The 144,179-nt window shown below is 48.7% G+C and overlaps 1 protein-coding gene across 1 annotated transcript; it reads right to left on the reverse strand.

Moving 5' to 3' along the window:
- Positions 1-6,462: 6,462 nt before the first annotated feature.
- Positions 6,463-104,709, reverse strand: LOC147678587 (zinc finger and BTB domain-containing protein 4-like). Its single transcript, XM_086946041.1, has 3 exons — positions 104,436-104,709; positions 102,205-102,273; positions 6,463-11,386 (listed from the first exon to the last, which is right to left on the reverse strand). The coding sequence occupies exon 3, from the start codon at positions 11,371-11,373 to the stop codon at positions 6,610-6,612; it is 4,764 nt and encodes a 1,587-aa protein (XP_086802167.1). The 5' UTR covers positions 11,374-11,386; positions 102,205-102,273; positions 104,436-104,709; the 3' UTR covers positions 6,463-6,609.
- Positions 104,710-144,179: the final 39,470 nt, after the last annotated feature.

A 144,179-nucleotide genomic window follows, 5' to 3' on the forward strand; every position in this document is an offset into this window, starting at 1 on the left:
GCTAAATCAACAACTACGGGAAAAGATCGCTCAAGAAATCACACCACCACTGAAAGAGAGAAAAGTATTCCTTGGCCAGAATTCTTCACTTTTGTCAAAGCACTGGCCAACTATCTCATCAAAAACACTACTCTATCTGAAAAAAGAGTACTCTTCATTGCACGCAGCGGCAGCCTTCACTCTTGGCCAAAAGTTCCCAAGTAGAGTCACCAGCATGCCCAAGCTGCAGACTAGAATCCATAACCTACTTCCTTCTCCTTTGCAGAATTTATCACCAAGTCCAGAAAAGAACAATATGACCCTAATCAGGAATACAGGGCTGAGACAAGTCGTACCCATGTTGATTCTCCTTTTAAGACCAGGATAATGAAGAAACCATCCTATGAATGGGCCCCCTCCTAGGAGAAGCCTTGCGACTCAGTGGGACTGAAACCGAAAGCAGAGATGAAGTGCAAGTAAAGGACAATTGCTGAAAGGAGTGTAGACATCTGCACTGTTAAAGATCTATGAAGAAGGGAAAAACAAAAATAAAAATAAAATCTAGCTCATTCCCATTTTTCCAAAGTACCTCCCATTTCCTTCAATGAAGTCGTTCATTCTTCAACCTCCATGCTCATCTGCCCGCCCTTTCCTCCCTTTCATCTAGTTCTTCTATCTGGTGTCGCGAAAGGCCAAGGGCTGACAGTGTAAATTAAACAAACTATCCTTTTATATTTGGTGACTGTCAAAGGAGTATCTGATATAGGGGCACTTGATTTTTCGGCTACACCATATTCTCTTATGAGGGTTAGCTTTAAAAAAAAAAAAAGTCAAAAACTGGTATATTGAGTGTGGTGTATCAATTTTCCCTGATCTTCTGAAGCTATTAGAAATGTCTGAAAGCCCGTAGCTCAAACTATATCCTCTGTACCCTCTTATGGACACTATAATATCCTCTGAAAGATTCCATAGTACTGCGTGATCTCTTTCTCTTGCGATGGGTCTGAAGGATGTTCGCCCCGTTAGCTTCGGGCTCGTTGAGCTCATAGAGTGTCTATGGCCTTCCAGGTACCAGCTAACGTAGAGGACATCCTCAGGTCAGCAGGTTGCTACCATGGTTCTACTGTCTGCAATCTTATTACAAGCCTCTGTCATATGCCTCTAGGAGGGCCGGCAATGTGCCTCAAGCAAGGATAATAGGAGCATCTGACCTTGCCATAAAATGTGGATTTTTCTAACTGGTGGTACCAGCAAAGTCCAGCTCTCCTTAAAGGTACAGAGGTAAACAGTATCCCACCTGTGTACTGTTCTTGACTTGTGTTTCTCTCCTCTTGCCTTCATACATATCTTCGCTTTCGCCTTCGGCAACGTCTGAAGATGTCTTGAACCTGCAGGATGGTGCCTTAATGTTCTTGGCCTTGTTTCTACTAATCACTTTGTTTCCGCTATTCGACAGGGCCATCAACACAAGAACCATTGCTGTTAGTAATGGAGTATACGTATAAGTGGGATTTCCAGGTTGCACATTGGAGTTTGCACTTATTGTTCTTTGACCCAAGGATCTCTGGGAAGTGTAGTATTTGTATTCCCTAAATTTTACAGCTATACTTATTGAGGGGAAAAGGAAGCATAATACTGTACTTATAATAACAAGCAGGGCTTTCTTAAACTACAACTGAGGATAATCTACATTTTCAGAACTGCTAAGACTAAAATCACATGGCAAGTTTAGTCAAAGAAGAACAAGAGGATCTCTCACAGCCTTCCACACCCTGGCCAGAGCACTCAAAAGGTATCTGGAGTCATTTCTCACTGCATTGAGGTGGGGAAAACCATGGGCATGGACTGCCTAAGAGTGTTAGGTCAATCACAGTGACAGATCCAGAGGTCAGGGAGGTGTAGAGCAATAGCTCACTGCCTGGCCCATCGCAGTCTCTTGGCTCTCACCTGGTCCTTCATCGTTCACACTCCTGGTGTCTAATGTGTTAAACTCCAGCCCTTTCAACTTTCACACTTTCTACTCTAGCCCTCCTTGCTTCTCTGTTTTCACATTCTTGGTCCCTCAGCCCTCACACTTTTGGTCCCTCAGCCCTCACACTCTTGGTCCATCAGCCCTCACACTCTTGGTCTGTCAGCCCTCACACTCTTGGTCCATCAGCCCTCACACTCTTGGTCCCTCAGTCCTCACACTCTTGGTCCCTCAGCCCTCACACTCTTGGTCCATCAGCCCTCACACTCTTGATCACTCAGCCCTCATACTCTTGATCACTCAGCCCTCACACTCTTGATCACTCAGCCCTCACACTCTTGATCACTCAGCCCTCACACTATTGATCGCTCAGCCCTCACACTCTTGATCACTCAGCCCTCACACTCTTGATCACTCAGCCCTCATACTCTTGATCACTCAGCCCTCATACTCTTGATCACTCAGCCCTCACACTCTTGATTATTCAGTCTTGACGTTCATCATCCTTCAGCCTTAACACTCCCAGTCCCTCGCCATCACACTACTCCATTCTAAACTCACACCCCTGCTTGCTCATCAATTAAACTCCTGCTCTCCCAACTCTCACACTTCTAATCTCTCAGCTCTAGCAACCTGGTTCCTCTGTTTCTACACTTCTGACCTCTCAGCTGTCGCACTCATGTTTTCTATGCTTGCAATCTTGCTGGCTTGGCTCCCACACTCATGTTTTCAATACCCGCAATCTTGCTGGCTCAGCTCTCACACTCATGTTTTATTTGCTCACAATCTTGCTGTCTCTGCTCTCACCCTCATGTTGTGCTCGCAATCTTGTTGTTTTGCCTCTCACTCTCATGTTTTCTATGCTCGCAATTTTGCTGGCTCTGCTCCCACACTCATATTATCTATGCTCGCTATCTTGCTATCTCAGCTCTCACACTCATGTTTTCTATGCTCGCGGTCTTGCTGTCCCGGCTCTCACCCTCATGTTGTCTATGCTCGCAATCTTGCTGTTTTGGCTCTCACACTCATGTTTTCTATGCTCGCAATTGTACTGGCTCGGCTCCCACACTTATATTATCTATGCTTGCAATCTTGCTGTCTCAGCTCTCACACTCATGTGTTCTATGCTCACAATCTTTCTGGCTCTCACACTCATGTTTTCTATGCTTGCAATCTTACTGGCTCGGCTCCCACACTCATGTTTTTTATACTCGCAATTTTACGGGCTTGTCTCCCACACTCATGTTAACGATGCTCGCAATCTTGCTGTCTCATCTCTCACACTCATGTGTTCTAAGCTCACAATCGTGCTGGCTCTCACATTCATGTTTTCTATGCTCGCAATCTTACTGGCTCGGCTCCCACACTCATGTTTTCTATACTCGCAATTTTACTGGCTCGGGTCCCACACTCATGTTAACGATGCTCCCAATTTTGCTGTCTGAGCACTCACACTCATGTGTTCTATGCTCGCAATCGTGCTGGCTCTCACATTCATGTTTTCTATGCTCGCAATCTTACTGGCTCATCTCCCACACACATGTTATCTATGCTCACAATCTTGCTGGCTCTCACACTCATGTTTTCTATGCTCACAATCTTGCAAGCTCAGCTCCCACACTCATGTTATCTATGCTCCCAATCTTGCTGGCTCGGCTGTCACACTCATGTTTCCTATGCTCACAATTGTGCTGGATCGGTGCCTACATTCCTGGCCTATATACTTTCACACTTCAGATCTCTTAGACATAACAATTATTTCTTCCCAACTCACACTCATGGTCTCACAGCCCTCACACCCTCATGGTCTCACAGCCCTCACACACTCTTGGTTCCCCATTCTGTACCCTCACCCCGCCCACTTTCAGTCCCTCAGCTGCCACCCTTATGGCGTTAAGCATATACACCTGCCCCTCACCCCTAGCACTCCTGGTCTTTCTACACTCATGTTTATCCTACATCCCTTCACACATACTTCCCTACAGTGCTCTCGGGCTGCTGATATTTTACATTCCTGTCTCTGAGCTCTCACACTCATGATCACTCAGATTTTACCACACCTGTGGACCCTCCTCACTTTCACATTGCTTCGCCCTGGGTTTGCACTCTCCGACACTCACATTACTTGGCCATTACACTCCTGATCTCAGCCCTGATGATATACGTGCCTCATACCTATCACTTTCCTTGTCCCTCGACTCTCATTCGTGTCATTCAACAGCCATCACATTCATTTTCCCTGAGCTCTCACAGTTCTCACACTCTTCCTCTCACAGCACATCCATTTGTACCTCCTCAGAACTCACACTCCTGTTTCCTAGACCCTCACATTCTTAGTATTTAAGATACTACACAACCGGTGCATTAACTCTCACTCTCTGTGTCCCTTGATTGTCGCCATATTGCAGGATCTGCAGCCAACACACCTTTAAAATGTCACACCTCACATTTCCAGACTCTCTCATCGCTCATAGTTCTCACCTGGCAGCCATCTCTCCCCTGGCTTTCGTGCTCTCCCTTGAGAGTGCATTGCTTTATTATTCCCAATCAAACATGGCTACTTAGGTGCCATGTTCCTATATTTATTACCTTACTAGTGAATCAAGTACACCTAAGCAGGACCCTCACACTCACCTGGAGTTTCTTTCAAAGTACAATGTGGACTGGGCGGTGAATCTAAGGACTTGTGTCCTTTCCCAAGGGTCTCCCAGCTCTTCTACAGGCGCTGGCCTTTCGGGTACTCAAGTGGTGCTGCTTCTTTCCCAAGGAGAGCCACTGGAAGCCTCTCCCAACTCTGGTCGCCTCTAGGCTGCACAATCAGAACTGGCTCCAGGGATCAGAGAGCAGGGGGAACTCTATAGCCGCCATTTTGTGTTAACAAGAAGCTCTGCATAATGTAGCACTAGAATGGTTACATAATGCAGGAAACGACATAAAACCTGAAACTACTGTAGTCTATGTATGTGGGCGCGACTGTCCAGATCGCATAAGAGCGCATGGTCGAAGAATCTTGGCTATATGAGCCTACCAGCGCCTTCCTTGTAGTGCCATTGCCTCTGGTCAACAGCTTAGGCCTTGTATCACCTGGAGTCCCAGGGGTAGAATGTTGTCCTGGTGATTCGCAAAACATTAGACTGTCGTGGGGAGCAAGTAAGGGCACATCAAGTCCTGGTAAATCCTGACACAACGAAATCTTTGGACAATGATCGAGCAGGGCACATGGGCATCCACCAGATGATTGCTGGAACACTGGAAGTTATTATGGTGCAAAAATGCAGACTTTCTGTGGAATGTTTGGGGCGTCTCGGAGCACTCCCCTACCAATTCCTAGTAGATAGTAAGGAGTGTGGGCAAGAGCTCAGGCCGGGACCAACCTGGGTTTGCCGCACGTGGCAGGTGATCTGGGGCAAGCATACACGTGCTCGGTATGATTTGTGGAGCACAATAAGGTGCTGTGCAAGAGCACAAGCCTCCTGGACTTTGCAACAATTGCAACATATTAGGTGTATGTGCTTAGTCGGGCATAGTAAAGTGCACATTCAAGACCAAGGGTCTTGAGAACTGTGGGATTCTGGAAAATTTGGGGATTTGTGGGGGATACGTGTGGGTGGACCCTTAGGGCATCCCGGAACTCTAAAGCACAGTAATGGATGTGTGCAAGAGGGTGAGCCTCAAGACAATTGAGCTGAAGGAGCAATGGGAGATCTTGGGGCAGTAATATGTGCATTCCCACTGTGCACTTATACCTGGTCATTGTGATTGTTAACGCGCTGTAAGGTGTGCAAGCAAAGGCATGGGCTTAGTAGAACCTTGGACTTTGGAATATTTGGGGTATTAAGGGGCAGGTGTGCGCGCTCTCCTGGAGATTACTGCAACGCACTGAGAAGCAAGCAGAGGGATAGGAAGAGAGTAGCACTGCATAAAGTTTAGAGAAGTGTGTGGAAGGCATATGCATGCTCCTTGCGCTTCCTGGTATGCTGGAGTATTACACAGCGCAGACGTGTATAAAAGTGCATTCCTGGGACTCTGGGTACTAAGAGTGCGTGCCTGGTGGGGCTTTGGAGTATCACGGGATGGGTTCTACATAACTCACTAGGTCAAAGGGCGCATTTTTGTGAACCCTGTATCCCTTCAACGGAAAGCGGTTGGGCTCCTGGAGCACATGGAATGCTAGTGCATTTGTGGCCCATCAGTACTTTTAAAGACCTGATGGTGTAGATGGTGGGGGGTATTGGGCAGGTCCATTCTGGTCTATTCTTCCCTTGCAGAATTTTTAGTGTGCCATCAAAGGCAAATCCCCAGAACTAATGAATTAAGGTGCACAATCCTGGAAGAGAAGCTTTTGTGGACTTTTGTGTCATAGCCGGGAAAGTGGTCATCTTGGGGCCTAGCAAAGACAGCGGGGTATGGCTAGCAGTGCTAAAGAGTTTTGGTGAATCAATGTGGACCCAAGCCATAGGCAGGGAAGGGAGTGTGGCCGCCCCTTCCATGAACCATGTAGGCCAAATTCTGGAAGTTTCCAGCAGAGAAGGCGTGTTAAAATGGCATGGTAAAGGGTCGGAAGGGGCGGGCCCACGTTTAACAGCATTAACTTTACAGAGATGTGTTTCTCTTCTAATTGTTGCTTTTAAAGGCTGAGTTGGGGCAAAGAGTCCATGCGCTCAGAGCATCCGCCCCTTCTTCGGCCTTTCCTGATTGGCTGCCGTGGCTTTCCCATGATTTGGCCTTACATTTATCAGCGTGGGGAGCTCTTGAACTTCGCTTCGGCAAGGGTTGACAGAGTAGCCGAACATGCTTGGCAGGAAAGGTAAGGGTTGGCCCTTGTCATCCGGGATCACCATGTTTAAGGCAACTGGAAGAGTGGCCAGATTGGTGAAGCCGTAGGGGTAAGCCAGAAGCTGATGCCCGTACATGAGCGGGTAGGGCTCTGGGTAGAAGGCCATCTTGCTTGCGGCTTCTCCAGCAGCTTTGCTCATGGCACTGAATGGCAGGGAAGCAGGGTAAGACAAGAGGGTCTTCTCCTCCATCTCTGCCCTGCTTCTCCAACTCCCTGGTGTAAGCAGGGGCAGTGGGTACTCCTGAACAGGGAAGCCGGGCTCCAGACAGATATTGTGGCGCACTGACTCCTGGAATTCCTCCACCATTCTGGAAGGCAAGGGCTTGTGAGTAAGGTTTTGGCCACTCCGCACACCGGTGTGGGAAATCAGCGGGTCTTGAAGAGAGAGGTCCATAGCTGATTGAAGATGCAATTTATGGGAAGGAGTGCCCCTGGGAGACTCTGGTTCATCCTGGTGGGCTGGCACACCATTAGTGGTAGGCAACCCTTTTCTCTGCCGCCTAAAGGAGTCTTCTGAACAGGGACGTGGAACGTCAACTTGTGGGGATACAACCATTTCAATGTCCATGGCAGGAAGGCGCGTTTCCTCCTGAGAAAGCACCTCGGCAGCTTGGATCATTACACCCAGAGGCCTGACTAGCTCTAGATGATGGCTGGATGGAGGCCTTTGTGGGTCGCAGACTTGCAGCACTGGTTCACGAGACCCTCTTGGCAGCCATTCCTCCTGGCAGTCTTCTTTCGGGTTTTCGATAGTGCGGCAAGCGGTCGTTGGTTCTTGTGCTTCCGTCTCCTCGCACATGGGGTGGTTCAGTTTCAGAGCGGTTGACATGGAAGCGCTAGGGTCTTCTAGGACCATGGGTGTTAGCCGGTGTGGCACTGGCACCACTGGATCTCTGGGAGAATAGGCGGTACCACTAATTGGAGAAAGGCAAGGTGGGCTAAGTTCAGCCTCAGCGTCCCCAGCTAGAGTGGGCTCCCCACTTGAAGAAGAGACCTGCATCTCCTGCGGGTCTTCTTCCTTGATGGTGAGAGGTGCAGGGCTACTGGGGGGGTATTCAGATTCCTTGACAGGGGGGTCCTCTGCCGTAACTGTAGGCGGTGGGGTCGTGAGGCTTTGCTGATCGCTGGACTTGGTAAATGCAATGACAGAGGCGAGAGCGGGCGACCCAAGACAACCATCCAGTCCATCCTCACCTCCCTGATTTCCCTCTTCACCCTCAGCTTCTGACATGCTCAGCCTCTCAGCTTCGTGGCGCTTCATGTGACGACTGAGGGCTGCTGCCGTTTTACAGACCTTGGTGCAGCAGGAGCAGTTGTGCTTCACTGATGGTTTCCTCCCCACTCGGGCAGCAGACACTTTGAAAGAGGGGACCAGCTCGGAGCGACTGGGATGGTCTGGCTTTGGAGATGAGAGGTCTTCTCCTGCCTCAGAGCTGTGCGTCTCCAGGTGCTCCATAGCTAGCTGGTGCGAGGGGAACTCTTTCATGCACACGTCACAAGGAAACATGGCTGCAGGTCTGTGGGTCTGCTCATGCTTTCGGAACTTCCTGAGTGCTGAAAATCGCTTTCCACATTTGGTACATTCATATCGCCAATCCGACACTCGACTGCTCTTATGGCGTTTCGGGCTGATGGGCTGGGGTGAGGGTGTCAGATCTGTACTCTCCTCCCCGGGGGTGTCGTTCCCAGATTCCGTCAAGCCATGCAGGTCTTCTGCCTCGCATGGGTCACTGGCCACCTTCTTCACCCTCTTCATCCGCTTTAACGATCGCTTGTGATGGAGCTTCTTTCGCCAGCTGGACTTCTTCAGGTTCTGCACATTGCAGGCCTTGCGCTTTGGCTTGTAAGAGTAGTAGGGTCGCCAGAGCTGGTCCTCCCCATCTCGGTCGCTATCATTGGAGGGTTCTAGTTCTCTCGCTTGGGAGAGGTTGGCTTTCCTCCCTCCTTTTCTGCCATGCTTTTCTCCCCGGCTATGCTCGCTCCCAAAGTTAAACTTCTTGAGTTTTCTGCTGGGGCTCTTGTCCCTCATGAGGTCAGTCTCTGAGATCCTCCTTTTCACAATGGCCTCTTCTCCAATCCGGACAGTTATCTGGCACAGGGTGGTGTTTCTACTCTCAGATGCATTCCCCACATAGGCTGGTTTGGCTGTGTATGTCATGGTTTTTCCTTTGGTGTGGACAGGAGTATGGTCACTGTCTGTCTCCTCCTCACTCTCTGTCTCATCAGAGCTTTGGTCAGATGACATAGGGGACAACTTGGCCTGCTTGCAGTCCTTAACACCTGGTTTCTTCGTAGGATGCATTGGCATTGACAGAGACGCTGGTGACACGGTTGGATTTTTTGAAGTGGACTTGCTATTGTACGCAATAACTGATGGTCCTTGTACACTGGGGGCCATTGCCGAGGACGCCGTGGCACTGCGTACTATCACAGATGAGGACGAGTGCCCAAAGGCAATGACGCTTGAAATGGCCCCGTCACTGCAACCTCCTTGAGAAGTCATCTGGGCGAGCTCGTCTTGTGGAAGCAGATCTTCAAGGGGTGACTCGATGGTACTCGGTAGAGGCTTTCTAGTTTGAGTCTCACCAATAAGACTCTGCGGGCCCAAAGGCTCTTTGCTTCTGTTGGAGACCTGCTGCCGGTCCTGCGAGGAAAGAGGCAACTCTGATTGCAACAGGTGCTCGTCGGTGTCTGGCATCTCCAGTGAAGCTGCCATGCCCCCCACTGCAGCAGAGGAGCTTTCAGTGACGGTCAAGTTTCCTATATCCATCGGAAGAGGCTGGCTGGGCACCAACAGATTCCCAGGAGTGGACTGGCTGTATGTCTTATAGGGTCGCTTCTCTGACCTCATGGGTAACAATCTGTAGAGCTTTAGGGCATTCAGTTTGGGTTTGTAGCCTCCATTTGCTGTCTTCTCACTAGATATGAGCCCAGGACTGATTCCATGGAAGGCTTTTTGATGCGTCTTCAGGTTATAATATGTCACAAAGGTTTCCCAGCAGAAAATGCACTGGTAGCGCCGTTCGCCCGTGTGCCACACTTCATGCTTGGTCCTATATTCGGCAAGAGCAAAGACCTTTTCGCAGTAGTGGCAGGGGTACCTCCGGCGCCAGGAGTGTACATTGGAGTGCCGCTTTAGGCTGGAGAGCGTCATGTAAGAACGCTCACAGATGCTGCAAAAATAGATGATGTGGCCGTCCACCACCTTCACAAAGTGGTCTTGCTCGGATCCAAGCTCCAACCTTTGGAAGCTCCGGTGACGGAAGAGGAGGCCGGCGTGGCCCTTCTTGACTGGCAAGTGCTTCGCCGGCTGCAGGCCCTGAAGCTCAGTTGAGGAGGACGCGGCCATGCCATCAGGCCCTCCTAAACCTGTGCTATCATTGTCATCCACAGGAAAACCACTGGTCTGTTTGCACAGCACTTCATGGGTCTGCAGGCGCTTGATGTGCATGAAACCCTTATTGCAGTAGGTACAGGAAAAGGTCTTTCTCGGCCTGTGCAACTTAACGTGGAGGCCGAGAGCGGTAGAGGAGCTAAATGACCTGCTACAGATGGTACAAGTGAATAAAGTCTGGGGAAAGACAGAAGGAGTGCTTGCTTTCCTTGGATTGTCTAGCGTATTTTCTGGTTCGCTAGTGTCCTCAGCAGAGTCCTCAGCCTCCCAATCAGAGTTGTCCTTAAGCAATGGGTCATGCTCATTGTCACTAAAACTGGCAGAATTAGCTTGCACGGTACCCAACGTGTATAGTATCCTTGCTGCTGACTTTTCAGCTTCTGCTTCCAGGTCCACAGCTGATCCGGTGATGCTATTGTCATTGGACTGGGTTGGCAAAAGTGGTGGAATTTCCACATGATTGCCATTGGCCAGTGTGCTTTGCTCCTGAACAGGCAGGCTGACTAGAGGAAAGGTCGATGGATCAGCTTGAGCGGTGTCTTGTTGGAGGCAAGGACTCTGGAAGAAATTAGGGTTTGGGGTGCTTTCTGAGGAAATGGGTTGAGATGAGAGGTCTACGGAAGGAGTGGCAACCAATGAGGATTGGGTAGAGATGGAAGGGCTTGGAGCACAAGATGTGTCAGGCATCTGGACCTCCTGCTGATGTATTGTGGCAGGGCCACACAGGCTGCCTTCTTTGGTCCCTTGGGGATTTGTGGCACCATCTCTGCCGTAAGTAGTGGAAGATTCTCCAGGGGAGTGTGCTTGAGCCTTCTGCACTTGTGCCACGTCACCAAGACTTTCTACGCACGATATTCCCAGCTGCTTCCCCACAGCTGTGATCTCCTTGGCCACATCTGCACTCTGCACGGACACTCTGGAGTTGTAGATGAGGCTGACGATGTTGGCGAACACTTCAGCCGGCACATCGGGAAGCTCTAGGACAGAGTCCGGGAAGCAAGAAGCCCTTCTGGAGAGAGCTGCCTTGAAGTAAGTGCTGGAAGCAGCTAGGACATTCTTATGGACCTTGAACTTGGTGTCCTCCACCACGACTGTGATGTCACAAAACAGGCCCTGGAGTCGCTGCTCGTTGAGCTTCTCGAGCACAGAGCTGGGATGGTTGGAGTCGTGCACCTCCATGATGGAAGCCATCATTGGTGTTTAAGACCTGCAACAGAGAAAAAAGGGACAGGTTGAATGTCACCATCCAGCAACATACATGTGCCAAATCTAACTATACTCTGAGTTTCAACACAGCCATCTGGTCATCCCTACATTCTCCAATTGTACACCCATAAATGCATGTCTCAACTATCTATGAGTCAACAATATCTTCAGTGCAATAACCCTTCTAGAGAGACTAGCAGCAAGCTTCCTAGAAATGGTTTAACTCAGTCACGCGCTGTTGAGGAAACATCTCAATATCCCAAGAGGCGAGTCCGCCTCTGGCATGATAGATATTTCCATCTGGACATGTATTCAAATGAACCATCCAGGGATGTTATGAACTCAAGTGCCAGATTATTTAAAACAAAAGAAAATGCTGAAACTTTTTTCTTTTAAATCCTGTGGACGCAAAAAGCCAGAATGTGGAGTTTCTCAAATTGTGGGCATAAAACATTATCTAAAATCAGACCTCAGGTGCTGCGCCAACCTTTGCAATACAACTGCAATGCAGTTTCATGGTTAGAATTAGAAATCTGGAGAGGGGAGATGTTTGGGATGAGGATGGGACGTGTATCAGGAAGCACTGTGGGCAAGAGGGGGATCCCAGGTTGGAAGGTGACGGGATTAGGAAAATAGTGGAGGCTGGACTATTACCAGATTTAGGAAGAAGAGAAGCTAGAATTGGACAAGTACGTCATCTGAAAGAAGGGGCTGGGTTAGAACACCAGCTGGAAGGAGGGACCGGACTAGTGTTGCAGCTAAAAGGAGGAGCCAGGCTAGTACAGCAGCTGAAAAAAGGGGCCAGACTAGTAAAGAGAGGAGGGGCCAGACCAGTGGCATAGCAAAGGGGTGTGGGTCAGTCCGCCTCGTGCGGCATGAGTTTTGGGGGCGGCAGCAGCCTCTTCCCCCCTTACCTGCAGCCATTGCGTGGTGGTAAGCACGAATACACCACCTGTAAGAAAGGCCCGGACTAGCACAGAAGATGTAAGAGGAGTCCAAACTAATATAGACTCTGAAAGAAGGGGCGGCTCTAGTACAGAAACTGAAATTAGAGTCTGGGCTAGGAGAGGAGCTGATAGAAGGGATTGGACTAGTATAGAAACTGTAAGAAGGGGCTAGACTAGTACACCAGTTGTAAGAGGGGTCCAGACTAGTGTAGACACTGAAAGAAGGGCTGGGCTAGTGTAGAAGCTGTAAGAGGGGTCCGGACTAGCACAGAAGCTGTAAGAGGGGTCCGGACTAGCACAGAAGCTGTAAGAGGGGTCCAGACTAGCACAGAAGCTGTAAGAGGGTTACGGACTAGCACAGAAGCTGTAAGAGGGGTCCGGATTAGCACAGAAGCTGTAAGAGGGGTCCGGACTAGCACAGAAGCTGTAAGAGGGGTCCGGAGTAGCACAGAAGCTGTAAGAGGGTTCTGGACTAGCACAGAAGCTGTAAGAGGGGTCCAGACTAGCAGAGAAGCTGTAAGAGGGGTCCAGACTAGCACAGAAGCTGTAAGAGGGGTCCGGACTAGCACAGAAGCTGTAACAGGGGTCCGGAGTAGCACAGAAGCTGTAAGAGGGTTCTGGACTAGCACAGAAGCTGTAAGAGGGGTCCAGACTAGCAGAGAAGCTGTAAGAAGGGTCCGGACTAGCACAGAAGCTGTAAAGGGGTCCGGACTAGCACAGAAGCTGTAAGAGGGGTCCAGACTAGCACAGAAGCTGTAAGAGGGGTCCGGACTAGCACAGAAGCTGTAAGAGGGGTCCAGACTAGCACAGAAGCTGTAAGAGGGGTCCGGACTAGCACAGAAGCTGTAAGAGGGGTCCGGACTAGCACAGAAGCTGTAAGAGGGGTCCAGACTAGCACAGAAGCTGTAAGAGGGTTCCGGACTAGCACAGAAGCTGTAAGAGGGTTCCGGATTAGCACAGAAGCTGTAAGAGGGGTCCGGACTAGCACAGAAGCTGTAAGAGGGGTCCGGAGTAGCACAGAAGCTGTAAGAGGGTTCTGGACTAGCACAGAAGCTGTAAGAGGGGTCCAGACTAGCAGAGAAGCTGTAAGAGGGGTTCGGACTAGCACAGAAGCTGTAAGAGGGGTCCGGACTAGCACAGAAGCTGTAACAGGGGTCCGGAGTAGCACAGAAGCTGTAAGAGGGTTCTGGACTAGCACAGAAGCTGTAAGAGGGGTCCAGACTAGCAGAGAAGCTGTAAGAAGGGTCCGGACTAGCACAGAAGCTGTAAAGGGGTCCGGACTAGCACAGAAGCTGTAAGAGGGGTCCAGACTAGCACAGAAGCTGTAAGAGGGGTCCGGACTAGCACAGAAGCTGTAAGAGGGGTCCGGACTAGCACAGAAGCTGTAAGAGGGGTCCGGACTAGCACAGAAGCTGTAAGAGGGGTCCGGACTAGCACAGAAGCTGTAAGAGGGGTCCGGACTAGCACAGAAGCTGTAAGAGGGGTCCGGACTAGCACAGAAGCTGTAAGAGGGTTCCGGACTAGCACAGAAGCTGTAAGAGGGGTCCAGACTAGCAGAGAAGCTGTAAGAAGGGTCCGGACTAGCACAGAAGCTGTAAAGGGGTCCGGACTAGCACAGAAGCTGTAAGAGGGTTCTGGACTAGCACAGAAGCTGTAAGAGGGGTCCAGACTAGCAGAGAAGCTGTAAGAAGGGTCCGGACTAGCACAGAAGCTGTAAAGGGGTCCGGACTAGCACAGAAGCTGTAAGAGGGGTCCAGACTAGCACAGAAGCTGTAAGAGGGGTCCGGACTAGCACAGAAGCTGTAAGAGGGGTCCAGACTAGCACAGAAGCTGTAAGAGGGGTCCGGACTAGCACAGAAGCTGTAAGAGGGGTCCGGACTAGCACAGAAGCTGTAAGAGGGGTCCGGACTAGCACAGAAGCTGTAAGAGGGGTCCGGACTAGCACAGAAGCTGTAAAAGGGGTCCGGACTAGTGCACCACCTGTAAGAAAGATCTGGAGCAACACTGACACTGAAAGAAGGGGCTGGACCAGTGCAGCAGCTGAAGGAAGGGGCCGGACTAGTATAGGAGCTGAAAGAAGGAACTGGACTAGTAAAGCTGCTGTAAGAAGGTCCCAGACTAGTAAGCTAGCTGTAAGGGGGGTCTGGACTAGTATTTAAGCTGTAAGAGGGGTTTAGACAAGTACACCAGCTGTAAGAAGGGGCTGGACCAATAAAACAACTGCGTGAATCAGCATGAATAACACAGAAGCTGCAAGGATGAACTGAACTAGTTTTGAAGCCGCCAGGATGGGTGGCACTGGGACTGCAGTTACACGAACAGACAAAATGAGGAATTTGGCGAAGTAAAGGGTAGGAAGGAGGGCTGTTGAAAGAGTGGGCGCATCACATTTTCGGATAAAAAAATAAACGGGTGGGACTAGAATCACACTTGTGGGGGTGGGATTAAAATGGAGCAGGGAGAAATGATGAGCTAAAATGGCATTTGAAAGAAGGGGTGTGAATTGGATCCCAACTGGAATACAGCAGTTTGACAACTGAGATTATTATATCTAAGGACAACATTGAATCCAGTACTTTTTTACACAAATATGTATTTTAGCGCCTGCCACATAGCCTGCCTTCTGATGCATAGTTCGAAGAATTTAGCAACAAATATAGTTTGGCGTTGAAACAGTTCAAATGTTACATGAAATGCTGCATATGAGGTTCACAACAATACCTGAAACTTTACGACATTTATGAGAGTACATTACGCCAACTGGGCGCTGAATTTAGTAAATTGAATAGGTGGCAATTTTGATCAAATGTGTTGCACTTGTCATTTAAATAGGGTAAAGGTAAGATTTCCTTCTTATGAACATGTGTAATTACACTATGTACACAGATTCATGTCTGCATCACCAGTACTGTTCTCAAAGAAGCAGCTCGTTCAAAATGAAAGTTTGGAGTTCAAACCATCTCTCAAAATGTTGCATCTTTTGTTTATTGCTTATATTCTTATATATGTTGTTTTGCTTATTGCTTATATTATAAATTCTATTGCTTTTATTCTAAAGTTCTTCCTAGTGAGGTATGCACCAGTCACCGACTGGATGGCGCTTAACACGGACAAGACGGAGGTACTGATCTTTGGGAACCACATCTTCCCCCGGGAACAAGACACCTGGTAACCATCCGAACTCTGACCCACACTGGCAGAGCCTGCCCAAAACCTCAGTATCATCCTGGACAGCAAACTCACAATGAAACACCAAATCAACAGCAGTCACCTCTGCCTGGATGGAATTTGCGTAGTCGCGCTACGCAAAGCTCCGCGAAACTGTTAAAAATCTCTGCAAGCACGTAAATTCTCTGCTAACACGCGGAATTGCTTGTTTCGCCCATTCGCGATGCTTTTTTACCTATTTGTGAACGCTGTTTGCGTGCTCAGGGTAAATATATCGCGAACATGCATTTTGAACGCGTGAACAAACAAAAAATTCCGCGAAGCCGGGGATCGTATAATGTTTAGCAATTCTGCGTTCTATGTTGAATGTGGAATTACCCAAATTCTGAGAGTGGAACGGAATTTAACGCCCAGGCCTAGTTCTTATAGAGCAGTAACCCAGTGGATAAGCTCAACTCCAAGGTCCCTCCATCAGCATTGGTAATTCTGTAAACCACTGCTGCAGTAATATAGCGCTTTAAAGTTGTGGTTGGGCACTTTACGTCCATGTTCAGGGATGATTATGATAATTCCCTTTCAGAGCGCTTCCGCAGAATGTGTCCTGCTCTAAGCACTGTAGATGAAAGTTGTTTATACAGTTTCTTCTTAGCCGCCCTTTAAATTGTGGGAAGGATGAAACGTGCAGTGAACCCTATACTCCTTTTAGAAGATGCAGCCGCAGCAAGACCATTCGTTATGTTAAATACTTTTACCAGCAGTTGACAGATTTTTTTGTGAATTCGACTATTTAATGGCACATTTACTGTCTAACTTGTGTCAAACATTTCCAATTCCACATTAGAAATAATGCGAGGCAGGCAGTCTTTTAGTTAATGGGTAATGAAGAAATCTCTCTGCTTTGAAAAAGTCAAATCAAGATTAACAAACCTCTCCTCCCTCTCAGTATAATAAATACATCATCGAGCGCGCTATGGCAGTGAAAATAAATGTGGCCCAATAATGCAAGTTGTTTAGGAGAACTGTACTAATAAAGACATGTCCACATATTTATTACTGCAGGACGATGGTAAAACTGCAGTGTATTACCACTGCGCATCAGAAGTGACTTAAGAAAAACACGGTTTACTGCCTGATAGATTGTATGTAACAACTACCCTACACAGGGAAAAAACTCTGATCTGCTGATCACCAGATGGCTGCTTCAATGTGATTTTACTTTACTACAAGGACCCTCCCCATAGTTCATAGTTAATGCTAATAAACTACATTAATTATATATATATATATATATTTTTTTTTTTTTATTATTATTTTTTTTACGAAAAAAACACGGGTTTCAGGGACGTTATAGTTAGTTGGGCATTTCACTCATACAAAACCATAGAAATTCCGCTGTTATAGTTAGTTGAGCTAACTATAACTCGCGCCCCCGCAATGCACTGCTGATGACGTCACATATTACATCATTCATGACATGGTGAGTGACATCGCTGATGACATCTCAAATGACATCACTGATGACCTCATCCTGTGACTATGTGTTTCTATAAAATGTAAATATGATTTATATATATATATATGCAAAGGTGTATTGAAGAATGAATGGGTGCATAAGAGTCAGGATGCATGATTAAGAAGGTGTGTGACTGACTGTGTAAGTGAGTGATTAATTGTGCCTTACTTAATGCTGTGTTAGCGACTGATACAGACATTCACACAGTTTAGGTTGTCAGATGTGTGTAAGCGGTTGCATGGTTTGGTTAGCAGCTAAATGAGTATCTATATGGGCTATTGATTGCTTGTCTTAGTATCTGTATGGGTGCCTAAGTGTCTGTGTGGGTGGGTGGGGGGTGTGACTCTGTGCATAAACGTGTGAGGGGATAATTCACTGCGTATATGTGTTCAAGTCTGTATCTGTGAAGGGCTGTATGTGCTGGGTGAGTTTGTGTATGGGTGTCTTGGTGAGTGAATGGATGCCTCAGTGGTACATGTGTGAGTAACTGCATATGTGAAAGGCAGTATATGTGAGTGTTGGACTGTATAAATGACTATATGTGAGAGTGAGTGATTGTGAGAGTGCCTGTATGGATCAGTGTGTGCTTGTATTAGTTTTTGTATTAGAGTTAAAGTATGTGTTAGTATATGTTTAAATAAGTGAGGTGGTATGCGTATAACTGTACAGGTGAGTAAATAAAAGTGCGATTCATTATTTCAATTACTGACTAGGTGTGTGAATAACTATATGAATGAGAGGCGGTGTCTGAGTGTCTGTATCGATATGTGACTGGATATGATAATGCTGTATTGATGGCTGACTGTTTGTATGAGTGACTGTATGGGTGAATGAATTGATGTGTGGGTAGGCCTAGGAATTAGTCAGTGGATATGTACTAACTGGTATTGGTGTGTCCATGGTTTCGAAAAATATAGTCTGTATTTTAGAGTGGGTGTATCAAGTGTTATATTAAGGTCTGATGAGGTGCATCAGATTGTCACGTGGATGATGTCATCAGTGCTGTCATCAGTGATGTCATATGAGATGTCATCAGTGATGTGATCAGTGATGTCACTGACCATGTCATGAAGGATGTATTATGTGACGTCATCAGCAGTGCATTGCGGGGGCATGATTTATAGTTAGCTCAACTAATTATAACAGCAGAATTTCCATCGTTTTGTATTAGAGAAATGTCCAATTAACTATAAAGTCCCTGAAACCTATGTTTTTTCTGTGAATTTCTAAGGTTTTTTAAATGCTATTTTCTAACTATAACATCTTTAAAACTTATGTTTTTTTAAGTGAATTTCAACGTTTTTTTAAATGTTAATTTCTAACTATTACGTTCCTGAAACCTATGTTTTTTTCAGTGAATTTCAAAGGTTTTTTAAATGCTATTTTCTAATTATACTGTTCATTAAACATATCTTTTTTTCTGTGTTTTTAATTATCATCCCATTCTCAACCTGGTGAAAACTGCAAATCTCACCACTCTTCCATCGATACCTTTTGCCAACAACATCGCCACGAACAAGAGCCACAACTAACGCTAATGATATGCAAAGTAGTCGTTCCCGTGCAAAAAAACACAAAAACACAATTTCCCCATATTTTCAACAACCAGCCAACTCTGCAATGCGATCCAAAAAGCAGACGTCAAGCCGACTTACCAGTAACAAATTACCATCAACCTTTAACTGGTGTAAGGAGGTCGACTATCTACTGCGTGAATTAGACCCTACTCACAGCCACATCTAAAGACCAACACGTGATAGAGCTACTGATCATCAAGCTCCGACAAACAACAAGGCCACAACACCCAGGGCCACCACCATCAGAACCTCCCCCCAGACCACCCCTGCTACTACCACTGAGGCAGCGCCAAACAGGACAGCAGACCTTCCCAAAATACCATGGCCCCTCAGCCGCACAACAGCTGAATGTTGGGAGATGTGGAAACCAACTATATATGAAGAAGGCAAGTCACTCATCAATAATAATGCACACAATGACAAGTGTACCGCTGATGTGCTGCAAAGACCTCACTATGCAAAGCACAAACCTCTCCATGTGGAGATATACTATTGATACTTGTAGTGTAGTTCACAGTGGACGCAACCATGTTACCTCAGGCAGTGGGGAAGATCTTGGTCATGTAGCTGGGTTGTTCCCCCCCCCGGTAGCGGAGGCAGAGTGGGCTGGTCCAATGTACGCCACTCCAGCGTAGGAGTATGAATAAATAGGCCAGGTCCTTGGCGTGGTTCACTTGTGGGAAGACCAACGAGTCTACAGAGAGGCTGCCCTCAGCCTGGCACATGGCTGCCACCACGACCGCGGGCCTCCTCCACACAGGTCCCCTGCAAACCCAGCGCCATAGCACCGCAGACTTGTGTCTGTACCGACTACTGCCTTCGATCTACACTGCGGACAGCAGGATTCACAATTTGAATTCAGCCTTGATTTTTTAATTGCACAGAGAATTGTACTCTATGTCCTCGGATTTTGTCAAGAAGTGACAAAAAGCATTCCTCGATGTCTATGCTAACTACTGCCTTCGATCTACACTGCGGACAGCAGGGCTCACAATTCAGATACAGTGGCGATTGCAGATGACGCAGTCCAGTTCGCAAGACACGTTGCTACCAGTGCGGCCCGCCGGGACCACGCATCATTGCAGGATGCGCACACGCTGTGTGCTTCAGGTGCTGCTAACTCACTACACCATAAGTATCTCCATGTGGCCTTATCAAGGAAATACACTGCTCCCAGTGCGGCCCGCCGGAACCATGTATCATCGCAGGGTGCGCCCACGCCGAGTACTCCAGGTGCCACTAACTGTGCAGCTCAACTCAAAGCCACATGGCTGTGACCCATCCTGACAGCTGCCTGCGCCCTACACTGGGGTTACACAGTTCACAATTCAGGATTAGTAGTAACGCAAATTGTGTGAGAGACTATAATCGGTTAAGAAGAGCAAATGCTCCCATATCTGTGCAGCTCAAGTCAACGTCAACTGCCTGTGAGCCTCTGCTGACCGCTTCCTCCGGTCTACACTGTGGAAGACCGACGACACGTGGTGCTAACTAACTGTGTCCTGAGTCCTGAATAGTAGTGACCCCAACTCCGTGAGACAACTACAGCAGCAGACTCCCTTTACTCAGTGAGGCATATTGCCATATGGAAGGGTGGCGACACGTGTTTCCACTAACTCTGTTCAACACAAGCCGATCCCACATGTGTAACTGTGTCCTGAGTCCTAAATGGCAGTGACCTCAAGTCCGTGGCAGCGACCACAGCACCACACTCCCTTTGATCAGTGAGGCAAATTTCGATATGCAACGGTGGCGCAACGTGGTGCCACTAACTCTCTTTAACACAAGCCGATCCCACATGTGTAACTGTGTCCTGAGTCCTGAATCGCACTGACCCCAAGTCCGTGGCAGCGACCACAGCACCACACTCCCTTCGATCAGTGAGGCAAATTTCGATATGCAAGGCCGGCAACACGTAGTCCCACTAACCCTCTTTAACACAAGCCAATCCTACATGTGTAACTGTGTTCTGAGTCCTGAATTGCAGCGACCCCAACTTCGTGGCAGCGACCACAGCACCTCACTCCCTTCGATTAGTGAGGAGTATTTATAGATTGAAGTCTGCCGACAAGTGTTGCCACTAAACCTGCTCTATGCAGGTCGGTAGGGCCACCAAAGTATGCACATGGCTGTGGGCTCATTCTCACCACTACCTCTGGCCTGCACTACGGTCAGCAGGCCTCACAATAAAGATAAAGTCCCGATTCCTCATGACGCAGTCCAGTAGGCAAGACACATTGCTCCCAGTGCGACCCGTCTACATCAATCATCATCACAGGCTCATACAGTCTCAATGCTTCTGGTACCACTAACCCTATTTAACACAAACCACTCCCAAATGTGTAACTGTGTCCGGAGTCCGGAATGGCAGTGACTCCAACTTCGTGGCAGCGACCACAGCACCAGATTCCCTTCAGTCTTATTTATTGTTCTTTTCTTTAAATACATTTTTTTCTATGTAAATCAATATATGACTAAGATTCTTCTTTCTCCAACCGCACAGAGACACTTCCGGGCCGAAGAAGGTTGTTGGGGTTATGTTGGTAATGTGGGAAGAAGGTGTGTTACCTGCTAATGTGGGGAGAGGGAGCGTCAAAGGGGTATCATTCACAGAAATTACTCCAATATGTTTTCACAAATGCTTCGGACAGATGCCAGCTGACAGACTAGTGACGTAGCTAGAGATTGTGGCGCCCGGGGCTATCCCTCAGATTGCTGCCCTTCACAGGTAGCGGGGGCAGGCGGGATGGGAGGGGGGGGGTCGGTGTTGGTGGGGTAAAAATGACAGCGAACAGCGGGTGGAATTGGCAGGGTTTAAGTTACGATGCCACTCTCTGCTCCACTGCAGGTGAAATCAAAGGTCGGAGCGGAGGAGCTGCGTGCACAACACTAACCTCACTATCCCGAATATACGATGTAAGGGCTTTAGAATATAGACAAGTGTGCCAGTGCAAAGAGGGCATGAAATAGCTGAGATTGGGTCATAAATTCAAAGCTGTTCTGAACAGGAGCTCCAAAATACGTTCGACCCCGGGCCCTCAAAATCCTTAAGATGTCCCTGTTCTTATTTGCTTTGCTCAGACCAGGAGGGGTAACCTTATGCTTTCATTTGGAAGTGCTTCTAGTCAACCACTGCCAGGGAAGAAGTATGCTGGGTACATGTTATGGGGTTGTTGTGACCTCTGAAAGTTTTCTGGTTTTCTTGCCCTCCTGTAGGGGTGTTATGTGATCTACATTATCTTTTGTAGGAGGAGGCGTGGGCATCTGGACTGTGTGCTCATACTCTGTATGCTCACAACAAGAGTGGGGATGTCATCTAGACATTAGGTATGTTCAAGGGAGGCGACCCGGCGCCCAGCCCACTGAGACGCGTAATCTCAGTAGGATGATCCAGCTGCTCAAAAGAGGGGATGTACCACGCATACCTTTACAACGCGGTATTTACAACGAATACCGTTAAAACGCATAGCGCTTAGAGGTGCTGGATAGTGGTAAGTATAATTTTCTATTCCAACTCCAGTCCCCGTGGACAATAGGGAAGGTGTTGGATAGAAAATTAAACTTATTCCCTATCCTAGAGCGCCCCCCAGCGCAATGCGTTGTAATGGTATGCTTGGTAATGCCTGCGTTGTAATGGTAGTACGTTGTAAAAACTTCGTTGTAAACGTTGCATACCCTCACAACTTGTTCTTGGATATGGAATTCTTTACAAAAGCACTTTTTTGCTATACTATGCCATTCTGGTATGGGAGCTTAAAATTCAAACCTGGTGCAAGCGGAGGGAGCCCCCACTGAGAGGACTATACATCTGCTAGCATTGTCTTTATGCAGGCAGGGTCATTTCAGGCAAGAGAGGCATGTGTTTCCAGCTGTTCAGGTCATGTTCCAGTTTGAGGGATCAATGCTCTGTAAATGAGTGGCCTGCAAAGGCCACATAATGCCATTGTGTACACAAAGTACTATTAGGATGGTTTTTCTCAGCATTTTAATGTGCAGCATCAGAAGAGCACACCTCTTTGGCCACAGGCCAATGGGCTTTTAGAATGTTTTATGAGTACTCTCAAGAAAGATATGATCATACAGCCTTAAGCACACGCCAACAATTCAAATGATATTAGAACATTGGAATGTTGGGAGCTCTATTGCAGACAATGGAGTGCTCCCTGCTTCTACGGGCCGGTAAAGGCCCGCAGAGCAACATTCCAATGTTCTACAAAGGCTTCTCGAAGCTCTAGGCGAATTATATCCCCTCGAGCTTGGAGAACCCTTTGTTTAATTTGATAGAACTTTCCACCCTCTAGTGGTAGAATGTTCTAATAGCCTTATAGCCTTTCGTAGCAGGGCTATACCGGCTATTAAAGTCCCGCTGTCTAGTTAAAGTCCCTCCCCTTCGGCTCGGGCCTTTAACAATTCAGCGGGCCTTTAATAGCCGGTATAGCCCGCTACGGCGGGCTATAAGGCTATAGTACAGTATGTAATCCTCAACAACAGTATTATTTCTGTGGTTTTATTGTTTTCGGCCCACTGGCCTCTTCTATTAAGCCTTAGCCAACACGTGTTTTATCGTCAAAGGGCGTAACCCTACGACTTTGTCAGGGCTAAAAACAGAAAATAATTCCAATGTAATGCTACATGTCATTCCAAATCAGTCCTACACCCATTTTCTGGTGACATATGTGTATTGTTAACAAATTCCAATACAATTTGTGACATGTCAGTGGAAACTCATGCGCATTATCTCACAAAAACCGTTTGATTGACTTGTTTCAGACGTTGCTTCAGTATCCCACAGTAGTCCAACACATCACATCATTTTCCAAACATAATGTTTCCAATAATATACATGCAAAGTTACCGTTAGCAAACAACATACTGCACAGTTGAATTGTCCATCATACTTGTGGGGCAAGATAATATATTTGTCAAATTACCCCATCATTTAAACCTTGTGAAGCGTGACCTTAAATCTAAGCAGCAGCGAAATGCGCTCCCTGTCATCCAACGTGTAATATCCCACTCTCACAGGGTCCCAACCAAAATCCATCGCAGAACACGGATTGATATGAAAATTATTGATGTACATTGTGAATACATTTTTATATTTTATTTGTACATTTTTTTGTGATTATGTGCTGTGAGGTAATAATGATATATGTTGAGACATATACTCTGAGATGTTATGTTTTGTAATACTCAAAGATGGTGCCCTATTGTTACCACCTAGTCTATTTTCTATGTCACCATTGGTTTAACTGGGGAAGTAACAGCTGTGCTAGTCATGTGATTAACCTAGTAATAGATAGATAGATAGATAGATAGATAGATAGATAGATAGATAGATAGATAGATATGCTTTCAATTATTTTTGTGTTTTTGGCCAAGAAGAGACTTAAACACATATTTTGTCCTTTGTGGAAGAAAGAGATCATTACAATAATGTAACTTGTTGCTAAACCTTATACCCCACCGCCCACCCCCTGTAGAGGAGATGGACTTCACCAGATCCTTGATCTGGGAATCTATTCTTGAGAAGTGACGTGGGTCTTGGCGAGCTCTGTGCTATCATATTCGATAGCTTTCTCTGGAGAAGATTTACCCATGATGATATAACCGTACCTACACCCATCTCCACAGACAGATGCTGGGGTGTTTTTTTTATTTTTATATCCGCCTGTAGGTGAATGGTGCACTGATTTATTAGTGCAACATTTCACCTAGTAAAGCCAAAAGATGGTTTTCTCATTGATAATCTCCGATTAGAACATTCTAGGATTGAGTTTTTCAACCGCGACATGGGCTTGAACAACGTCAAGTAAAGCTTTTCATCTGAAAACATAATGTGAGCTCCTGGTACGCTGTTGTTAGGGGAATAATAAAAAAAAAAAAACAAGCATTGAAAATGATAGATCGGGTTTCAATGTGCTAACAATGTGCTTTAGTCGATTAAAGCAACACAAAGGAGGGAGCCAGCTGGAGCGGACAGAGAGGACTATGGTTGTAACATAGTCCTTTGTAGAGGTCCTTGCAGGCACTCAAGTGGAGGTGGAAGGATACAACCAATCAGCCAGTAGCATTAGGTGTGAGACAGATACTCCACTGGGCTGGGCAAAGGTATTGACAAAGTCCCTAGCCAATGGCAGAAAGAGGATGGTTGAAGCAAGCCAATGGTGAAAGGGCCAGACCTAAATACCACTCTATGTCTACTGTTAGCGATGTATCTCTGACAGCTGGATTGTCAAAAAACAGACCGAAAAAGAAGAAGAAAAAAACAATACATGGTGGGAGACAATCACATAGAAAGTTTTTTTTTTTTGCTTTACCCGAGCTGACAACACAGAAAACTGGTTTGTGCTGGAAGGGATTGGTCTATCACGATTTGTGTATCCAGTCCCAAGAGCCAGATGGAAAAGAAACATTTTCTGGAAGCAGGATGTTGGGACTGTTGCGTGACAAAAAGGTGCCTAGAAAAAACCTTGGCGATCTAAGGCGCATCACAGAGACACAGCCGGAAGAGGCGGCCCTGCAAATAGGAAAACATTAGCCTCTCATGCACACCTAGAGGTAATCCCAGCATTAAATGGCTCCACTGTGCTCCCAATACATAAACTGTAGAGAAAAGGAGGAGTATTGGTGTGACCATACTGACAATACTGGAGAAGACCTATTAAACCCCTCAACTATGAGTATAGGGAAACCACTGTACCCACACCATCTTCAGTCAGTAATGCCATGAATAAGTAGGTTAGGCCTTAATCACCAGGAAGTTTGTGTCCCCGGATGATGAAAGGAGGAGTATTATGGGTGAGTTCTCGACTTTGCAGGCTCACACTGCCTGATGGAAGATTTGCACTGGCCCCTGGGTTGTATCTGGTTCAGGGGTGGGCAGGTGAAAAATGTTGCAAGCAGGAGTTCTGGAGGGGGCACAGGAGGAAGCCCGGCTGCAGCAGGAGGCTGGACTTGCACCCGCCCAGAGCACCAGCATACTCCTACCGCAGAGGTACCGTGCTGTACCTTCAGGGTACTGGAGGGTAGTGTGGTAACTCAACACATTCCTGTTCTTATACCTCTGTTCTGTGTAACGAGGTACACCCTGGGTAAAACTGCCCTAAACTTTAAAGGTTTCAACAGACCTGAAACGGCAGCTGAAGCAAAAGTGACCTCACACAACCTTTGACCCTCCTCTTCCCGCCCCCAAGATATCAGAGCGTTGACCCCTGGCCTCAGACAAAGACCAGCAGCTTCCTATTGACTGATGAAGAGCAGGGACAAACATTGGCAACTACAGGAAGTAAACTATTGATGGCCCCTGAGACCAGGGGTGGCAGGGCACTGACCTTGGAAGCAAATACTCCAAGGTCAGCAGCTGCTCCCTCCGCCTGCCACATCTCTGTGATGCGACCCCCATCGGGACCGGGGCAGCCACTTGTATTTGTATGTGGCTTGTCTAGAAAAGGCTGGGTCCCAATGCCAAGTGGTAGCGAGGAACAGGCGGGAAAGGAGCGCAGTGCTTGGCACATGTCACACAAAGTGTCTGCAGCGCAGCTGGGAAGGGAACATGAGTTCAGTTGCGCCTGACGTGAACGCACCCACGCAGCAGGGCACGTGCGGTGTGGATAGCTGGGCAGTGACCTGCCGAAGTCCGCCCAGGCTGACGCAGGCCCCAGGACCCTCTTATCAGCATGAGCCGGCACCATACTCCCATTGCAGTCACTCACAGCCCGGTACCGCACGCCCAGTGCACCCCCACTCATTGAGCCAATATCGACAACACTCCCCATCCCACATACGGCAATATTATTTAGATATAAACCACAAGACACCTTGTTTGTGGAGAAAATTGCTGCAGGTTTATTTGCATGGGCAGCGGCAAAGAAGCTGACAGGTGGGTGGGGAGAGCCCCCTATACCTCATCCCCGCCCACCCACTCCCAGAAGTGATGCAGCTCGCGGACCCCTCAAGGGAGGGGGGGTCCTACACCTAGACTGTCTCGTGTGCCCTCATGTGGCACTAAGGCGGCCGCCCTCTTATCAGGGTCCCCTACGTGGACCACGGGCAGCCAACACACCCACAGGATGCAACGACTGAGCTGGCTTGCCAAGGCCTTCCAGAGGCACACTGTCTACACCCACTGAGCAATGATTAACTGGACTTGAGAAGTGTGGGCCTTCTTTATGTTACAGCGTCTGTACACAAAAACAATCAAAAAAGTGAGAGAATATTAGTTAACAAAAACAGTAATATATCAGTAGATCCTGGGATATAAAAGTGGAAATAGATGTTAATATCCAAAATTATATTGGAAACACTGGTTGAAAGGCATGGTTGTCACCAACGCGTTTCGGTTTTTAACCTTCCTCGGGGTGAATCTACCAGTGGCATACTAATTATTCTGTATACTGAAAACTATCGACAATGAATCGTATTGGCACTGTCTTTATTTTCTATATTCTCAGTTTTGCTCACACTCCAGGATATGATATCTTCATGATTTATTCTCTGATATTCAAAAATGTGGAGCAACGTTATCACTTCTGATAAAAATGCATTCAAGCATAAAAGAAAGGAAAACCTCCTAACTTTATCTGTAATTACGCCAATTGATGACTGGCGAACTGTCTTCATCAAATGCCTCTGGGCAGGGTAAGTTAAAATTGCAGCTAATGTTCAAAATGAAAGCAGGATAATGCTGGTTCCGTAAGAGAGAAAGACGCTGCCCCTGTCCCACCTGTGGATGGGTTCTTCATAACAAAGAAGACTAGAGGTAGGTCAACTTCCAAATCAATGTCAAGAATAGATGATAGCGTGTCCCTTCCAAACAATATCTGGTATTGGGCATTGGGAAAAAATATGCAGGTCATTGGCATGGATTAGGGCACATCTGGGACAGCTTGGTGGCGGATCTGGGGCAAATTTTGAGATTTTTGCTGGCGTGTAATATAGCCTGTTTATTGCAAAGAAATGTTTTTTTTCAGGGTGGCCGGTTTTACATATTTATACAAGACCCTCAAGGAAGTTTCAAATAATTCCTCGATATTTGGAGCAAGCAGCATGTGAGGGCATTGTGATTGCTATGAGTGCAGGGTGAGCGTGAAAGTGAAGGGCGAGAATGAGGAGTGAGTTGCCTGAATGCAGGGGACATTCCCAGACACTTGAAGTAACTCAGTGTGTTATTGACGATGGCATAGGGCAGGGCTGTCAGTGGGATGAAAAAACTGGGGGGGCCTCTCAAAGGGGAATGGCCTATGTAATTAAGGGCATGGCTTACAAACACATAAGGTAAAAATCTGTGCTCAGCATAGTGTGCCGCCAGACTTGTTTTTTGCTGTTTCTGTTATTGCATCCAGATATATGATGCAAAAAGTAACATCATACCTACAAGTCAAGACTAATGGCTTTTTGCCAATGGTTGTTAGTTGTAAATGATAACTAAGCAGCAACTATTGCCTGTATATAATATTGAAAAAGCTTCCACTTAAAGCCCTGGCCACGACGATGTTGCTGCTCTTGCGTTTCAAAAACAGAAGGGAAATCCAGAGAGAAAATGACTCTCTTTAAAGGATTTCCCTTCCCCTGCAATGCTCACCTGGCATGTTGTAACTTCTCCACTAGTGAGAAGTGAGCAGTGTACATCGATGTCACTGCAGTCTGGAAAAAAACGGATCGCCAAAACAGAGCCCGATAGAGACCTGTTACGAGGCTCCCTTTAAAAAACTGCTGGTGCTCAGACCCTGTGAGACCCGGCCCACTTAAAGCCCTGGCATAGGGTTTCAGATATGCTAAACTATTGCTATTATGCCATTAACCAGGGATCAGGGTAGAGGAAATAAATGTGCTGATCTTCCAACAAACTTCCCGTCTGATGATTAGGGTTGCCAGCTCCTTATGTTGATGTCCCAGGTGGTACAAAAATAAGCAGTCACCCAAAGCTGTAATGACAGCACTTGTGTGTGCATAGTTTGAACAGCAAATGTAAATAGAAAGAACTTTTAATTGTTTTCTAGGGCTGGCTGCCTGAATGATCCATGACTGATAATACAAGGGAACAAAGACAGAAAAGTCACATTACAAATGAATGCATACTTCCTTTTTTATAACCATATTTAGTGCCAAGACAAGCAATTTGCAGGCTGATTAAACAGCACATGGCTGGCTGGCACTTTGCTCACCTGCCTGCGTAATTTTAAAAGATACTTTGTCTCCTTTCCGGGAAGAGCTAACCCTTTCAGGACGGGGTTAAATTCGTCAACATGAAGGAACAGGACTGTCTGTTCCGTTGCTTTCAGTTTTAGCAGACGAAACTTCCTGCCCCTCACTGCAGCTGAAGCATTTCAGCTGTACCGATTGACCCCCTCCTGGGACGGTTAACATGATAATGACAAAAAGCATGGGCAGGTCGTGACCCATCCTTTTCCCCTCCCTCCCCCCTCCAACCATACTGGAGTTCTCCAGTAAATAAATCCCCAGAAGACTTGCATGACAGTGAAGAGGAACAAAGGTAAGATTAGAGTGGAGGGCGCGCCCCCCCTGAGATGGTGTCGCGGGCGGCGCGCCCCACAGATTGAAGAACTCTGCTCTAGGGGATGTTCTTCTCGCCCGCAATCTCCACACCATGACCCAGGTGTGGTCTTCACTGGATGTCTTCCTCTGCTTCGTCTGCTTTGTGCACGAACTGCGTCTACTCGCTCCGTCTTTATGCTGACAGGTTTCTCAGGTTGCTGGGTGATCATGATGTCCAGCTCTGTTGCTCTCGCATCCAATAGGTCACCTGCCTGTTGCGCCTGTTGTGTTGTTGTGCCTGTTGTGGGCCTGGTTGCACGGCGCTGTCTTTCATGATTGCTGTTTTCTTTTCCCACTGTTGGTGTTCCCCTTCTGTCTATTTTCTTTTGTGTTTCCTCTTTGTCTTTTATTTCGCCTTTTCTGCCCTCTGTGCTGAGCTTGCTGTAGCCGTGGGTGTGGTGTGTGTTCTATCCTGCAATCAGGGCCGGACTGGGAACCAAAACCGGCCCTGGCAAAGAGCTCGACCGGCCCCCCTGGGTGAGACCGAGCTGTTTGCCAGGTCCGGTTTCCAACGATTTTGTTTCAGGGGCCAATTTTGCAGCTATGTAACAAAAACGGCCCCAAGGGGCCAAAAATTGGCCCCCACTCTGGAGGCCCACAGGGGAAACACCTGGTGCCCACTACTGCCAGTCCGGCCCCCTCAGTGTGGTCTGCTCCGACACACGCTGCTGTGTGGGATGCTGGAAGTGTCTTGCCGGCGTTGCCGGAAGGGGTCTGTGTACTCACGCTTGACCGCGTATCAATGTGGACAGGGCTACTATACTTACAGGAGCCTTCCGTAGCAGCACCACAGTGCTCCGATCCTTCTGTGCAGCCAAGATTGAGGGTGTGGCCGCAGGCACCATCGGCAGGGGCAGCGGTGGCTGTCGAGCACCACGACTCGGGTGAGTACAGGTGTGCCAACTGTGTAGGGTAGCAAGTAGCACAGACAGTCCTGTGCCGACAGTAGATCTGCGGTTGTAACTTTGCGGTGAGTGCAGGCACAGCGGCTGCCATTGCATTCTCAGCTGACTCCAGCGGGCTTCTTGCGCTTCAACTACTGCGCCGAGATCAGGGCCACGCCTGACCCCTTTGGGGTGAGAAGCGGTGTGGGGCGATGAGCACCCTCGTCGCCAGTGTTACAGCATCCGCTGTGGTCAGGCCTATAGCAAGGCACATAAATGACTAGACGTACACCAGATATAAGGTACGAGCGGAAGACCTCAAGCGATCTTCGTCCCTTTATTGATCTCCTCTGGCCATGACTCACCAGAGGGTGATACAATGTTTGCAGGCCCTTCCGGGCTGGGTCCCTAGTTACGTTATCGCGGGACTAGGGTCATTACACTTTGCTGTCCTCGAATAGCAGTCAGCCTGGCACCTTTAAAAGCTTCAAAGTGGTCTGACAACAGACCCCGCAGTGCGAGGAGGAGGGGGGGGCAGAGCTCCAGGTCCCAGCACTGTGCACGGGCGGAGGGCCTCTGCGCTGAGAGCTATTGACTGGGTCTGGAGCGTGGAGGGGGTGCTCCAAGCACTTTCCAGGCATCCTCCCCCTCAAGTTTAAAATTCACGGAAACCTCAGAGTACTCAAGCCCCATCCATGCCTGACGGTCGAAGTGGGCAGGATCTGAGGGGCACAACGTGCCCATACCTTTTTTAATTTAAGAAAAACAGCTCCCCCACATTTTTTTCCGGGTGCTGAAATGCTTCAACTGAAGTGTAAGGAAGGGAGTCTCCTGTGCTGTGAAACCGAGGGAGGGGAGACAGCTGAACCAGCCTGCTTGCCAGGGTGCCTGCTGGCTGAAAGAAATGTAAATGTGAATAACTGGTCAATCTGCGAATGTATAGAGTGCTCAGAACTCCATATTGGCTTCAATTGATGGAATCACAAGACGCTTCCTGATGACACATATGTATTGTTTTTGAGTGGTATTGCAAGCGCGTTACCCGCCCATATGTTAAATTTGTGCTTTTAAAGGACAGTTATAAAAAAATTCAACTATGTACAGTCTGGTATTACTAAAATATGTATTTTGGAAGCACTTTTATCTTAAACATTTTAGCGCATTTTGTAGCAGCCTAATTTCACTGTAATGAAAGTTCAAAATAACGACTTACATATTCACAGTGCTTTCTGTCACAGACTGGGGCCTCGTAGCACTAAACATACGCAAGTCACTATTCTCCACTGCACCAACTAGGATTCACTTCTGCTGCTCTGTGGTTAAAGTCACAGACCCTCTGCAGAGCATTGACTAATAGAAATGTCATAATGTACGTTCTTGTAATTCCTTCTGATGAACTTAACTTGCAATTACTTTTTTCATTGAAGCTGTGCCTTATTCTAAATGTAGTTAGGTGAAGGTGAAAGACTGAAAATAGTTAAAAAATATTTTGTTTCTTTAGCCACACCTTTGACCCCGCCCCAAGCTCACTCAGCCCGCCCACTTTGCACACAGCATCAAATTCCCATACTTTTTTTAATACACTTCGACCACTGCCCATGCCATATGCTATCAAACACTCGACCTTGAAATCACAGAAATCATGAATTGTAATTGTATTTTAATTGCATTTATGGAGCGATTACTACCCCTGACGAGTCGTCGAAGCGCTTTTTTGGAGAGTAGCACGATACTTCTTGACCCATAGAGGATTAGTGTTGAATTAGTATAGTGAAACATGCAAGTACATTTTAAGTGGTGGATAGGTTAGTCAGTTATTTGGATTTGGAATGGTAGCAGAAGGAAAGAGGAGGAAAAAGGTTTGTACTTATATAGCGCTTGTTGCCCCTGATGGGGTGTAGAAGCACGCTATTCAGGAAGCCCATAAAGCATTAGTGGTGAATTAATATGGTGAAATATGAAGTAATTTCAGTGGTGGATATTAGTCAGTTACTTGGAGTGAGAAGATGCATCCTTGGAAAAGCCCAGCCGAAATTGTAACCGCACTCATGAATTTGCGAATGCACAAAATCTGAATTATGCAAAACTGCACGTTATGCAATTTTGTGCCTTTCTTGCCCTTGCATAAAAATGACCATGTGCGATAACAGCAACCATATTTCGTGGCATAGATGTGGAAAAATTTGATTCCACACTTCCCTAAAGTCGATAGAACACTGCAAGAAGACTTGGAACAGGTTGTATGCTCGGAGCAGGGTGATTGGCCCTTCCGAAACTGACAAGCTCCAAGCTGCCCAGTGCGAGCATTTTCAGAACCTCGAGTAAAACAGCAGCTTGCCGTTTGGGCGCTCCCTCTTCGGTAGCAAAAAAACCATTTTCTTAGGTAATTTTTGGGAATTCGGCGTCTTCTTGTGGCCCTCTGGGGTGGTGCTGCAAGGCAGCTGCCTTCATTGGCTGTACCCTATCACCTGCGCGTCCTCCAAGTGCTCTGAAGAACAACCCTGGCGTAGAGTCACGATCAATCTAATGAGTCTTTTTGTATTAGCACGTCTTTGGGTTATAGGTTTTCTGTAGTATTTACCACCTCATCTACATACCACGAATGCCTTGTACAGGGGACAAGGCTGTGCTGTACATACCGACATCAATAAACTAACAAATATATCCTACTGAGAGCAGTCGGTCCAATGTAGCTAGAAGTAGAAATGTCCCAGTTTTCATTCTGGGAGCCCTGGCATAGCACAGTAACAGATTCACATGCTCCAGTGCCTCCAAGCGGATAAACGTGGTAACTGCAGTCTGGTCACCACTACAAGTTGCTATAAATGGAGGCCGTTAATGAGACAATACTTTTAAAATATTTTTTGTGTTCTGCTTTTGTACCCCCAAACGCCCAGAAATCCTGGGTCTAATTAACACAATCCCAGAACTCATTCTGCTCACTGCACTGGTGGGTGTAGATATGCACTGGGAGAACCGGGCAATGCTTCTACCAGAATTAATGCCAGGCAGAGACAGAACCACTGGAATTGTGTGGCAGTGGAGGACCCAATTATGCAGCATCTGGACTAAACTAAATATCCAAGAAAGGCACGTTATGCAGCAAAGAAGGGCAAAGTATGCTGCATATTATGCAACATAAAGAAAATTACTCAACACATTCTGTGGTGCTTTTGTCTAGCTATTTTGACATTTTAACACAGTGAAGCTAAAAGGATTCCAGCCCTTCTCCTCTAAAAATGAATGGCCTTTCTAAATCCAAGTGAATTGCAGTCCCAGGAAGTCAAATCCATCCTGGTGAATGCTCCTCCTGCTAAAATAAACATTGGCAAAGTAATACACCCTGCACGTGCACAGGCACACCGATAACACAGCACTTAAATGGGCAGATTCTTTTACCTCTGGGGTCTTGGAAACAGAAGTGAGGACCAAGAAGTGGAGCCCACCTGCTGAGTTTTGATAGAACGCGGGTGCAACCGAGGGTGCACGCGAAGGGGAAGGTCTCATGTGAAATGGCACATCGCCCTGAAGCCGAGATACACAGGACACATTGCCAGCAAGTGCCTGGTGAACCATACAAACTGCTTTAAACAATATTTGTTTATTGGGATTTATCAGAAGCACACTGGGGTAAATCAGCAACAGATGTGGCAGCTGCAATTTTGCACAACCTGAAGGCGGGAGAGAAGATATTTAGGGAAACCAAGCTAAACTGCATCCCAATACTACAAACAGGATGAGGTAACTGTCTAGATCACCATCCTGGACCCTTCAACTCAGAAGCAGGGAAGAATTTTCCTAAAGCTTCTCAAAGAGGGTAACATGTACCAGCAATCTTGTTAACACGGGGGAGAAGGTAAGCTCAGGGTTGCAAATAGCACAGACATTTTTGGTCATAGTAGAAGGGGCTGGGAGTGGGCCAAGAGCCATTGATTGCCAAATAAAGGTCCGGTTCTTAGAAGGATTCCTGAGAACCAACAACTCTGTGTTATCGATAAGGTTATTAGCCATCAAACATGCAATGAGTCAAGACATTCCCAAAATTAAAAGCAAATGTCAGAATTAATACGAGTTTGCTATATCAGGAGTTGAATATAAACAGCCCAGTTAAAACAAATAAAACCCAAAAAATAAATCCAAACAACAAAGGGGGTTAAATAAAAGTTAATCAATTCCACAAAGTGCAGAATAATTCTTATTCAACTTCCAGTGTTTTACTTTAAAAATGGAAAAGCACTTTAATTCACACACAACTAAATACCAAGCATATAATTACAGATGTACAAAATAAAATTGAGATCTCTCTCCAGCACCACCTGAACTAGAGCTCTGTCAGAATATCATGTTGTGTTAACTAAAGACCCGTCCCCTTTGGTGTCCATCAAGGGTGCGTTGTCCACTGTAGTTGTCACAGAGCTCTCAATGTAATGCCCTTTCCACTTACATTTCTCAGACAGTTCACAAAGTAAACACCCCTTCCTAGGCCATTTCTCAGAGAGTTCTCAATGTAAAACCTGACTCCTTTAGTACTTCGTGTTGTGGGCTAGAAACTCAGAACTGACAACACACAAAAATACCACACAATACACCCAACCAATGTTTATAACCTTAAAAAGGAAAAGTGCTTTAATGCACACAAAAAATAAATACTACACTGAAAAATCACAATTACTTACAAGATTTCAGATGGTATTACAAATTAGAAAATCTCCTTTAGGAGATTTAAAGATTAAATAGGATGCAAATTAAAAGCCCTAATGAAACATCACAGACCAGGAAGCAACTAACCCTGTAAATGTAATCTGCCCAATTTATCTGCAAGGAACCACATGGCAATGAGGTTTCTGCCTACAGAGACTGACACATTTTAGGAAAACTGTACATTGACATGAACCTTACATTTCCCTCTTGATATACCAAGCATTTTCAATTGCTGGATAAAGAAAAGGGACTATGCATTAGACACCTTTTTTTATTGCATTTGTCAGAGAGTACACAATGTAAACCCCCTTCCTATTGCAGTTGTTAGATGGTTACAAATTAAAGCCCCTTTTTATCACGTTTGTCCTTGAGGTCAAAGTGTAAAACTCCCCCTTGTTGTGTTTGCCAGAGAGTTCACTGTGGAAACCCCCTTTCAGTTGCAATTGTCAAAGTTCACCATGTAACCCTGTTTCAATTACATTTACCAGAGATCACTATGTTTTGCTCCTTCCTATGGGGTTTGCCATAGAGTTCATAATATAAAAGTCATCCCTGTTGTGTTTGTCAGAAATTTCACAGAATAAAATCCTCACTATTATATTCTTCAGGGTTGACAACCCCTCATTATTATGTTGTTCAGAGTGTGCAATGTAAATCTCCTTCCTAAGGTCTTTGGCAAGAAGTTCACAATGTAAAATCCCTTTTGTATTAATAAAAAGTTCACAATGTCAAACCCTTCCTATTGTATTTGAAAAAACTATGTTGAGGATGTCCCATGGCAGTAATTCGTTTCTAGCCCCTGGCCAGTGTCAGAGGGGGTTCTTTCTCCTTTGGTGTTCTGGAGCCCATGTACCTCGATCCCTTAAACTGGGAACCAAAAACCCATTTTAGCACTTGATGATAAGGTAATATAGAACAAGCAGGGCAGGGCACAGAGGCACGAAAACCGGATCACAAGCAGGGCACAGAGGCACACAAGGGGTGGTGTGTGTATGAGGGGGTGACTCTTACCTATGTGAGACATGGACACTGTGGCGTTGCCCGCCTTGGGCTCGTTGTAAATGACTGCGTTCCTGCGGGCGGCGTTGAAGACCTTTTCCTTAAAAGTGCAGTCCCACCGGGCCACCAGCGTGATCCACGAGCCGGCGACGCCCTCCTCTCCTTCGCCGGGGGAAGTCGCCAGGTGGCGGCGGCCCCCGGCACATGGTACTCCGTGTCTGCAGCACAGCCCTTCAGGGCGTCGGGGGGCACTTCGGGAGCCAGCACTGCCCTCGGGACCCCAACCAGGCCCTGCACACTCTCCTTGGGCGAGCTGTCCCCGTAGTGGCCGCTCTCCGTGCTCTCCAACACTGTCTGGTTGCTGAGCGGGTCCGTATAGGCCGTGTTCACCAGCGCCGTGTACCACTCCAGGGAGCGGCCCAGGCAGGGCGCCCGAGCAGCACCAGCAGCACCCCCGCCATGGCCCTAGGGGAAGAGCCGGGGTCCTGGGTAAAGAGAAGCAGAGAGGCGGGTACAAGGCAGGCGGCGGTGGGAGGAAGGCACGGAACCCGGACGTGTGAGAGGAGAACCGGTCACACGGGAGGAAGGGAGCAGGAGACACAGCCGAGCACCGTGGGAGCCGGGCACCGGCAGTCCAGTTACATGTCTTTAGACTTAACTAGAAGTGAAATTCTTGATCTGCTTGTGCACTTTTTTGCCCAAACTGAGTGGTCTAATTTAAAGGGCTGCAGTTTTTGAGCTTTCTTTAACTTTTTGTTCTCTAGAGCGTTTTCTGGAAAGAATGAGGTGACCACGATAAAACTTAGTGTACTCTAGTAATCTGACACTGATGCATATCGGCAAAACTTACTGTTACGCTCAGGAAGGCTTCTTCTGTTACAGACTACATAACAGAACAAACACACAGCGGGCAGGGCAAGGAGACGTGAAGAGGGAGAAGCCTGGAGCAGGCCTGCACGGCCTGAGAGGGAGGGAGGGGGAGCATGACGACCATGTTTCTCCGAGGCGAAGCAGGAGTGCCTCGGAGAAACGCACGGTCATTTTGGGATTCGGGGCATGCTTTTCGTTCTCTCCTCTTCCCATTGGCGGTAGGTAAAATTCCAGCCAATGGGACGAGGAGAGAAAGAAAAGAGAAAGAAAGTTAAAAACACACCCCTGAATCCCAAAAAGACGGGGCTTGAACGGAGTGAGGCCCCTCTCCTCCAATGGCTGGCTTCCATTTAGGAAGCCAGCCAATGGAGAAGAGGGGCGGGTTCAAGCCCCCACACTGTAAACATAAGATCTCTCCCTGCAACTGCGCAAGTGCAGTCTACGCAGGTCTCGACCTAAAAACAGTCCAAAGATGAATAAATGAGGTGATGCGGGCTAGACAATCAAAATCAGACAACATACAAAAATAACAAACTATGTATGTCTAACCAATGCTATTTTTTTACAAAGAAAACGTGTTATAATGAACACTTAAATAATTACTATGTACAACATTTCTTTTTATTTCAGGTGGAATTGCAAATTGAAACTCCTTCTAAAGAGGCCTCATGGAACTGCAGGGTGCAACTAAAATAAAAAAATATATATTACAGGGGGCAACTAACCCAGTACACCTAGTCGTTTCCTGTTACCTGTGTGGTACGAGCTGAGATTTTGTGCACCAACAGCCTGGAACCCTAAAAGCCAGCAATGCCACTATATGGACAGATTACAACACAGAGCTTTTTACGATCAGCAGGGAGGCTTAGAGGCTGTGTCACGCTATTTACAATGTAAAATGAGAAACCCACTGCCTTTGTCACCACATATACAAAAATAAACAATGTAAGCTTACTAATCTTAAACATAACCATGTGGTTTTGTCTAAAAAAACGACCCAATATTTTAGCCAGGCTCAATGTATACGACATAAGCATAAAGTTGCCTCTTATAAAAACCAAGCATTTTCTGTGATTGCAATTATTGGACAGTTGACAAAATAAACCCCCTTCCTGTTCTATTTGAGAAATCTGGTTCCTAGGGCAATCAGAAGTTACTAATTCCAACTATGCCAATAGAGGTCTATCACCTCTGGCCCTTCGCATCCGTACCCCCAGACCCTCACTCTGGGGACCAAGTCCCCTTTTAGCACTTGACTCTAAGGGTAACCAGGCAGAGCAGTCCAGGGCTAACTTAAGGAAGAGCTGTCAGCTGGAAACTCAGAGCACAGCAAAGCACAACATTAACACTCAATTAATCAATGTCCAGCCAGTGCTCTTTCTTTAAAGCAGAAAATGATGCACACACACCTAAATATGGTAATCAAAATGAAAACGTTTAAAAAGATTTCAGGAGGAATTCCAAACTGGAACCCTCCCATAATGCAGCAAACACAAGGAGATGATGGATGGAGCTCTGAAACTTTTCAGACACTCACCCGCAGTCATAGATCTGGGTTGAATCCATCATTGTTCTTTCACTTCACCACCCCAGTTCAGTGATAGGGGGCAAGTGTCTGAAAAGTTTCAGCGCTCCGTCCATCATCTCATTGTGTTTGCTTTGTACACCCTAAGTTGGTAGGGTATGCCCAGATGTGAGTCCCTTGCTCACTTTGCCACTGGATACAAACTAGCCTGGCTGATAAGGGGTGTTACCCCAAAACCAGTCCCAGGATGCTTGTTTCCAGTCCAAGGAAGTCCTGGCTTGGCTGGACTGTTCCCATGAGGCACAGGGTCAAGACTGATTTGCATATGACTGGGCCTGAACTGGGGTGGTGAAGTCAGCTAAAGAACGATGATGGATTCAACTCAGATATGTGACTGAGGGTGAGTGTCTGAAAAGTTTCAGCGCTCCGTCGATCATCTCATTGTGTTTGGTTTGTACACCCTAAGTTGGCAGGGTATGCCCAAACGTGGGTCTGTTGCACACGTTGCCACTGGATTCAAACTAGCCTGGCTGATGAGGGGCGTTACCCCAAAACCAGTCCCAGGATGCTTGTTTCCAGTCCAGGGAAGACCTGGCTTGGCTGGACTGTTCCCATGTGGCACAGGATCAAGACTGATTTGCATATGGCTGGGTCTGAACTGGGGTGGTGAAGTCAGCTAAAGAATGATGATGGATTCAACTCAGATCTGTGACTGGGGGTGAGTGTCTGAACATTTTCAGCGCTCCGTCCATCATCTCCTTGTGTTTTCCTTGTTTACACTCCTATAATGGCCTTGCACACATGGTCTAGATCATGGACGATAAGGAAATATCGCGTAAGGCAACTAACCCTGTGGTGTGCTCTCACTGCCTGCCTTTTGCCCACCAGCAGAAGTGAATCACGAAAACAGCAATGGAGCCATAGGGGCCTGTTGGAAATCATAAGGCTTCTGATAATCAGAGATGTTAACTGTACTGGCTTTCTCAATTCGTTCACAATGTAATATGAGCGGTCTACTGCCTTTGTCATGGCATGTAAAAAAACTATAAATTAAGCCTACGGGCTTTAACAGAAACATAAACATGATGCCAACAGAGACTTATCAAACAATTTAAGCAGACCCAAAGTATATATTGACATGAAAATAAAGTGTCAGTCTATAACCACCAAGCTTTTAATGTGGCCAGAGCTAGAAAGGGACCTCGGTACTAAACTACTTCCTATTGCATTTGGCAGAGTTCACAAAGTAAAACTCAGCCCTACTGCACCTGTCAAATGATTCCAAATGTAAAGTCTTTCCTATAACATATCTCACAGTTCCTATAGTAAACCTCCTGTGAAACCCAGTTTACCCTTTACCCAGTGCTTGAAATGCAAACACAGAAGTGCAGGCACCCCTCTTCCAAGAATACCTGTTAGCTGCTGATAAGTGCTGGTACTCTCTCATCAAAGCAGTGGGGCAGAGCTGAGAAGTGCCAGTACTATCCCGAACACACGAAAGGAGTGCAGGTACTGAGTACCCGATAGTACCTGCCCATTTAAAGCACTGCCTTTACCCTGCCCTCTACACCTGTGTGTACCATAGTCCACTACACTTACCTATAAAAGGGAACCTCTAATGCGAATTATAACTTTGTACCTCTGCCTTTTCCATTACCATAGTTCCTCTAGACCTGCCTGGAACCTTGTTACTTAATACCTCCCTAGTACCAATGTTGATCGCTTCTCCCTAGTAGCCTTGCTCCTACGTACTCCCTTGTACCTGTAACCCTAGCTGTACCCTCATATCTCCACCTATGGCTTACCAGAGTAGTTTCATCCCTACCTATACTCATTACTTAACTGCAACACATCTACTCCTAACTGTACCCTCGTACCTTTGCATTATTACTAGAATACCAGAGCTTCGTGTACTGCCTTGCCCTCCGGCCCTGTACTGCTATTCATATCTACGCCCCAATACCCGCTACCCCCTACTTTACTCCTGTCCCTTTTTCTCCTTTTTCTGTTTAATGTGCTGCTTTCTTATCCCTCATACCCCTTGTTCAGGTGTTTCTTGTGGCTGTTGTGGGAGGACACACAGTGGAAAAAACTATAACTACAAAAGCAAAATCTAAATTACACTATTAGAAGCAAAATATTTGAGTGATATCAAGATAGGGGAGAGGATGTAGCCTTATGGCTGGAATGGTCGGCCTTGAAGCTGGGGAACCGGGTTCGAGTCTCGGCAGCGATGCTCAAATCCTGTGATTCTGGGCAAATCACGTTATCTCCCCGTGCCTACCAAAAATGAAGATGTCCATCTGTAACGAAACTGGTGCTCATGTAAACCGCTCTGATACCCGATGTCTCGGGTCTAGTCGCGCTATATAAAACAAAACAAAAAAAAAGATGAGCAGCAAGCGATATGTGAACAGAGAATTAGATTAGACACTGGAGATAGAAAAATATGAGTAAAAATATAAATACATGTCGACATACCTTATAAGGTAGAAACACTCTGAATATGTGTCCTCAAAACGAGGAAAGGGGAAGGTGAGACACATTGAAACAGGATGTCCGAATCTCTGGGTCAGCAGGACAGAGTGCAAATGCTGAGAAGATGAGACCACAGCATGGAAAGGTCTCTGAAACAAGGCAGCTTTCAATTTCTTCTTGAGTGTAGATAGCCCGGACAGGAAGAAGGGCGTTCCAAAGTTTTATTGCACTGCCTCAGAAGGACAGAGTTTCTCATTTGAAGGCCAGTGATAGGAGAAGCGAGGAGTTGGTGTTGTTCAGGAGATGCGATCCTAACAGAATATCAACTTTCAACTAGATAGCAAGGGGTTTCTGTGTGTATTACTTGGTGAGTGATACAAGCCAACTGGAACTGAGGTCCAGCTTCAACTGGAAGCCACTGGAATGCTAAAAGCAAAGGAGTAAATGCGGTTGAACGTCTTGCCTCCAGAGTAGCGGTGGGTGAAAAATTCCGCTCCACCAGCAGAGTTTTGTCCATGCGGAGAGCAGAGTTCCGGCAAAACTCCGCCAACTACCATGTGAAGGAGTCAATGTTACGTTGGTGAGCGAGAATTTGCGTCCCCTAGAGCAATTTAAAAGCGCAGGGACGCCTCCCGATGAGATTTCTCAATGCGGGTCGTCGAGGCTGGTCACTACCGTTCACGTTGAGAAAGCTGTCGCTCTAGTAGAAAATCTACACAAGCAGCAGAAATAGGCAGCGCCCTCTGGCATGCTGCATGGTGCTGTTCGAGATGATTTTACAGTTCAGAACAACCTCCAGGTGCAAAAACTCAGCACAAACATCGCAATTTACCAAACTTCTGCAGCTCGTGGAATCTCACGAGTTTCACCCACCCCTACTTCAGAGACAAATCGAGATGATACATTCAGCACTGCTCAGAGGCGGGCAAGGTAGGCTCTGGTTGACCCTACGAGGACAGGACTGAGTTGTAGTAATAAAACCTTGAAATTACGAGGGCTTGAACTAGGGATTTCAGATGCTGCTCAGGAATAAACTGTCAGGAATAAGAGGTGTGGCGGCGTGGCCAGGGTGACTGACTCCGGAATCTGGGGATCACGGTTCGATCCCCGGGGCCGGTGGCAGATTAGCCCAGCACCATGTGACTCTGGGCAAAAGCTTGCTTAATCTTCCCGATGGCCCCCAGCGCCTAGAGACCCTAACGGGTGATGGTTCGCGCTTTACAAATGTGGATTAATATTATTATTATGCCCCAGAGCGAACTGAGTTGGGATCGAGCACTCCTGGTCAAGGACCTGATAAGGGACTGGAGCAATTGATATAGTCAACAATAGTAGGGTGAAAGTTCAAAAAGAAACCAGTTCATCCAGGATTGCATAGGTACCCTAGGGTTGGGTATTCCTCGTGTTTTGCCCTGAGCTGAACCCTCAGGGCAGCACTTTTTCTAATTCAAAATATTGACTTTTCAACCCCTCCTGGGGCATCTGTAGCGCCAGATATTGGAGGAAACCCTCAATAAAGTAAAGTCTGTTCGTCAAAGAAGTGCACACACTCAAACTCTTCGTGTTTACTTTGAGGTGAGGATGAAGACAGCATATCTCATGACTGGAAAGTTGTTGAAGGGGAGTTTTGGATTACTGTTGGAATAATGTAACATTTGTAATGTATGTGGACTTTCTAAAAATGCTTTTTTTGTAATTACCCTGGCTGGTGCGAGCTGAGATAAGCGCACACGATAGAGCTAGCCCACAGCTATTTTCTAACACTTCAAGGGATTTCTTTTTTTGTGTGTGGAGTTTTATATAGCGCAAACTAGACCCTAAGGTATCAGAGCGCTTCACATGAGCACCAGTTGCATTACAGACAGACACATTCTTCTTTGTTAGGCTCGTTTTGTTGAGTGATTTGCCCAGAATCACAGGATGTTGAGCATCCCAGCCGAGACTCGAACCTGGTTCCCCAGCTTCGAGGTTGACCGCTCTAGCCGTTGGACCACACCCTCTCCCTTTCCTCATACATTGAGAACCACGGATGGATGGTTTTGGTCTCTTCTTCTGTCTGAGAAGCGCAAGGTCATCCCTCTACAGCAACAGCTGAAATGAATTGCTGAGACCGCCATCTTGGTTAGGGCAGAGGGGAGGGAGAAGATTCATTACCACAGAAGACATGAGCAAGTTAGACAAAAAATTAGGGGAGACATGACCTCTTAGCAAGTGCCCTCCAAAGCTGTGTGAGCTTCTCACGCTGCCTCTCTCTTGAGAGTGCAGCACTGTGCCCATTCAGTCAGTGGCCTCCGCTGGGATTGGGGCTGCCCATGGCGGACGCAGTAGGCCCCTTTAAGAAGGTGGCCCCCTTAGTGCTGCATTAGGCACATCCCCGCGGACCAGCTGACGGGACCTCTTCTCACTGGATTCCCACCTATGTCCGGTGCCTCTGTCGCATCATTTCCGGTGCGCAGTGGACTTGGGACAGGTATTTATACTTGCACCCACCCATTGCTCAAACTCTTTGCTCCCCGCTAGACACGCTGTCTAGTCTCGCCGGGCTGGTCATTGTGGTGGTGTTCTCGGTTCAGGTCCAAGTTCGGTTTTATTTGCGGTGAATGCGGGCCAGGAGGGGCCATTGCAGGTTGTTTTGGTAGGGCACAATGGAGAGAGCTGTCAAGTTTGGTCCTGGGGACCTGGGTTCAAGCCTCGGTGCAGGTTCCACAGAGCATATGTGGATATTGTGATTGCGGGGGACTTGGGAGTGGTACTTTTGTGTGTCAATCATTGGGTGAGTTGGGCCTATTGGTCCTGCCCCGTACATCCTGGTGCACGTGTGGTCTGGCGTTGCATGGGGAAGCAGACAGCGGCACCCAAATAAACAAGCATTGGCATAACCTATAGGTCTCGCCTTTGGGACCTTATAAGCCTTATAGCCGCACAGACATGCAACAAAAAATTATATGAAAGGTGAAAGAACTGGATGCCTTCATTCCACTGAGGTCTGGGCAATCAGGGAGAATATGGGCAGTACAATGTGTGAAAACAAAAGGATTAGAAATATGTTGATATGGCACTTCGAGTGAACCGAACCCTCCGCATGTCTGTCCAGAAAGTGTTTTTACTCCCACTGAGGCATGTCAAGGTAATAAAAGTGAGACTCAAATGGCAAAATGCTTCGGAGAAAGGAAGCCCCTTGAATGTTTATTTTCTTCCTGGATATAAATGTGTAGCACCATCTGGGCTCCGTGGAGGAGGGGCCACGGGTTGGCTTCCCTAACTGGTGGGACAATGTGGGGGGCTGCACCTAGCCTAACAGGGTGGGTGTTTAGGGGTGAGACGCCAGCTGTGTGAGAGCACAAGTGCTGGTGTGAGAGAGAGTGTGAAAGTGGAGGGAGAGCAGAAGAGTCTGTATGCCAAGGATAGACACCAAGAAAGCGGATTTTAAGAAAGGGAGATAATGTCAGCGGTTTGGCAGAAATTTTGTATGTGTGCACAAGCGTATGCGTATGCAAGAAGCGCAGAGGGAGTCAAATGACATGTAGGAGGGTTGTTGGAAAGCAGGGAAGTAATGTGGCGACTTGCTGGGGTAGCGGGTGTTTCATTACTGAAGGGAACAATGAAATAAAAAAGTAGAAAGAGAAGAATAAAAAGGAGGATGGAATGAAAGAAAAAAAAGAACTTGAAGGTAACGACTGAAAAGTTGGTTCGTCCGCATAATGATCATGCCTTGATTCTTAGAAATGCAGGGCTGTGAATGCTTAAACATGAACAGAAACTGCATTTTTCCCTCCCAACTACCCGCTGAAGGTTCAGCTCGGCTGCATCCGCAAAAGCAGGGATAAAGTTTTTGTTTTTTTGGGGGGTTTTTTGCAGAGCTTTATATAGCGCGAACTAGACCCGAACCGAATCGCGTATCAGAGCGCTTTACAAAGCACCCGTTACGTTACATGAGGACACACATTCATTTTAGGTACGGGGAGATTAAGTGATTTGCCCAGAATCACAGGAGGTTTTGGCGTCGTTACCGAGACTCGAACCCAGATCCCCAGGTCCGAGGTCGAGCGCCCTAGCTATAAATAGCGGGTATAGAAGGAGCGTTGTTTCCTAGAAAACTGCATTGTCTGCAAGCCTTGTTCAGAGATGACAGGACTCATGTCGGCTTTTTTTTCTATTCTACACATTTTATAAGAGCATACAAATAACACCCTATATAAAATATATATATGTATGCCTCTGTTTCACTTTCAAATGAGCATAGCACTCGTATGATGTTCGTCAGGGTGTCCCCCGACTAAACAATCAATGGGGTCGAAAAATAAACATTTTCGTTTATGAATCCCATAGCCCCATTAAGATGTTCATAGTTTGGAGTTTAAAACAGCACTGCAGCGCTGTGCACAATGAGACGTTTTAACCAGCAAAACGGCTCAGTGAGTTAAACTGTAGCAGCTGAATGACATGAACTGATTTGAACGTCATACGTCCAATCAGCCTATTAAAAGTTGGTAAACTGGTAAATCTTGTGTGTTGTCTTCTTATTACGATAAACCATGCTTTGCTGATCTCCAGTTGGTTTTGTTCTGTATAGCAACATTTACGTATACATACGAATACATTTAAAGGATCACAGTTTCTGTCACAGGCAAAGCAGATGTAAAGCAACATTCCAAATGCTGGCGGGGGAGGGAATTCATGGGATAGGCGCCCTCTGAACTCGTCTGATAAATAAAGAAATACAAACGCATGTGTATTTGTTAACTCTAAAGCCATTGCAGGAGGAGGAAGTGCAGGGAACAGGTACCCTCGGAACAGGGCCGGACTGAGAACAGAAACCGGCCCTGACAAACTGCTCAGCTGCCCCCCCTGGGGTCAGGGGGGTGCAGGTGAGCAGTTTGCGACGGCCTGTTTCGGCCGATTTTGTTACTGGGGCCGACATTGCCGACCCCCGGTATCAAAAACGCCCCCCCAGGGGCCCAAAACCGGCCCCCACCCTAGCAGCCTACCGGGGAAACGCCCGGTGCCCGCTATGGTCAGTCCGGCCCTGCCTCGGAATGCGTCTGATGAGCAGGAAAATGTATTAGCTCAAAAGCGAAAATCTGTTCCATAAGGTCGCTCTGCACTAAAGAGTACACAAAGTTAGCATTGTTCGTAAAGAGAAATGCTCTGCAAGATTGTAGGAACCAGCATGAATGAAACCTGCAAATGCAATGTACCTTTAACCGTAGATCTCCACTTAAGCACACAAGTGATTTAAACACCTGTAGATACTGTTAGGTTACTAATTAACCCAGCGTGGTCGCAAAAGTGAAAGTGACCACGCTGGGTTAATTAGTAACCTGATCCTGGAATGCAGCTGGCAAACTGTGCGCCGCTGCTCGCTCCCGAGACCCATAGGCTATGGCACTGAATGTTTACAGAAAAGGTGGGACATACCCATTTTTGAAAGCCACAAGCAATGGCTAATAAAATGTGTGGTGTGAACCAAATCACACGCAGATGTCTGTAGGAAGTTGGGAGTGCTTACAAGAAGCCTCCCCATAGAGCAGCGCATGTGCGCTGCGTTAGGCTCAACCTAAAAAGTCGGCAGTGGACATCATCTGTGCTGCCCTGGTTACCACTTTTTACCGAGCAGCCACAGGGGGCAGTAATTGTCCTCGTGGTTTATACCTCTGACGGTGCAGCTTGAAGGAGCTAGGCGCCCAACACAGCACTGCTGCCGAGGGTCTTACAGTGGTGATCAGGGAGTCCGGGCATGTGAGGTAAAACCCCAGGAAGCCTGGACCCTGCCTGCCTCGCGCCGCCAGACAGGCATTCCTTCCATTGTCACTGCACATGTGTGCTGCCGGATAATACGAGTTTGGAGTGCAAAGCTTCGGCATGTACTTTACAGTTGGCTAAGTGGCGCTTATACCCCGGAAGCTAATAATCCTTATCACAAATGCCATAAGTTTCTTTTGTCAGTCTCAAGCACACTGAGCTGTATGCTATGTCCAGTAGCATTTTGTTCAGGAGAGGATTCTTGCCAACAGATCTGGACCTACACAACTGCGTAGGGCCATCTGTACAGCAAGTGAATCTGGTATACACACGTGAAGACAAGTTTGAAGTGATATGATACATGGACCATATCTGCTAACAAAGGATGGGCAGTGGCATCCCTTCAGGCAAGCAAGCCAAACATGTTAGGAAGTCCAGGGAGAGATAGAGGATTGTGCCCTCTCGATTTGTCAATGTTAGTGCAGAATAATTGTCATTCGTTCTTTGATGATTTTCACATGTGTAGTATTTATTTTTATTTCCATACATGAAATAAGAACAGGAATAGTGAAAGAAACAGCCAACACGTGTTTCGCTCGAGGGCTTTTTCTAGGAAGAGCTTTGTTATGTAATGTAGTAATGTTTGTGACACGAGTTTCGCCCAAGGGCTTTTTCAAGGCTGAGAGTGTGTAGATTTAGAAAGATGGAAAATAAAGTCAAGAAAGGGAGTAAAAGAGTAACATGAATACGTTGTTATCAAGTTTGAGTCCCAGAAGGACAGAGAGCACAAGGTAGGCCATGGGGGATGGAAAGTGAGTGGAGTACGTGGGAGGAGGAAAAGAAAGTAAGGTCAGAAAGTCAAAGAGGGAAGTGACAGTGTAATGTCAGTGCAAGATGAGAGGTGACAAAGCTTGAAATTTGAGTGACAGAGACCGAAGAGTGGGTGAAGGGGGAAGGAAAGTGTGTGGGGCACATAGGGAGTGAAACGGAAAAAAGAAAAGAAGAGAGAAGAATAGAGAGAAAAAGGAAAGGAAGTGAGTCACATAGTCAAGTTAAATGTGATATTAAATGTTAAATGTAAAATTATAGATATTGTGCATATATATACAAAATTATTCTTTATTGGATTCAATAGGAAAACAAAAAGGTCCAGAAAAGTCAAGGTTAATCCTCTATGCATATTAGGTGACCCTTTTTCTACAGGAGCTGAAAACAGCCGTAAAAGCAGAGTTCGCCCAGAAACAGGTACGGAACGCCCCCCCCCCTCCTCTATGCATATTAGACTGATTATTATAACGCACAATGTAATTTAGGCATTGTATGGTCAAAAAGGTCCAAGAGTTTATGTAGACAAATATACACATAATATCACTACTATTTAGTGCAGGAATAAGCACAGCACAGAACAACCACTGAGCAGTGAAACATCTACAGCAGGGCCATCAACTGCTAGAACCAGTACAGAGCTACCACTAAGAGTAGGAGACAAAACAGAGAAACAACGCTGAGCACTGGAGCAAGTAGAGCACTGCACCACCACCAACTACTGCAGCTAGCTGCACAGAACGATCATCGAGCACTGGAACATGGAAAGGATTTCAATTAAGTACAGGACTGAGTCGAGCACAGCACAACCATCAATCACAGGCAGCAGCAAGTCAGCACATGGTCATAGAGCACTTGAGCAGGGAAGGCCAAGCACGACTATTGAGTACTCAACAAAGCAGAGCACAACTACTGAGCACAGGAGCCAGCAGAGCACAGCAGTATATGACCCAGCAGAGCACAGCACGACCACAGAGCACTGGAACCAGAAGAGTACAGCGCGACCATCGACCACTGGAGCCAGCAGACCACAGAAAGACTACCGAGCACTGGAGCCAGCAGAGCACAGCACGACCACGGAGCAATAAAGCCAGCTGAGCACAGCATGACCACCGAGTACTGGAGCCAGCAGAGCACAGAACGACCATTGAGAACTGGAACCAGCAGAGCACAGCACGACCATCGACCACTGGAGCCAGCAGAGCACAGTACGACCAATGAGCACTGGAGCCAGCAGAGCACAGCATGACCATCGAGCACTGGAGTCAGCAGAGCACAGAACGACCATCAAGCACTGGAGTCAGCAGAGCACAGCAAGACCATAGCCACTGGAGCCAGCAGAGCACAGCACGACCACCAAGAACTAGAACCAGCAGAGCACAGCACGACCACAGAGCATTGGAGCCTACAGCATGATTAAGGTTATGAATGTGATATTGTTAAATGATGTACGAGTAAACGAGGTTCATAGTCAGTGGCTGAAACTGCGAACTGGCTGGTTTCAGGGCGCTTTACGGTCGAGGAACGTGGCTTGAAGATTATCACATCAGCTATCCATTCTGATGCACCAAGTATGGTGTGTGAGACAGCTGGGGTGGATTCCGGGTGCCTCAGAGTACAGAAAGGGGTACTCCTGCCAGGATCAGTCAGTGTCAGTGTCTTGGGGCCTGGGGTTCAGGCGCCTCGTACTGGGCTTCACACAACTGCGTTGATTTAAGTTCAACCCAATGTTCTAAATTAATCGAATGTTGATATTGGGTCAATGAAATTGTTGTCGATTACCAGGGTAAGAGGTTGTGGGAGGGAGGAGGGATTGTGTCTGGGTGTGGGATGACCCCCAAATGTGTGCCCTGTTGGTGCAAGGGTGCCCCTGTCCACTGAGGACAGAAGGCCTGAATAAAAGAAAAACCCCTACACATCATCGACATCCGTTCAAGGGTGTCACAGTGGAAGCCTTCACTGATGTCTCAGTCCTCCCCCCTTCCTCCTAGGCCCCCCCTAAACTGGCTTTTTCACGAGATGCCATGGCTTTGTGGACTGCACACTCAGACAATGGCAAATTGAGACATGCCAGTGGCTACTGCTGGAGGGTACACTCAAATCCCACTCGTGTGTCTAGTGTATGCATATACGAGTATACTAGAGAAGTCTCACCTTCAATTCTTGGCCTCTTACCACATAAGAGGTCATGACAGTTTGCGAAAAACTGTACCAGGCAGAGAAACACAACTTTTTATTGCAACTTCTGAAAGTGAGACAGTCGCTTTCAATAGCCTTTGCAAACCGATATTTTAGCCACACGTAAGACTGTGTTTGCACAGAATATATTCACATAAATACTGAACTGTTTCAGACCATTGTATAGGAATTGTGTTACAGTGCTGAAAAGGAATACACTACTATTTCCTAGTGGTGGTTTTGAAAAGCACATCCAGTTAGATGACACTTTTTAGATCGGCACAGTTTCTTATAGACACCGCTTCCCTTTTCTATAATAATACATTACTCCTGACCCTTTTACATGCTTGTTCTCATTTTGGTGGATGGCTTTTCATCATTTGTTTTCTTTTTTTTTTACTGTACTGGTTTTGCAATTTTATCTGTTTAATATTTTGCCTTTAATCTTGTTGTGGTGATATTAAAGAACTTCACATACATTTTCTGAGGCAAAGCATACATTGAAACAAATCACTGCAGGGTCGGATACCACAATCACTGAATAGGATTTGTATGAGTAAATGGTAGATGTTAATGGTATGTTGGCTGCCTGCTCCTGAGAGGAAAGAACCAATTCTGTAAAGCTCCAATCTTCTAATTGTAATTGACATTTCTATTTTTCTGTATTTGCTTATGGCTTAAATAAAATATTTAACCACATACATGCTGGTGACGGAACCACTCCGTCACCAGCCACGGACACACTGTGCTGGTGACGGAGTGGTTCCGTCACACGCGCCTGCGCTCCAGTGATTTTGCGCCTGCGCGGCGCGTTCTATTGAGCGGGCGGGGCCGTGACGGAACCACTCTGTCACAAGCACAGCACGCCCGTGGCTCGTGGCGGAGTGGTTCCGTCACGAGCATGGCGGCGCTGCGCGGCCCCTCCTCCCCCCCAGCGCCACAGTGGAATTACCGCCGCGGCCAAGGGGTTAATCATGAGAGGGTTTGTTTTGAAATTCAAATCCTACAAATTGCTAAGTCCGGGGTCCCCCGCTTCGAGGAATGTCTTAGTGGTGGTCCCAGGAGTCTAGTCATGATTCAGTGAGGGTCCACCGAAGTAAAAGTTTAAGACCCGCTGCTCTATTGATCTATGGCACACTCCAAATTCAGATTGTCAACACACCATTAGCACACTAAAACCACTAGTCTTCCAGGAAAAGTTATTTCTAACAATATAAAGAACTGAAATGATTTCTCTGGATATTTAAAAATAGAATTCAAACAAAATAGAGAGAATTTGGAGTTTCGGTCCTAAAGATCCCACCTGGAGGGCTGAGTAATTTCCTATCTTTCTAGTCTTGGAAGTTTGTGACAGAACTGGGAGAAGAGGGGGTTTGGGGTGTGAGACCCCCAAATAAACACATGCTTGGCTTGACAGTTGATTCTGGGGGCCATGAGTCAGTCTGCTATGTAAATGTAAATGTGGGATACTTGTAAAGCGCACTGTTACTCTACCCGAGTGTCCTGGCGCTATAGACCGCTGGGGAACCCGTCCAGGTTTTCCCTGTGAGATGGTCCCTTACTGGGTATCTCCAGGGTGAAACCAGGCATCCCCGGCGTCTGTGGGGGGCCGTTGTGGAGATGAGGTAAGCTTAATGCCCAGAGTTGCCGAGTGTGTTCCCTGGTTAGAGTAGGCACTGAGGCGAGAATTATCAAGTCCGTTGATCCTGGTCCAAGACCCTGCCGCGTCGGGAATTGAACCCTGGTCCCGGGCCGTTCTCTGCTTATAGGTCTGCCGCCTCTAACCAGTGAGCCACACCACTCTCTGTGTCAGTTTTTCTGTAGTGCACCAAGAATGAAAGGCAAAACAGTGACTTTGAAGAAAAGAAAAGAAAAAAGAGCTGCAGCAGACTCTAAGATAGTTTCAGTGACATCTACATATCTCTCTATTGCCTAACACAGGCACTGAAGTATTTGTGCAGCCACTTACATACACATTTAGAAAGCCATAGAGGTAGGTAGTTACACACCAGTACATTTAATTAAACATGTCATGGCACTGATTGAGGTGTACTCGTACACTCTCTGAGATTTGTAGGCAAGCACTGACACAACCATCTCAACCATGCACAGAAATCGTCATTCAAACAAGGATAATGGCTACTAGTGCAGACCCGGTCTGTGCTCTCTCACTGCAAGCTTCCCTTGGCATGTTACAGGTCTTTCTCAAGTGTCAAATCCACTCAAAAACGCATGCACCCAGTCACTCACTCAGACCCTCATGCACCCACTTACACTACACAGTCAGAGACTCACTCGGACAGTGATGCACCCACTCACACACGCAGTGAGACACTTATGAAGATAGTCCCAGAGCCACTCAGACACACAAACACACCAAGTCACACACCCATTTAGACACTCAAGTACTCAGTTGCACACCCACTGAGGCACTCTTGCACTCACTCACACATTTTCAAGGGTTACAGGTTACAGGTAGGAAATAGAATTTAAAAAAACCTTAGAAATTCACTGAAAAAAACAAAGGTTACAAGGATATTATATGTAGGATAACATTTCACTCGTACAAAACCAGTGAAACTCAGCAGTTATAGTTACCTGAGCTAACTATAATGTAACCCCCTGCAATGCACTGCTTATGAACTCACATATTACATCACTCATGACATGGTCAGTGATCTCACTGATGACAACTCAAATGAAATCACTGATGACATATACAAAGGACCCCCTAGTATTGTTTTTCATTGCAGATGGCCTGTCAGGCCTACAGGAGCGCTCAGAAAGTGTTAATATGCTTGCAGGTGGCGTGTTGAGTTCCCCAGTGATGCATTTCCTGTCTGCCTCAGTTACATTAACAGTGGTGTCACAGACAGCTGCTGTTGCAGATGAGGGACACTGAGTAGGTGCCACAAGTTATGCAAATTTCCTCCCCACTAGATGAACAGTTTATGTTGCTGGCAGTGTCTGTCTGAGCCTTTTCTTTGCTTGAAACAAACGCTGCCTTGTGACCGTGAATAGATAATTCCACAGTGGCAGATTAGGCAGCATGAATGCTGACAGACATTATTTTGAGGCTTATAATTAACCCGTTCGGCGCTTATGACGGAACCGTTCCGTCACGCTCCTCGGGTGAGCTGTGCTAGTGACGGAACGGTTGCGTCACGGCCCGCTCGACGCGCCTGCGTGTCGCTGATTTTGCGCCTGCGCGGCGCGTTCTATTGATCGGGCGCGTTCGTGACGGAACCGATCCGTCACTAGCACAGCTCACCCGAGGCGCGTGACGGAGCAATTCCCTCACAAGCGCAGGTGAGCTGTGCGCCCCCCCCACCCCCTAGCACTGTGGCGGAATTGCCGCCGCAGTGAAGGGGTTAAACCCCACCCCAGAGTGCCCCAGGGACACTTTCCTATGGCTCAATGAGATGGTGTTTACAAAAGTAGCATTTTCTACCTCTGAATGACACCTCCCACAAGGTAAAGTTGGGATGTTTACACTCCAGGCTCCTTTCTACAGGTTGCTTTAGATCAGAAAGTCTGCAGCCTGAATATACCATTCTTTCTGGATGGAGGTATTGCACTTACGTTTGTTTATTCCATTGGTAACTTGTTCAACTTTGTAGAAACTTCTGCCAGGAAAGAGAGAGCCTCCTCTAAAACTCTGAGCACATTTTAAACCAAAAGCACGTTGTGACTTGAAAATGTTGTACTAAGTGGGTAGCTGGGATAAAATCAGATCATAGATGTTGAAGAAAACCTCAAACGATACAGAGATTGTCGAAATGTTAATCATTTTTGTTTCTTTTGCATTCCCACTCGACATTATTTTTTTATCGCTTTTATGCTTGTTATTACGAAACTGTCATTCCAGTTTGCAGCTGCTTCATCCATTATTCTTCAGCACTCTTAATATACACATGTTATGCTCACACCACACAACAATTTGTGATCTCTCTAGCTACTGCATTCCAGGCACTGTAAAACAGATCATGTCTGGAGTTTAATAAAGGAGTGTGATTCCGAGGTAAAAATAAATGCATGAAACGTTTGAGTTACATTCAGTAACATTTTGCTTTCGCCATCTGATTGTTTACTTTCTGTTTCTTCTATTCTCCCCTGAACCCCCTTGCTGCGAGCTGCTTCTATGGTCTCATCAGTAATTTCTCATTCTAAGTCCTCTAGACAGTAGTGCAGCTGCTTCTCTGGTCTCATCATTACGTCCTCATTCTTAGTCCTCTAGGCAGTGCTGCAGCTGTGTCTCTGTTCATACATCCACTACACTCAAAACCAAAACACATAGATAAAAGACTGCCATTTGCAACAACAATAGCTCCAACTAAAAAAAATGCGAGACCTATTGCATTGCAAATGCTTGTTCTTTATTATCACATATGAGCGCACTTTTAAGTACTTACGTTTAGGATGTGCACTGTATAAGAATATGTATGTGTGACTCAATAGATAATAGACTACAATGTTGCTCCATCTTTAATAAGAATTTAGGCCCAAGTTTATGGTTTACATGAATAGTAACTCTCCTCTTAGTATACTGTAGTTCGGTGATGAGCAAGGAACGTTTCTAAAAACTATCACTTTTACTATCTGCCTATGCAGTGATATAATCTGATATACTAGGGTGAAATACACTGTTTCAAATTCATGAAGAAATGTTTATATCATGTTTGTTGCAGGATAAACATGCCAAATGTTTTCATGGCTCGGCTCATGCACAGACTGTTAGAGCCAAGCCAAACCCATGGCTTGGCTCGTCCTCTTAACTAATTACCTGCACACCCTCCTCTATGTGCGACTCAGACTTAGGGGGTCATTATGATAGCGGATTTTCCGCATCCTCGGGGCCGGCGGAAGCCACCGCCGGCCCCGAGGATGCGGAAAATCCGCAGCGGACTGACCAAAGACCCACCGCCAGATTAGGATGGCTAGTGGTCCTGGTTTCCGTCCGCAGCTTTTCCGCCGCCATATTAGGATGGCAAGTAAAGTATGCATACGGAACTTCACTGCAGGGGCCCGTTGCGGGCCCCCTAGGTGAAGGGGGGGGGTGGGGGGTGCACATGGGGGGTACCTATGGTACCCCCCTGCATTTGCATGCAGAAAGCGGCAGGCACTGCGCGGTGCCTGCCTCTTTCTGCATGCAAATGCAATGCATGCATTTTTAACATTGCCGCGGGTGCAGCTTGAAGCTGCACCCGCGGCAATGTTAAAAATAGAGGATGTGACCGCCAGGGTGGCGGTCACATCCTAATTGCACAGGAGGGAACTCCGCATGGCATCCTCCTGCTCTGGGGTCGCGGACGGACGCAAGTCCGTCCGCGATCCTAATCGACCCCTTAGTACATGAATGGGGCTGTCACTCACTTGATAAAATGATTTGTAAAAGGCGAGGACTAGAAACATGAGCCCTGCCCATGGGCAGCTATTCAACAACTTTATCATCAAGGCTTCTTGTACCTGCGACAAAGAGTGAGTGCAGTGAGATTACATTTAAAATAAATGATCACAGGGCATGGGCTCAAGGCCGTTGTGTTGTACTTGACTGTAGTCATGGGTTCCCACGGAAAATTAGATGGACTACGTGGGCTGGGCCGAGGTGTAGCTCCAGCAGGGATGTTTGGGGTGTGACACCCCTTAAATGCATTTCGGATAGTTGGGTCTGGGGGACCTGAGTCGGGTCTGATACGTCTGTGTTGGTTTTCCTCCTTGTTCTTATTTCACTAAGAGGTTTTAACTTGCTCATATTTTGGATGGGGCCTAAAATATGTATGGTGACCGGTTTACCAAAAAGTAGTCCATCTGCACCCATAGGGGTACTCTTTGAATGAAAGCAAATGTTCTACTTTTCAAAATCAACAAACATTGGCTGTAGAAGAATTGGCAAGCTGCACAAGTCTCAAATGCCCAGGAATACTAGTGGCAACCAAACACTCGAAAGGGGATGGGATGAATGCTTGCAAACAATCTAACCGGGGACAATCAATTGGGGTAGCATTCCTACCTACATTCCTACCTATCATTTTTTGCCCACTTTGCTGCTCTAGACAGAAGTCCACCTAATGCACATCCATACTGACCCTGTTCCACCTGGAAACAGTCCATCCCAAACCTTGGTCATCTCACGCATTAAGCATGCAGCCCACTGCTTTTTAAGTTGGGAGATTTCAGATTCACACCCCTTGAATCTCATTGACTAAGTTACGGCCCTGGGAAGAACCACAACTCATGTTCCTTAGTTTCATCTATACCAGTAGCGGCCAGTTTCCTTGCAAAGTGGTGAGGTGAGGGTAGGAGGGGACCGAGGACAACAGACAACCAAGCAACAAAAAAAACACAACTTACCAGCCACTCCAACGCTCCTCTCTCGTTCCGTGCACAGCAGGCACAGACTCCCAGAATCCCCTGTGGCCAATCCTGATGATGCTCTCATGCTGACAACAGCATTGGGATTGGGTGGAGTGCTCTGAATTTGTGCTCCCAGGTAGACTGGAAGCCTGTGCCTACTGTCTCCAACCCCTCAACGCAGCTCAGGTTGGAGCCAGCTTCAGTGCACATAACAGATTGGACGTCTTGAGGCAGCCGACCAGACCATCATGCACACTGACAACAGTGCTCTACCCCTCCCTCTCTATCTGTCATTCCTATGGCCCCGCCCCCTAGACACAACGCTACGGAGAAAAATAAAAACTATAATAAACAAGGGTTTATTATTGTTTTGTTTTCCATTTTTTGGCTGCTGGCAGGGGGTGGCGATGCCACTGATCTATACACTGCAACCAGCCTAAAAGAAAGTAGGCAAAACACTTAGATGAAAAAAATGCTTAGAAATGAGGATTAACATTTCCTGTTGCTATTCTCACATCCCGTAAATGCTGCCAGGTGTGGAAAGATGGACAGCATCACCCAAAATTGAGCCCTAAATGTACACGACAACTTGTAGGTTGCGATGTAAATTGTGTTGTTTTGTGTCCTTCAACTTATGACTACGGATCAGTGATTGCGAGATCTCCCTGTTGTAAATATGATGACCAATCGTCACTGTTGTATCTGGACTAATGTCATTTCTACAATGTATGCCCTCTTTATCAACTCAATCGCAAACCACCCCGAAGTAGTCTTGACATGTACTACACTACAGAAAACTTAACAAAAAAGTGAATTCATCCACTTAGGGTTTTGGCTTTGGTTAAGATACGCCACCCCCAATTTAATTATTGCATGTGTTAAAATCTGATATTCTGGCTTTCAGAATTTAACAAGTGCAACAATTATCAGCTATTTTGAATTACAAAATGGGGCATAACATATGTACTATTGTGTTATCTGCACCAAAACCTTTGTGTCTCTGTATCTTCTGGGCCTTTTCCCATGGTATCTATCGGTAGGTCTGACCTGCCACTTTCTAACTGGGGAAAATAAAAGGGGGTGCTGACTTCATTGCACCTGGTAACTACCAGTGTGGTAAATTCAGCACATCTTGTAACTACAACTTCTGCGCAAATGTAATCAACTCTCTAGTGTCCTGTTCTGCACTGTCTAAACCCCAACATGCAGGATGGCCTTCGGAGAAGGATATTTATCACAGAAGGCTCCCTGTTTTCTGTTTTTACTGATTTTTACAGATCAATACAGACAGAAAACATTTATTTTCTTGTCTGTATTTATTTTAAATGTGGATAAAAACGGAAATTAGGTTGCTTTTTGAGTAATTCTAAATACTGTCTGTCATGACTGTCAGGCCAATAGCTGTGTGGATTGATAGGTAAGATGGCTAAAAAAGAAAGGACTTTTACTAAAGAGGCTTTAACAGCAGTAGATATGCACATGGTTGATACGGAAATGTACATGTTTTCTTATAAGTGCATTGATGTATCTTCTGCGGGTCTTTACAGCATTGACACCTCGTAGGCATTCTAGCATAAGTTCATATTTACTGCCTAAATAAACGCGGAAATATACAAATTTCAGCTTCATCTTTCCACAAAACCCAAAATAGATGTGGATAAATACAGATAAAATGAGAAAAAAATAAATATGGATAAATACAGACGGAAATGTCAAAAAAATAAATACCATAAAACCGGGAGCCCTATTTATCAACTGGAAACACCTGGTAGTCTGAACCCAAGATAGTGCCATGAGCTGGAGGGCGAGTGGTGGGCCTGAAAGCACGAGAAGAAGTTGGTGTGTCATGCTAATTTTACGTCAGGTGCAATGTTGTCGTTTTGCCAGACAGTGCAGATACAGCCCACCTGCCGCTTGTGCTTGCTGCAACTTGTGTGAATTTCCTGTTTATTTTGTTTTTTCGCTGTTTAATATTAATGACTTCTGAATGTTTGATGGTACAAAATGTTTCGTGCATTGCGAAATGTTTTGTGGTTTTTGAGTCAGCAGTGGTTTCAAATAAAATACGAAGATAATTAACTTTGGTTTTCAGTTGACTTGGCTGGCAACTTCGAGCCGCTTAACTTCACCGGTTCTGTGTCAGACTATCGCAGGCAGACACATCCTCCGATACAAATTTTGTCCTAAGTATTGTTTACAAAAATATTGTCCCATTGGGTGTCGATTTTCTATTGTTAACACCACTGAGGTGATATGTTTGCGACAATATATAAGGAGTAGTATGTATATCAGACAGCAAACTGATAACAGTATTCCAGTACCATACCTACCTTATTACCTCGTCTGTTGTCCTGCTCACCGTCCTTAGGTACTTGAGGTGAGTCCCCACCCACAGCCCACCCGTATCACGTACACGGAAAGAAATCTGTTTCCTTATTTTTTTCTCTGATGGAGACTAACCTCACATATGTAGGACCCTTACGAGGAAGTCTAGGATTCAGAGTAATGAAGATTACCGGTAAGCAATCAGGACCGTCACAAACTTTGTACCAGACACTCTCAAGGTTACAAACTTCCTCAGTCTGAGCCTCTGAACCAGTGCTTAATTTGAGCCAGTGGTTTCTGGTGCTCGGCTTCGGCACTTAATTGTCAACACAGAGGCTTCTGACAACCTACCACAAGGTGGCACTGTGTGGCTAATTTAGAGATGACTACAACTATTATTCATTAATTGAATATACATCAAAAAGTACTATTACGGGCTGTTGAAGCCATTCTTATAGCTTTTGGGGCCTGAAATAGCCTCAATTGTTACACTTGTAGGAGTGAGATGGTTAGTAGTTGTGTTGTTACTATCATTGGACGCCGAGAGATCCCCTGGGAATGATTTGTGCGCCATACAAATGAGTCTAAAGTAAAGTAAAGTAAATTGGCAGCATAGCAGGGGCAATGTGTGGTACAAGCTGCAGTGGCCTCCTGACGAGAGCCCTGACACTTACCTCTTTACAAATTAAGCACTGCTCTGAATCATTCAGTATGATACTGGCAGTCTCCGTAGGGTAATGATTACTGCAGACCTCTTTGTCATTTCTTTGTAATACAGCCCCAGCCACGCGGGGGGGGGGGGCAGCATCTGCTGGTGCAGTGTGTTTTTCTTTCACCAGCCAGGGGCTCCAGATGTTCATCTATAAAGTAAATCGAGTGGGAAGTCTTGCAATCATTTGTGGATTGAAGTCACTCGAACAGAACACCTCAGCGGTCATGTTAACCTGTCTACCTTGGGCATGTAATATGTAACCTGGGTTGTAGCACTGCATCGGATCAGAGCCTGCAAGAGCCACAGGGACCCAGACAAACTAAAAGGCCTAAGCCTGTAATATCTGGGTAACCTGAGAAACAGCTCAGCTGTCTGAGGCCTGTGCTTTTATGAACCGTGTAACCCAAAGGATGTAAGAGCCTGAAGAATGGGTATCAGAGCCTGTAGAATCGAGATTACCTACAGGATCAATCTGTCTGAGGCCAAAGTCTGTAATATCTGGGAAACCTGAGGTACAACGCAGCTCTCTGGGGCCTCAGCCTCTACAAACTGTGTAACCAAAAGGGTAGCTCTAATGTCCAACGCCTGTGTAATTGGTCGTAGAGCCTGTGGGATCCAGATTACCTACAGGATAAATCTGCCTGAGGCATAAACCTGTGACATCTGGGTAGCCCGTGGAACACCTCAGCTGTCCGGGGTCTGTTCGGTCTGCGTAACGCAAATGCTAGCTCTGATATCCTAGGCCTGGTGCAAGGATATCAGAGAAAGGGTGGGCAGAATGCCCCTGAACCAGAGAGACAGAAAGAATGTCTCTAAGTCAGAAGGATGGGCAGAATGCCCCTGAACCAGAAACAGACAGACAGAATGTCCCTAGCCAGACAAATGGGCAGAATGCCCCAGACAAAGACAGTCAGAATGCCCCCCAGCCTGAAGGATGGTCAGAATGCCCAGAGAGAGACAGTCAGAATGCCCCTCAGCCAGAGGATGGGAAGAATGCCCCAGAGAGAGACAGACAGAATGCCCCTCAGCCAGAGGATGGGAAGAATGCCCCAGAGAGAGACAGGCAGAATTTCCCTCAGTCAGAAGGATGGGCAGAATGCCCCTGAACCAGAGAGGGACAGACAGATTGTCCCTCAGCCTGAAGGATGGGCAGAATGCCCTACAGAGATACAGACAGAATACCCCTCAGCCAGAAGGATGGGAAGAATGCCCCAGAGAGAGACAGACAGAATGCCCCTCAGCCTGAAGGATGGACAGAATGCCCTTGAGCAAGAGAGACAGACAGAATGTCCCTCAGTCAGAAGAATGGGCAGAATACCCCAGAGAGAGACAGGCAGAATGTCCCTCAGCCAGAAGGATGGGAAGAATGCCCCAGAGAGAGACAGACACAGAATGCACCTCGGCCTGAAGGATGGACAGAATGCTCCAGAGAGAGACGGACAGAATGCCCCTCAGCCTGAAGAATGGGCAGAATACCCCAGAAAGAGACAGGCAGAATGCCCCAGAACCGGAAGGATGGGAAGAATGCCCCAGAGAGAGACAGACACAGAATGCCCCTCAGCCAGAAGGATGGTAGTTTTGGTCAGGTTTGGTATGATTTATTTATTGTTAGGTCACTTCCCAGTCTGGGGTAGACCAGAAACCACCCAACCATGTAGCTGCGACAACTTCTCTACTCAAGACACAATGCATTTCATTATGTTCTGTGAGCATTACGCCGACCTCAGGAAAACTTATTTAAAACCGTTACTGAAGGAAGCTGGGTTTCTACAAGTTAGACCCGCTTTGACCTATCTGAAACTATTAAACAATACTCGGGTAATGTTTGGGGTTGCAAGCTTTTTGGTAGAAGCTGTGCGGAACAACGCCAAGAGACTAGCCATTCGCATTAACCAAGACTGATTTATTTTATCATTTTGCCCAGTTTTAAATATTCCCGTGGGAGAGACTTTTTAAAGTGTTTTTATCAGATGATAAATTTGTACCGATGATCGTTTGTACATAAATTAATGATAATGAATTGTAATATTTCTGCTTTTATGATTTTTAATAGTCGAATAAAGTGTTCTTGACTGACTGACTGACTGAAGGATGGGCATAATGCCTCAGACCCAGAGAGAGACAGACAGAATGTCCCTCAGTCAGGAGGATGGGCAGAATGCCATTGAGATAGAGAGACTAACAGAATGTCCCTCAGCCAGGAAGGTGGGCAGAATTCCCCAGAGAGAGACAGACAGGAAGAATGTGCCTCAGCCAGAAGGATGGAAAAATGCCCTGGTGTAAGCGAGAGACAGACAGAATGCAGCTGACCGCGGCACAAACAGTGGACCCTTTAAGAGGGCGGCCCCCTTAGTACCGCTTCAGGCACCTCCCGCGCCTTTGTCACTGGGACCCCCTCCGCGGCGTCATTTCCAATTGCGCGGTGGGTTGGTGACAGGTATTTACATGGTCCATGATATGTAAGGGGGATAACTCCCACACAAATGGTACCATCGATTTGATTGGCCACGGTGCAGTTAGACTCATCAGGTGGGCAGGTCAGCTTAGGTGAATCACCAATGCCTGCCCTCGGATCGCCCGTAAGTTAACCCACCAATTTGGCATACTCCTTGTATGTAATAAACCTGCAACAAACTGCTCTCCAACAAAAACCTTTTGCGCAGCCGAACTAATTACTGCTAAGCGGGGGTTGCCGATATCGGCACTATGCCCCTCTGATAGATAGAATGTCCCTCTGCCAGAAGAGTGGGCAGCTTTGTATTCATAACATGTGACACAGGTACTGCTGGTGCTGTGAACACCGACAGTGTTTGCACCGGGACCGGTAGTGACGCCCGCACGAAGATGCGTGCTGACGTTCACATATGCTCAGTAGGCATAATTCCAACATTGCACACATATCTAGATATCAGAGTTAAAAGTTTAATCGGAGTGCGCTGCGTACCAACTTTCATTGACGTGTAGTGTTCAGCACAGAGCATTTTGGTGCCGGGTCTGGCAATACACATAGTGGTAAAGGCAGACACTGGGGGAGACACACAGAGCTGCCAAAGAACGAGAAAAGCGGCAGGAGGCGGGCACAAATATACATTATCGCCTAGCACTGAAACATTTGCGCACACACAATGTTCAGCCTGGGCACAACTCCTTAGATGGAGGCTTACACCAGCTTCAGCCCAGGGCTGTCCCTGCAGGAAAAGGACAAAAAATCTATCAGTATTTGCCTCTGTGGACACCCACATATGTAGGGCCTTAGATACTGCTCTCCGCACTGCAGCATCTCTGTGCAGGCAGTGGGTTATGAATACTAATCAGAACAGTACCGGTAATGTAGCGCCTAAGATACAGCTTGGCAGTTCGGGCTGGACTGTTCCCATGGGGCACAGGGTCACGACTGATTTGCATATGGCTGGGTTCAAACTGGAATGGCATGGTGAGCAAAAAAACGATGGATTTAGGCCCAGATCTCTGTACTGGGGTGAATGTATGACATTGTTCTGCATTCTGTCCATCAACTGTGGTTTTTGCATAAGATACAGCACGGCAGCATCTCTATCGTCTGAGACTCTAAATACGTAACAGTCGCACCGGTGGACACCCACAGATGTAGCGCTTCAAATACTGCTTCAGGACAGCATCATCTCCCTGCAGGCAAAGGGCTATGAATCTCTATCAGTACCTGCGCTGGCGAGAAACCACAAAGGTAGCGCCTCGGAAACTTTTTGTGACATAACAGCATCCCTTTGCCCTGCAGGGGCTGATGAGGGTCTAAAAACACAGCGGCCCCTGCCCCGGTGGACACCCACAATTGTAGCGCCTAAGATATTGTTTACAGCAGAGAAGTATTTCCCTGCAGGAGCTTCTCTGTCAGTAGTAATCACTAGTGTGGCTCAATGATTAGAGCGGCAGACCCTGAAGCAGAGGTCTAGCCCCGGACCCGGGTTCAATTCCCCGCCTCGGCGGGTCTTGGGCTCAAAATTCCACGGACCTGATCATTCTCGCCTCGGTGCCTATTCCAATCATGGGTCCCACTCTGCAACTCTGGGCAATAGCTTGCTTAATCTCCACAACGGCCCCCACAACGCTAAGGATGCCTGGCCTCCACCTTGAGGGTGCCCAGGAGTGGACGCCTCACAGGGAAAGCCAGGATGGGTTCCACAGCGGTATTCGTACAAGTGCCTTGAGACCCTTGCGGGTGAGTAGTGCGCTATACAAGTATCAATTTACATTTACATTTTTCCTAATGGAGAGAGACGAGGAGCAGCCTATTCTGTTTGCTGAAATAAAGATTCAAGAGGGTGGTCTTGTTTGTGGTAAAGGTTGGACCTACACACCGAAAAGCACAACTGCGGCGTCTCTCCAAAAAGATCTCCCACAAAGAGTCCTTTTGCGGGGCCGATGGGGGACAGCAGCCCCCCCCCGTCCCCCACGAGGAGCACACGCCCGATGATGAAGCATGACACCCGCATTGGGTGTGTGAGGCCACTTTTTCTAATAGGAGAAATTCCCCAACCTTCATTGATATCCAACCTTTACCACAAACAAGACCACACTCTTGAATCTTTATTTCAGCAACCAGAATAGCTGCTTCTTGTCTCTCTCCATTAGGAACAGTTGCCCCCTGGTGATTACTACGTGGTTCTTTGGGAGCACTAGTACTGGACCTTCCTTTTCCAATTAGCTCCCGGTCCCCCCTCTACATTGTGTTGCTTGGGCTTCTCTGTCCGCACCTGGCCAGGACACAGAATCACGGCCACTAGGAGACAGGATATCCAATGCTTCTGGCAAAGCACTCCACAAAAAGCGGAAGTGAGCAATTCGTGAAGGAAGTTGCTCATCTTGGTGTCTTGACCACTTCCTCTATAACCCCTCTGCCCCCGGGAATGTACTCAATGGTCTTCCCCGGGGATGTGGTTACGAGGAGGGGACAGACTGGCAATGTGTATCATTCAGACAAATCAAGGAATTCGGCAACTGGAAAGCCAACGAGATGGCTCAGTGAGCAAGACGTATCATTATGGGGTCAGCAAACTCAGTACCCTTACAGTAGTGTCTCTTAGTGTGGTATGCAACAACAAAAAGATGGCAGAAGGAGTGCTTGAATTCATCTCAGTCACTGGTGATTGCTTGGGGAGTTAGGTGTTGTTGCGGCTGACGTCCTAGATGCGACGGGTATGCCGAAAACGCATCGGATTGGGAAGGCTGGCAGCCAAGCACTGGCCGAAGGGCCGGTGCCTAGGGGTCACCGGCCCACAGTGCCTTATTGTCTTCCCCAGTAGGCCACTGTAATGGGGCCAGCATCATGGGCAGGGGGACTCTGAGGGGGTAGCTTTCAGCAGTGTTGTTAGGCCAATATTGTTCTTTCCCTTGCAGACTTTATCTTGGCCTCCAGTGGGGCCGGGGCAGACGCCCAGAAGCAATGTCCCACTGCCCTGCCATGGGCCATCATCACCTCGGCTCCCCTGGAGCAGCAGCAGCTCTGTGGAAAAGTGTGGCTCACTGGTTAGAGGAGGCAGACCTGGAAGCAGAGGTCAGCCCGGGACCAGGGTTCAATTCCCGGCTCGGCGGGGTCTTGAATCCTAAAATGTCCATGGACTCGACAATTCTCGCTCCGGTGCCTACTTGATTCACGGGTTCACACTCTGCGACTCTGGGCAATAGCTTGCTTAATCTCCACAACGGCCCCTCGCGGCGGGATGCCTGGCTTTCACCTTGCGGATACCCTGCCGGGGTTATCTCACAGGGGAATACCAGGACGGGTTCCCTAAGCAAGCGCTTAGAAACCGCTCTGTGATTTGCGCTATATAAATTCCTGGACATTTACATTTACATTTACATTCTGTGCTTTTCTTCACCCCTCCCCTGCCAGGCCATCACCCGGAGGCTACAGTTGGCTGAGCAGGGTAAGTGAATGGCCCTGCTGAGCGCCTGTTATTGGCAACTCTGCCCGATGTCTTTCAGGCCCTGGTGGGTGGGTGAGGGTGTATCGTTGCATAAACCTCGCAGAGACATAAATTGATAAAAAGTAATGTTAGGGTCAGTACTGCCGAATGTGGAACTATAGAAATAGGTTCGAGTCCCAGCCTCACCTCAGCAACCTGTGATTCTGGGCAAATGACTTAATTGCCCAAGGCCTAAAATAAAAATTAATTTGATCTTCTGTAATATAACTGGTGCGCATATAATTGCTGCCCTTTGGCCAAGTTTACACTATATCAAACTACAATAAAAAATCATAACCTTCTGTTTGCTCGTGATTTAGGAATCTGCAAAGGCTGAAACTTAATAATGAGAGAGGATTCTTTATTTAATACGAAAAAGTCTGTATTCCTTCTTAACATGGTTTTTCTTCCTTTGTTTAGTTTTAACTATCATTAAAGAAGCTTTAGACCGCATTTTACACTGATTTCAAATTATGTTTACTGTTTAAACTTTAAAGTGCATATCGATCAAGGGAGAAAATACCAGCTTTATGTGATTTTCTGTATTTTTGTACTGGCGAGGGCATTAAAATACTGGTAATGCTGGTTAAAAAACAGTCAGGTGGCAAACATAGCCATATCAACATAGCCATATCAGGAGTTGTGGCCTTTGGGCCACTTAATTTCACTTCGCCCGCCCAGCCAAAATGTAGTGCTTCTAGTTTTCACCATTGCTTCTGGCTCAATGAGCTTTAAAAAAACAAAATTTATCAAATAATTCTCTAAAAATGAGCCCAAAGAGACAAGCCAAATGCTGTTTCGAGAATGGGCGTGATCCGGGAAGGTGGGTCACTTTTTGGCAGGTGCCCGGGCCGAATTGTGATCCCAATCCGACCCTGTGCCAAGACGAGGGTCCCTGCTCACTACAGTGCTATGAGTGATAAGAGACAGCTACATACCCCTGGGGTATAAATATAGAGCGGGGTAGGGGGATATGAGAGAGATAACAAAATGCATCAGAATATGGTGCAGTACAGTAGGTGAATGAGAGGTGCGATAAAGACAGAATACCACAGCAGAACAACGGGGTGCAGAGGAAGAAGAGAGGCCTCAGGGATCTATCTATAGAGTGGGGGCAAGGTGTACATCAGAGGTGTGACCCGGGAACACACGAGGAGATTTGGGAGCATTTTGTGGCAACACAAAGAGGATGTTTTTCAAAGTAAGATGTTAAATATATGGAATGAAATTCCCGCAGTAACCTTGGGGTAAAAAAAAATATATACAGGATTGAAAAAAGTCCAGAGGCAAAAATGGAGAAGCCATAGCGAGATAGGAAAGAAGGAGACAAAACAGTGGCGACTGTGTCATTTGTCTTCCATCTGTGCGTTTTCTGAACTGTGCAGCTTTTTTATGAATCAGGTACATTGTATGATGGACCCTAGTAAGGTAGGGATCGCACGTCTACAACCCCTTCACACTTCTCCAGCTCTGCCAGCCTTTCAGAGGGATTGTATTGTATTGTAATTGCATTTATATAGCATTTACTATCCCGGACGAGGCGTCAAAGCGCTTTTTCTGAGAGTAGCACGCTACTCCGCAACCCATAAAGGATTAGTGTTGAATTAGTATAGTGAAAATATGAAAGTAATTTGAGTGGCGTACATTTTAGCCAGTTATTTGGATTGAGAAGGTTAGTGGAGGGATATAAGAGGGAAAAAGGTTTGCATTTATATAGCGCTTGGTATCCTTGATGGGGTGTTGAACTGCTTTTTCGGCAAGTAGCACGCTACTTTGGAAGCCATAAAGGATTAGAACTGAATTAGTATAGTGAAAATATGAATGTAATTTGAGTGGTGGATATGTTAGTCAGTTATTTTGATTGAGAAGGATAGAGAAGGGAAAAAGGTTTGCATTTATCTAGCGCATGCTTCCGCTAATGGAGTGTTGAAGCGCTTTTTAGGTGAGTAACCCGCTACTTCGGAACCCATAAAGGATTAGTGGTGAATTAGTATAGTGAAAATATGAAAGTAATTTGAGCGGTGGATATGTAAATCATATTATTTGGATTGAGAAGGATAGTAGAGGGATAGAGAAGGGAAAAAAGGTTTGCATTTATATAGCGCTTGCTACCCCTGATGGGGGTTGAAGTGATTTTTTGGGCGAATAGCACGCTACTCTTGAACCCATACAGTGTCAGCATTAAATTAGTACAGTGAAATATGAAAGTAATTTTAGTGGTGGATATGTTAGTCATTTCTTTGGATTAAAAAGGATAGCAAAGGGGTAGAAAAGGTAAAAAGCTTTGCGTTTATATAGCGCTTGCTATCCCTGATGAGGTGTTGATGTGCTTTCTCGATGAGTAGCAAGCTACTCCGGAACACATAAAGGGTTAGTGGTGAATTAATATAGTGAAATATGTAATTATTTTGAGTGGTGGACATGTTAGTCAGTTATTTCAATTGAGAAGGATAGAGAAGGGAAAAAGGTTGGCATTTATCTAGCGTTTGCTACCCCTAATGGAGTGTTGAAGCGCTTTTTAGGTGAGTAACACGCTACTTCGGAACCCATAAAGGATTAGTGGTGAATTAGTATAGTGAAAATATGAAAGTAATTTGAGCGGTGGATATGTAAATCAGATTATTTGGATTGAGAAGGGTAGTAGAGGGATAGAGAAGGTAAAAAAGGTTTGCATTTATATAGCGCTTGCTACCCCTGATGGGGGTTGAAGTGATTTTTTCAGCGAATAGCACGCTACTCTTGAACCCATACAGTGTCAGCATTAAAGTAGTAAAGTGAAATATGAAAGTAATTTTAGTGGTGGATATGTTAGTCATTTCTTTGGATTAAAAAGGATAGCAAAGGGGTAGAAAAGGTAAAAAGCTTTGCGTTTATATAGCGCTTGCTATCCCTGATGAGGTGTTGATGTGCTTTCTCGATGAGTAGCAAGCTACTCCGGAACACATAAAGGGTTAGTGGTGAATTAATATAGTGAAATATGTAATTATTTTGAGTGGTGGACATGTTAGGCTGTTATTTGGATTGAAAAGGATAGTGGAAGGATAGAAGGGAAGAATTTAGAAATGTTTTTTTGGGAGCGCATAGCAGTAGGAGAAGGCTTGGGATTAGTAAAGGGAGGTAGAGGGGGATGTAAAAGGGAGGTGGAGGGGGAGGAGTCAGAGGGAGGGTTTAGAAAGACTTATTTTGGGGTATTGGAATAGTAAAAGAGGTATGAAATGATGAAAGGTGGGGTGGAGTAGGGAAGAGTCTCAGCTGCAAGGGTCTCACAGAGGAGTCATCTGAAGATGTTGGTGACTCTTCCCCAGCCCTGCGGGCCCTATAGAGACATCAGCTAGAGATGTGGCCAGACAGGTGACTCGCGCTTTCCAAACAGCCCGTTGGACTTTAACAGACACAAGCCTCTAATGTGGCCACCTCTGCCTCAGCCCCACAGGCCTTTAGGATTTGCCAGCCTTCGGGGTGACCGACACTGCCCCAGCTCTGCCTGCCTTTCAGATAAACCAGCCTGAGGTGCGACTCACACAGTCCTATATTTACCAGCTTTACAGAAGTCCCCGCCTGAGTGCTGACTGGCTTGTAGCGTCTTGCTACTAATAATGACACTACACAATCTGTATTATTCACAAGCTCTTTATTATAGCTCTGCACTGTTCCCCGTCCCTACTCTAACTAACTCTTTCCTGTTGCCGCTTCTCCTCTTCCTGTGTCCCCCTAACTCCACCCACCAACAACTAGACTGCACACATTATTACATCTCCCCCTTTGTTAACAAAAAGTGATGAAACAAAAGTCTGACTTGGTTATAGCTCTTCGATCAGCCGCACAGGTCGTCGAATATCTCGTCTGGGTCGCAGGACCATACCTCCCTCTTCAGATTCAGCTTCTGCCGGAGTCTCAAGTCTCTGTACTGCAGCTGCTCTGCGCCCAGTCGTTCAGTCGTTTTGCTGAGGGCATCCTTAACAGCCGGAGTGCACCGTTGAAAGTGCAAGACATTCCTGGTAATTCTCCTGTTCTCCGACTCAGCTGTTATCATTGTACCCTTCTGTTGAGTGATCATTAGAGGTTCGGCTCTAAACTTGCAATCTGTCTTTTTCTGTTGTTCCAGCTTGACCAATACGCAGTCCCCTTCAAGAAGGGATGGAGATCTGGCTCTCCTCCGAGTGTCAGCATAGGACTTCATTTTGTTCATGCGCTCGCGGTCGGCCACCACTAGCTCCTTATGTGCACTTGTGGGCGACACCGGTCGCAGGGCCCCTTCCCACGTAGGTATCCGTGTTCTGATCGGTCGTCCTAACATGAGTGTGGCAGGACATTTCCCCGTAGTGGCATGGGGTGTCCTTTGATATGCTCTCAGAACTTCATTGAGAGCCACTTGAAAGTCCTTCTTGTCAATGGTGGCCTGCTGGAATGTTTTCTTTAATGTTGCCATGAATCTCTCTACCATTCCATTGGCCTGGGGCCATAGGGGAGTGATCTTGCGATGCTTGAAATTGAGGTGCTTCGCAAATTCTCCAAACTCATGTCCATTAAAAGGGGGGCCGTTATCCATCTTGAGTTCTTTAGGAACGCCCCAGGCAGCAAACACTTCATCCAACACAGCAATGGTGCTGGTGGCACTGGTAGATGATACAAACTGTGCTATCGGAAATCTAGAGTACTCATCCATTATCACTAGGACATATTTGCCCGACTGAAGGGGTCCATAAAAATCCATGGCGAGCTCTTGCCAGACACTACTAGGTAGCTTTGACATCTGTAGAGGAGCTGGAGGATCTCCTTGATTGACCAGTTGGCACTGGGGGCAATCTTTTAGAATGAGCTCCACCATCTGGTCAAGTAGCGGGAACCATACTAGCTCTCTGAGCGCTCTTTTTGTAGCGACCACTCCACGGTGGCCCTCATGGGCTAGATTGATGACGCCCTGGCGGAGCTGCATAGGGATGGCGATTCGTTGATCCCTCAGTAGGAGCCCCTCTGAGGTGGCAGATAGTTCCTCACTCACATGCCTGAAGGCCTGCATCTCTTGACGGATGTGTGGATCGCACCCTTCCTCCTCATTGTCATGGCGCCATCTATTGGTCCACAATCGGCGCATCACCCTTTGAAGGATATCATCTTGAGCTGTGGCTTCACATATTGCCTCCAAAGGAACCGCCGGTGGTCTGGCTTGGTCCACTACGAAGTGTATGTACTCTTCTGCCACAGATGGATGTGAAGCCAGTGATGCTTGAGGGTGTCTCGACATGTAAACAGCTGGATTCGCTGATTTTCCTGGTTTGTGCACTGTTGTATAAGTGTACTCTTGTAGACGCAAACCCCAGCGCTCAATTTGAGGTGTCATTTTGGTAGCGATTGATGGTCGGTCACTAGCGTGAAGTGCTTGCCATATATAAAAATGTGAAAATGCTCGCAGGCCCACACAACAGCAAGGTTTTCTTTTTCGGGTTGGGAATAGGCCTTCTCAGTGTCCGATAAACTTCGGCTGGCATAGGCCACAATGTACCTCTGGTCTGTTTCGTTGTCAAATTGAGCCAGTATTGCACCCAGTCCCACCGGGCTAGCATTAACGGTGATCTTGGTGTTTCTCTTGGGGCTGAAATATGCCAAGTTGTCCGCTGACTCAACAGCTCGTTTGATTTCCTGGAACGCCTGCTCACATTGGGGAGTCCAGATGAATGGCTGCCCTTGTTTGGTAAGGGCACGTAACGGGTGACTGATGGTGGCGTAATCCTTTATGTATCTGGCACAATAACTTGCCATGCCTAGGAACGATCGAATGTCACTCACGTCTTGTGGACTTTTGGTATCGTTTAGGGCTATCACCTTCTCAGGATCAGGCTTCATCCCGGCTCCAGAAAACACATGTCCAATGAATTTAAGAGTGGACTGATGGAACTCACACTTGTCTTTGTTGAGGGTGAGGTTGGCCTCCAGGAGAGCATGGCACACCCGGTCTAGTGCCTTGTCGTGTTCCTGGACATTCGAACCGTATACTAGAATGTCATCACTATAATTTAGTGTATTTGGTATGTGATGTATGGTCTGGCGGATGGCTTCCTGAAAGATCTCCGCATCAGATGAAATTCCAAACCTGAGTCGTTTGTAGCGGAACAGCCCTAGATGAGTGGCAAATATTGTTATATAGGGCGACTTTTCATGTAGTTCCAACTGGTGGTATCCTTTATTCAAATCTAGTTTGGAAAAGACTTTGCGCCATTTAGGGATGAAATCATGTCACTTAAATGAGGTCCTGGATGACGCTCGCTTTCGATGGCGGTGTTGGGAAGCCTCATATCTACACACAGGCGCACCTTTTCGGGTGTGCTCTTCTTTGGCACGATGACCACTGGTGAAACCCACGGTGTTGGCCCTTCTGTCCGCTCAATAATGTCCGTTTGCAATAATTCCTGCATTTTATCCTCCACAGCTTGTTGAAGGTGGAAGGGCACTCGCCTGTGATGTTGTGCGACAGGACGTATTTGTTCATTAATGAGCAACCGGATCTGGCACTTGATCATTTTTCCAAGTCCGGTGAACAGTTTAGGGAACTTGTGTATAATGTCCGGATCATCTCTTACCCTGTACAAAATTTTGACCAGCCGAAGACGCTTCGCAGTGGGCAGACTGAGGAGACAGTCAACTTCCGGGCCTTCAATGACATGTAATAGGCCGGCACAGAGGTGGTTTTGTGCTTGAATGTAGGTGCAAATTTTCCCAGGCATGGGAGAGGTTTCTTCGACATCCACATGAACACTCTGACATGGGCCGGGCTCAAGGTGGGTGGCGGTTTCATTTTGTTGTATTCAGTTACAGGGATATAGTTCAGTGATGCCCCACTGTCCCGTACAAACTTGGTTGCATGGGTTCCCACACTTATGTCCAATCTGGAGTATTTTTTTAATTGGTCTGGATCAGCTACCATGCTGGCATACTCATCAGTGTACACCGATTCCAGAGATGCTGACCTGTATTCTCTGGATGGAGACCTTCTCACCCATTGGGACCTGCGACACTCTCTACTGGAGTATGAGGAAACAGAGGATGACTCCGGCTGATCCTGTACCGCCTTTGCATGATGCCGCCTTGTGTCTAGTCGAGACGATCTCGTTGGCTTTTTCATCCTTTCTTTACGATATTCTCCACACATAGCCTCAAAGTGATTCTCTCTTCCGCATTTTCGACACTGCTGACCAAGTGCCGGACAAACATCTGTGTGCGGAAAGTCGTATCCGCATCAATAACACTTTCGTGGGCGATCTCATTTCTTGTCTCCGCGGCCAGACTCATGGCGTCTGCGCCCTGTATAATGTTTGCGGGAAGACGGCCTGGATGTCCGCCGTCGATCTCGAGAGTGTCTGCGAGTGTTCTTAGCTTGTACGCGATATGCTTGTTCCCGCCTCTCACCATGTCCCGTCTCCATTCTTCTAGCATGTTCCTCTGCTTGGTCATGTACCCGGGTCATCTCTTCAATCTCGTCAAGGTTATGACTCTTCCGTAGTAGCCGCCTTCTGAGAGTTTCCGATTGGCAACCTTCAATTATTCGCAATCTTATGGCATCCTCCTTGGAAAACATATCAAACTCACAATACCGAGACAGTCGTCGTAGTCTCATTATAAACGTACTCATCAATTCCTACTTTTCTTGACGGGCTTGGTGAAACATGTACCTTTCATAATCCACATTTCTTTTATGTAAAAACCTTTTATTTAAAGCATCTCGCACCTTGACATATGATCCTGTTTCGGCAGTCAGCAATTCCTTGATTAACTTACTGACTTCTTTCCCAACCAGATTGCGTAATGCAATTAACTTTTCCTCTTCATCCGTGACTTTTGATCCTTTCATATAGTCCTCAAAGTCCTCGAACCACTCCTGCCATCTGGGGCCCATGGCCCCTCCAGCTATCAGGGCCAGTGGTTCTGGGGAGGGCAGATATGAGACACCGGTTGTGGTCGGCGTGGTCGCCGCCGGGTCCGCAACGTTCTGGTGCGGTGACGTTGATATCTTTGATTTATATCCTGGTCCCTCTGCCTTTGCTCGTGCTTCTTTATCTTGTTGTTATCCTTGTCTTATTTCATCACTTGCGTTTGCTTGTGCTTGTTTGTGTCACTCTTGTATTTACTTGTGCTTGTTTTCTTATTTCACCTCTTGTGTTTGCATGTCCTTGTTTATTTTTTCTCATTTACATTTGCTTGTGCTTGTTTCCTTTTGCTGTTACCTTTGCTTGTTCTTATTTTCTTTTGCTGTTGTATTTGCTTGTGCTTGCTGCTCAATTGTCTGTTGCCTGACTTCAAAATGGCCGCACTATGCTTTTAATAGGGACTGGGACTCACCGCCTGACTTCAAAATGGCTCCCGCTATGAAAATCTCGTTTCTCACGAGATTTTGGGCTCATTCACTCCTTCAGGCTCACGCTTCAACCAGCACTCACCGGCAGCCGGTCCCCGCAGCAAGCAGCACCTCCACACGCTTCTTGGACCTCAGAGCGGCAGGTAAGATCTGGGTGGGCTCCCGATCTTCGTTTCTTCAGCCACCCTCTGCGACCTCACGCATCCGGGGTGGGCACCCGGTCCCAGCGCTCAACCGTGCTTATTCCGACAGGGTGATTCCAGCGCTCGACAGCGCTTTCTCGACTGGGCTCCACGCGACCGGCTGATCGCGGAGCAGCGGGCTTTCACCGCTGGCCGTTCACTCTCGGCGGCGGCCTCCTGCACAGCACACGTGTCGCGATGGCGACTTCCATGGCGTGCTGCTCTGGACGGGTCACTCGTCTTCAGGGTTCAGGTGGTGACAGGATGCGCCATCCCACCCTCGTCGCCAGCTGTAGCGTCTTGCTACTAATAACAACACTACACAATCTGTATTATTCACGCGCTCTTTATTATAGCTCTGCACTGTTCCCCGTCCCTACTCTTTCCTGTCGCCGCTCCTCCTCTTTCTGTGTCCCCCTAACTCTACCCACCAACAACTAGACCACAAATTATTACATGGCTATACCTCAAGCCTTCCATTATTATAGATCCCTTAGGGGGCTCGTCTCAGGTGTGACTGCCCCAGCCATTCAGAAGGCACTAACCAGAAATGAGAGTCTCTCTGCCCCAGCCCCTCTGTCAACAAAAGGTTGAGGACTGACATGCGAGGCCTCTGAGTTAAGATGGACTCTGCCCCAGCCTGACTGCTCTCTCAGAGGCCTCCCGAGACTGCCTTTCTCGCACAGTTCAAACAAGCATTTGCAATACAATAGGTCGTGCATTTTTTCTTTTTAGAGTTCGGCCGATTGGCACTGAAAAGGAAATGAAAACTATCAGATTGTAGTGGGAAAGAGAACAGTTCTCATGCCCGTGGGAAAGAGCGCTTTGGAAGCTGGGATTGGGGAGGCCCACACTTATCACAAAACTCTGAACGCCATCCCCTCTGGCCCACACTGGAGCGTGATCGAGAGCTTGAGACCCACCACAAGAGCTCCAGTGCAACAACCCACAGACAACGCTGCATAGAAGCAATGCTCTTATAAAACACGCTGGCAGGCTAAGAAACAAAGCGCTGTTTTCTATGACGTACAGTCCATGCAGCAGCAGTGCCTCTTACGACAACATTCACTGCTCACGTTTTCAAAAACTCCATCGTTGCAAATGGGAACCAGAAGCCCACCTTTACAAAACAAGCATTTGCAATGCAATAGGTCTCGCATTCACGCAAGATTGAGCTATTGGCATTGTAAATGATAATGCCTTTTATTTATGTTTTGGGTTTTAAAACATAAATAAAAGGCATTCTCAATTACAATACTAATAGCTTAAACTCTTTCAAATACATTGCAATAAAGGGCCTTCTCCACCGCTTCTTAGATTGTAAATATCAGAAGAAGAGACCAGTCTGTGACGTCTTCGAAGCAGTGATAAATACTGCAATGAAGTTGTGCAATTGTTGTAAATTACACAGAGTGAAGTGAGAGTTACATATGAGCCAAGATATAAACACTAAGCAAGCGTTCTGACACCTTTCGGTCTCTGATTACACTGTCGCTGGAAGTGCAGGAGGGGGCTAATTCCTACCCTGTCTTAATGTCATTAATATCTTCGGCCTAATAAAAAACACTTCAGCTGCAATAGGGCCCTGGCTTCACCTTCTCACCTCCTGGTACAAGGCAAGCTGTGCTTTATGGCAGGCATGGAAGGAGGGAGGGATGATCTCAGCTGCAGCTCCAGCCTTGTACAGTTCCCCTGCTATTACTAGTGAGCGAGAGGCGCTGTGGTGGTGGTATCAGTATTGGTGGTGGTGGTAATGGTGGTGGTGGTATTGGTGGTGGTGGCATTGGTGGTGGTGGCATTGGTGGTGGTGGTATTGGTGGTTCTGGTATTGGTGGTGGCGGTATTGGTATTGGTGGTGGTGGTGGCGGTATTGGTATTGGTAGTGGTGGTGGTGGTACTGGTATTGATGGTGGTGGTACTGGTGGTGGTATTGGTGGTGATCATGGTATTGGTGGTGATATTGGCACTGGTGTTATTGGCGGTTGTGGTGGTTTTGGTATTGGTAGCATTATTATTGGTGGTATTGGTATTGGTGGTTCATGCCCTCTCCGTGATTTGAGTGTGCAGTGCGACATTAAGTAATGTCATTGCTATCTTTGGCGTAATAAAAAACACTCCAGCTGCAGTAGGGCCCTGGCTTCACTTCCTGGTGCAGGGCGGGCTGTGCTTTATGGCAGGCATGGAGGGAGGGAGGGATGGTCTCAGCTGCAGCTCCAGCCTTGTACAGTGCTCCTGTTATTACTAGTGAGAGAGAGGTGCTGAGGTGGTGGCATTGGTGGTGGTGGTATTGGTATTGGTGGTAGTATTGGTGTTATTGGTGGTGGTGGTACTGATATTGGTGGTGGTGGTATTGATGTTGGTGGTGGTGGTACTGATATTGGTGGTGGTGGTGGTGGTGGTGGTACTGTGGTGGTACTGGTGGTGGTTTTGGTGGTGGTGGTGATGGTATTTGTGGTGGTGGTATTGGTGGTGGTTGTGGTACTGGTGGTGGTATTGGTGGTGGTGGTATTGGTGGAGGTGGTATTGGTGGGGGTGGATTTGGTGGTGGTATTGGTGGTATTGGTATTAGTGGTAGTAGTGTGGTGGTTGTGGTATTAGTGGTATTGCTGGTATTGGTGGTGTTATTTGTGGTGGTGGTATTGGTGGTGATGGTGCGAATGGTGGTGGTATTGGTGGCGGTGGTTTTGGTGGTGGTGATATTGGTGGTGGCGGAGGTATTGGTGGAGATGGTATTGGTGGTGATATTGGTGGTGGTGGTATTAGTGGTGGTGGTATTGAGATTGGTGGTGGTGGTATTGGTGGTAGTGGTAGTATTGGTGGTGGTGGTATTGATGGTTGTGGTATTGGTGGTGGTCGTGGTATAGGTGGTGGGTGGTGGTAATGGTGGTGGTGATATTGGTTGTGGTGATGATATTGGTGGTGGTATTGGTAGTGGCGGTTTTAATGGTGGTGGTGGTATTGCTATTGGTGGTATTGGCGGGGATGGTATTGGTATTAGTGGTGGTGGTATTGGTATTGCTGGTTGGTGGTATTGGTGGTGGTGGTATTGGTGGATGGTATTGGTGGTGGTATTGGTGGTTCTGGTGGTGGTGTTATTGGTGGTGGCATTGGTGGTGTTGGAATTGGTGGCAGTATTGGTGGTTGTGGTGGTATTGGTGAATTGTGGTGGTATTGGTGGTGGTGGTAGTATTGGTGGTGATGGTGTTGATGGTGGTGGTGGTATTGGTGGGGGGGGGGGGTGGTAATGGTGGTGGTGATATTGGTGGTGGTGGTGGTGATATTGGTGGTGGTATTACTGGTGGTAATATTGGTGGTGGTATTGGTATTAATGATGGTATTGGTGGAGGTGGTATTGCTATTGGTGGTATTGGTGGTGATGGTATTGGTATTAGTGGTGATGGTATTGGTAATGTTGGTTGGTGGTATTGGTGGTATTGGTGGGTGGTATTGGTGGTGGTGATGATATTGGTGGTGGTATTACTGGTGGTAATATTGGTGGTGGTATTGGTATTGGTGGTGGTATTGGTGGTGGTGGTATTGCTATTGGTGGTATTGGTGGTGATGGTATTGGTATTAGTGGTGGTGGTAATGCTGGTTGGTGGTATTGGTGGTATTGGTGGGTGGTATTGGTGGTGATGGTGGTACTGGTGGTGGTGTTATTGGTGGTGTTGGTATTCGTGGCAGTATTGGTGGTTGTGGTGGTATTCGTGGTGGTGGTGGTATTAGTGGTAGTGGTATTGGTTGTGTTGGTGGTATTGGTTGTGGTATTGGTGGTGGTGGTATTAGCTGTGGTATTGGTGGGGATGGTACTGGTGGTATTGGTATTGGTGTTATTGGTATTGGTGGTGGTGGTATTGGTGGAGGTATTGGTATTGGTGGAGGTGGTACTGGTATTGCTGATGTTGGTAATGGTATTGGTGGTGGTGGTACTGGTGGTGCTGTTGGTGGTACTGGTGGTGTAATTGACATTGGTGGTGATATTGGTACTGGTGGTGGTGGTATTGGTGTTGGTGGTATTGGTGAAAATTGGTGGTGGTGGTATTGGTGGTAATGGTGGTGGTTGTGGTGATGGTGCTAATGGTGGTGGTATTAATGGCAGTGGTATTGGTGGTGATGACATTGGTGTAATTGGTGGTGGTGGTATTAGTATAGGTGGTGGTGGTATTGGATTGGTGGTAGTGGTATTGGTGGTGGTGGTATTAGTGGTATTGGTGGTGGTGGTGGTATTGGTGGTGGGGTGGTACTAGTGGTGGTATTGAAGGTGGTGGTATTGGTGGTGGTGGTATTAGTGGGGGGTGGAATTAGTGGTGGTGGGGGTGGAATTGGTGGTGGTGGCGGTATTGGTGGTGGTAGTGGTGGTATTGGTGGTGGTGGTATTAGTATTGGTGGCGGTATTGGCGGTTGTGGTCGTATTGGTGGTGGTGATATTGGTTGTAGTGGTATTGGTGGTGGTGGTATTGGTGGTGGTATTAGTGGTGGTATTGGTGATGGTGGTATTGGCGGTATTGGAATTGGTGGTGGTGGTGGTATTGGTATTGGTGGTGGTGGTGGTGGTGATGGTACTGGTATTTCTGGTGGTAGTAATGGTATTGGTGGTGGTGGTATTGGTAATGGTACTGGTATTGGTGGTACTGGTAATGGGAGTGGTTTTGGCATTGGTGGTGGTATTGGTACTGGTGGTGTTATTGGTGGTGGTATTAATTGTAGTGGTGGTATTGGTGGAGGTATTGGTGGTGGGTTTGCTGGTGGTGGTATTGGTGGTGATGGTGCTATTGGTGGTGGTATTAGTGGCAGTGGTATTGGTGGTGGTATTGGTGGTGGTGGTATTAGTGGTGGTGGTATTGGATTGGTGGTAGTCAATCAATCAGGGGTTGGTAAAGCGCACTACTCACCCGTGAGGGTCTCAAGGCGCTGGGGGCAGTGGAGTAGATCAGGATCAGTCGAAGAGCCAGGTCTTGAGGTCCTTCCTGAATGTGTGCAAGGTCGGGGAGCGTCTGATGTTGACAGGGAGCTTTTTCTAGGTCTTGGCATCGATGTAGGAGAATGCTCTCCTGCCGGTTCTGTTTCTACAAATTCAGGGGACCTCAGCCAGGGTGAGGTCGGCAGAACTGATGTTCCTCTTGGGTACGTGGAAGCAAATTTTGTGGTTGAGGTATTTGGGTCCAACGTCATGGAGGGATTTGTAGGCGTGAGTGAGGAGTTTGAAAGTGACCCTCTTCTCGACGGGGAGCCAGTGGAGGCCTCGTGGGTGTTGGGTCATGTGTTTGTGGCGCGGTGTCCCTAGGACGAGTCTGTCTGTGGCGTTCTGGATGGTCTGGATTTTGTGTAGCAGAGTTTTGTTGATTCCGGCATAGAGGGCGTTGCCGTAGTCCAGTCTGCTGGTTATGAGTGCGTGGGTGACGTTCCGTCTGCAGTAGGGGGGATCCATTTGAAGGTCTTACAGAGGGTGCGGAGGCAGTTGAAACTGGTGTATGCGACAGTGTTGATCTGACGGTTCATGGAGAGGGAGGAGTCCAGGATGATGCCAAAGTTACGGGCGTGGTTTGTAGGGGCCAGTGGGCTCCCGAGGGCGGAGGGCCACCAGGCGCTGTCTCAGGCGGAGGTGTGGGGTCCCAGGATGAGGACCTCCGTCTTCTCAGAGTTGAGTTTTAGGCAGCTGTCCTTCATCCATGCTGCCACGTTCCTCATTCCTTCCTGGAAACAGAGTCTGGTGTCCTTTGGGTTCTTCGTGAGGGAGAGGATGAGTTGGGTGTCGTCGCCATAGGATACGATGCTGAGCACATGCTGTCTGATAATGGCGGCGAGAGGGGCCATGTAGATGTTGAACAGCGAAGGGCTGAGGGATGATCCTTGGGGTACTCCGCAGTTGATGTCAGTGAGTTCGGAGAGGAAGGGGGGGAGTCTGATCCTCTGGGTTCTGCCAAAGAGGAAGGACTGGACCAAGTCGAGGACGTCTCCCTGTGTCCCTGAGTCATGGAGTCTGGCGGCTAGAGTGCGATGTGAGACGGTGTTGAAGGCTGCTGAGAGGTCCAGGAGGATGAGGGCTGCGGGTGTCCCTGGTCCAGTAGCTTGCAGATATCGTCGGTGGTGGCAAGGAGGGCGGTCTCAGTGCTGTGGTTGCTGCGGAAGCCAGACTGGGAGGCATCTAGGATGGAGTTTTCTTCAATGAAGGCGGTCAGCTGGGTGTTTACGAGTCTCTCAGTGACTTTGGCTGCAAAGCGGAGGAGAGAGATGGGCCTGTAGTTCTTCAGATCCGTAGGGTCGACCGTTGGTTTCTTGAGGAGGGGTTTCACCTCAACACATTTCCAGTCGTCTGGACAGATGCCGGATTTGAGGGAGGAGTTGATCGTATGTCCTAGTTCGGGTGCAATGACAGTGCGGCCTTGTGGAAGATGTGAGGGGGGCAGGGGTCGGTAGTGGCTCCTGAGTGAGTCTTCTTCATGATTGCGGTGATGAGCTCGGTAGTGGTATTGGTGGTGGTGGTATTAGTGGTGGTGGTATTGGTGGTGGTATTGGTGGTATTGGTGGTGGTGGTATTGGTGGCGGTATTGGCGGTTGTGGTCATATTGGTGGTGGTGGTATTGGTTGTAGTGGTATTGGTGGTGGTATTGGTGGTGGTGGTGGTGGTATTGGTGGTGGTATTAGTGGTGGTATTGGTGATGGTGGTATTGGTGGAAATGGTGGTGGTGGTGGTATTGGTATTGGTGGTGGTGGTGGTGGTGGTGGTACTGGTATTTCTGGTGGTAGTAATGGTATTGGTGGTGGTGGTGGTATTGGTAATGGTACTGGTATTGGTGGTACTGATAATGGGAGTGGTATTGGCATTGGTGGTGGTATTGGTACTGGTGGTGGTATTGGTGGTGGTATTAATGGTAGTGGAGGTATTGGTGGTGGGTTTGCTGGTGGTGGTATTGGTGGTGATGGTGCTATTGGTGGTGGTATTAGTGGCAGTGGTATTGGTGGTGGTATTGGTGGTGGTGGTATTAGTGGTAGTGGTATTGGATTGGTGGTAGTCAATCGATCAGGGGTTGGTAAAGCGCACTACTCACCCATGAGGGTCTCAAGGCGCTGGGGGCAATGGAGTAGATCCGGATCAGTCGAAGAGCCAGGTCTTGAGGTCCTTCCTGAATGTGTGCAAGGTCGGGGAGCGTCTGATGTTGACAGGGAGCTTTTTCCAGGTCTTGGCATCGATGTAGGAGAGCGCTCTCCTGCCGTTTCTGTTTCTGCGTATTCAGGGGACCTCGGCCAGGGTGAGGTCGGCAGAACGGAGGTTCCTCTTGGGTACGTGGAAACAAATTTTGTCGCTGAGGTATTTGGATCCAACGTCATGGAGGGATTTGTAGGCGGGAGTGAGGAGTTTGAAAGTGACCCACTTCTCGACGGGGAGCCAGTGGAGGCCTCGTGGGTGTTGGGTCATGTGTTTGTGGTGCGGTGTCCCTAGGACGAGTCTGTCTGTGGCGTTCTGGATGGTCTGGAGTTTGTGTAGCAGAGTTTTGTTGATTCCGGCATAGAGGGCGTTGCCGTAGTCCAGTCTGCTGGTTATGAGTGCGTGGGTGACGTTCCGTCTGCAGTAGGGGGGATCCATTTGAAGGTCTTACAGAGGGTGCGGAGGCAGTTGAAACTGGTGTATGCGACAGTGTTGATCTGGCGGTTCATGGAGAGGGAGGACTACAAGATGATGCCAAGGTTACGGGCGTCGTTTGTAGGGGCCAGTGGGCTCCCGAGGGCGGAGGGGCCACCAGGCGCTGTCTCAGGCGGAGGTGTGGGGTCCCAGGATGAGGACCTCCGTCTTCTCAGAGTTGAGTTTTAGGCAGCTGTTCTTCATCCATGCTGCCACATTCCTCATTCCTTCCTGGAAACAGAGTCTGGTGTCCTTTGGGTTCTTCGTGAGGGAGAGGATGAGTTGGGTGTCGTCGCCATAGGATACGATGCTGAGCACATGCTGTCTGATAATGGCGGCGAGAGGGGCCATGTAGATGTTGAACAGCGAAGGGCTGAGGGATGATCCTTGGGGTACTCCGCAGTTGATGTCAGTGAGTTCGGAGAGGAAGGGGGGGGAGTCTGATCCTCTGGGTTCTGCCAGAGAGGAAGGACTGGACCAAGTCGAGGACGTCTCCCTGTGTCCCTGAGTCATGGAGTCTGGCGGCTAGAGTGCGATGTGAGACGGTGTTGAAGGCTGCTGAGAGGTCCAGGAGGATGAGGGCTGCGGGGTGTACAAAATCGTAGCTCGAGGTCCTTCCCCCAAAACTGGTTTGCGCCACGAGGAAGTATCTCAGCGGTCCCAGACCTTATCTAAGCTCACTTACGGACCCCCACAGGCGCTTCTATAATAAAACAGGCAACTTAACACCAAGTCCTGATGATGATCCCGGTTCATTAGGAGCCAGGGATCGAAACGTCGTCGACAGTCTAAACAATTCTGCAGTGCATCCATTGTGACTAATTTTATTGCATGAATTGTATGTCCAAACTTGCTTTATAGAGTACTTAAGCGCAAGGGACAGTTGGCTCCCACGTCTCTTTTTGCCTGATATTGTTTGCTTTCCTTGTCTCTATTCTTTCCTTGTACTACTTTTTGGATAGGTACAGGCTTGTACCATATCAAATGCTGAATTTGACCCCTCCTGTGGTCTCTTAAACCTTTTGATATATATTAAATAAAATTTCCAGGCCCGGCTGGGTACTGGAATAATCGGATATAGCACTGATTCGAGTCTATATGTCTCATTGTAAATGTTACCAAAATATCCTAAGTCCCTTTGTTCTCTAGAATAGATTGTCTGCCCATGGTCCATAGGTATCAATTGGGTTCCCTTGTTATAATTTAGAAGACTGAAGCACAGGCAAGCCAACTTATTAACACTGCCCTTCCTATGCTCTAGAGCAAAACAATTTGTGTGCCACAAATGTAATGGTACACTGAGCAGTAGGCAGTCTGCATGTGTTTTTCTTCTTTTTTTTTTTAAAAAAAGGCGTGCCACGTTCATTTGGTACAGCTAGGGTTGCCACAGTTCCATGAGAAAAATAATGTTATTTTAAGAGTCTGCAAAGGCTCAGAGGTGATTCTGAACAAGTATGTAAACAAATCCGTATCTATTATTGGTAACACGACATTTCTGTCTATGTTTACTTTAATTATAGTTCGTGTATCATTAAAGCAGCTAAGAACACATTTAAAAGTGCTTTCTATTTATATTTGCTGTATGAAGTACGCATAAAAAAAGCTAAAAATACCGAATGTAGGTGATTTTGCTTATTTTGTGCGAGCAGGGACAACAAAGTAGGAAACCGGTCAGGTGGCAACCCTGGGCCAAGCCAGATATATTCTAAAACATGTCTGCTGTTTGGGCAAGGAAGGGTGACCGGAAGCACTTCTTTCCCTAAAGCAGCCGCCACCGGAAGTAGTGCAGTATGCTGATGTGGATGGGCCGTGTCTGACTCTAGAATACCAAAACTTGAACTTTTATAAAGATGCGAGAAGTGTGGGATTCTTCTCACGTCGCAATCCCCTCTGGGAAGAACTGGCGCTTACAGAACACTTTCTGGGGACAGTATAAACGTGTTTTAATAATTTAAAAAAAATCAGGACAAATAAGAAACCATTCTTTCCGACCTCGAAGTGCATTTACACTTTCTGGGTTTTCACTTCCTGCTGGAGATAAAAGCCCTTCTCTAAACACTGGCAAAATAACGTCTTTAAAAGCCTCCACAAAGAAACCAGCTGCTGGGTGACCCGTTAACTCTTGCAAACAGTGTGGCTCAGTACTGCCCCCTGTGTGCATAATTGTTAGAACTGTAGATCTGTCTGAGGAAGAAACAAAACAGATTATGGACAAAAAAATGGCAAAGTGCAACTAATTTATATGCCCAAAATTCTCATTTGTCAGTGGCCCTAGTCAAAACTCCAGTCCCAAAAAGATAGCTCAGCAGCCCTCTCACCTACTGCAGACAGCTCTTCACCCTGCTGAACACATTTTTTTTATCACAGCGAGATAGCTCAGTGAGTTAATATATCTGCTGCAGAGAGTTGAGTGTAACCTGCATGCCACACGTTTTGATCCCATTAAGCTAGCTCAGTGGGCCGTGTACATACTGCACACCTTTTACACAACCTGCGTGTCAGAGGCTCCAATACCAGAAAGGCAGCTCAGCGAGGTAATGCGCCAGCAACAGAGATACATGCTTTCAAATAACATAAGACAGGAACACATCGCTGGGTTGAACAATAGGTCAATGTTCTCACCTACTGCAGCCCCTGTGCTTGCTACATAGCTTACACTACATCCTTTCCTATTCCAAGCTCGGCCCAAATTCCAGGGGGAAAGACCACCAAATTCATTCCCTCATTAATTTGATCACTTTTCATCAAAACACACTATCAATGCATAACATGTATTATGCAATATTTTACATTCATACCCCAATAACAGACAAAAGGCAAATATAACATAACGCAATCTAAAAAGGGCTTCATACACATCCTAGTAAAATGCCTTTTACCCCACAAAACATTGTAAGCTTTTGCAGAGGTGTTAAAGACCTACTCCATTCTCACTCAGTGGTTCAATAAATCCCTCTACGAAGAAAGAAAACACTTGAGAAATTATGGAGACATTCTCCTTCCACCACCAATCTATCCAATCTCCGCCTCGTATGATCCCATTACCACAAACACATCTTCCATGAAAAAGCGATGCACTTCAGAACCTTCCTAGATCCTGCCAAAAACAGTCCTAAAAAGTTATGCGACCTTATCCAAAGCACCAACATCTCTTCCACCATATTTGACAACCCCCCCTCCCAAGATAGCGGCAGAATTTGCAATATCCTTTGATGAAAAAATAAAATCACTTGTGGATGAGGTTACCCATCCTACCTCCACTACGGTCTGCAAATCCAGAGTCCTGTGGCAGAACTTTGGCTTCATCACTGAAACGGCCCTCCTTGAAAGCATTCTAGAAACTAAACCATCTAACCATTCCATCGACTCCCTCCCCAGTTGTTGTGAAGTCAGCACACCAGTAGTTGGGAGTGGGCGGAGCTAGGGGGCCAGAGGAAGAGGAGGAGCAGACACAGGAAAGGGTCAGTTAGGATAAGGACAGGGCAGGAGTAATAAGCATGGAATAAAGCTCCAGTTATAACAGCCACGTGTGTCTGTAGTTATTGTAGCACGATGCTACAGCTGGCGACGAGGGTGGGATGAAGCAAACCCCACTGTGCACAAAGCCCTACAAAGACGCCCTGTCCCGAGCAGCTTGCAGCTTTGAAAACGCTGCTGAATGAGACCGCGTTGCCGCCTAGAGATCAAGGCCAGCAGCCGTCAAGAGTGACCCCAAGGCCTGTGAGGGAGCAGAGAGGTCGAAGACACGAGCGCCAAACTGCCTGAAGACAAAGCAGTCCGTCGCGCTAAAGAATCGCCTCACGCTGGAAGCGTGTGCCCGGTGTGAAGAGCCTGTGTGTGTGCAGGGATCGGGAGCCCACTCCGACCCTGTGAAGTGCCCAGAGAGGTAGGAAAAGTGCCCCCAGAGGTGTGGACGGCGTCCACGACGTGCCGCCAGCGAGCGCTGCCGAGAGCGCCGAAATCCGAGCCCCGGCGACATCAGACATCGGAAAACCTCACGCCCGATGTGTGAGGTTTAGAAGGTCTTCGGCGAAGAAGAGCGGGAGCTGTGGAGGCGAGCCGGGAGCCCACCCCGATCTCACCTGGTGTCCATGGTGGCCAGAGAAGAGTGAATCATGGGGTGGATCGCCCCACGAAGGTCTACTGTTAAGCGCTGCTGAGCGCGCTGAAATTTGAGCCTGGGTGAGGTCCGACGTTGGAAGACCTCACCCCCGATCCGTGAGCTTTGGCAGGGCCCCGCTGAAGGAGCGCGAAGACCCTGCAAAGTAAAGCGGGAGCCCACCCCGGTCCTACCTGAGGTGAGGAGACCCTGAGCGCTGCGAAGAACAAAGATCCCAGCATCCGGCGTGGACCTCATGTGCCCGGTGAGTGCCTGAAGCCTGCCGGTACCGGAATGCTGAAAATCAATAGAGGGATCCAAATCTCGGGAGACACGAGATTTCAAGCCCGGCGGCCATCTTTAAGTCAGGCAGCCACGGACATTCCTATGTGTGAACTAGAAGCGGCCATATTGGAGTCAGGCAAGCAGTGTCTGGAAACAAGCATTGATAGAGACAAACAAACAAGCATTGGCGAAGGCCAAACAAGCATTGGTAAAGGGAAGTCAATAAGCATTGGCGCCTGCAAGGACAAGTATTGGCCAAGAGTGAACAAGCATTGATACATGCAAACAAACAAGCAGTGATACATGCAGGTAGACAAACATTGTTACGTGCAAATCAACAAGCATTGACACATGTAAAAGAGTGAACAAGCATTGATACCTGCAAACAAACAAGCAGTGATACATGCAAGTAGACAAACATTGTTACGTGCAAATCAACAAGCATTGACACATGTAAATCAACAAACGTTGGACAAACACTGGCGGAGACAAGTAAACAAGCACTGGTGCATGCAAACAATCACGCGTTGGTACGTGCAAGTCAACAAGCCTTGGTATGTGCAACTAAACAAGCGCTGGTAAATGCAAAGCAGTAAGCGGGGACAACGGCACGTGGACAACACTGCACAAGTCTTGGCAACCAAACAGAATAAGCACATGCTAACACGAGAGTGTATCAATCAACAAGCACGAGCAACCACAAGAGTGACTCAACGAACAAGCATTGACAAAACAAAGGTCAGCACAGGTGGAAGCGCGAGCAGTGGGATACTCAAGCGAATGTGCAGTGGCGAATGTCAGGAAGTAACGCGCGTCCATCAAATAGAGGAAGCCACAAACAAATATAAACAAGGACAAAGCATAAGTAATTACACCGGAATCAGCAACGAGCACGAGCCAATGCGCGTGTGGGGTAGCCAATGAACACACACAACAAGCAAGTGAAATCCAACATTGTCACCAACCATGGACAAGTTCAGGGGTGTAATGTTGACCGCACGCGAGTGCACTGAAGGCAGGACTAGTGAGCAAGCTCAAGCTAGAACACAAACTGAAGCACCTGAAACCCGAGGAAAAGTGGACAACACAATGCCCCGCGTCTACGACCGTTCAGGACCTCCTTCTCTCAGGGCGGGAGGAGACGTAACTCAATGTTTCAATCCACATCTTGAAGTATCGCCCCCAGTGGCACGGAGTGACGATTGGATTCAGGACCTCAAACGGCACTGGTGGCTGGAAGCATTGGACGATTTCTTGAAAGCCAACGGTGAGCAAAGAGAAAGAAAATGTCTAGTGTTACTCCTCCATCTGGTGGGTCCCGGGGGCCGATGCCCAATTAGAACATTTTCCAAGGAAGAAGCAGACACTTATGATAGACTCCAAGAGGAACTCTATGCCCATCTCAATGCACAGGCAGAGGTGGATCATAATCGCATGGTCTTCAACACAGCACGGCAGGAACCGGGCGAACCATTGCCGCATTTCATCATTCGGTTGCAAAGTCTGGTTCAAGGCTGCCATTTCAACACGTTTACGAATGAGGATGCTGTTCGGCTCCGAATAATTGAAGGCTGTGAAAACCCCGAAACAAGACACAAGATACTTAGAGGACATTGGTCGCTAAAAGAAATCATCAAGAAAGCTGAAATTGGGATGCAAGTCCAAACAAGAGGCAAATTGAGGGATGTGCATCTGAGTACAAAACTTCGAAATACCTGGGAAGAGAGAACCCAGAATTCCAACAAACACAAAAAGAGAGAGAGAGGAGGCAGACCAGAGAAAAGACAAAAAAGACAGCGGAGGAGGCACAGTGACAAGGAATGCTCAGAGTCAGATTACTCAGCGTCTGGCCACTCGGAGAGAACCAAAGAATACTCGGAGTCAACCATCCAAAGAACAACTCCCCGGAATCATCCATCCTCCAGGAGTCCCTCAAGAAGTCAGTCACCGCATAACACACGTCACTCTGATAAAGAGGGAGCGTCCAGTGGGACAGATTGCACTCCTGGACAAAATGACATTCTGCACAACCAGTGGGGGAGAAAGACAAACCATAGAGGGAGCTGCAGTGATCAACACAGGAAATCGACGCCGGAACATCAATCACCAAGGAGCGAAGATGAGTCCGAAGAAACAGCTGGCAGAAGGATGCACCACCAACAGATCAGAGACACTAGATCACCAAACAAATGGGGAGGAGAACCAGATCACACAAGACGGACTGGTCCCGCACAACAACAACAACAACAAGCAAGAAAAGATCCATACAGTCATGGGCCTCAAAGCATCCCTGGGCCCCGCGACAACGTAGAAACAGAGCGTGGATGGGTAACATCAGGCGAGAAGAACGAAGAGGCAAGCGCCTGGGATCAAGCGCAAGGAACAAGCACGGAATCTTCAAACAATCTCCCAAATGAGACAACATTGAAGATGTTACGACAAAGACACACGAAGAAGCCTTGCAAAGGCAATTCCGCGACGGAAAGCAGCTCGTCACGGACTACCCGGTTCCGAAGACCACCTGGTAAGACATTCCCAAAGGAACACTCACAGAGGAGACTAACGGAGCACCCCTCTGATTCAGAGAGCATGTCGGTCCAATCCTTTGAGTCAGGAGAATCGTGGTCCCGACAACGACCACACGCAACATTCTTAAAGAAACATTCTCAGCGGGAAGTGAGTGAGGACCCCTCTGACTCAGATAGCATCTCGGTCCGATCCGTTGAGTCGACAGAGTCGTGGTCCCGACAACGGCCATGGCGCCAAGCACCTGAACACATCAGTGAACCAAGGGACACTTTTCCCGTTAAGAACAACGTATCTAACACCAATGCCAATGCACACTCGATCACTCCACCAGACAACCTGCCACATCGAGCACAGGTGCATTGCGACGCAAAGACTACACCGTCACCCCGAGTAGGGGCAGCAAGGTTGACTCGAAGGTCCTGGTCCTGGTCCTACAAAATGGAAACAGATATCGTGGCCAGTAGCACTCAAATAAAGACGGACCAACCAGTCGATCCGCAAAGGAAGTCGGGCACGCCAAGAGAGCCAAGTCATCATCAGATACGAACGAAACACACAACTACCCAGCCGGTTCCAAGGCTTGCCTGGACTAGGCGCGAGCAGGAGTGGGAGAAGCAACCCGAGGCAACCAATCAATCTCCGAGTCATACCAAGATGGCCTCCCCAGGTCATACCCCACCGGCTGGCATCCCAGACTCGAAGCAGGAAGACAGTGTTGGTCTCGACCTGACACGGCAAAATGAAGCAAAAATACAGGCAGATACTTGGAAGGGAACTAGAGTAACATCCCCGTGGAAAAGAGGCCGAGCGTCACGTGATCAAGAGTCACGATGGAGGACAGACTGCCGATATCAAACTGAGTTCACCATAGGCCCCTCAGACACTCACGGCTCCATCCCTCCAGACATCAGCAACAGAGCGTGTCTATTCAAAGACGAACCATTGGCGAACACTCATCACGACATACGTCCACCCCAGAGACTGATAGTGGAGATGGACTGAGAAGTCAGTATGTTTGTCTGTTTTGTTACAAAGGGGGGAGATGTTGTGAAGTCAGCACACCAGTAGTTGGGAGTGGGCGGAGCTAGGGGGCCAGAGGAAGAGGAGGAGCAGACACAGGAAAGGGTCAGTTAGGATAAGGACAGGGCAGGAGTAACAAGCATGGAATAAAGCTCCAGTTATAACAGCCACGTGTGTCTGTAGTTATTGTAGCACGATGCTACACCAGTGACCTTGCCGTTGACTTTTATACCTACACACTCCCCTACTGGACAAGTCTGATAAACCTCTTCCTCAACCAAGTCTCCCTTCCTGCTGCCCTTATCAAATCAAAATAAATCAGGAATATTTATTTAGCGCAAACTTAAGAAACCTTCTGCTGATGCAAAAGATTGCAACAACTTTCGCCCTATTACCAACCTTCCGTTTCTTGCTAAAATCGCAAAGTTGTGTGGCGAAGCAACTTTCCAACCATATCAAGGTCAACTCCCTCCTTGACGAATTCCAATCTGGTTTTACTGAAGGTTGCAGCACCGAAACAGCTTAACTTCAAATGATCGATGATGCCCTGCGAGTACTTGTCTCTGGTGAATCATGTCTCTTGATCCTTCTTGACCTATCCGCAGCCTTTGACACTGTAAATCACAACACTATTTTGAGCACTTTACAGCTAAGAAAGGGTTTTGAAGACGCAGTGCTCAAATGGTTCGAATCATTCCTCTTGGGCAGATCCCAGATGATCAAAATAGCTAATTGTCTCTACACTTCAATGGCTGTTGGACAAGGTGTCCCTCAAGGCTCGAATCTCGCGCCCCCTCTGTTCAACCTCTACATTGAACCGCTGGGTAATCTCCTAAAAAAATCCGGGATACATTATTACCTATATGCAGATGACACTCAAATCTACATAAAGGTTTCTTCAACTCATGACATTTCAATCCCAGCACCACACGCAACTCCATCCACCACTGACTGTCTACTCATCAACTAATACTGAATCCTTCCTAAACAGAATTCCTTCTCCTCTCGACCTCACTTTCTCCTCCTCCTATCCAATCTTGGATGAACAATCGGAACATTCTCAACAACAAGCCTATCTTTGTTGACAGTGCAAAATCACTAGGCGCCATCCTAGATAAAAGGTTCAACTTACAGTCCCATATCAATCCCATCACCGAGAATGCACGTTACCAACTGAGCCTTCCCTGGGGGGTTTGACACTTCTTTCCTGAGCAAGATCTAAAAACCTTGGCCCAATCAATGGTTCTTTCCAGATTGGACTACTGCAACTCTCTCCTTGCTGGCCTCCCCAAATCCTACCTTTCCCCTCGGAAATCCATCCTCCGCTCAGCAGCTCGCTTCGTATATGGGGTTAAAAGAAATGATCACATCTCACCCATACTGTTGTCTCTTCGCTGGCTTCCTATTGACGCAGGGTCAATTTACAAGACTGCCTGTTTCACCCACAAAGCCCTGCACACTTCCACCCCTCGCTATCTGGTGGATAAACTCAAAATCTCAGGAGGCTCTAGACCTTCACGCAATGAGGAAAACTTACTGATCGAACCTCCTTCCTTCAAAAGGGAAAGATTTATGGCTCAATCCTTCTCTAGTAATGCGACCAGAATCTGGAACTCACTCCCTCCATCCCTCCGAACCACCACCTCTTTCCGTACCTTCAAAATAGATCTTAGGACTCTCCTCCTCCAAAGACACTTCCTGGAATAACTCAACCTATTTCTTGACCATCTAGCACTCACATGAAGACAACTGTGTAACTATGGATTTTATTCCTGTTTCAACCTAACGCTGACACCTTTTATATTTGTTGACAATATAAATATGCAACTTGTTAGCGTTGTAATTGCATATATGTAACTTTTTCGCATGTTCCACCTATCTTATGTACCTGTAACTGTATATATTTAACTTGTTAGCGTGTTTAGTCTATCTTGTGTACCTTTTGTAACTTACCTGGTTCTTTTGTAAAGCGCTCTGACACCTTTGGGTAAAGTTTGCGATATATAAAACTGCATTAAATAAATAAATACACGTGGCTGTCAAGTGGCCTCTGACGTCTGAACTTTCCACCTGTCCAAAATTTTTGGTCAACAGAACTTTGCATTCTGGGGCTTGTAGTGCCACCATTTTCACTGTAGTTGTGTGTCTATGAGGTGCAAAAGTCAAATTGTTGTTGGCTTAAGAGTCAGGGCAGACGAGAGGTGCCGCAGACGCACATCTGGCAGCTCTGAGCTCTGCTGCAGAGGTGTGTGTGTGTATAACGTGCACGTCAGTGTCACAGCTCACAACATAGCAACCCCACGGAGGGCATAGACACCGGAAGTAAGGCAGAACTACACTGCCATCACACCTGAGGGGTTTGGAAGGTTGGGACATCCTGCTTTACCATAGAGGGAGCCCCTGGGTCACTACTGCGGGCGGTAGGTGCGGTGGCCTACTCAGCTTCTCATCCTGCCGAGGTGAGAACAGTGCGCACTAGTGAGTGGGATGACCCCAACAGCTATTATTTATGCATGTGCCTGGGGTTAGGTCGCTGTCGTTTGTGCTCTGTACAAGATAATCGAATTAATATGAATCCCAGGGGGATGCCCGACCTTGGAAAGAGAACTGTTAAAGCGCCTCGAAGCTCTGGCGCTGTGTTTCGCTATTTTCACAAGCTTCTGTGTACCTTCCAGTCCTTCCACTGGTTTGATGAATGCCCTGTGTGATGCAGGCCCCGGGACTGTATTAATTCATGCAGGCTGGCACGTGGTCTCTCAGTATTTCTAGGAGTTTCAGCATGACCTCAGCTTCTACTGCAGTCAGACTCCAGAAGTGCCCGCCCCACCCCCTCCATTCTACGAGACACCTCTTGTACTGTTGCAGATTTCAGCATTACAGCCCCGTGCCCCCACCCCAAGATTTCTGCAGGTCACAGTATCACCCATCAGTGTTTCCGCAGGCCCCACCTTTACCTAATGTGTGCTGTGCAGGACTCCAACATTGCTCCCAGAAATGTTCTGGGTGGCACCTCAATACTACCTAGGAATTCTGCCCGCCACCGCATAACCGCCCGTGGTTTCTTCAAACTCCAGGTCTGCCTCCACCAGCAGTATCTCTGCGTTCTTTAAGACGGCCTGAAAGAATTCCCGAAGGCCCTTGTATTGCTTCCTTGTATTTATTCAAGCCCCTGCATTACCTGCACTGTTTCTATAAAGTAATGCAAAGCTTTGCAGTTATTTCTCTAGTTCTGAGCATTGCCCCCTAAAATCTAGGGGACTTCGGGATCAGCTCCCAGAATTTCCTGCGAACCAGAGAATTGTGTCCCGGTATTTCTCCACCCACAATATTACCTCTCAATATTTCTGCAGGCCTCTGCACTACCGCACAGTATTTCTGAGGCCTCTGAACTACCGCACAGTATTTCTGAGGCCTCTGAACTACCGCACAGTATTTCTGCAGGCCTCTGAACTACGCACAGTATTTCTGCAGGCCTCTGAACTACTGCATAGTATTTCTGCAGGCCTCTGAACTACTGCACAGTATTTCTGCAGTCCTCTGTACTACCGCACAGTATTTATGAGGCCTCTGAACTACCGCACAGTATTTCTGCAGGCATCTGAACTACCGCACAGTATTTCTGCAGGCCTCTGAACTACTGCACAGTATTTCTGCAGGCCTCTGCACTACCGCACAGTGATTCTGAGGCCTCTGAACGACCACACAGTATTTCTGAAGGCCTCTGAACTACCGCACAGTATTTCTGAAGGCCTCTGAACTACTGCACACTCGTTCTGCCGGCCTCTGCACTACGCACAGTATTTCTGCAGGCCTCTGCACTACGCACAGTATTTCTGAAGGCCTCTGAACTATGCACAGTATTTCTGCAGGCCTCTGAACTACCGCACAGTATTTCTGAGGCCTCTGAACTATCGCACAGTATTTCTGCAGGCCTCTGAATTACCGCACAGTATTTCTGAGGCCTCTGAACTACCGCACAGTATTTCGTAGGCCTCTGAACTATCGCACAGTATTTCTGCAGGCCTCTGCACTACCGCACAGTATTTCTACAGGCCTATGCATCACAGCATAGTATTTCTACAGGCCTATGCATTACCGCACAAACTTTCTACAGGCATTTGCATTACAGCACAGTATTACTACAGACATCTACATTACAACACAGTATTTCTAAAGGCCTCTACATTACCACACAGTATTTCTAAAGGCCTCTACAGTAGCACACAGTATTTCTGAAGCCCTCTGCATTACCGCACAGTATTTCTGTAGTCCTCTGTACTACCGCACAGTATTTCTGCAGGCCTCTGCACTACCGCACAGTCTTTCTGAGGCCTCTGAACTACCGCACAGTATTTCTGAGGCCTCTGAACTACCGCACAGTATTTCTGAGGCCTCTGAACTACCGCACAGTATTTCTGCAGGCCTCTGAACTACGCACAGTATTTCTACAGGCCTCTGAACTACTGCACAGTATTTCTGCAGGCCTCTGAACTACTGCACAGTATTTCTGCAGGCCTCTGCACTACCGCACAGTGATTCTGAGGCCTCTGAACGACCACACAGTATTTCTGGAGGCCTCTGAACTACCGCACAGTATTTCTGAAGGCCTCTGAACTACTGCACACTCGTTCTGCCGGCCTCTGCACTACGCACAGTATTTCTGCAGGCCTCTGCACTACGCACAGTATTTCTGCAGGCCTCTGAACTATGCACAGTATTTCTGCAGGCCTCTGAACTACCGCACAGTATTTCTGAGGCCTCTGAACTATCGCACAGTATTTCTGCAGGCCTCTGAATTACCGCACAGTATTTCTGAGGCCTCTGAACTACCGCACAGTATTTCTGAGGCCTCTGAACTATCGCACAGTATTTCTGCAGGCCTCTGAATTACCGCACAGTATTTCTGAGGCCTCTGAACTATCGCACAGTATTTCTGCAGGCCTCTGAATTACCGCACAGTATTTCTGAGGCCTCTGAACTATCGCACAGTATTTCTGAGGCCTCTGAACTACTGCACAGTGATTCTGAGGCCTCTGAACGACCACACAGTATTTCTGACGGCCTCTGAACTACCGCACAGTATTTCTGAAGGCCTCTGAACTACTGCACACTCGTTCTGCCGGCCTCTGCACTATGCACAGTATTTCTGCAGGCCTCTGAATTACCGCACAGTATTTCTGAGGCCTCTGAACTATCGCACAGTATTTCTGAGGCCTCTGAACTACTGCACAGTGATTCTGAGGCCTCTGAACGACCACACAGTATTTCTGAAGGCCTCTGAACTACCGCACAGTATTTCTGAAGGCCTCTGAACTACTGCACACTCGTTCTGCCGGCCTCTGCACTACGCACAGTATTTCTGCAGGCCTCTGCACTACGCACAGTATTTCTGCAGGCCTCTGAACTATGCACAGTATTTCTGCAGGCCTCTGAACTACCGCACAATATTTCTGAGGCCTCTGAACTATCGCACAGTATTTCTGCAGGCCTCTGAATTACCGCACAGTATTTCTGAGGCCTCTGAACTACCGCACAGTATTTCGTAGGCCTCTGAACTATCGCACAGTATTTCTGCAGGCCTCTGCACTACAGCATAGTATTTCTACAGGCCTATGCATTACCGCACAAACTTTCTACAGGCATTTGCATTACAGCACAGTATTACTACAGACATCTACATTACAACACAGTATTTCTAAAGGCCTCTACATTACCACACAGTATTTCTAAAGGCCTCTACAGTAGCACACAGTATTTCTGAAGCCCTCTGCATTACCGCACAGTATTTCTGCAGTCCTCTGTACTACCGCACAGTATTTCTGCAGGCCTCTGCACTACCGCACAGTATTTCTGCAGGCCTCTGTGCTACCGCACAGTATTTCTGCAGGCCTCTGAACTACCGCACAGTATTTCTGCAGGCTGCTGTACTACCGCACAGTATTTCTGCAGGCCCCTGTACTACTGCACAGTATTTCTGCAGGCCCCTGTACTACCGCACAGTATTTCTGAGACCTCTGAACTACCGCACAGTATTTCTGCAGGCCCCTGTACTACCGCACAGTATTCCTGCAGGCCTCTGAACTACTGCACAGTATTTCTGATGCCTCTGAACTACCGCACAGTATTTCTGCAGGCCTCTGTACTACTGCACAGTATTTCTGCAGGCCTCTGAACTACCACACATTATTTCCTCAGGCCTCTGTACTACCGCACAGTATTTCTGCAGGCCCCTGTACTACTGCACAGTATTTCTGCAGGCCCCTGTACTACCGCACAGTATTTCTGAGACCTCTGAACTACCGCACAGTATTTCTGCAGGCCTCTGAACTACTGCACAGTATTTTGCAGGCCTCTGAACTACCGCACAGTATTTCTGAGGCCTCTGAACTACCGCACAGTATTTCCTTAGACCCCTGAACTACAGCACACTCGTTCTGCCGGCCTCTGAACTACGCACAGTATTTTTGCAGGCCTTTGAACTACACACAGTATTTCTGCAGGCCTATGCATTACAGCACAGTATTTCTACAGGCCTATGCATTACCGCACAAACTTTCTACAGGCATTTGCATTACAGCACAGTATTACTACAGACATCTACATTACAACACAGTATTTCTAAAGGCCTCTACATTACCACACAGTATTTCTAAAGGCGTCTACAGTAGCACACAGTCTTTCCAAAGACCTCTGCATTACTGCACAGTATTTCTGCAGTCCTCTGCACTACTGCACAGTGTTTCTGCAGGCCTCTGCACTACCGCACAGTATTTCTGCAGGGCTCTGCACTACCACACAGTATTTCTACAGGCCTCCACATTACCACACACTATTTCTGCATGCCGCAACATTACCACAAAGTATTTCTGCAGGTCTCCCCATCACAGCACAATATTTCTACAGGCCACCACAGTACCACACAGTATATATATAAGCCTCCACTTCACCATATAGCATTTTAGCAGGTTCTGCATCACAACACAGTATTTCTGCAGGCCGCCACACTACCGCACAGTATCTCTGCAGGCCTCCATATTACCACACAGTATTTCTACAGGCCTCCATATTACCACACAGTATTTCTACAGGCCTCCATATTACCACAAAGTATTTCTGCAGGCCTCCATATTACCACACAGTATTTCTACAGGCCTCCATATTACCACACAGTATTTCTGCAGGCTGCCACAATACCGCACAGTATTTCTGCAGGCCTCCATATTACCACACAGTATTTCTGCAGGCCTCCATATTACCACACAGTATTTCTACAGGCCTCCATATTACCACACAGTATTTCTACAGGCCTCCATATTACCACAAAGTATTTCTGCAGGCCTCCATATTACCACACACTATTTCTCCAGGCCTCCACATTACCACACAGCATTTCTACAAGCCTCTGCATAACAACACTGTTTTTTTCAGGTTTTCACATTACCACACAGTTCTTGCTTGTTTTTCTCCCCACGACCCTCACCTAAACTGTAGTTTCGTAAAATTTATGAAGGCAGTGGAAAAAAAGATGCCAAAAATCAATCTTTAGGGGCTTTCTCTAACATTGCTTGGTCTATTGGCACGACTGACTTCATGTGCTTATGAGGACACCAGGAAAGCAAAAATATTTTATAAATACAAAATTGAACTATTTTTTCAAAAATGTTATCGCTTATGAGGTTATCGTGTGTACATTTGATCTAAGGAAATGTGAATGTATTATATTGTATTTATTAGAATTGTAGTTTTATCATTCTCTGTTCTTTATCTGTTTTGTATTGCAATGGTTTTAAGTAACTATGCAAAATAAATTACTTACTTACATTACCACACAGTAATTCTGCAGGTCTCCCCATCACAGCGCAATATTTCTACAGGCCACCACAGTACCACACAGTATATCTATAAGCCTCTGCATTACCACATAGTATTTCTGCAGGCCTCCACTTCACCACATAACATTTTAGCAGGTTCTGCATCACAACACAGTATTTCTGCAGGCCTCCACATCACCACACAGCATTTCTACCATACATATACTATATACTATTACCACAGAGCATCTGCAGACCTCAACATTACCACACAGTATTTCTATAAGCCTCTGCATTACCGCACAGTATTTCTGCAGGCCTCCACATCACCACACAGCATTTCTACCATACATATACTATATACTATTACCACAGAGCATCTGCAGACCTCAACATTACCACACAGTATTTCTATAAGCCTCTGCATTACCGCACAGTATTTCTGCAGGCCTCCACATCACCACACAGCATTTCTACCATACATATACTATATACTATTACCACAGAGCATCTGCAGACCTCAACATTACCACACAGTATTTCTATAAGCCTCTGCATTACCGCACAGTATTTCTGCAGGCCTCCACATCACCACACAGCATTTCTACCATACATATACTATATACTATTACCACACAGCATCTGCAGACCTCAACATTACCACACAGTATTTCTATAAGCCTCTGCATTACCGCACAGTATTTCTGCAGGCCTCCACATCACCACACAGCATTTCTACCATACATATACTATATACTATTACCACACAGCATCTGCAGACCTCAACATTACCACACAGTATTTTTTAAGCCTCCGCATTACCGCACAGTATTTCTACAGGACTCCACATCACCACACAGCATTTCTACCATACATATACTATATACTATTACCACACAGCATCTGCAGACCTCAACATTACCACACAGTATTTTTTAAGCCTCCGCATTACCGCACAGTATTTCTACAGGACTCCACATCACCACACAGCATTTCTACCATACATATACTATATACTATTACCACAGAGCATCTGCAGACCTCAACATTACCACACAGTATTTCTATAAGCCTCTGCATTACCGCACAGTATTTCTGCAGGCCTCCACATCACCACACAGCATTTCTACCATACATATACTATATACTATTACCACACAGCATCTGCAGACCTCAACATTACCACACAGTATTTTTTAAGCCTCCGCATTACCGCACAGTATTTCTACAGTACTCCACATCACCACACAGCATTTCTACCATACATATACTATATATTATTACCACACAGCATCTGCAGACCTCAACATTACCACACAGTATTTCTATAAGCCTCTGCATTACCGCACAGTATTTCTGCAGGCCTCCACATCACCACACAGCATTTCTACCATACATATACTATATACTATTACCACACAGCATCTGCAGACCTCAACATTACCACACAGTATTTTTTAAGCCTCCGCATTACCGCACAGTATTTCTACAGGACTCCACATCACCACACAGCATTTATACCATACATATACTATATACTATTACCACACAGCATCTGCAGACCTCAACATTACCACACAGTATTTCTATAAGCCTCTGCATTACCGCACAGTATTTCTACAGGCCTCTGCATTACCACACAGTTTTTCTGCATTTCTACATTACCACATAGAGTTTCTGTTAGTCTCCGCATCACCACACAGAATTTTGACAGGCCTCCACATTACCATGTAGTATTCCATACAGTATGTCTACAGACCACAACATTACCAAACAGTACTTTTGCAGGCCTCCACATTATTGCACAGTGTTTCTACAGGCCTCTGCATTACTGCACAGCATTTCTAAAGGCCTATGCATTTTCACACATTATTTCTACAGTCCTCTGCCTTACTGCATATTATTTCTACAGGCCTATGCATTACCACACAGTATTTCTATAGGCCTATGCATTACCGCACAAAATTTCTACAGGCATTACATTGCAGTATTACTACAGACATCTACATTACAACACAGTATTTCTAACGACCTCTGCATTACCGCACAGTATTTCTACAGCCCTCTGTATTGCCTCACAGTATTTCTATAGACCTCTCCATTACCGCACAGTATTTCTACAGCCCTCTGTATTACCACACAGTATTCCTACAGGCCTCTGTATTACAACATAGTATTTCTACCGACCTCTCCATTACCGCACATTATTTCTACAGTCCTCTGCCTTACTGCATATTATTTCTACAGGCCTCTGCATTACCGCACAGTTTTCTACAGACCTCTGCATTACCGCACAATATTTCTGAAAGCCTCTGCATTAGTGCACAGTATTTTTACCAGCCTCTGTATTACTACTCAGTATTTCTACAGGCCTCTGTATTACTGCACAGTATTTCTACAGGCCTCTGTATTACTGAACAGTATTTCTACAGGCCTCTGTATTAACGCATAATATTTCAACAGGCCTCTGCTTTACCGCAGAGTATTTCTATAGGCATCTGTATTACAGTTGAGTATTTCTACAGGCCTCTGCCTTACCGCACAGCATTTTTAGAGGCCTCTGAATTACTGCACAGTATTTCTACAGGCCTCTGCTTTACCGCACAGCATTTTTAGAGGCCTCTGAATTACTGCACAGTAGTTCCACAGACCTCTACAATACCGCACAGCAGTTATAAAGACCTTTGCATTATCACACAGTATTTCTACAGGCCTCTGCATTACCGCACTGTATTTTAGAGGCCTCTGAATTACCGCACGGTATCTCTGGAAGCTCCATCAATTGTCTCCGTCTCTTTGGTGCTTATGACACCGTTCAGATTGTTTTCGGGCTTCCCCAGTGACCCACCCATTCAAGCATTTCTGCAGACCCCAGCTCTGCTTCCAGTGTTTGTGTCGACCTCCAACACTGCTTTCCAGCACTTCCGTGGGTGCCATCATTACCCACTAAAGATTTCTGCAATCCCCAGCATTACCATAAACTATTTTCCTATTACTCAGAATTTCTCCAAGTATTTCTTCAACTGCAGCACTGCCTCGAAAAGAATTTGCAGGCCAGAATTACTTCACGACATTTCTGCAGGCCTCAGTATCAAAACACGGAATTTCTGCAGATGCTAGCATTACCGCCATATATTTCAGCTGTCCCCTGCATTACCTCAGAGCATTTCTGCCAGTGCCAGTATCACCGCCACTCCTTCCTGAGGACTTGGCGCATTACTCCCTAGTGTTTCTACAGGTGCCATTACTCCCTAGTGTTTCTACAGGTGCCATTACTTCCTAGTGTTTCTACGGGTGCCATTACTTCCTAGTGTTTCTACGGGTACCATTACTTCCTACTGTTTGTACAGGTACCATTACTTCCTAGTTTTTCTCAGGTACCATTACTTCCTAGTGTTTTTACAGGTTCCATTACTGCCTAGTGTTTCTCTGTTACCATTACTTCCTAGTGTTTCTACAGGTACCATTACTTCCTAGTGTTTTTACAGGTTCCATTACTTCCTAGTGTTTCTCAGGTATCATTACTTCCAAGTGTTCCTACAGGTGCCATTACTTCCTAGTGTTTCTCAGGTGCCATTACTTCCTAGTGTTTCTCAGGTGCCATTACTGCCTAGTGTTTCTCAGGTACCATTACTGCCTAGTGTTTCTACGGGTACCATTACTGCCTGGTGTTTCTACGGGTGCCATTACTTCCTAGTGTTTCTCAGGTACCATTACTTCCTAGTGATTTTACAGGTGCCATTACTTCCTAGTGTTTCTACAGGTGCCATTTCTTCCTAGTGTTTCTCAGGTGCCATTACTTCCTAGTGTTTCTCAGGTGCCATTACTGCCTAGTGTTTCTCAGGTGCCATTACTTCCTAGTGATTTTACAGGTGCCATTACTTCCTAGTGTTTCTCAGGTATCATTACTTCCAAGTGTTCCTACAGGTGCCATTACTTCCTAGTGTTTCTCAGGTGCCATTACTTCCTAGTGTTTCTCAGGTACCATTACTTCCTAGTGTTTCTACAGGTGCCATTACTTCCTAGTGTTTTTACAGGTACCATTGCTTCCTAGTGTTTCTACAGGTGCCATTACTTCCTAGTGTTTCTCAGGTACCATTACTTCCTAGTGTTTCTACAGATGCCATTACTTCCTAGTGTTTTTACAGGTACCATTGCTTCCTAGTGTTTCTACAGGTGCCATTACTTCCTAGTGTTTCTACAGGTGCCATTACTCACAGGTGCCATTACTTCCTAGTGTTTCTACAGGTGCCATTACTTCCTAGTGTTTCTCAGGTGCCATTACTTCCTAGTGTTTCTCAGGTGCCATTACTTCCTAGTGTTTCTACGGGTGCCATTACTTCCTAGTGTTCCTACAGGTGCCATTACTGCCTAGTGTTTCTCAGGTACCATTACTTCCTAGTGTTTCTACAGGTGCCATTACTTCCTAGTGTTTCTACGGATGCCATTACTTCCTAGTGTTCCTACAGGTGCCATTACTGCCTAGTGTTTCTCAGGTACCATTACTTCCTAGTGTTTCTACAGGTGCCATTACTTCCTAGTGTTCCTACAGGTGCCATTACTGCCTAGTGTTTCTCAGGTACCATTACTTCCTAGTGTTTTTACAGGTACCATTACTTCCTAGTGTTTCTACAGGTGCCATTACTGCCTAGTGTTTCTCAGGTACCATTACTTCCTAGTGTTTTTACAGGTACCATTACTTCCTAGTGTTTCTACGGGTACCATTACTTCCTACTGTTTGTACAGGTACCATTACTTTCTAGTTTTTCTACAGGTGCCATTACTTCCTAGTTTTTTTACAGGTTCCATTACTTCCTAGTGTTTCTCAGGTACCATTACTTTCTAGTGTTTTTACAGGTACCATTACTTCCTAGTGTTTCTACAGGTACCATTACTTCCTAGAGTTTCTACAGGTGCCATTACTTCCTAGTTTTTTTACAGGTACCATTACTTCCTAGTGTTTCTACGGGTACCATTACTTTCTAGTGTTTTTACAAGTACCATTACTTCCTAGTGTTTCTACAGGTACCATTACTTCCTAGAGTTTCTACAGGTGCCATTACTTCCTAGTTTTTTTACAGGTACCATTACTTCCTAGTGTTTCTACAGGTACCATTACTTTCTAGTGTTTTTACAGGTACCATTACTTCCTAGTGTTTCTACAGGTACCATTACTTCCTAGTGTTTCTACAGGTACTATTACTTCCTAGAGTTTCAACAGATGCCATTACTTCCTAATGTTTCTGCAAGTGCCATTATTTCCTAGTGTTCCTATAGATACTGCGATTTCTCCCTGCGGGGCACAGAATGGCTTCCTAGTGTGTCTCAGGTGCCGTGTATTTCCACAGGCTCCAGCATTGTTCCGTGTATTTCCACAGGCTCCAGCATTGTTCCGTGTATTTCTACAGGCTCCAGCATTGTTCCGTGTATTTCTACAGGCTCCAGCATTGTTCCGTGTATTTCTACAGCCTTCACACTGCCTGCCAGAATCTCTACAGTTTAGGTACCGGATTGCCAATGAATGTTTTAAAGGGAAGTATTAATAGCAAATACCAATGCAGATCATATGCCCACTCGATAGCAGGCACTTCACCAGAAAGGGCGCTGTGGGCGAAGGCATCTTACCTCTAGAATAAGATTTCAAAAATCCTTCCGGGTCGTGACCTCATCCAGGTCCAAGGGCCCCATTTTATTCTGAAAAAGAAACGAGAAATATTGCTTTAGTGGGCTGTGCCCTCTCTGTGACGTCATCTATGTTGCACGGCGCCTCTCATACACTGAAGAGCTCAGAGTAGGTGGGTGTCCTTTGCTTCTCCCGCACCCTTGTCATCAGAGTGAGGGGTATTTTTTGCTGCGTATTATAGCATAGGCCTTTGTTGAGCACCGTGCACCAAATTTACCGTTGAATTTGTTTGGAGGCTATTTTTAAAGGGATGGAGAGAGTCTGGGTACATACTGTCCAGAAATCGAATCTCTCGTGATGAAAGCATGTTATTGTTGCACAGTTTGAGGGTGTGCATTAGTCAGGAGGTTCTAGTATGTATGTTTGCAGCTTTATATAACGTGGGCTTGGCCTAACGGCCTTGGCCTTACATCAGAGCCAGAACGGGAGAAGTTAATTAGTTTGCCCAGAATCACAGTCTGATGCGCTGTGGCCGGGATTCGAACCTGGTTCGCAGCTCCAAAGTGGGCCACTCTAGCCGCTAGGCCGCAGGTAGCCCATCCCAGCTTGAATCTGAGACAGTCGGATCTCTGCAGTAAGAGCATTAGCCTGAAGCGCTATCTTACCTCAATGGAAAGAAGTGACCGCGGTGGACAGTGGCCCAGGTCAAAGGGCGCGCCGAATTCGGGCGTTCTAGGTATACACTCTGCCCCACCCCCAGGCCGAATCAGTGCCCGCTAGGGGTCGCTCTTTCTTACCACCGCCGAACCTGGTGCCCTGCGGCCAGTCGTCCAGTGTCTGTGACTCACACTGACCGTCAGTGAGAGACAGTGACTCACTCTACGGGCCCTCCTGACTTCCTCTGACCTTCCGCCAGCACGACCAATCAATCTCTTAGGAGGAGACAGAAACACGCCGGTGCACAACTGGTGTCCACAAAGGGTACAGAGAGGCCAATCGTGTCCGCTCAACAAAAATGACAATGGAGGCGCTGGGTTTTACTGTAACACACCCACCCGCCACAGATGGCTACTACCAGGTCACAGCAGTGGGTATGACACCGCCATGCGCGCCGGGTCCCACGGCACCCCAAAAAACACTCAAGCTTCGCAATACACTCCTAAAGCACAAAGGGCGGCTTCTAGCCAGGCCCGCGAAGCTTATCTGTGATGAAAATCTGTTCATTCTTGTTCCTTGTCCTCCAAAAGCTGCATGCACAGGCAATTAACTAATGCTAATATGCAGAAAAACTGCAAGGCCACGAGCCATTCTTGCCTCCCATGACAGGGGCGCGCGGGCCCCTGCTCCTGGCTACGGCCCTGTTGGAGGGGTCTTGTGATCGCAGCAGCAGCGCCGCGCCACACCCCTCCCACAGTTTGGAAGTTTAGAAAGAACAAAGCTGGCCAGGAGGGCTGACACACCTGAGGGGAGGGCGGCGGCTGGAAGCCGGCCCAAGCCTTTCTCAAACTCGAATGCCTTCGCAGAATTCGGAGCCCGCCCGTGACTTTCTTTGTGGGAGATTGCGTGCCTGAGAGCCAGGGAAAAGATGGAAAAGAAAGGCCTCTGAGTGAACAGACTGGTATGGGGGCTTTGAAGAGGCACATGTCTTCTTGCTGGAAACCCCCATGAGGGAACTGTTTCTGGCAATCGCTCGGTGCCTATCAGGACTTTATGGTGCTGATAGGAAAAGGGATGGAGCACAGGGATATTTAACAAACCTAAACTCCCCAACACCTACTGGGAGATTCCGGGGCGCATCTGGCACGAATGGAAGGCACCGAGGCCCCTCGATTCTCACTCGTGACCCACCTTCGCTCTCCGTTCGCGTGGAGATGGCACAGAGGTGGCATATGTAATGCGTATGATGTCACTCTGCTCTTCCCAGCGAAGGGCCCAAGACAGAACCAAAAGTGCATCATATAACCGTGGCAGAACCCGGTGACTTCCTGAAACACCTCCTTAGGGTAGGGGGGCATCACCTGTACGTACCCTCGGCGCTTCCAATGCCCCTCTGTTACCCCGAAGGGGGAAGGAAGGTGGCACGAAAGGCTGGCGACATTACACGTACAGGAACGCAGCCAGTTGCCACATAAACTGCCCTGAGGCTTCTCGATGGCGAGGATACATCTGTGACGACGGTGCCCTTTCCAGGGAATGAGTGGGAGGGAGAGAGGGCCAGGGGGGGGGATCATACCTGTTAGTCCGAAGCTCTTCCAATCTGTGCCTAAAATGGTGGCCGCCTCATCGCGTCGGGCGGGTGTGGGAGGCCGGCCGGTCGGCTCGGGGTGCTGATGTGCGCAGCGGCCGCGCTGCCAGGCCCGGCCCCCGGTAGAGTCGTCGCCATCGCATATACCCGCGGCCCGGCAAACTTTGCGTCCATGGCCCTGGGGAGCTCGGTGGGTGCGCTCCGGCGGCCTCCCCTCTGCGCAGCACGGCCGGCCCCCTCCTTACGCACGCCGCCCCCACCCGCTCTCCATCCCTCCCTCCCTCCCTCCCACCCCGGCCGAACGGCGCACGGAAAATATGACACAGGGAGCAGCGGATGGTGCGGGAGAGAAGCCGGGGTACCTGTCAGCGGCGGGCCCGGCTGGGGCTCCCGGGGCTGGTGGCACCGGCGGCGGCAGGGAGTGCGCTCGGGCGCCGGGAGTGTGTCATGTCCGTGCACGCACGGGGGAGGGACGGTTCCGGGCACGGGGAGAGAGAAGCTGCGGAGGCCGGGGCGGTGGGGGCCCGTGCACCCCCTGAGAGGGGAGAGCCGCGGAGTCGGCGGGGGCTCCGGACGCACCTTGAAGGTTCGAGCTCGGAGCGGGATGGGGAAATTATGAGCCCCGGGACGTGTCGCAGGTTCAAGTGTCAGTCACACCAGAGATGGGTTTCAATTCACCATGGCAACAAGACCCGGGTTCAAGTCCCCTAAGAGAGGGATGCTCTAGCAGGGCACGGGTTCAAGTCCCCTAAGAGAGGGATGCTGCAGCAGGGCCCGGGTTCAAGTCCCCTAAGAGAGGGATGCTCCAGCAGGGCCCGGGTTCAAGTCCCCTAAGAGAGGGATGCTCCAGCAGGGCCCGGGTTCAAGTCCCCTAAGAGAGGGATGCTCCAGCAGGGCCCGGGTTCAAGTCCCCTAAGAGAGGGATGCTCCAGCAGGGCCCGGGTTCAAGTCCCCTAAGAGAGGGATGCTCCAGCAGGGCCCGGGTTCAAGTCCCCAAAGAGAGGGAGGGATGCTCCAGCAGGGCACGGGTTCACGTCCCCTAAGAGAGGGATGCTCCAGCAGGGCCCGGGTTCAAGTCCCCTAAGAGAGGGATGCTCCAACAGGGCCCGGGTTCAAGTCCCCTAAGAGAGGGATGCTCCAGCAGGGCCCGGGTTCAAGTCCCCTAAGAGAGGGATGCTCCAGCAGGGCCCGGGTTCAAGTCCCATAAGAGAGGGATGCTCCAACAGGGCCCGGGTTCAAGTCCCCTAAGAGAGGGATGCTCCAGCAGGGCCCGGGTTCAAGTCCCCTAAGAGAGGGATGCTCCAGCAGGGCACGGGTTCACGTCCCCTAAGAGAGGGATGCTCCAGCAGGGCCCGGGTTCAAGTCCCCTAAGAGAGGGATGCTCCAGCAGGGCCCGGGTTCAAGTCCCCTAAGAGAGGGATGCTCCAGCAGGGCCCGGGTTCAAGTCCCCTAAGAGAGGGATGCTCCAACAGGGCCCGGGTTCAAGTCCCCTACGAGAGGGATGCTCCAACAGGGCCCGGGTTCAAGTCCCCTAAGAGAGGGATGCTCCAGCAGGGCCCGGGTTCAAGTCCCCTAAGAGAGAGGGATGCTCCAGCAGGGCACGGGCCCGGGTTCAAGTCCCCTAAGAGAGGGATGCTCCAGCAGGGCACGGGTTCAAGTCCCCTAAGAGAGGGATGCTCCAGCAGGGCCCGGGTTCAAGTCCCCTAAGAGAGGGATGCTCCGCAGGGCCCGGGTTCACGTCCCCTAAGAGAGGGATGCTCCAGCAGGGCCCGGGTTCACGTCCCCTAAGAGAGGGAGGGATGCTCCAACAGGGCCCGGGTTCAAGTCCCCTAAGAGAGGGATGCTCCGGCAGGGCCCGGGTTCAAGTCCCATAAGAGAGGGATGCTCCAGCAGGGCCCGGGTTCAAGTCCCCTAAGAGAGGGATGCTCCAGCAGGGCCCGGGTTCAAGTCCCCTAAGAGAGAGGGATGCTCCAGCAGGGCACGGGCCCGGGTTCAAGTCCCCTAAGAGAGGGATGCTCCAGCAGGGCCCGGGTTCAAGTCCCCTAACAGAGAGGGATGCTCCAGCAGGGCCCGGGTTCAAGTCCCCTAAGAGAGGGATGCTCCAGCAGGGCCCGGGTTCAAGTCCCCTAAGAGAGGGATGCTCCAGCAGGGCCCGGGTTCAAGTCCCCTAAAAGAGGGATGCTCCAGCAGGGCCCGGGTTCAAGTCCCCTAAGAGAGGGATGCTCCAGCAGGGCACGGGTTCAAGTCCCCTACGAGAGGGATGCTCCAGCAGGGCACGGGCACGGGTTCAAGTCCCCTAAGAGAGGGATGCTCCAGCAGGGCACGGGTTCAAGTCCCCTAAGAGAGGGATGCTCCAGCAGGGCACGGGTTCAAGTCCCCTAAGAGAGGGATGCTCCAGCAGGACCCGGGTTCAAGTCCCCTAAGAGAGGGATGCTCCAGCAGGGCCCAGGTTCAAGTCCCCTAAGAGAGGGATGCTCCAGCAGGGCACGGGTTCAAGTCCCCTAAGAGAGGGTTCAAGTCCCCTAAGAGAGGGATGCTCCAGCAGGGCACGGGTTCAAGTCCCCTAAGAGAGGGATGCTCCAGCAGGGCACGGGCACGGGTTCAAGTCCCCTAAGAGAGGGATGCTCCAGCAGGGCACGGGTTCAAGTCCCCTAAGAGAGGGTTCAAGTCCCCTAAGAGAGGGATGCTCCAGCAGGGCACGGGTTCAAGTCCCCTAAGAGAGGGATGCTCCAGCAGGGCACGGGCACGGGTTCAAGTCCCCTAAGAGAGGGATGCTCCAGCAGGGCCCGGGTTCAAGTCCCCTAAGAGAGGGATGCTCCAGCAGGGCCCGGGTTCAAGTCCCCTAAGAGAGGGATGCTCCAGCAGGGCCCGGGTTCAAGTCCCCTAAGAGAGGGATGCTCCAGCAGGGCCCGGGTTCAAGTCCCCTAAGAGAGGGATGCTCCAGCAGGGCCCGGGTTCAAGTCCCCTACGAGAGGGATGCTCCAGCAGGGCACGGGTTCAAGTCCCCTACGAGAGGGATGCTCCAGCAGGGCACGGGTTCACGTCCCCTAAGAGAGGGATGCTCCAGCAGGGCCCGGGTTCAAGTCCCCTAAGAGAGGGATGCTCCAACAGGGCCCGGGTTCAAGTCCCCTAACAGAGAGGGATGCTCCAGCAGGGCCCGGGTTCAAGTCCCCTAAGAGAGGGATGCTCCAGCAGGGCCCGGGTTCAAGTCCCCTAAGAGAGGGATGCTCCAGCAGGGCCCGGGTTCAAGTCCCCTAAGAGAGGGATGCTCCAACAGGGCCCGGGTTCAAGTCCCCTAACAGAGAGGGATGCTCCAGCAGGGCCCGGGTTCAAGTCCCCTAAGAGAGGGATGCTCCAGCAGGGCCCGGGGTCAAGTCCCCTAAGAGAGGGATGCTCCAGCAGGGCCCGGGTTCAAGTCCCCTAAGAGAGGGATGCTCCAGCAGGGCCCGGGTTCACGTCCCCTAAGAGAGGGATGCTCCAGCAGGGCCCGGGTTCAAGTCCCCTAAGAGAGGGATGCTCCAACAGGGCACGGGTTCAAGTCCCCTAAGAGAGGGATGCTCCAGCAGGGCCCGGGTTCAAGTCCCCTAAGAAAGGGATGCTCCAACAGGGCCCGGGTTCAAGTCCCCTAAGAGAGGGATGCTCTAGCAGGGCCCGGGTTCAAGTCCCCTAAGAGAGGGATGCTCCAGCAGGGCCCGGGTTCAAGTCCCCTAAGAGAGGGATGCTCCAGCAGGGCCCGGGTTCAAGTCCCCTAAGAGAGGGATGCTCCAGCAGGGCCCGGGTTCAAGTCCCCTAAGAGAGGGATGCTCCAACAGGGCACGGGTTCAAGTCCCCTAAGAGAGGGATGCTCCAGCAGGGCCCGGGTTCAAGTCCCCTAGGAGAGGGATGCTCCAGCAGGGCCCGGGTTCAAGTCCCCTAAGAGAGGGATGCTCCAGCAGGGCCCGGGTTCAAGTCCCCTAAGAGAGGGATGCTCCAGCAGGGCAAGGGTTCAAGTTCCCCTAAGAGAGGGATGCTCCAGCAGGGCACGGGTTCACGTCCCCTAAGAGAGGGATGCTCCAGCAGGGCCCGGGTTCAAGTCCCCTAAGAGAGGGAGGGATGCTCCGGCAGGGCCCGGGTTCAAGTCCCCTAAGAGAGGGATGCTCCAGCAGGGCCCGGGTTCAAGTCCCCTACGAGAGGGATGCTCCAGCAGGGCCCGGGTTCAAGTCCCCTAAGAGAGGGATGCTCCAGCAGGGCCCGGGTTCAAGTCCCCTACGAGAGGGATGCTCCGGCAGGGCCCGGGTTCAAGTCCCCTAAGAGAGGGATGCTCCAGCAGGGCCCGGGTTCAAGTCCCATAAGAGAGGGATGCTCCAGCAGGGCCCGGGTTCAAGTCCCCTAAGAGAGGGATGCTCCAGCAGGGCCCGGGTTCAAGTCCCCTAAGAGAGGGATGCTCCAACAGGGCACGGGTTCAAGTCCCCTAAGAGAGGGATGCTCCAGCAGGGCACGGGTTCAAGTCCCCTAAGAGAGGGATGCTCCAGCAGGGCCCGGGTTCAAGTCCCCTAAGAGAGGGATGCTCCAGCAGGGCCCGGGTTCAAGTCCCATAAGAGAGGGATGCTCCAGCAGGGCCCGGGTTCAAGTCCCCTAAGAGAGGGATGCTCCAGCAGGGCCCGGGTTCAAGTCCCCTAAGAGAGGGATGCTCCAGCAGGGCCCGGGTTCAAGTCCCCTAAGAGAGGGATGCTCCAGCAGGGCCCGGGTTCAAGTCCCATAAGAGAGGGATGCTCCAGCAGGGCCCGGGTTCAAGTCCCCTAAGAGAGGGATGCTCCAGCAGGGCCCGGGTTCAAGTCCCCTAAGAGAGGGATGCTCCAGCAGGGCCCGGGTTCAAGTCCCCTAAGAGAGGGATGCTCCAGCAGGGCCCGGGTTCAAGTCCCATAAGAGAGGGATGCTCCAGCAGGGCCCGGGTTCAAGTCCCCTAAGAGAGGGATGCTCCAGCAGGGCCCGGGTTCAAGTCCCCTAAGAGAGGGATGCTCCAGCAGGGCACGGGTTCAAGTCCCCTAAGAGAGGGATGCTCCAGCAGGGCACGGGTTCAAGTCCCCTAAGAGAGGGATGCTCCAGCAGGGCCCGGGTTCAAGTCCCCTAAGAGAGGGATGCTCCAGCAGGGCCCGGGTTCACGTCCCCTAAGAGAGGGATGCTCCAGCAGGGCACGGGTTCAAGTCCCCTAAGAGAGGGATGCTCTAGCAGGGCCCGGGTTCAAGTCCCCTAAGAGAGAGGGATGCTCCAGCAGGGCACGGGTTCAAGTCCCCTAAGAGAGGGATGCTCTAGCAGGGCCCGGGTTCAAGTCCCCTAAGAGAGAGGGATGCTCTAGCAGGGCACGGGTTCAAGTCCCCTAAGAGAGGGATGCTCTAGCAGGGCCCGGGTTCAAGTCCCCTAAGAGAGAGGGATGCTCCAGCAGGGCACGGGTTCAAGTCCCCTAAGAGAGGGATGCTCTAGCAGGGCCCGGGTTCACGTCCCCTAAGAGAGGGATGCTCCAGCAGGGCACGGGTTCAAGTCCCCTAAGAGAGGGATGCTCTAGCAGGGCCCGGGTTCAAGTCCCCTAAGAGAGAGGGATGCTCCAGCAGGGCACGGGTTCAAGTCCCCTAAGAGAGGGATGCTCTAGCAGGGCCCGGGTTCAAGTTCCCTAAGAGAGGGAGGGATGCTCCAGCAGGGCACGGGTTCAAGTCCCCAAAGAGAGGGAGGGATGCTCCAGCAGGGCCCGGGTTCAAGTCCCCAAAGAGAGGGAGGGATGCTCCAGCAGGGCACGGGTTCAAGTCCCCTAAGAGAGGGATGCTCCAGCAGGGCACGGGTTCAAGTCCCCTAAGAGAGGGATGCTCCAGCGGGCACGGGTTCAAGTCCCCTAAGAGAGGGATGCTCCAGCAGGGCACGGGTTCAAGTCCCCTAAGAGAGGGATGCTCCAGCAGGGCCCGGGTTCAAGTCCCCTAAGAGAGGGATGCTCCAGCAGGGCCCGGGTTCAAGTCCCCTAAGAGAGGGATGCTCCAGCAGGGCCCGGGTTCAAGTCCCCTAAGAGAGAGGGATGCTCCAGCAGGGCACGGGCCCGGGTTCAAGTCCCCTAAGAGAGGGATGCTCCAGCAGGGCACGGGTTCAAGTCCCCTAAGAGAGAGGGATGCTCCAGCAGGGCCCGGGTTCAAGTCCCCTAACAGAGAGGGATGCTCCAGCAGGGCACGGGTTCAAGTCCCCTAAGAGAGGGATGCTCCAGCAGGGCCCGGGTTCAAGTCCCCTAAGAGAGGGATGCTCCAGCAGGGCCCGGGTTCACGTCCCCTAAGAGAGGGATGCTCCAGCAGGGCCCGGGTTCAAGTCCCCTAAGAGAGGGATGCTCCAGCAGGGCCCGGGTTCAAGTCCCCTAAGAGAGGGATGCTCCAGCAGGGCACGGGTTCAAGTCCCCTAAGAGAGGGATGCTCTAGCAGGGCCCGGGTTCAAGTCCCCTAAGAGAGAGGGATGCTCCAGCAGGGCACGGGTTCAAGTCCCCTAAGAGAGGGATGCTCTAGCAGGGCCCGGGTTCAAGTCCCCTAAGAGAGAGGGATGCTCCAGCGGGCACGGGTTCAAGTCCCCTAAGAGAGAGGGATGCTCCAGCAGGGCACGGGTTCAAGTCCCCTAAGAGAGGGATGCTCCAGCGGGCACGGGTTCAAGTCCCCTAAGAGAGGGATGCTCCAGCAGGGCCCGGGTTCAAGTCCCCTAAGAGAGGGATGCTCCAGCAGGGCCCGGGTTCACGTCCCCTAGGAGAGGGATGCTCCAGCAGGGCCCGGGTTCAAGTCCCCTAAGAGAGGGATGCTCCAGCAGGGCCCGGGTTCAAGTCCCCTAAGAGAGGGATGCTCCAACAGGGCCCGGGTTCAAGTCCCCTAACAGAGAGGGATGCTCCAGCAGGGCCCGGGTTCAAGTCCCCTAAGAGAGGGATGCTCCAGCAGGGCCCGGGTTCAAGTCCCCTAACAGAGAGGGATGCTCCAGCAGGGCCCGGGTTCAAGTCCCCTACGAGAGGGATGCTCCAGCAGGGCCCGGGTTCAAGTCCCCTAAGAGAGGGATGCTCCAGCAGGGCCCGGGTTCAAGTCCCCTAAGAGAGGGATGCTCCAGCAGGGCACGGGTTCACGTCCCCTAAGAGAGGGATGCTCCAGCAGGGCCCGGGTTCAAGTCCCCTAAGAGAGGGATGCTCCAGCAGGGCCCGGGTTCAAGTCCCCTAAGAGAGGGATGCTCCAGCAGGGCCCGGGTTCACGTCCCCTAAGAGAGGGATGCTCCAGCAGGGCCCGGGTTCAAGTCCCCTAAGAGAGGGATGCTCCAGCAGGGCCCGGGTTCAAGTCCCCTAAGAGAGGGATGCTCCAGCAGGGCCCGGGTTCAAGTCCCCTAGGAGAGGGATGCTCCAGCAGGGCCCGGGTTCAAGTCCCCTAAGAGAGGGATGCTCCAGCAGGGCCCGGGTTCACGTCCCCTAAGAGAGGGATGCTCTAGCAGGGCCCGGGTTCAAGTCCCCTAAGAGAGGGATGCTCCAGCAGGGCCCGGGTTCAAGTCCCCTACGAGAGGGATGCTCCAGCAGGGCCCGGGTTCAAGTCCCCTAAGAGAGGGAGGGATGCTCCGGCAGGGCCCGGGTTCAAGTCCCCTACGAGAGGGATGCTCCAGCAGGGCACGGGTTCAAGTCCCCTAAGAGAGGGATGCTCCAGCAGGGCCCGGGTTCAAGTCCCCTAAGAGAGGGATGCTCCAGCAGGGCCCGGGTTCAAGTCCCCATAGAGAGGGATGCTCCGGCAGGGCCCGGGTTCAAGTCCCCTAAGAGAGGGATGCTGCAGCAGGGCCCGGGTTCAAGTCCCCTAAGAGAGGGATGGATGCTCCAGCAGGGCCCGGGTTCAAGTCCCCTAAGAGAGGGATGCTCCAGCAGGGCACGGGTTCACGTCCCCTAAGAGAGGGATGCTCCAGCAGGGCCCGGGTTCAAGTCCCCTAAGAGAGGGATGCTCCAGCAGGGCCCGGGTTCAAGTCCCCATAGAGAGGGATGCTCCGGCAGGGCCCGGGTTCAAGTCCCCTAAGAGAGGGATGCTGCAGCAGGGCCCGGGTTCAAGTCCCCTAAGAGAGGGATGGATGCTCCAGCAGGGCCCGGGTTCAAGTCCCCTAAGAGAGGGATGCTCCAGCAGGGCCCGGGTTCAAGTCCCCTAAGAGAGGGATGCTCCAGCAGGGCCCGGGTTCAAGTCCCCTAAGAGAGGGATGCTCCAACAGGGCCCGGGTTCAAGTCCCCTAAGAGAGGGATGCTCCAGCAGGGCACGGGTTCACGTCCCCTAAGAGAGGGATGCTCCAGCAGGGCCCGGGTTCAAGTCCCCTAAGAGAGGGATGCTCCAGCAGGGCCCGGGTTCAAGTCCCCATAGAGAGGGATGCTCCGGCAGGGCCCGGGTTCAAGTCCCCTAAGAGAGGGATGCTGCAGCAGGGCCCGGGTTCAAGTCCCCTAAGAGAGGGATGGATGCTCCAGCAGGGCCCGGGTTCAAGTCCCCTAAGAGAGGGATGCTCCAGCAGGGCCCGGGTTCAAGTCCCCTAACAGAGAGGGATGCTCCAGCAGGGCCCGGGTTCAAGTCCCCTAAGAGAGGGATGCTCCAGCAGGGCCCGGGTTCAAGTCCCCTAAGAGAGGGATGCTCCAACAGGGCCCGGGTTCAAGTCCCCTAAGAGAGGGATGCTCCAGCAGGGCACGGGTTCACGTCCCCTAAGAGAGGGATGCTCCAGCAGGGCCCGGGTTCAAGTCCCCTAAGAGAGGGATGCTCCAGCAGGGCCCGGGTTCAAGTCCCCTAAGAGAGGGATGCTCCAGCAGGGCCCGGGTTCAAGTCCCCTAAGAGAGGGATGCTCCAGCAGGGCCCGGGTTCAAGGCCCCTAAGAGAGGGATGCTCCAGCAGGGCCCGGGTTCAAGTTCCCCTAAGAGAGGGATGCTCCAGCAGGGCCCGGGTTCAAGTCCCCTAAGAGAGGGATGCTCCAACAGGGCCCGGGTTCAAGTCCCCTAACAGAGAGGGATGCTCCAGCAGGGCCCGGGTTCAAGTCCCCTAAGAGAGGGATGCTCCAACAGGGCACGGGTTCAAGTCCCCTAAGAGAGGGATGCTCCAGCAGGGCACGGGTTCAAGTCCCCTAAGAGAGGGATGCTCCAGCAGGGCCCGGGTTCAAGTCCCCTAGGAGAGGGATGCTCCAGCAGGGCACGGGTTCAAGTCCCCTAGGAGAGGGATGCTCCAGCAGGGCCCGGGTTCAAGTCCCCTAAGAGAGGGATGCTCCAACAGGGCCCGGGTTCAAGTCCCCTAAGAGAGGGATGCTCCAGCAGGGCCCGGGTTCAAGTCCACTAAGAGAGGGATGCTCCAGCAGGGCAAGGGTTCAAGTCCCCTAAGAGAGGGATGCTCCAGCAGGGCCCGGGTTCAAGTCCCCTAAGAGAGGGATGCTCCAACAGGGCCCGGGTTCAAGTCCCCTAGGAGAGGGATGCTCCAGCAGGGCCCGGGTTCAAGTCCCCTAAGAGAGGGATGCTCCAGCAGGGCCCGGGTTCAAGTCCCCTAAGAGAGGGATGCTCCAGCAGGGCCCGGGTTCAAGTCCCATAAGAGAGGGATGCTCCAGCAGGGCCCGGGTTCAAGTCCCCTAAGAGAGGGATGCTCCAGCAGGGCCCGGGTTCAAGTCCCCTAAGAGAGGGATGCTCCAGCAGGGCACGGGTTCACGTCCCCTAAGAGAGGGATGCTCCAGCAGGGCCCGGGTTCAAGTCCCCTAAGAGAGGGATGCTCCAGCAGGGCCCGGGTTCAAGTCCCCTACGAGAGGGATGCTCCAGCAGGGCACGGGTTCAAGTCCCCTAAGAGAGGGATGCTCCAGCAGGGCCCGGGTTCAAGTCCCCTAGGAGAGGGATGCTCCAGCAGGGCACGGGTTCAAGTCCCCTAGGAGAGGGATGCTCCAGCAGGGCCCGGGTTCAAGTCCCCTAAGAGAGGGATGCTCCAACAGGGCCCGGGTTCAAGTCCCCTAAGAGAGGGATGCTCCAGCAGGGCCCGGGTTCAAGTCCACTAAGAGAGGGATGCTCCAGCAGGGCAAGGGTTCAAGTCCCCTAAGAGAGGGATGCTCCAGCAGGGCCCGGGTTCAAGTCCCCTAAGAGAGGGATGCTCTAGCAGGGCCCGGGTTCAAGTCCCCTAAGAGAGGGATGTTCTAGCAGGGCCCGGGTTCAAGTCCCCTAAGAGAGGGATGCTCCAGCAGGGCACGGGTTCAAGTCCCCTAAGAGAGGGATGCTCCAACAGGGCCCGGGTTCAAGTCCCCTAAGAGAGGGATGCTCCAGCAGGGCCCGGGTTCAAGTCCCCTAAGAGAGGGATGCTCCAGCAGGGCACGGGTTCACGTCCCCTAACAGAGAGGGATGCTCCAGCAGGGCACGGGTTCACGTCCCCTAAGAGAGGGATGCTCCAGCAGGGCCCGGGTTCAAGTCCCCTAAGAGAGGGATGCTCCAGCAGGGCCCGGGTTCAAGTCCCCTAAGAGAGGGATGCTCCAGCAGGGCCCGGGTTCACGTCCCCTAAGAGAGGGATGCTCCAGCAGGGCCCGGGTTCAAGTCCCCTAAGAGAGGGATGCTCCAGCAGGGCACGGGTTCAAGTCCCCTAAGAGAGGGATGCTCCAGCAGGGCCCGGGTTCACGTCCCCTAAGAGAGGGATGCTCCAGCAGGGCCCGGGTTCAAGTCCCCTAAGAGAGGGATGCTCCAGCAGGGCCCGGGTTCAAGTCCCCTAAGAGAGGGATGCTCCAGCAGGGCACGGGTTCACGTCCCCTAAGAGAGGGATGCTCCAGCAGGGCCCGGGTTCAAGTCCCCTAAGAGAGGGATGCTCCAGCAGGGCCCGGGTTCAAGTCCCCTAAGAGAGGGATGCTCCAGCAGGGCCCGGGTTCACGTCCCCTAAGAGAGGGATGCTCCAGCAGGGCCCGGGTTCAAGTCCCCTAAGAGAGGGATGCTCCAGCAGGGCCCGGGTTCAAGTCCCCTAAGAGAGGGATGCTCCAGCAGGGCCCGGGTTCACGTCCCCTAAGAGAGGGATGCTCCAGCAGGGCCCGGGTTCAAGTCCCCTAAGAGAGGGATGCTCCAGCAGGGCCCGGGTTCAAGTCCCCTAAGAGAGGGATGCTCCAGCAGGGCACGGGTTCAAGTCCCCTAAGAGAGGGATGCTCTAGCAGGGCCCGGGTTCAAGTCCCCTAACAGGGAAGGATGCTCCAACAAGACCCGGGTTCAAGTCCCCTAAGAGAGGGATGCTCCAGCAGGGCACGGGCACGGGTTCAAGTCCCCTTAGAGAGGGATGCTCCAGCAGGGCCCGGGTTCAAGTCCCCTAAGAGAGGGATGCTCCAGCAGGGCCCGGGTTCAAGTCCCCTAAGAGAGGGATGCTCCAGCAGGGCCCGGGTTCAAGTCCCCTAAGAGAGAGATGCTCCAGCAGGGCCCGGGTTCAAGTCCCCTAAGAGAGGGATGCTCCAGCAGGGCACGGGTTCAAGTCCCCTAAGAGAGGGATGCTCCAGCAGGGCACGGGCACGGGTTCAAGTCCCCTAAGAGAGGGATGCTCTAGCAGGGCCCGGGTTCAAGTCCCCTAAGAGAGGGATGCTCCAGCAGGGCCCGGGTTCACGTCCCCTAAGAGAGGGAGGGATGCTCCAACAGGGCCCGGGTTCACGTCCCCTAAGAGAGGGATGCTCCAGCAGGGCCCGGGTTCAAGTCCCCTAAGAGAGGGATGCTCCAGCAGGGCCCGGGTTCAAGTCCCCTAAGAGAGGGATGCTCCAACAGGGCACGGGTTCAAGTCCCCTAAGAGAGGGATGCTCCAGCAGGGCACGGGTTCAAGTCCCCTAAGAGAGGGATGCTCCAACAGGGCACGGGTTCAAGTCCCCTAAGAGAGGGATGCTCCAACAGGGCACGGGTTCAAGTCCCCTAAGAGAGGGATGCTCCAGCAGGGCCCGGGTTCAAGTCCCCTACGAGAGGGATGCTCCAGCAGGGCACGGGTTCACGTCCCCTAAGAGAGGGATGCTCCAGCAGGGCCCGGGTTCAAGTCCCCTAAGAGAGGGATGCTCCAGCAGGGCACGGGTTCAAGTCCCCTAAGAGAGGGATGCTCCAACAGGGCACGGGTTCAAGTCCCCTAAGAGAGGGATGCTCCAACAGGGCACGGGTTCAAGTCCCCTAAGAGAGGGATGCTCCAGCAGGGCACGGGTTCAAGTCCCCTAGGAGAGGGATGCTCCAGCAGGGCCCGGGTTCACGTCCCCTAAGAGAGGGATGCTCCAGCAGGGCCCGGGTTCAAGTCCCCTAAGAGAGGGATGCTCCAGCAGGGCACGGGTTCAAGTCCCCTAAGAGAGGGATGCTCCAGCAGGGCCCGGGTTCAAGTCCCCTAAGAGAGGGATGCTCCAGCAGGGCACGGGTTCAAGTCCCCTAAGAGAGGGATGCTCCAGCAGGGCCCGGGTTCAAGTCCCCTAAGAGAGGGATGCTCCAACAGGGCACGGGTTCAAGTCCCCTAAGAGAGGGATGCTCCAGCAGGGCCCGGGTTCAAGTCCCCTAACAGGGAAGGATGCTCCAACAGGGCACGGGTTCAAGTCCCCTAAGAGAGGGATGCTCCAGCAGGGCACGGGTTCAAGTCCCCCACGAGAGAGGGATGCTCTAGCAGGGCACGGGTTCAAGTCCCCTAAGAGAGGGATGCTCCAGCAGGGCACGGGTTCAAGTCCCCCACGAGAGAGGGATGCTCTAGCAGGGCACGGGTTCAAGTCCTCTAAGAGAGGGATGCTCCAACAGGGCCCGGGTTCAAGTCCTCTAAGAGAGGGATGCTCCAACAGGGCCCGGGTTCAAGTCCCCTAAGAGAGGGATGCTCCAACAGGGCACGGGTTCAAGTCCCCTAAGAGAGGGATGCTCCAACAGGGCCCGGGTTCAAGTCCCCTACGAGAGGGATGCTCCAGCAGGGCCCGGGTTCAAGTCCCCTACGAGAGGGATGCTCCAGCAGGGCCCGGGTTCAAGTCCCCTACGAGAGGGATGCTCCAGCAGGGCCCGGGTTCAAGTCCCCTAAGAGAGGGATGCTCCAGCAGGGCCCGGGTTCAAGTCCCCTAACAGGGAAGGATGCTCCAACAGGGCACGGGTTCAAGTCCCCTAAGAGAGGGATGCTCCAGCAGGGCACGGGTTCAAGTCCCCCACGAGAGAGGGATGCTCTAGCAGGGCACGGGTTCAAGTCCTCTAAGAGAGGGATGCTCCAACAGGGCCCGGGTTCAAGTCCCCTAAGAGAGGGATGCTCCAGCAGGGCACGGGTTCAAGTCCCCTAAGAGAGGGATGCTCCAGCAGGGCACGGGTTCAAGTCCCCTAAGAGAGGGATGCTCCAGCGGGCACGGGTTCAAGTCCCCTAAGAGAGGGATGCTCCAGCAGGGCACGGGTTCAAGTCCCCTAAGAGAGGGATGCTCCAGCGGGCACGGGTTCAAGTCCCCTAAGAGAGGGATGCTCCAGCAGGGCACGGGTTCAAGTCCCCTAAGAGAGGGATGCTCCAGCAGGGCACGGGTTCAAGTCCCCTAAGAGAGGGATGCTCCAGCAGGGCCCGGGTTCAAGTCCCCTAACAGGGAAGGATGCTCCAACAGGGCACGGGTTCAAGTCCCCTAAGAGAGGGATGCTCCAGCAGGGCACGGGTTCAAGTCCCCCACGAGAGAGGGATGCTCTAGCAGGGCACGGGTTCAAGTCCCCTAAGAGAGGGATGCTCCAGCAGGGCACGGGTTCAAGTCCCCCACGAGAGAGGGATGCTCTAGCAGGGCACGGGTTCAAGTCCTCTAAGAGAGGGATGCTCCAACAGGGCCCGGGTTCAAGTCCTCTAAGAGAGGGATGCTCCAGCAGGGCACGGGTTCAAGTCCCCTAAGAGAGGGATGCTCCAGCAGGGCCCGGGTTCAAGTCCCCTAAGAGAGGGATGCTCCAACAGGGCCCGGGTTCAAGTCCCCTAAGAGAGGGATGCTCCAACAGGGCACGGGTTCAAGTCCCCTAAGAGAGGGATGCTCCAACAGGGCCCGGGTTCAAGTCCCCTACGAGAGGGATGCTCCAGCAGGGCCCGGGTTCAAGTCCCCTACGAGAGGGATGCTCCAGCAGGGCCCGGGTTCAAGTCCCCTACGAGAGGGATGCTCCAGCAGGGCCCGGGTTCAAGTCCCCTAAGAGAGGGATGCTCCAGCAGGGCCCGGGTTCAAGTCCCCTAACAGGGAAGGATGCTCCAACAGGGCACGGGTTCAAGTCCCCTAAGAGAGGGATGCTCCAGCAGGGCACGGGTTCAAGTCCCCCACGAGAGAGGGATGCTCTAGCAGGGCACGGGTTCAAGTCCTCTAAGAGAGGGATGCTCCAACAGGGCCCGGGTTCAAGTCCCCTAAGAGAGGGATGCTCCAGCAGGGCACGGGTTCAAGTCCCCTAAGAGAGGGATGCTCCAGCAGGGCACGGGTTCAAGTCCCCTAAGAGAGGGATGCTCCAGCGGGCACGGGTTCAAGTCCCCTAAGAGAGGGATGCTCCAGCAGGGCACGGGTTCAAGTCCCCTAAGAGAGGGATGCTCCAGCGGGCACGGGTTCAAGTCCCCTAAGAGAGGGATGCTCCAGCAGGGCACGGGTTCAAGTCCCCTAAGAGAGGGATGCTCCAGCAGGGCACGGGTTCAAGTCCCCTAGGAGAGGGATGCTCCAGCGGGCACGGGTTCAAGTCCCCTAAGAGAGAGGGATGCTCCAAGAGGGCCCGGGTTCAAGTCCCCTAAGAGAGGGATGCTCCAGCAGGGCACGGGTTCAAGTCCCCTAAGAGAGGGATGCTCCAGCGGGCACGGGTTCAAGTCCCCTAAGAGAGGGATGCTCCAGCAGGGCACGGGTTCAAGTCCCCTAAGAGAGGGATGCTCCAACAGGGCACGGGTTCAAGTCCCCTAAGAGAGGGATGCTCCAACAGGGCCCGGGTTCAAGTCCCCTAAGAGAAAGGGATGCTCCAGCAGGGCACGGGTTCAAGTCACAGCACAGGGATAGCACACATCCTAACATTTTTCAAGTCTCCAAAGAGGGGGAGATCGCTTTTCCTTTTTTTTGGGGGGGGGTGAATAATTCCGTTACAATCAATGGAGATGGGAACATTTATTTAAGGGTAAGGAAACTTTTCATGTGGGTATCCCATTTAAGTTTTAACGAGGAATGTTGCTTGTTTTTAGGTTTTGCCTGGCGAAAGCTGCGCTTTCTGCGCAGCTTTTTCGCGCAGGCGAAAACCTGATGAGAACCGTAGTGTGGCTTTGGTTCGGCCCTCGTCATTGATTGGCTGGCTCCGTAAACGGAGCCTTGCCATTGGACGAGGGGCCTGTCCGTCAATGCCGGACCAGACACGGGGGCGTTCCCGACATTCTTTGGCTTTTGCCGACGTCACGGGACGCCGGGAACGCCCCCGTGTCTGGTCCGGCATTGCCGGCACCTCCCTTGTTTTTCCTCATGGCCGCCTTTCGTCAGCTCTCTCCTCCCCCTTTCCCGCCCCCTCCCGCTTCTCTCTAATGCCCGCCTTCCTGCTCCGGCCTCTCCTTTCCCGCCCCCTCCCGCTTGTTTCCTCATGGCCGCCTTTCGTCAGCTCTCTCCTCCCTGGCCGCCTTTCGTCAGCTCTCTCCTCCCCCTTTCCCGCCCCCTCCCGCTTCTCTCTAATGCCCGCCTTCCTGCTCCGGCCTCTCCTTTCCCGCCCCCTCCCGCTTGTTTCCTCATGGCCGCCTTTCGTCAGCTCTCTCCTCCCCCTTTCCCGCCCCCTCCCGCTTCTCTCTAATGCCCGCCTTCCTGCTCCGGCCTCTCCTTTCCCGCCCCCTCCCGCTTGTTTCCTCATGGCCGCCTTCCTGCTCCAAGGCCGTCGTCGGCCGTCGTCAGCATCTCCCAAAAAAGTTCAAGGTACGTGTGCTAGCAAACCTTTTTTTGTGCGTAAGAGCGCTCAAGTTACGAATTTCCATCCAACCCCCTCCTCTTATGTCAATGTTTGCTCCCCCCCCACCCCCTTTAGCAGGTCTTATGTCTTTCCTCCCACTGATCTTTCCCTGATTCCCTCCCCCTTTACCACTGCCCCTTACCCTTAATCGCACTGTGCATTCCCCCGCTACTCACAGCACACCAGCCCCTCCCGTGTACCCCACTCCCCTGGTTCTTTATCTTTCTTCACCATCCCTCCCTCATTTTCATTCACCTCACAACTCCCTCCCCAATAGCGCCTCTCACCTTCCCCTGGCCACGCCTCACTCTCTGGGGCGCAGTGTGTGCTCCCCGGGACACCAACTCTAGTCCATCAGGTGCAATCCGCTCTCCGCCCTACAAATTCCAATATATGCCCTCTCCCAGCCTTTGGTACTGTATGTGTCCCGCCCCCCGCGTACAGAACGCTCAAGAATCCCGGTTCCGCGCGCGTGTAGCTTATCCACACCAGAAGGTTGCTTTGCATCCTGGGACTTGCAGTCCCATTTATTCCAGAATGCACAGGTGCAAAAACACTAACGGGTCACATCCTCGGCACCCATAGAACGGGTAAATCTGAGCACTCGCTAAGGATGTGCTGGCTCGTGCCCTCAGGTAGCCTCTGTGCACCTCTTACTCGGAGGTGCAGGGTGTACTCTCCTCTTACCTAGACTGACTTAGTTACTCTTCTCTCAGTCTCCACGGGTAAGGCTGAGCCTCCCTCTGGTAAGACAGCCCCTATACCCCCCATGTACGAACTGTGCCCCCAAGTAGCCTCTGTTAAACCCAGTGCTCGAAATGGAAAAATAGATGTGTTCTGTGTGTCTGTTCCCGCTCCCCCCCCCCCCCGCTGTCAGTGTGTGGCCGTTCCCGCCCCCCTCCCGCTGCATTACAGCATTTACGCCTGCGGTTTCAGTAATTATCAGTTGTAATGCCTGTTGATAATTGAAGTGCCTACGAAGCCATCAGTATGATATTGAACTCTGCTGCCGCACTAAAAATGTACTTTTTAACTCCCCGCGCGAGTCCACCCCCCCCCGCAAGTCCCGTCGTCGTCCCCACCCCCAAGTCCCGCCCCCCCCCCCCTCACCCCGCGCGAGCCCCCCCCACGCACGAGTCGTAAGGATCGGAATGACTGAGCCCAACTCGATGATTCAATCTCGAGAGATGTAGCCAAAAGCAAAGTCACCCCGGCTGCTATGACTGAAAATGCTGCAAGTTACATGTGAGGAATGAAGCTGGAAAACTTTTGGATAAAGTGAGTTTGTCCGCATATTTCTAGGTCTTTTGATATGCGGTTCATTGTAGGTAACTGGGGTCAAGGCGTTGTATGAGGGCGAGCTGGCCGATGCCCGACGTGTGCTCGATGAGACTGCCAGAGAGAGGGCCAAGCTTCAGATCGAACTTGGGAAATTCAAGTCTGACCTGGACGAGATCACTAAGAAGTAAGACATTTACCTTGGTGTGAAATGCTTGATGTATGTTGCTGGTTACTGAAGTTTAGTAATTCAATTCTTTTTGGGAACCTGATTAAGAACAGTCTCGCACATCTCAAATCTTCCAAGTTTTACTGCAAAAGTAGGCTGCAGATAAACGTGCGAAGTAGGGAAAAATATCGCGTGAATCATGGGTTCACATTTTTACTACACCTGGTAGTCTAGACAGGACACCTTCAGTATAGACGAGGTCGTATGTTATGGATTATAGAAGGTGCGTGCACTCAGATATTAGGACAAAGTCCTGGCCATACGTAAGGGGTGAGACACCGATGTTGACAACATAGTTTCTATCGTGGCTGTGGTGAAGGTGTCCGGAAATAAAAGGGTGAGTCTTCGCAGTTAAAGAAAACATTTTGTCAGCTATTATATATTGAGCCTTTACGTTATTTGCTGGAGCCTCGTCGATTACCATTAGATGTGTTCTGCAGAGCCAGTTATCCTCATCACCCCTGTTTTCTAGACCATCTGCTGTATATCTGCACATTTCTATTTTGGTAAGTTATGTACCATATATGGAGATAGTGTCCAGCCGTAGGGAGTGAGGATGAGATTTTTCTATTTTAACCCTCATGCTAGTTTATTTATTAGTAAAGAAGCCTGTGAGCTACCACAATTACACCAACTTTGTCTTTATGCTTAAGCGCACACACTTACATTCTTATAATTTTAAGTTTTTATTCCACATGAAACTGCTTGTTACCTTGGGGAAAAGTGAACTCTGAAAAATCTCTTCTTGGTGTGGTTCAAATTTCTGGAAGAGGTCGGTTATATGTATTTTGCTCATAGCCCCTTTCAGCTGTTTGTAGGTTGCCCTCCTAAAGTTAAGTTTTAGTTGTTTGTTCAGCTTATTTTGCTCTAGACACTGTTTGGGTGGCAGCTGAAAAGTTTACTTCGCTGAAGCCGAGTTGCTGCTTAGGTTTCTACTGCCCCTACTCTCTTTGCACAGGTGGCCTGTTTGTTCAGCTGGGTGCTGTGTGCAGCTGTTGCGAGCCATCAAATAGTGCTCCAAAAGAACAGGTGCCATTTAAACGCTGCAGAGAGTTTGCTCAATTCTCAAACCATCAATGCTGAAAAGAAGAGACCGCTGAAAACAGATATTTAGCAGTTGGAAATGAAGCACTTTCAAGAGTATGGAACAAAACTGAAAAAAAATCGTATTTAGAAATTACAGGACATTGCTTCTAAAGCTGCTGCTTACTTTGTGCTTTTCATTCCGAATTTTTATTTCGGTGAATGTAAAGTGAGTAGAAAGCATGTGGATTGAACTGCTTGCCAAATTAAGAGCCAGAAGTCTGCAATATCCTAGTTAATGTCATCTCTCGTTGTCGCACGCCACATTTCTCAGTTCCTTGCTTCTACAGACTGGCAAAGATTCAAACGTGTTGATTACCATTTCACGCCCATTGGGCTTAGTAGTGCTATATACATTTGTTTTCATTTCATATATTAATGCAAGGCTTTTAAAACTTTCTGAAGGATTTTTTGTGGCAAGCCGGACTATACTGTTATTTTTGATTCTGTTGCGCACATTAGCTATTGCTCGCTGACCAACAAAATCCTGTTCTAGATTAGAGAACTTGTGCCTTGTCAGCCCTTCAAGTGCCATAGGCTAAAGGTAAGATATCTGTTCCAAGTGTTGGTCTCTCTCTATATAGGACTCCATCAATCAGATGCTCTGTATATACCCTTTTGGATCTGGGCACGTTATTACTGGTATCTCAAGATGCCAGGCATTATCAGTCTGTACAGGCGATGATAGTGGTTCTTCACTGCTGTCTTTAAATGGTGTTTTAATAGATTTTTTCATCGGCCTTTTCAGTCCTTGCAATGTAAAATCCCTCTAAAAGACCTCAAATTTACTGCATTAAAAGACACAGTACATTAATCTTGGGTGTCCCTATAACCTGTTTTACACCCAAAGTACAAAACCCCATTTTAGCTGAATACTGAGATGGTACACGTCTACACTACCAAGAGATGCCAGTGTTGTTGTCCTCATTCCTGGAGGAGTCGATATTTTAATCTGTTTATTTACAATGTGCGTCCTGCGTTCAAGGCAGTGTAGTTCTTTGTCTGATTTCTGGATACCGTTGCACAAACAGTTCATCACAGACTGTTCTAGCTAATACTGCACATGACCTACCTTAAAGACTCAAGATATCTAGTTGTGATGTACCAGCAATGTTTGTTGGCTGATTATCTGGTTAAAAAGGCCAAAACTGTGTTCACATAAGATTGCCTTTAGTTGGATTCATATGCCGAGTCAGAGTGCGCTTCCTAGTTGAGCTAAGATGAAAGTCCTGAACATAAATCAAATGGATACATTCTACCTTTTCGTTATCATTTTCTCTTTCAATGTGTGTGTGGGAAGAGGGAAGCTTTGTGTGGCTGTGTGTGTGGGGGGCTCTGTGTGGCTGTGTGTGTGGGGGGCTCTGTGTGGCTGTGTGTGTGGGGGGCTCTGTGTGGCTGTGTGTGTGGGGGGCTCTGTGTGGGTGTGTGTGTGGGGGGGCTCTGTGTGTGTTTGTGTGTGTCATTTGCGAGAGATAAAGCTAGTGGCATTGTAAATGACAATCCATTTATTTATGTTAAAAAAAAACATAAATAAAAATGATGTCAAGAGCAATGCCAATAGCTCTAACTTTAACAAAGGCAAAACCATTGCATTGTAAATGCTTGTTTTAGGTAGAGAAGATGCCTCTGAGAAAAAGTCACACAGTTGAAAGGAGGGTGAGCCGAGAGCCATACTTTCTGTTGGGTGTGCCGGTTTCAAGGCCAAGTAAAGGAGGCGCGAGAGCACCACTGCTGCAACGTGACTGGGGCCGAGTCCTAAACAAGCATTTGCAATGCAATAGGCCTCGCATTTATGCGAGTTTAAGCTATTGGCATTGTAAATGGCAATGCCTTTAATTTATGTTTTACAAACCAAAACCTGAATAAAAGGCATTGAGATTTACAATGCCAATAGCTCAAATTTGCATAAATGCGAGACCTATTGCATTGCAAATGCTTGTTAAACTATATCCTCTAGAAGATAAACAACACCCTTTCAATGCACTTTTTTCCCCATATGTCACACGGTTGGCCTTCAGTCCATAAGACCGGAAGTGTAGTGAACAGCGAGGTTTTGCAGTGTTGATGTCAGTCAAGTACATGAGGACCAACAGCCATCTTATATTAAATCTCTTCAAATCAGAGTGATTAAGTGCGCCACTCATTGCTTAAGTTGTAAAATATTAAGTGCCAGGGCTCTGACCAGGAGACCACTGCAGCTTGCACCACCCATCGCCCGTCATTGCTGCCAAAACAACTACTAACCATCTCTCTCGCATGTAAATGCGACAATTCAGATTATTCCAGGTCCCCAAAGCTAAAGGAATGGCTGGGGAGGCAGGTATTAGCAATTTTTTTTAATGTATATTGTTTTCCTAAACAACTGTTATACTGCTCATCTCTAAATTACATGAGCAGCGCCACCTTGTGGCAGACTGCCCTAAGTGTGGTGTTGACAATTAGGTGCCGAGCACTGGAAACCAATTAAGTGCCGGTGCTCAGCACTGGAAAGCACCGCCTCAAATTAAGCACTGTGCCAATAAATTCTCCACTCTGATTCTCAGCACTTCTAATGACTTTTGGACACATGCCCCACTTCACTCCCAGATGTCCGTTGTCTTTGCCTGCTGCTAGATTCAGAACTCTCACCATAGCCCCAGAATCCTGATGTTGTGAAGGTATCTCCAATTTACCTTTGCCATTGTGGTTTGACCTTCCGCACTTTCTACCAAAGTAATGGCTGCAAACACATTTGTCGCTTGTGGATAGAAGTTTTGGCCTTTTGGGGGTCGCCCTAACTAAGGAATTAGTCTGTAAAGAGTTCAGAACATGGCAGCCTCGTTGCCCATGGGTGTGAGGAAGTTTATCTAGGTCTTCTTTAGATAGTACACCGTTCAGTAGCTTCCAATGTCAGAGAGATCGCTTCTACCACGATTTACCTTTTTACCTTAATTTACTTTCCCAAGAATATTTGCTTTTACCAGGTTGTTTTTCTGTAGTTTTCTTTTCACACAGCATATTACATTTTAATAGCGCTTACTGTGAGCTGCGTCGCCTGTAGGTGTCTGAGTCAGGTTGTGGGTGGGCGTTTATAAAGCTGTATTGCAACTGTATATTTTACTGATAATACGGTGCATTGCTTTTGTGTAGAATTGACATCAAGATTTTACTCTATGTCTGCAGGTCATATTGTTCTATAAACCGTTAAACAATTGCTGGGAATTTCACAAAAACAGTGGAACATTTTTCTGCCATAACTGTGCGCTCAGCTAAAGTGGTACGTCTGAGATCTCCAGAGTTTAGGCTCAAGACAGGCAAGAGTTTCTCACAGTGCCTGCCAGTGGGGCATAAAGGTAATCAGAATATGTGTACATCCAGTTATTCTGTAGATCGCACAGAGAAATGGTCATGAATGCCAATTGTAACTGATTCTAGTCAGATGTGCAAAAGTGGTGCACAGCTGTCAAATTATTTACAGTGCAAAAGTAAACGAAAAAGCAGTTTTTTAAGAGTGCATTGTGTGCGAGTAGGGGATAGTGAAGTGAAAGATGCAAAGAAGTGTACTTAAAGTCTTAGTTAAAACAGTTTTAAGGATCTCTTAGAATTAAAAACACTGTTCAATGTCACAATCCTTTATTATGTTCAATATTCAGGTGATGGTACAGCTGCCACGTTTCACGCCACACAACACTTTGCTGCTATTCCAGGCTATTTTTGACCATATTGTTATCATCTCAGAATCCCTCTAGATGTGGTGTTATTTCAGATTACTTGTTCAAGTACATAGGCAAACTGCCAATATTCGTCCACCCATGTATATTCGTTGGAAGGATTCTAAATTTTGTTTGGTCACCCCTCAGCAGATATCTTCAGTAATATGACAAGTTCACTTCTCTAATACTGCACTCTGCAGGGGGATCTCTATCTTCTTAGGTTACTTTCAAGCAACCTAAGAAGATAGACAGTCACCTCTATCAACTATCATGGGTTCAACGTGACGACTACAGTTAACTCGCTTTACGTCTTGTGCACGATTTGAGCTCTACATCTGCCCATCCAATCATGTGGAGAAGCCTTACCAAAAAAAAATGTTCTCTGAAAGTTATTATTCAACGACAGATACCCCTGTGTTAGAGCAGTGACCACATCCTATTACTGACGATATTTGCTCCTGGGACCAAACAACATTTTGTTCCTAGCGACAAATTTATCAGGGGACTTAAATTGTCCTAAAGGAATATACGTGAACAAGCGACCAGTAATAACCTTGAAAATGCACCAAAGTCTTGAAAACGCATGGTCTATACCATGTCCTGAATATCAAATATAATGTATGATTGTACATTTACCAGTGTTTTAACTACAGATTCACACTAATTTTGAAGAATAAAATTAAGACCTCAAGGAGAATTGCATATTTGGCCTCTAATATACGCATCAAACAGGTCTCTCTAACACTTTGCTGGATTATTTTTTTTAAATATTTCATGAGAGTGGTTACTGTCACTATGGAGCGCATTGTGCACGAGACTATAGCTCTGCAATTACCTTTACCAATTCCCATAAAATAAGTTTAAATCCCCATGATTTGTGGCTAGTGCATACTAGACAACATTTCTAGCTGCTAGCCACTTCAACAGTCCAATTACCGATTATGCCAGAATTTTTTTTTATTTTTTATTTTATACATTTTTATATAGCGCGAACTTGAGCCCAGAGGATATCAGAGCGCTTTACATTTAGGATTGTTGCGTTAAAAGTTACATCAGATACAAGAGCATAGTAAGGTACAGTACACAAAAGCAATGTTGCAAGAGTTCGTAGGAGGGAGGGGAAAAAGCAGTAATAGCAGGGAGACGAGGAGGAATTGTGCCCAATGTCCGGCTGGTTAGGTGACGGTCAAGGGGGAAACCAGGGCCAATCTCCTCATTAGCTGTCTAGCAGCTCCACCGGGCATCAGCCACAGGTCTCAGCGTTCAGGAAAACCAGTTTTTAGTTTATTTGATTTGAGAAGGTTATATAGCGCTGGCTAGATCCGGAGGTATCAGATACCCTTCTGGGCAGCAAATCACACTATACATGTTATTAACATGAGTGGGGCAAACTGTGAGAGCGGGGACAGTAAAGTGGCAGGCCATGGAAGTGCGGGGATGGCAGAGTGGCATATTGTGGTTAAAGGGGGGGCAGAGAGACATACTGTGGTTAAAGGGGGGGTAGAGAGAGACTATTAAGGGTGGAGGGCAGAGAGGCAGACTGTGGAAGAAAGGGGAGGCCAGAGAATCAGACTCCAGGTGACATGGGCCTATGTTACAGATCTTGGGAACAGGTGATGTGGGAATATGTGACCAACTATGGGAAAAAGTGACGTGGGAATATGTGACAGACTGTGGGAATGAAAGGAGTAGAGATATACATTGCGAGTAAGTGTGAGAAAAGGTGACAGAGGCTGACTTTGTAGGAAAGATGACAAAGACTACCTGTGGAAAAACAGCGGCGAGTTAAAGGGAAAGATGCACAGCGACGTGAAAGCAGATTGGGGGAAATAACGAACTACCTCGTCATGCAGGCACAACGGCAATTTATGCCTGTAATGGACATGGGCGCGCCAAGAAGTGGACGTGGACTGCGTACTCTGGTACAGAGGATGCCTGTCACTGAGGGCGTTCAAACATGGCCTCCCATCGTGAGGAGGCGGCAGTAAGCCTAGTGGCACCCCGGCCCAGGGAGTAAACATAACCAACAACTCATGAGAAGGAAGGTCTCACATAACCCACCCCACCTATCTTTACCCCCAAAGCCTGCCTTCGTCTAGAGTCCATTGCCCTTGCTCTTCCATCTGCATTTCTTTACCCCCAGAACACGGACGGTAGGCTTGCCCCATCCCAGTGGACATGCAGCGCATAGCTCCGAAGGTGCTAATCTGTCTGTGGCTCATCATTAGGGCATCAGTTGGCGCTTCCTTGGCCAGGAATCAATACAACACAAGCCTTTCGCAGCCAAATGAAAGAAAAAAAGTGCTTACCGACTAATGAAGGAGACAGTGTAACGCCGCAAGTAAACCATCCATTCCTGATGAGCGGTCAAAAAAGGAGACAGGGCGGTAACAAGGAGGGACTAAGAAGCCTCATCATCAATCGGAAGCCAGCATTTACCATGGACGATGACGGCAGCCAATGAAAAATATGGACGAGGTTTCCACCCCACTTCTTAAAAATACCCTACTACAGCATGCCTCACAAAGCGAGCAGCGCATGCGCTGCAATGATAGGCTCGACCTAAAAAGCAATGGGGGTTTGTGAACCAGTGCGCTCATGGAACACGGATGCAAGACCCATAAAAGTGACAGGAAATTCACAACTTGCTGTTTTATCCTTTTGTGGGTTAACAAAATCCACAAATGAGACTGGATTTACGAACCACTGTATTGATGAAACCCAGGTTCAAATCCCATAAGACTGATTGTCCTGTCGCCAGGCTGACTGCCTCACTCTGATATCCTGGACGCTTTCTAGTCGTGGGCTTTCCTTTTATAAAGTATTGCATTCTGGGAGTTGTAGTCTTGTTTTTCTTCCATTGAACCAATTGGTCAAGGATCATGTGGTCATAGCATCTTCCAGCCCAAGCACGGTATCTGGCTTGCATAGAGATGCTTATAAGTTCTGGGCCATGCCAATAATGTTGTGAAGGTGGTTGCGAACCAGCCTTCTGCAACATGTTGTGTGTTTCATGTCACGTGGTCCATGCTTCTAGAACTGGCCACAAGTTCTAAAGTGCAAGAAAAGCGGGTGCATATTCAAAAGCCACTGTGATGTGGAGTCAAGTTAGGATGACCAGCCATCCTGATCACGCCAGGAAGGTCCTGGCTTTTCACCACCTCTGGGGGCTTATTTCAATAACGTTAGCCGATGTCCTGGTTCTCAAAGAGAGTCGAGGGAACACGGAGGGAGGCAGCTTTCCATGAGTTACAGTGCAGGGAAATTACCACAGTCCAGGGTCATTATCACTGAGTAAACATTCTATTTAATTCCCCTTAGTGCCTCATTGTCCATTTTCTCTGTTGGGGAGTGCAGCCAATGAAGGCATTCTGTTCCCCCTTGGTTGATGCAAAATTGTAGTCCTACTTCTGTTTGTGGAATGCCCTAACCAGTGCTTAATTTGAGCCGGTAGTGTCCCATGCTCGGCACTGGCACTTAATTGTCATCACCACAGATATGACACTCTGCCACATGGTGCCGCTGCTCATCTAATTTAGAGATGAGCAGAACAACTGTTATTCATAAATACAATAAGCATTAAAAAAAATACTAATACCTGCCTCCCAGTCATTCCTGTAGCTTTGGGGGCCCAGAATTATTTTAATTGTCACACTTGCAAGAAGCCCTGAAGAAGTCTGTGGCTTAGACCACTAAAGACGAAACACGTGTTGGCGGCTAGATTTGTTAAGAAGAAACACATCACAATAAATGAAGATACGAAGACCACCTTGACCGTGATTTATTCAAGAACTTTATTGATTATTGCTATTATCTCAGGATATACTTTGTTTTTTGATTACATTTGGTATTGATTTTTCTTTACCTTTGGTTGATGGTGGAGGGCCATCACCTTACCCTTGGAGCTATCCCTACTGTAACCCTGGATTTTGTCACAACTCAGCGCAATTTTCACTCAGCCATCCTTTATATATTGCATAGGGTTTTAGTTTACGTGTTTTAAGTCATGCCTTTAAGCCCCCTAATTAAATCCCCGCACTGCGGCAGAATTCGCGCAGCAGGGAAGGGGTTAGTTATATAGGCCACACCTCTTGGAAAGGATTCCTACCTACGCTTCTTTGGCTACACCCCTTTTAGAGACTCCCACCACCACCACCACCTTTTTCAACCCACTTTAACCCATTTACCGTGGCCCCGATTTTCCCGCAGTGCGGCACTTCCGCAAAATGGGCGGGGCCGCGTCGGCCATTGGCCGACGGCAGCACTGGGGAGGTAGTGCTGTACTGAGTAGGAGAATCTTCTAGGTGGATCTGGAAGCCATGTGGGGCTTTCTCAATTCCTATCAAACCACTGAGATGATATGAGTGACAAATTAAATACCTCAAATAATGGGAATAGATTAGTGTATAGGCCGGATTGATCATTATGAAACTAGGAAACACAAATTGTAATCTTGGCTTTTCTATTTATTAGTAGTGTTTTATTTGTTTTTTGTGAAGCACTACTTGAACAAATTGTGTGATCTTGTGCAAAATGCTTAATCTTTTTCGGCTTCTAACTAATTCTTTGTGAAAGGAGGAGGGCTTAAAACAGAGCACACATCATAGTATTATGTGCTATGTAAAATGTTTTAATAACTGGATAAAAACTTGAGAGCAATGTACTTATAAAACTCTAACAATACCTGCAGCCAAAAGCAATTATATTAATGGAAAACGTGAAATGCGATTTATCCACTGTCACTCTCTTTGGCTCTTCTCATGAGAGTTTGGGTCAGGCCTCTCTTTTTGGTCTAAGAAGGGTGCTGTCAAGACCTCTTTATATCAGAAGAGTGCTGGCCAGACTTGTCTGTGTCTTAGATGAGTGCTGGCCAGACCTGTCTCTAGAGAATGCTGGTCAGATCTGTCTCTGGAGAGTGCTGGCCAAACCTCTCTCTGTCTTAGAAGAGTGCTGGCCAGGCCTCTCTCTGTCTTAGAAGAGTGCTAGCCCGACCTCTCTCTGGAAAGTGCAGGTCAGACCTCTCTCTGTCTCTGGAGAGTGCTGGTCAGATCTGTCTCAGAAGAGTGCTGACCAGACCCCTCTCTCTCTGTCTCAGAAGAGTGCGGACCAGACCCCTCTCTCTCTGTCTCTGGAGAGTGCTGATCAGATCTTCATCCCTCTTTGTCTATGAGAAAAGTAGAGGCCAGGTCTTTCCTTATAAACTCAACCCAATCGTCCCTCCTCCCTTTTAGCCAGAATCATGAGCCCGCTCGAGTTGGAAACAGTATGGTCATCTCAAATTCTAGCGGTGTGAAGCCATAGGCCTCTACCAGGAAGCGCTGCGTGAAAACAAGTTCTCGTGGAATTTCTAGCACCGTGTGACCATTGGCAGGCTGTGAGGTCACAATACCAGTGATCCCTGGGCTCTGATTGGTGAGAATGTTGTGACCTCACTGCACCCTATTCAATCACAATGAGCAGGTAAGCCTCGCGCCTGGACGTCAGCAGGGGCCCCCAGGCAGGAAATGGAGTAGGGCTGATATGTGTGGCCTGCTGCCACTGCTCCACTGTATCCAGACCCGGCCTCCAGAGCTTCTGGAGTTTAGTGTCGATTGAGCTGGGATCAGATCCTATTGGTGAAGGAGCTGAGAAAGGTGAGTGCAGAGGGGCTGTTCAGTGGCCCGTGGCTGCTGCTGTGTAACACTACCCCCATCCCCCTCCCCCCTTCTCGCAGCTGAATAACATGCCACACTGTAATTTCATTACGTTCCTGAGGGGGCTAATATGACCGACCTAGGAAGGATAAACGTTTAGCACTCCCCTCATGGCCTGCAGGTTACACCCACAAGTTTGCAGCAAGTGCATTGCACCACTGAGCTGCCTGAGTCGCTGTTGGGAATGCTGGTCACAAGTGGGACGGAGATTGTATTTACGGTAGCAAGTAAAGGCCTACCCAGTGTGGGTGTGGTATTACTTGGCACAATATGTCCCGCCTGTATCGAGTTTCACCCTCGGAAAATGGGGCATCACGTGCGTAATTCGGTGCTTACCGCATTCCGAATGTATCGGTGTTCACAAGGCGTTTCACTTTGGCAAATATTGGCAGATTTGATCCTCCAGATGTTATGTGCAGACTATTGCAGGGGAGGGGTGGAGTTCTGAGGGCTACATTTGGAAATGTATCATATGAGGTAACAGGAATTACCGCACATATTGATATTTAGAGCCCCACTGCCGATGGGGGCCACAGGAGGGCTTCCTGGCACTGCCTCTTCTTCGGGGTACGTTTGAGGCACAGACCCTACATGGTCTCTAGATTTACTTTGGCTTTGTCACTTCATCTGCTCTATGGGACCCAGGCTTACTGCAGGGGCATTTAGAGTGCAGTGCCTTCATATAGGGTATGGTGTCCAGATGTGCAGGCCACATCTGGAGCACTGGGACCAGTTCAGCAGCTCTCCTGGGGAGTTTCGTGTCCACTTCTAAATTCCCCTCAAGAGATCTGCTGAGAGCAAACATTGTGTCTACAGCGCATTTATCAAACTGGGGCCAAGAGACCCCCTGGGGTGATCTATGCTATGCCAATGTGATCAATCCGAAAGAGCATGTCCAGTCCAAGGGGACGCCGCTGCAGCAGTTTGTACAGTCCTGTAGGCCGCATCGGGGTAGGAGTGTTGCTGCGGGGCCAACTGAGACTTCCACTTTTCCGAGGTTGATCAATTCACTACCATCATTTTGGGCAATAGTACAAACGGATCTATGACGTTACAACGCAGGCTATTACAACGCCTGCTGTTACAACGCGGTTTTTACATCGCATACCATTACAACGCATAGTGCTTTTAGGCGCTGGATAGTGAATTATTTAATTTACTATTCCAACTCCAGTCCCCGTGGATAGTAGGGAAGGTGTTGGATAGTAAATTAAATATATTCCCTATCCTAAAGCGCCCCCCAGCGCAATGCGTTGTAATGGTTTGCGTTGTAATGGTTGCGATGTAATGGTAGTGCGTTGTAATGCTTGCGTTGTAAGTGATGTTTCCCGTACAAACCCTTATTTCCAATGCATAGACATGGCAGAAGGACGGTATGAAGCATTATACATAAACACATTGTTATGATAGGATAATGTTTGCAGTACTGTATCCTTTTTTGCAGCAACATCTGTAGTACTGTGGCCGGATGTGAGATCGCTCTGGAATATGATTTATGGTGCCACCTGCTGCGTTTGGTGTAATATTTCTATTTCTAGAGCTCACATTTAGCATATTGTGTACAAGTATTTCTGGAAGCCCCATCTGGAAAGCCTTGTCCATTTCCGAAGGTCACATTGGGAATACTCTGTGTTTCTGGAGTCCACATTTGGAGTTGTTTTCCAATTCTGGCTGTTCCCATCTGAAATATGAAACATGTTTTCTGGAGGGCATGACTAGAGTGCTGTGCCTTACTATGGAGGTAAATTTAAAGGATTGAGTACAATTATCTAGGCCACATCTCAAATATTTGGTTGCATTTCTGTAGTTCATCTATCCGGATGGTTAAATGTAGGCCGAAGACTGGTCAAAGGAGTTATATCAAAATAGTGCAACATCAGCACATAAATATTCCCATCATCCATCTCACTAGAAGTGACATCATTGCATTACCCAGTATCTGTCCTTAAAGGAAGTGACATCACAGATTTCCCACCAAAACTAATGGTCTCTATTAAGTGAGGCTCAATGGTTAGAGCGGCAGACCCTGATGCAGAGGTCTGGCCCTGGACCAGGGTTCAATTCCCCGCCTCGGCGGGTCTTGGGCTCAATTTCCTCGGACCTGATAATTTTCGCCTCGGTGCCTATTCTAATCATGGGTCCCCCTCTGCAACTCTGGGCAATAGCTTGCTTAATCTCCACAACGGCCCCAACAGCGCTGGGATGCCTGGCTTCACCTTGGGGGTGCCCAGGAGTGGACATTTCACAGGGAAAAGCCAGGAAGGGTTTCTAAGTGGTATACGGACAGCACCCGGACACTTCCGTTGGAGGTAGCTGTGCGCTTTACAAATGCTGGCATTTACATTTACATTTACATTTACATTTACATCAATGAAGGACTATTTGCCTAACTCCAGTTGGTTTAAAATACTTCGGCATGGCTAGTCTGTCATCTTCCACCTCAATCGCCCTCGGAACCTATTCTCAGAAACCTTTGTTGGCTGCCTATAAAAAACGATTAGTGTTAAAATATTTCTGTCTGGTCCATAAATCCTTGCATGGGAACGGCCCACGATACCTGCAGGATAAACTCCAGTGGTATGCCCCCACTAGGAGTCTTAGGTCTAGCGGGAAACTCTTGTTACATCTTCGGCGCATCCGCACCACTAGGTACGGGGGCGATCATCCTCGTACCTAGCCCCTCAGCTTTCGAATCAGCTGCCACCACATCTGGGTGCTTGTGCTGATTTTAGACAGCTCAAAAAAGCTCTTAAAATGTGGTTGTTTGATCTTCCTCTCTAATTTTTTAGTTGGGATGGTTCAAACGTCTGTGCTTCTTAACCTGTAGAATTGTAGCAGCGCCTACAGATCCTTTTAAGGTGATTCATTGTGCTTAATAAGAAATAAATAATAACAATTAATCTTAAAATGAAGGAACCTGGCAAGTGGACTTCATTCCTCATCATTCATCTCTCAAAGAAGTGACATCACTGGTTTCTTGTTAAAACTATCTTAAGAAAAAGAAGCCGGGCACCTGGAGTACTTCACTCACTAGTGTCCCTCTCCTCAGGAAGGGGCATCACTGCATTTCCCTGCATCCATCTGTGCTGGAAGTGGCACCATCTCCTGCATGCTCTCAAATTCCTAGTCACACTGTCTGGGCATCAACAGTAAAGCACAGTCTCAGGAAGGACATGGTCTGTTTGGACGTGCAGGGCTTTGGGCTTGAACCCCAATTCGACTGAAACCTACCCAACTAGCTCTCCATACAGCCAACCCCCACATTCTCACCAAGATCTGGATGGCAAAAGCACTCGTGTAGCATCCTCACAACACAGACTCAACCTCATACTCATCCCATTAACACAAGCCCTCAAATTACAGAAGACACATTCCACATGACGCTCATTAATGCCGGCTGTGCAGGGCTCCGTGCACCAGACGGCGCAGACCTCATCGCCTCTCACAAGAGGGATGTCCTCTTCATTACAGAAACATGGGTCAATCGCACATCGCAGACACTGTTCCCCTCACAGGCTACATCAACTAATGTGTAGACCGGTCCCATAAAAAGGGAGGAGACTCTGCTGTCCTCCATAAGTGCTCCTGGTCCTGCACTCTAGGCGAGAAAGTGACACTCACTTCCATGGGACCCCTGCAATGCCACTCACCACCCTCGGCAACCAATACTGGCACCTTCCAGTTTATCTCGAGGCCACCTGAGTAGAACAAGGTCCCTCATTGATCAACTCTCAGAGCTCCTCACCACATCATCCGCCCAACACACCAGACCACTCTCCAGGGCAACCTCAACTTCCAAGAGCCGAAACAAAAAAAATAGAGACTCCCTTCTCAACATCATCAACACTTTAAACGTGGTAGAGCACATCAGCCAACCAACACAATCCAGAGGTTCATTCTTGACCTCATCTTCTCAACATCGCCACCAATCCAGGGCAAACCCCTTCACCCCTGGATTGGACTGTCCACTTCACCGTCCCCATCTCCCTGCTCAGTGGCCCCAACATATTAGAGAAGAGAAGGCCAACCCTCCGGCTTCTTCGAAGACTCCTTCATCCACTACCTAAATGCTGAAGTCATCTCTCACCCTGCCAAATCCATGTCTGATGCCAACACCCTTTGAAACAACTTCAACACTCTTTTTTGGGAAGACTGTGAACATCCACGCGCCTACTAAACACCTTTGTGGGTTCTGGAGTAGCGTGCTACTTGCAGAAACAGTGTTTCGACACCTCGTCAGGGGTAGTAAGCCCTATATAAATGTGATTACAATACAATACCATTAGATTGTGCACTCGCACTAAGTGCTGTTCACTGCACATACAGGACAAATCTGTGCAACACTGCGTGGAGTATAACAAACAAGTTATTCATATGGGTGACCTTATTGGGGATAGGGGAGGCTCTTTATAAAAGGTGCCAGGGGACTATTACAGCCACCTCACAAGCGTCTCTGAAAAGCAATAGGTTTATGGCCAAAGTACCTTAAAACCAACAGGTTTTGGCCAATGTACTAGACACAGTGTGCCCTTGAAAAAGTCAAATGTGCATCATTTTGCTTATTTGCTGTGTGTCTATGCAAAGTTTATGAAAAGGTAAGGAATTTATTGTGTAACATTTTGGAATGTGCTGCTTTTGTTTCCTCTTCTATGAGCTGAGCAGAGGAATACAGATGTTAGTCCTTTTAGTGGCCAGATGGATAAAGAAACAAAAAAAATATTGGGAGGTGGCTATGATTTGGACTCTTGGGTACATAGTTATTGGAGATATCTTCGGGTCACCTTCCCCAGATAAACAAATTTGTGACAAAGTAACCACAGATATGTTGCAAGTGGAGAGAGGTTGAGAATGAAAAAAAAATCCCATCAGCTGGTATTGGGAAAATGTTCCCTTCATTGGCAGGATACCCCTAAGTAAAGGTCGGAGAGATAACGGTGACCTGTGCTTAATTTGAGCTGGAGGTGGGGTCCACCAGCGCTCATTTCTGGGGACAGGCACTTATTTTTCCTCATCAGACTTTCACCCAGAATAAGAGAAAAAAAAACATAAAATGATGGAAAACAAAACTGGGGGAAAAAAACAGTTTTGAGGTGATTCAAGATTCGATGTACCCTTCAAAATGTTAATGGTTCGTGTTTGACTCCTAACTCCCAAAACAAATTCCACTTCCTGGTGGCCGGAGGAATTGGGCACCCAGCCTTCTTCAGTGAGTAAGGTAAGGAATTTGGGAGTGGTAAACTGCCATTTGGCCTGCAGGTCTATGTAGTCACGTCCTCCGCTTTCTACACCCAGGATGCTAAAATAGCTTGTCCCTTTTATTCCCTTAAATGCTCAAAAAAGTGTGGGAACAGTAGTATTTCTAAGATAGACTACTGTAATGCCATGTACCTAAACATGCAGCATCAACATCTCAACAGGTTACAGGTCTTGCAGGATGCAGCTTCCTGAATGCTGGCAGGTATTCCCAAATATAAACCACAAGCCATCAACAAGCTACATTGGCTTACTGTCAGGACCACAAGGCTCTTCATGGAGTAGGCCCTTACATTTTGAAGCGATCTTTCAAATGGTACTGCCCAGGGACAAATCTGTGCTTCAAGGGGAGTTTTGAAATTGGTGGTTCACAGGTTCAAACAAACCAATTTGGGAGGAAGAATGTTTGTGATCTCAACCACAGAAGAATGGAACCAACTCTCTCTCCGCATCAGGACTATACCCAATTTGTTAGCGCCTGGGAACGAATTGAAAACGTGGCTTTTCTCCAGCTAAGGATGTTTCCATGTTTACTCACTCAGAACTAGCGACTTGACACCTCCGGGTATTTGCTTGCGCTTTTAAAGTCACTATAACATAACATAACATTCTTTTAACGCTTTTGTTTGCTTTGTTTGGGAAGGCAAATTTAGCAGAATGTGATTAAACAAAGAGGACTAGCTTAAGTTGACCAAAGTGTTACAGTACTCAAATTAGTTCTGTCACCGGGCCCACCCAGTGACACCTAGTATGTCCCGGGACATACTAGGTGTCACTGGGTGGGCCCGATGATGAAGCATGCCACCAACTAGGTTGGTGGGTGAGGGCTTCATGAATACACCAACAAGGTGCCCGTGACAGAACTGATTTGAGTACTGTAACACTTAGGTCAACTTAAGCTAGTCATCTTTGTTTAATCACATATAAACCCTCGGGGACTCGGACTAGCTAACTAGTCCTCTCTCTCCCTCTTGTTACACGCACAAATTTAGCAGAATCCCATTAAAAAGATATCTTTTTTTGTTTAATCCGCCTCTAGTCCCATCAAATCTTTGATTTGAGGTTGTTCAAGATAATTTACTCTATTAAGTATTTATTTGTAGAATCTAGCAAATTGTTCGAATTTCACTATCTTGTAAATAAAACAATCATTGAGTCCTAGAATCACTTTTGGACCACTGGATTCGTGTTTTTGAACCCAGAATTCATTCATCGCATTCAAGGGCTGTTCTGACGCAGACATGCAAACCGGAAACGAACAAAGGCTTTCTTTTACTAGTTGTGCTTTGTTCCTGGTACAAACTGGCTGGAGAGTGATCTTTTTAGGGTTTTGAATCCTAGAATCCCCCCCATTTATGCTGAGTCAGAAAGCAGCGTTGTCAAGTGTCCCGATTAAAGCAATATTGAGCCGTCTTCTCCTCCTTGACACTTTAGATGTGGCCATTGTGTATTATTTAATGGTATCACACCTGATGTTAAGGGTGACATCTTCGATTACATCAGTGATACCATCACTGCTGACGTCAAGTATCCCAGCACTATTGAGAACAGAGCACAAGTCCTGAAAAAAGAAGTGGGGGGACGCTGACGGAGGAAGTGACGTCACAACAGGAAGTGACGTCACGAAAGGTGCGAGCTCCTCGTCCCAGAGAGGCCAAAGAGTGAAGTCCAGCTGTTTGGCAGGGGGGATGGCGTCCCCCCCCCGGTAAAATAAGTGGGGGGACGCCATCCACCGGCGTGGTAGCCCGACTCGAGCCCGGATTGAGAACCTTGTTGATATCCCTGAAGCGCTCAGAGTTCTTCAATATTTGACTGTGCTCAGTAGACTCTGGGCGTAAGACCTAGCCTCCAGCAAGGTGCTGTGACGAGTACTACTTTCCTCAGCACTCTGAAATCTGGGTGCAGGTCCTGAGCTTGAGCCAGACAGGGTTTACCATTGGCCCTTCGGCAAGTGTAGGAACACCGTGCTCAAGGCCCCGCCTGTGCAGAGTGCTTTGGCGTTCACCGCTCAAGATAATTCACTTTAACGACAGCCTACTCAGCAACTTGCTCCCAAGTTCCTGCAGTCATGATCCAACCTGAAGGTCGAATGCAAAAATAATGCAGACATGGTTTGGCAGTTCAGGCTGGACTGTTCCCATGAGGCACAGGGTCAAGGCTGATTTGCATATGGCCATGTCTGAACTGGGGTGGTGTGGAGTGCAAAAAAACGATGGATTTAGGCCCAGATCTCTGTACTGGGGTGAATGTATGACATTGTTCTGCATTCTGTCCATCATCTGTTGTTTTTCCAACCTGAAGGTCAGCATTTTCTAACCCGGGGTCCACTGGGACTCAGCCCCTTAGCCACCCACGAGGTACTGATTACCAATCTAGAGTAACAGATGTATCAAAAGGAATAATCGAAAGGGCATAGTTTTATATTATTTGATACATATCTCTCTTTATCCTCGCATACAGGCTATCTAGAATCATTCAGTGAATGTTAAGATGTGTAAAAAATGGCAATTATCCAAAAATACAAAAAAGACAGATTTGCGCGTGTGCCACTCATCCACGCTAAGAGGGATCCAATCTATTACATGGATCTGCAGTTTGAGATCCAAAATTGCAAATCATAAAACATGAATACAAGACAAGGTTACAGGCACTGCAGTGTTTCAGGAAAGTGCAACTGAAGATGGTGCTGTACTAATGGGCACTGCCACAGGCCACGCAATGTGTCTACTGTGGCAATAGGGGCACAGGTTCCGGGCATAGTTATAGCAGCATCATGTAAATGGACACTGTACAAAAGAACAGGGGAGTACCAAAGGCCCCCGCAGCCCCCGTGGTATGGTCCTGAGCTGCAGGGGTCTCCCTCAGCACAGTACTCACATCTGATAGCTCAGGATTAAATCCAGAGCAGGGGGGCCCTCTGTGTAGCTTGCAGTGGAGCCCCTTCAACTTTCGTTACGCCACTGAAAAAAGACATGGCCACGTCCCTATCGTGTGCCCAGTACTTGCTAGGCATAGCAAGAGGTCTTGTGCTGTGGTCATCGTGGGTACGGGAGCTTGGCCTGGCCGAAGATCTCAAGAACTTAACAAAAAAACACTTTGGCCAACATCATCAGTAAAACATGGTATGACTTTTGTGCCCTGTGTCTCAGATGTAACACGCATAGGCCTTGACATATGATGCCACGCTAAGTGCAGGGCAAGGCAGAAGGTAATGCCCTAAGCATGTAGCATATGGAACACGGACAACGTCTGCACCCTTTATGCTATGTCATTATATGTTGTTAGCACAGGACATAGCTGACAGCCATGCTCGGTGATCCCTGTATTCAAGTATGCCCCATAACCATGTATGCAACATAGGCAGAGCATGGCCTGTGTCCATGCGTTGCGCACCCAATATCAAACCAATCAATCAGGGGTTTGTATAGCACAGCTGTGAGGGTCTCAAGCCGCTGGGGGGGTGGCTCCATAGGGTGCTGGGTTCATCTGAAGAGCCGCTCTTGAGGTCCTTGCGGAACTGGAGAAGTGTCAGGGGCTTTGCAGGGGGTGGAGGGGGAGGTTTCTCCAGGTGTTGGCTGCGAAGTAGGAGAAGGACATTGTATACAACTGTGAGAAGTTGGCCTAGTATATGCTGTGCATTAACCCTTTGCGTGCGTTGGACGGCCCCCGGCCGTCCGACGCCACGGTGGGCGTGCCAGGGGCCGCCCGAACCACGCCCAGTCATAAATCACCCGCACCGCGGCGGAATTTTCACTGCGGTCAACGGGTTAATTACAGTGGGAAACTTGTACCAGTCCAAACAACTTCTATGGTGATTTAAGAGATCAAAGATAACCTTAGAAAGCTATCCCAATGATAGCTATGGAGAGCAGCCTTCAGGCTTAGTCTTGAAGGAATGTTAAGCAACTTGTTTTACCAGAATGCAAACTTATAGTATTGGTTAAATGAAAGGAGAACCACACAGTAGTTATAAAAATATGTATTTATTAATGTAAGACTCTCTAGTACAACACAGTATCTGCTACAGGAAGATAATCAAAAAGCACACAATACTGTAGCATAGAAACAATAGTAAATAGCACTAATACACAGTTGGCTCCAGGGGGAGACCAGTATATATACTTAAATAGTGGTATAAGAACCACGACTCGAGTCAAGACAGTGTCTACAGGATGTAGAATCACTGAGACCCCAAGGAACCACCCAAGGTGAGTAAGTAGGGACCCCACGAAGGACAGATGCAGTGTTTTAACACGACTGCGTGCTCCGTACACTTCTATGGGGATGTCGCAGTTGAAGTTTTAAGGTTTAAAGACCCTTCCCAGTGGACTTCAAAGAAACCCAGTGGAAGTTAGGAGGTTGGAGAGCCACCCCACACATAGATACCGTAGTACCAGGGTTACCTATCCCAGGGAAGCCGGGTGCATAGATCTGAAGTGGCGTCCGAAACCGCCAATCATCTCTATGGAGGACTTCGAAGAAGAGCCACTGCTGGGAAGAAGGAAAGTGTCCAGTGGAATCCACAGGGGTATTCTTATTGAGGAGTACCTGAAAGCAGAGGGAACAGAGTCTGGGTCACTCAGGAGTGACCATGGGCTCGGTAGATGAATGCCCACTGATGTCGGGTGCTTCATGTTTATTGAGGGGGTTCTTGGCTCTGCAGCCACAGGGACTGGAAGATGTCGAAGATGACCAGGAGCTGGGTGCAAGCTGTCCCACAAAGGATGTCGAGTGCTGAGAGGTTGGTGTCCGGCGGAAGCACCAACAAGCCTTGACAACGGCAACCCATGAAGAAGGTCAAGAAAGGTTACGGTTCGGACCAGCAAGGTCCAGGAGACTCACCAAACACAGGGGAGTCAGGGCAAGCCTGAAGCAATCAGGGGAGCCCACGAGAAGCAGTATTGACCCTCAAGGGGACTCACAGGCCGGAGGCACAGGAGTCAAGAGGGGACCTTGAGAAATTTCACAAAGCAGCAGCCCACTGAGCACTCGGTGTGAGGAGGCCAGAGTTCTTTGTAGGAAATGTTGCCAGAGGTTGGGGCTACTTGGAGCCCAGTGCACTTGTTTGGGAAATGCCAACATGCATATGCACTTGCAAATGAACATTGTGCAGAGGAGTATGGGTATTGCAGCCCTCACAAGGGATTCCGACCTCAAACTTGGTAAGACGGCAGCTCAGACCTCGAGGGACTTGGAAACCCACCTCCTGTGTTGCTGGAGTCTTCGGAGTCCGTGGGAGCTCAGGAGCATCAGACCAGTCAGTCGAGATGTGGTACCTGCGGTTGCAGGGAAATGACTCCTTCACTCCAAGGGATATGTCTTTGGTTGTCCTTGATGCACCCAAGATCCTGCACAGAGCCTGTATGGTGCACGGGCACAGACAATGCTTTGGACAGAGTGAGAGATGAAGTCGGGCCCAAACAAAGTCCAGCGAAGTCCACAGTGTCCAGACGGTCGAAGGTCAGTTGTTTCTTGATCAGAATCTTGTCCACGTTGAATCTAGGGTCCTACAGCCAGGTAAGCCCTTTTGTATCGACGGGAGAAGGTTGGACAGATTCAGGGGACCCTCCCAAGGGAGGGTCTGGACAGTGGGGAGGCTCCCATGTCCTTTGTCCAGTTGCGCGCCAGAGCAGGGGTCAACGGGTCCCGGGACTGGTTTGAACTGGACTATTCACAGGGACACCTCATGCAGACTTTCGGTAACTGGCAAGTGCACCCACCCAGGCCTAATACACTAAATCCTGTCTGGGAGGTGGTCATTCCTCCCTGTGACAGGATGCCTATTGTTCTACCTTCCCCTGCTCAAGCTTGGCTCAGAAGCAGGAGGGCAGAAAGGTGTCTCTGGTCGGCAGAAACCATTTCAGGCTGCCTGGAACTAGAAGGCTGGTACCGGGAACACCAGGGACCTCACCAAACTCGTTTCTGAGGTGTGGAATCATACCTTCCACACCGTTTACCGGTGTGGGGGTATGATTCCACAATGTTTCACACCAAACACGACAGAGTTACTTTCAGTAGTTTTAGAGTTGGTCATCACATGGTCGCATAATGCCACTGTATATGTCATAAATGGCTGCAGCACTAAAAACCGAGGAAAATGGACTCCGTAGGCTTCAGGGGTGTCCTGCTCATTCAGTGGCACCCTGCCACTTACAACCAAGCACCCTGTCTTCAGGATGGTTTTTAAGGCCTGCTATAGGGGTGACTGATAGGTTTTAAGTGTATTGACTCTTAGATATAGTATACCTATATCTTTATTAAGTGGTGCAAGCACCAACTTACATAGGCTGCAATGGAAAGCCTGTAGTTCCATTTTGCATGCCCTCTCATGGGTGGCAAAACCCATGCTTCAGCCCACAGGAGTCCTCTGGGCTACCTATGCCCTGGGTACAAAGGTACTATATACTAGGGACTGACAAGGGTACCCTAGTATCCAATCTGCAGTGTACCTAAGTACATAACATAACAGTTTTGGTAGAAAGCAGATGGGCTGGGTTCCTGATTAGCAGGATCCCAGTCAGACTAATCGAAAACAGTATCACATGAGGCAAAAAGTGGTGGTAGCCATATGAAGCAGATCCTACTTTCCTACAACAACCATGCCGTGTTTATCCAAAGCCATTCTGCTTTGTGGGTTCTCTGTTGTTT

This window comes from Lissotriton vulgaris, chromosome 12, assembly GCF_964263255.1.
Source record: "Lissotriton vulgaris chromosome 12, aLisVul1.2, whole genome shotgun sequence".
In the NCBI taxonomy this organism is placed as follows: Eukaryota; Metazoa; Chordata; class Amphibia; order Caudata; family Salamandridae; genus Lissotriton; species Lissotriton vulgaris.

Excerpts from the sequence above, each read along its gene's own strand:
- LOC147678587 (XM_086946041.1), bottom strand. The coding sequence starts at position 11,373 with ATGATGGCTTCCATCATGGAGGTGCACGACTCCAACCATCCCAGCTCT.